The sequence below is a fragment of the Artibeus jamaicensis genome, unplaced genomic scaffold (genome assembly GCF_021234435.1).
Source record: "Artibeus jamaicensis isolate MK-2021 breed Jamaican fruit bat unplaced genomic scaffold, CSHL_Jam_final contig_61, whole genome shotgun sequence".
NCBI classification, from domain to species: Eukaryota; Metazoa; Chordata; class Mammalia; order Chiroptera; family Phyllostomidae; genus Artibeus; species Artibeus jamaicensis.
The window spans coordinates 46,832-190,612 of NW_026521906.1; the positions used below are offsets into that span (position 1 = coordinate 46,832).

Here is a 143,781-nt window from a genome sequence, read left to right on the forward strand (position 1 = left end):
CCTTCCTTCCAGCTGGTTGACTAAAGGTCACTCTGCCAACCATGTCTTGCATGCTGTTGTGCAGGTGCTGCCATAACATAACCATAAAGCCCAGGAAACAAACTCACACCTGCAAAAATATCTCCCACCAGCAATCCTCCTATCAACAGCAAATGAACTAATATTATAAAGGGTACAAAAAATTAAGACTCTTATAAGAATGGAGAGTGAATGTGAGATGACCTATTGAAGGAAATAATTTTGAGAAGGTAGCTGGAGGAGCACTAATAAGAGTTGGGATTCAGGAGAGAGGGTTCAATATGGCGACAGAGTAGGACGGAGCAGATTCCAGTTCCTTGTACACAAGGGAGAGAATCCTGTCCGATCAGCAGTGGAGAAGTCAGGCAGCCAGCAGTTGCTCAGCATATATGAAAATAAGGAACCAGAAATCTCGACAGTCATGGAGGAACCAGACGGTAGGGAGACAGCAGTGGTACAGTAGAGTCTTGGGGATGGAGCAGAGCAAAGACAGGAACAGTAGGGAACTCAGTAGTGCACAGTCTGGGGACCAGTGCTCGGCGAGCCAAGCACCATGATGGGTGCCCAGTGCCACTCAGCGGGAACCGGGGGGTACAGCGTTCTGAATCCGTCAGGAGGCCAGAGCCTGCCAAAAGGACCGAAACAAAGACAGGAGCTGAAGGGATTTCCGCAGGTTCATAGTTCGGAGGACCGGCGCCCAGCGTGTCTGGGCAAGTGCCTAGCATGCCTGGGTCAAAGTTCAGCATCCCGGACCAGTTCCTCATGCTGCTCCCTCCCTAGATTTTCTGGCTGGGGCCTGCCAAAGGGACCAAAACAAATACAGGAGCAGAAGGGTTTTCAGCTGGTGCACAGTTTGGGGGAGCAGTGCACACCACACAGCGCACCTTGACAGGCGCCCAGAATTTCTAGGTTGACACCCAGCCCTCAGATCAGCTCCTGGCTTCCAGTTCATCTCCCTCCAACTATTTGGGAGCCCTGGGTCTGCCAAGGGGTCCTTGGGAAAGAGCTGAGATCCTCAACTCCCTTCCTTTCTGGCCAAGCAAGGTTGGGTGCCAGGAGAGACTTGTTTGCTAGAGTTTACAGAAAGGGTGCTGAGGACAAAGAGCCCCAAATGAGGGCTCTGTAGCCACCAGCCCCAGAGATCTGATAGGCACAGTGTGGGGCTCTGACTTCGATGGACACAGCCACCTGGTCTGCTCCTCACCCAGCCTGGCAGCAAATCCAAGGTTGAAGAGAGGGCCTGGAGTTCCCCCACAGAACAGGGGCAGGTCTGTGCTTGATCCAGTGGGTAGGCGCTCACTCGCCTGAAACCCAACCCATGGTGGTAATCCCTGGGAAAAGAGCGCTGTGAGGAAGTCCTAGTTCCCTATTATAGGGAGCTGGGGAGAGGCGCTAATAGTCTGGCTACTGAGAGAGGGCTTGAAGAAAAATCACAGTAATCAACCCTCAGCCAACTGCAGCCAGAAAAACCAGTTTGGATAGTTTGAAACCAAAAGGTGACTTTTTTTTTTAATTTAATTTTATTTATTTTCTAATATAATCTTTTTTCCTTTTTATTCTTTTTTCTTTTCTTTCGTTTTCCTTTTTCTTTTTTGAAGTAATCTGTTATTTCTTTTAAATTTATTATTGTTTTATCTTTCAATACTTTCGTCCTCTTTTTTTTTATAATTTCTGTTTTATTCCTTCTTCCTTTCTTTCCAAACTTATCACCCTTTCCTCCATTCCCCTGCCTTTTTTTCTTTCTTTTATTTCTTTTCTTGTCTTTTCTTTCTTTAACCCACAAGAGACACAAAAAACTTCAAAATACGAAAAGACCGGAGCTGGACCCATAGAACAGGCTTCCCAACAGTAGAGTCAGAGAGACAAATTTCACTTTGATGTAGGAGAAAAGCCACAAGTTGATGCATATTTGAGTAGGTGGAAGCAGAGAACGACAGGATAAGCAAAACAGAATGCACCACTGAATTTTACAGGCATCCCACCACAGAAGTTCACACCATAAGCCCAGGGAGTCAGAACAGATCATCTAAGAAGCTGAGGCTAACAAGAAGAGTCTCACAAACAATGGGAAGACAAAGAAACATTCCTCAAATGAAAGAAAAGGAGGAACCCTCAAAAAAATGTTACATGAATAGAGGCAAGTCAACTATCAGATAATGAATTCAAAGCACTGGTTATCAGGAAGTTCAAAGAGCTCACAATGAGCTACCAGAAACTACAGGGGAGCTACAACGTTCTCATCTCAAACTATATCAACATGAAAAAAGAAATGGAAACTATTAGCAAGGGCCAAGAGAAAACAAAGAATGCAATTTCAGAATTAAAGAACACAATAGAAAGTATTAAAAGTAGAGTTGATGAGACAGAAGATCGGATTAATGAGTTGGAGGACAAAGTAAAGAGCATCTCACAAAAGAGCAGGAAAAGAAAAACAGGCTAAGAAAGAATAAAGAGAGATTAAAAAATGCAAGACAATATAAAAGGTAATAATATCCGAATAATAGGAATTCTAGAAGGAGAAGAAGAAGAACAAGGGATAGAAAACGTATTTGAAAGAGTAATGAGAGAAAATTTCCCTAATTTGATGAGAGAAAAAGTCACACAAATCCAGGAACCATGAAATCCCAATCAAGAGGAACCCAAAGAGGCCCACTTCAAGACATATCATCATCAAAATCGCAAAATTCCAAGACAAAGACAGAATCTTAAAGGCAGCAAGAAAGAAAAAGGAAGTAACTTACAAGGGAGCCCCAATAAGATTAGCTACTGACTTCTCAAGGGAAACACTCCAAGCAAGAAGAGAATGGCAAGAAATATTCCAAGTAATGAGAACCAGAGACCTACAACCAAGGCTACTTTACCCAGCAAGGCTCTCAATCAAGAGAGAAGGCCAAATAAAGAGCTTCCAAAAGAAGTCTAAAAAAATATGCTTCCACCAAATCAGCCCTACAAGAAATACTAAAAGGACTGCTTTAAGGAAAGGAAGAAAAAGTGAGAGACAGAGAGGAACACAAGTATAAAAATGGCAACGAATAAGTACCTATCAATAATAACCTTAAACGTAAATGGATTAAATGCTCCAGTCAAAAAAACACAGAAGAGCTGAATGGATAAGAAAGCACGACCCACACATATGCTGCCTACAAGAGACCCACCTCAGGACAAAAGACCATCACAGACTAAAAGTGAAAGGCTGGAAACAAATTTTCCAAGCAAACAAACAACAAAAAAAAGCTGGGGTAGCAATTCTCATATCAGACAAAATAGACTTCAAAAAAAGGGCCATAAAGAGAGACCCAGAAGGTCACTTCATAATACTCAAGGGAAGAATTCACCAAGAAGACATTAACATCATAAATATATATGCACCCAACATAGGAGCACTCAAATATATCAAGAAAATCTTAGAGTACTGCAAGAAAGATATTGACAGAAACACAATTATAGTAGGGGGTTTTAACACCTCACTATCAAAAATGAACAGATCTTCCAAACAAAATATCGACAAAGACATTGCGGCATTAAACAACACCCTTGATGAAATGGACCTCACTGATATATACAGAGCTCTTCACCCCAAAGAAGCTAAATACACATTCTTTTCAAATGCACATGGAACAGTCTCAAAGATAGACCACATGATAGGACACAAAATGAGCCTCAACAAATTCAAGAATATTGAAATCATACCAAGCATTTTCTCTGACCACAAGGGACTGAAACTGGAAACCAACCCCAAAGGAAAAACCCCAAAGCACCGAAAATCATGGAGACTGAATGGTATGCTATTAAACAATGAATGGGTCAAGAATGAAATTAGGGAAGAAATCAAAAAGTTTCTGGAAACAAATGAAAATGATCTCACAACAACCCAAAACTTATGGGACACAGCCAAGGCAGTCCTGAGAGGGAAGTTTATAGCAATACAGGCCTACCTAAAGAAAACAGAAACATTTCAAACAAACGACCTTACTCTACGCCTGCAAGAACTCGAGGAACAACAACAAAAACAGCCCAAAGCAAGTAGAAGGAAGGAAATAACTAAGATCAGAGCAGAACTAAATGACATAGAGACTAAAAGTACAATTCTAAGGATCAATGAATCCAGGAGTTGGTTCTTTGAAAAGATAAACAAAATAGACAAGCCTTTAAGTAGGCTCATCAAGAAAAGAAGAGAGTGGACACAAATAAATACAATCAGAAATGAAAGAGAAGAGATTACAACTGATACCACAGAAATAGAAAGGATTGTAAGAAATTACTATGAAGAACTGTATGCCAAGAAATTTGAGAACCTAGGGGCAATGGACACATTTCTAGAAAAATACAATCTTCCAAAACTCAAAGAAAAAAAAGCAGAAAATCTAAACACGCCAATAACAGCAAAAGAAATTGAAGCAGTAATCAAAAAACTCCTATCACACAAAAGCCCTTGATCAGATGGTTTCACAGGAAAATTCTACAAAGCATTTAAGGAAGGGATAACCCCTATTCTTCACAGACTATTTCAAAAAATCCAGAAGGATGGAAAACTCCCAAACTCCATTTATGAAGCCAGCATCATCCTAATTCCAAAACCAGATAGAGACACAACAAAGAAAGAGAACTTCAGGCCAATATCACTAATGAACATAGACGCTAAAATCCTCAACAAAATATTGGCATAAAGCATCCAACAATATATCCAAAAGATTATACACAATGACTAAGTGGGATTCATCCCAGGGATGCAAGGATGGTTCAATATTCGCAAATCAGTAAATGTAATACATCACATAAACAAAAGCGAATTAAAACCACATGATCATATCAGTAGACACAGAAAAAGCTTTTGATAAGGTACGACACCCATTTATGATAAAAACACTCAGCAAAGTGGGAATAGAGGGAGCATTCCTCAATATAATAAAGGCCATATATGAGAGACCTACAGCCAATAGCATACTCAATGGGCAAAAACTAAAAGCTTTTCCACTAAGATCAGGGACAAGACAAGGATGTCCACTTTCACCACTTCTATTCAATATAGTACTGGAAGTTTTAGCCACAGCAATCAGACAAGAAAAGGAAGTAAAAGGCATCTAAATTGGAAAGGAGAAAACAAAACTGTCATTGTTTGCAGATGACATGATAGTGTATATGGAAGATTCTATAGATTCTACTAAAAAACTGCTTGAACTAATAAATGAATTTGGGAAAACAATGGGTTACAAAGTCAATATCCAGAAATCAAAGGCATTTTTATATACTAACAATAAATCAGCAGAAGCAGAAATCAAGAAAATAATACCATTCAATATAGCAAAAAGAAAAATAAAATATCTGCGAATAAACCTAACCAAGGAGATAAAAGACCTGTATGCAGAAAAGTGCACAATACTGAAGAAAGAAATCAAGGAAGACACAAACAAATGGAAACATATACTGTGTTCATGGATTGGAAGAATTAACATCATCAAAATGTCCATACTACCCAAAGCAATTTACAGATTTAATGCAATACCTATTAAAGTACTAATGGCATATTTCACAGACAGAACAAACACTTCAAAAATGTATATGGAACCATAAACGAGCCTGAATAGCAGTTGCTATTTTGAGAAAGAAGAACAAAGTAGGAGGAATCACAATACCTGATATAAAATCAATGCCACTGTAATCAAAACAGCATGGTACTGGCATAAATACAGGCATATAGACCAATGGAACCGAATGGAGAGCCCAGAAATAAACTCAACTCTCTACAGTCAATTAATACTCGACAAAGGGGACAGTAACATAAAATGGACTAAAAATAGCCTCTTCAACAACTGGTGTTGGGAGAACTGGACAGCTACGTGCAAAAAAATGAAACTTGAGCACCGTCTTACACCATACACCAAAATAAATTCAAGGTGGATAAAAGACTTAACATTAAAATCCTAGAGGAGAACACTGGCAGAAAAATCTCAGATATTTCACGCAGCAACATTTTTACTGATATGTCCCCTAAAGCAAGGAACATAAAGGAAAGAATAAACAAATGGGATCTCATCAAGATTAAAAGCTTCCGCATGGCTAAAAAAAATAGTATTAAAATAAAAAGACAACCAACTGTATGGGAAAACATAATTGCCAATGATACCTCAGACGAGGGTTTAATCTCCAAAATATTCAAAGAACTTACACAACTCCATTCTAAGAAGATAAATAACCCAATTGAAAAATGGGAAAAGGACTTGAACAGACACTTCTCCAAGGAGCACACACAGAGGATCCAGAGACACATGAAAAGATGCTCAATATCGCTAGCTATCACAGAGATGCAAATTAAAACCACAATGAGATAGCACCTTATACCAGTCAGAATGGCTATCATAAGCAAAGCAGCAAACACAAATGTTGGAGAGGTTGTGGGGAAAAGGGGTCCATAGTTCACTGTTGGTGGGAATGCAAACTGGTACAACCATTATGGAAAACAGTATGGAATTTTCTCAGAAAACTAAAAATGGATCTGCTGTATGACCCAGCAATTCTATTGTTGGGACTATATCCTAAGAACCCTAAAATACCAATCCAAAAGAACCTATGCACCCCAGTGTTCATAGCAGCACAATTTACAATAGCCAAGAGCTGGAAGCAACCTGGGTGCCCATCAGTAAATGAATGGATCATAAAATGATGGTACATATATACACAATGGAATTCTATGCAGCAGAAAGAAAGAAGGAGCTCCTACCCTTTGCAACAGCATGGATGGAACTGGAAAGCATTATGCTGAATGAAACAAGCCAGGTGGTGAAAGACAAATACCATATGATCTCACCTTTAACAGGAACCTAAACAACAAAACAAAGAAGCGAGCAAAATAAAAACAATGACACTGAAGTAGGGAAGAGGGGGACAGTGACCAGAGGGGAGGGGATTTCAGGGGAAAAAGGGGAAGGATTTACAGGAACTAGTATAATGGACACACAGACAACAACTAAATGGGGTGGAAATGGGAGGGAGGTTGTGGCACAGGGGGTGGGCTGGGATGGGAGTAAAAGACAGAATACTGTAGTTGAAAAATAATTTAAAAAATAACCATTGGGATTCAGAATATTCAAAGAGAGAAAGTTAATTTTATGTCATAAATTAAAAAGGGAATACAGAAGGTGAAATAGAGTAAGAGTGGTGAAGCATATAGTATTATGTTTCTCCATAAATTAAAGTAAAATGAAGTAAAATAAAGTGAGAAAGAGAAAAAAAAGGAAAAAAGTAAATAAATAATAAAAGATAGAAGCCATATTAGAAAGATCCACTACATTAGTAGCAACAACAAATGAGCTAAAATTAATATAAGTGGGATGGGAATAAGAGGAAAAGAGAAAGAAGGAAAAGCTTAAGAGATGTCTAGAGGAATGGGAAGTGATTTTGAAATGTTAGGGTGAGAGAGAATTTTAAGAGTGAGGAATGAAAACCAGGGTAAGACAAAGAAAAATTAAAATATAAGATTAAAAGAAAAAGAGAAAAAGGAGTATAAAGGAAAATGAAAGGGCAGGATGAAAGAGAAATAGAAGAAAGAAAAAAGCAGGCTAAGACAGGGCAAAATTGAAAATCTGAGGTGAAAAAATGTAGGAGAGAGGACCAGTAAAATCTGAGATTTGAAATACAAAATTAGTGAAGATACAAAGATAAAATTGAAAATATGCAAGAACAACTACCCTATCCACAATCAGTGAGCAAAGATTGCTAAAGGTGGAGAGAGAACAAGGGTATTTTAAGAGCAGGGAAAAAGAATGTGAGATGACTATTGACGAGAAAATTGGTTTTGTGAGGCTGAACGGGGGAGAAATAGTAAGAGTGTGGAATGGAAACAAGTGGTAGCAAGACAGAAAACAGAATTTAAAATAAAAATAATGAGACAAAAGTAGAAGGTAAAATGAGGTAAAGGAAAGGAGGGGAAATATGTGAATTAAAAGAAATGATAGTATAAAATCTAGTGACTTAATATGCACAAATTTCATAGACAAGAAATGAATGTTAAAAAGCTATGCCAGAAAGAAAATAAATCATGGAGAAGACCGTGGTGGATTTCATCTTGGTAGCTTCTAGTATTTACTACTATTTTTTCTTTCTGGATCTGCCTCTGGTGATGTCAGATGTTGACCCTGTCTGACTTTAGGCAGCCTGTTCCAGACTTCCCAGTAATCTGCCATCTGTGGCTGTCTCCTTCAATTGTTAATCTAGTCACTCTGCACTCAGCAGTCAGGCTTAAGCCTCATAGGGTGGGACAGAATTCCTCCTGGGGTTTGGGCTATTGTTTCCCCTCAAGCTGTTGCCTTTTGGAGGTGAGTGATCTGCCTGAGCATGATGGCTACTGCTGTATGGAGTATAACTCAGCACCAGAACCCTTGTAGGTGCTCCCTCATTTCTCTCCCCAAAGCCATCACCTTCAGCCTCTCATCAAGCTTCTCTAGTCCACTCTGCCCCCCACCCTCCTTTGCCGGAGCCCAGGGTAAGTGGCTGCAAATAAAAACTTTTGCTTTAGCCCTTTAAATAGCTGTTTCTCTAGCCATCCATGTCTGGCAAAGAGAAACCCTGCTGCCACTGGATGTTATGTCTACTTTTTGGGCTCTGTTGCTCTAGGGTGGGGATTCCAGCTTAGAATCTAGAACCCACACTTCTCAGGGGAATCTTCCAGCCACTTAAGTATCCCTCTAGTGCTTCGGCTGTCACCTGTGTGCACTCAGCCAGCCCTCCACAAGCCAGTCAGATTGTGTTGAAGCTGATTCTTCTGTTTGTCTGAGGTTATAAGGCTTCTCTCTTGCTATGCAGGTATTTGTTCCAGGTGATTTCTCAACAGGTTAGTTGTAATTCCTGATTGGTCCTGGAAGGGGGTTAGTGTAACTTCCATGCACTCCTCTGCCATCTTGGATCTCTCCTTCCACTCTATTCTCAATTGTTACACTATGGGAGTGGCACCTGCTGGCCCTTGTCTTTACTTCTTTTACCAGCTTTATTGTGGCTCCTTTATATTATAAGTTACAGGACATCTGTTCAGCTGTGTTTAGACGGTTCTCAATGGTGCTTGTTTTATAATTTAGTTGTAACTTTGACATAGTCATGGGAGGAAGTAAGCATAGTGTTTATTTACTCTGCCATGTTGACCAGAAGATATAACTCTTTACTTTTGGTTTTTGTTTTATTTTGTGTTTGTTCACAAAAGAAACTTCTTTTGGCATCAGCATACCTAAACTTCTAAGGACAAAATAATAGAAATATTGTCTTAAACTCCATTTACTGGTTCTAGTCCTCCAAGTAACCTTAGAAATGTAATTTTAAAATTATTTAATGCACATTGTAGGTTAAAGTAAATAAGTAAATATACTGATTGAAGCCAAGCTGTTCAGTATAAGAGAAGAGACATATAAATATAAAATAAAGTAAGTTAAGGGAAAAAAAACTCCATAACATTCCATTTAAATTTGTAGTATCAGTTAGAATATATATTTTTAAAAATGTAAATTTGTTAGCACTTTCCATTAAAAGGGCCTGGGTCCAATCATACACAGGGAGCAATGAGCATACCTAGCAACCAAATTTTGTTTTGGAAAGAATGGGCTATCACTACTTTAGCCAAGTAACCAAACTTGAGTATCACTAATAATGGGATCAGCTGATGTTCTTGCTGTGATATAATGTGAAGTACACAGCATTTTAGGTCAAGGAAACCTGCCAAAGAGTAGTTGGACTTACCTTATAGTATATAGTAACTTAGGAGAACAAGTCAAAGCTAACACCAAGTAAACACAGTTTAGAATATGGGACATTTTATAAGACACCTGACCCGATTTCTTCAAGCAGGCAATATCACATCCCCCAAAAGGTGGGGGCCTGTTTAAAATGGAAAATGTCTCAGCAACAAATGCAATGTGTTAACCTTAATCAAATCCTGTTCCCCAGAAAACCTCACAATATAAATGTCTCTGAAATTACTGGTAAAATTAAATCTAATTTAATATGGATTGGGTATTAGATGATATTAAACATATTGTTAAATTTCTCAGGTAATTAAATGTATGAGAATTCCTTATTCTTAGGAGATGCCCATTGAAGTCTCTAGGAATGAGGTGTCATGGTATCTGCAACTAACTTTCAAATGATTCATATATATTATATAATATGTAAGCCATATATACATTATAATAATATATTATGCATATAGACATATATAATGTATATATTTTTATAATTATATATAATTGTTTAGCACACATATAATACATGGCAAAGTGTTCATAACTGTTCCATTGAGGTGATGTATATATAAGCATTTGTTGTCTTCTCTTTTCCACTTTTCTTTATGTTTAAAATTTTCCATTAGAAAAAGTTAGGGAAAAAACAATAAAATCAAAAAAACAACATAAATTTAATGTGAGAAATGATATTATTTTACTAAAAACAACTAATGCTTTTTAGGATGATCAGTTGGATGTATGCTCTTGCTGTTGTTTTAATTTTTAGATGCAGCATACCCATAGAACTAAGAGTCAAGCAAATACTCAATTTTCCAACTACTTCCTCTATCCAAACTATTGCCAAACCTTTCTATAGGGCATTATGAAATCGCTTGCCTTCTCTTGGCTTGATGCCAATATTGACATAAAATCTTCCTGTCCTTTTATAACTTCTGTGAGATACAGTAATACTTGGTGCAAGTATGATCATGAATGGAAACATAAATTCCAGCCTGATGTGACTGATAGCACTCAGTCATAGGTGTTCATGTAGGTAATCCAGGGTGACAACACTGATGCTTGCCTTCTCTCAGGTAATGACACTGTTGGTTCTAGCCTATCAGCACATTGAGTCTAGCACTGTGCCTGCTTTAATAGTCCCAAATTTCCTTGTTTCTAAGCATGGCATATAATTTAGTTCTGGCTAATTTGAGATGGAAGCAAAAGTCCTTCATCAGGTGGGGCTTCTGATAACCTTGGTACAAGAGATATACTTGGAGAGCATGTAGTCTTAGTCCTTTACCTTTTCCCTTCCTTTCTTCCTAACTAAAATGGAAATGCAACAGCTATCCTACAGCTGTGAAGATAAATATCCCACAAACTATTACTAAAGTAATGGAGTCAGAAGATGGAAGGAACCTATGTCTTTAATGGCATCCTCAAACAGCTTCATATGCCATAGACTGACTTTCTCAAGACTTCTTATTACATAAGGAAAAATAAACGGAGGTGTTTAAGCCAATGTTCATGGGTTTAACTTGTAAATAAATTAATTCAGAATATACTAATGTGAGATGTTTAGATTATCATATGTGGCATGAGTGTAGATGCAAAAATTAACAAATATTAGCAAATATAATTCAGCAATATATGATATATATTTATATATATAAAATAACCAAATTAGATTTATTCTAGGGGGGCAAGGCTGGTTAAATATTCAAAAATCAATTAATGTAATCCATTTATTAACGGTCTGCAAAGAAGAAAAATTACATGATCACATCAGCTGATGCAGTAAAAGCATTGGAAAGAATTCAACACCCCTTCATGACAAATTTACTCAGAAAATAAAGAATAGGCTCTTGGTTGGAAGATGGTGACAGAATAGGATGGAGCAGGTTCTACTTCCCCCTACACACACATAGGAGAAAAACCTGGCTGATCTATGGAGGAACAGAGCAAACAGCCAATAGTACCTCAGCATATATGAAAATAAGAGACCAAAAATTGTAGCAGACACTGAAAAACCAGAAGGTAAGGAGACTACTGCAGGACAATAAGGTCCCAAGAACCAGCAAAGAGATGCAGTTGTAGCCCTAGGCCCGGTGCCCAGTGCCATGGACTCCTTGGGAGCTGAGGGCCTGCCACAGAGTCCATGGGAGAGAGCCGGATCAACTGCTTCCTCCCTCCCTGGCCAATCAGTGTTTGAGCAGCACCAGGAGAGACCCAGCTGCTTGAAGTTGTAGAGAGGGGAATAAGGACAAAGAGGCAAACACACAAGGGCTGTGATCACCCCTGGAGTCTGTGGTTGCCAGCTTGGGAGAGTTGAGAATCCCGCAGTGAGGTGCACTGACCTTGATAGTCACCGGCCTGGCTGAAGAATTGGAATGTACTGAGTGGCAGGTTTGAGTATGAAGAATTTCTCAAAAAGTAAAACTGTTTGGGGGATTCTCCTGCAACAGCCCATCAGCTTACTTCTCACCCAGTCGGGCAGCAATTCCGAGGATGTGTGGAAGTCCCTGCATTTCCCCATAGCACTGAGAAGGGTTCACACCCAAGCCCAAGGGACCCAGGCAGTCTGGCCAGCACATGCCCACCCCTTGGTGATGACCCCCAGGGAAAGAGCACTGTAAAGAAGACCTGGATCCCCCACCTAGGGCGCTGGGGAGAGGTGCCAAACTAACTCTTGGGAGAGTGCTTACAAACTGGCTGAGTAAACAAGAAAGGCCACACAAATTGCCCCTCATTCTGCTGCAGACAGCAAGACCAGAAAAACTGGTTTAGCCAGTTTGAAACCAACAAGAGGTGGGTTGTTTTTTTTGAGTAATCTTTAATTTTTTAAAATTTTTATTATTATCTTTCGATACCTTTTTCTTCTTTCTTGTTTCATTCCTCCTTCCTTTCTTTCCAATTTTATCTCTTCTTCCTCCCTTCTCTTGACTTTTTTTTTTAATACCCACAAGTGAGACAAAAAATTAAGAACTGTGAAAGGACCAGAGTTGGACCCAAAGAGGGGGCATCCCAACAGTTGAGACAGTGAGACAAATTTCACTTTGCTATTGCAGAGAAACTACAAACTACTGCATAATTGTATTATTATTATTTTCATTATTCTTACATCTTTTATTTTAATACTATTTTTGTATTCCTCTTCTTTCTGTATAGTCTTCTTTGCTTGGCTGGTTATATTGTATCATTTGACAGATTTCTGCTGTTCTCTCTTCCACAGTGTATTGCTAATTTACATCCTTCACGTCACTTGTGTTCCTTTAGTGCACTACTCAAAGTTCTCTACCCTCTATGTTATCCAGATCACATAGATTTTGTCATATGATTATTGCTCTAATATTATTGTAAATAATAGCTGTTCCATACAATTGTAAATACTTCACATTTTTCCTCCCAGATCTTAGCCCACTTCACAGTTTCCTGAACTCTATTACTATAGTGGTTAACTCTATTCTCTCACGTACTACACCTATTTACTATCCTTGACTCTCATTTTGTAGTGGCCTGCCCAGGAGGGGAGCTAGCCAGTGAGTCAACAGGATTAGGGAGAGCAAGTAATTAAGTAACTGAGGGGTAACAACAAAGAAATTTGTATTAACTCCTATCAGCAGTTCTGCTTTCTTGCTTCTGTAAGCTGCTTCCTGCTTTCGAGCCAGAAGTAAGGGTCCAAGTGACAGACTGCCCCCCTCACCCTATATAAGCCATTACTCCCCACGGATTGGGCCCAGAATTTGGAGGCGGACTCCTCTGGGTCCGCGCATGTGAAAATAAACTTCCACTCTGTACACCCAAAAGCAGCTGAGTTGTTTTCTGTAACATTTTGGTTCCCTGACTGGGAAACAAACACACACGCGAGCAGGCCTTTTTTTTTTGCCTCCGGTGAAGGCGCGGGGGAGTGACTGAGAGAGAGCCTGGCAGCCCAAGGGAAGTGCGTGCCCTGGTGATGTCGGGTCCTGGACACCCGGGGCTCTGTAGAAGTCATCCTCTGGACTGCTCTTCAACCTGGGCAGGCGGGGTGCGGACTGGAACTATCTGAACCTGAGAAGGCACGGATCGGTAAGCGCCCCAGGGACCAGAGCCTGAGATCAGATCCACCCCTTGGGGTGGAAAGAGAGACTGATCACCTCTCAGGCCAGCAATTATCCTTAAGTCCTCTGGAGACCAACTGGCCACTTGGAAGGAGAAATGTATCCCCACCTGAGCAGTCCTACTCGGACGGGACTGTATAAACTCTTGGATGTTTGTCTGTGTGTTTGTAGGAGTGACTGTTTGTGGCTCCATGGGTGAAAAACCTACAGAGCAAGAGTGAGCCCCAACCTGTGGTTCCTTAGTCTGTCATATGGCATAACGGCTGGGAGTTTAACCTGGATTCTACGTGGGCAGCCTTAGCAAAGACAGACCCAAGCTCCCCGAGAGTGGGGAGGCCAGGTGGGTGAAATGAAACCCCCTTCCCTTTGTTTGTCTGCGTCGTGCTGGGAGGATCACCGCGGGCGGGGGACCTTCCACTGTGTTAGATTGCATGCTGCAAAACTCTGACTGATTCCAGTGCCAGGAACTGAGCATAGATGCCGGTCAGTTAGAGGTCTTTTGCACCTCTGAGTAGCCAACATTTGGAGTAGGCTGGCCCCCTGAAGGAACACTGAACTTAGGTATAATTAGGGCAATCCTCCTCATAGTAAGAGGCAAGCCAGGACACCCCAATCAATATGTTTATATAGACTGCTGGCAGGAATTAGTGCAGGACATGCTGTCAGGGTGCAGGTCAGAAGCCTAAGACAGTAGGAAAGACTGGCGGTAGGCGAAAAGTGGCGCAATCCAGTGTTTTAGTCGCCCGGTCAAGAGGAACATGCCTCCCCTCATTTTCAAAGGAGAGCCAAAGGAAGAGCCGCCTATCAGTCTGCCTCCCCTATATGCTCTGGAAACTCTCGGCAAGACCCAGGGAAGCAAAGACCCTCATCTGCGGGCTCCTGCTGGTCTCTGGTGGCAGAGTAGAGACCCCGTTCAAAGGGGTCGGCCTCTCTAAAATATGCCCTAGTATAACAGAGCAGTGAGGCAGCAGGCAGTGACCACCCCCCCGCTGGAGGGATGGGAGGTGGCTGAGGCCCACATGGCCCCCTGCACCTGGTCCTGCTAAACGGTTTTCCAAGGAGACAAGCAGGGCTGCCCCAGCCAAGCTCCCGTGAATGAGCCAGGAGAGAGCTGTGAAGACCTAGGCCTGTGCTGGCGGCCCTGGCAGTGGGTCCTTTGGGAAACCAGATACCTCCTGGGAGCAGGGAGCCACCAGATTGACTAAGAAAGGAAATAGACTGGCACACTGGAGCATAGAACGAGACCAGTGCACCTACTGCAGAGAGAAGAGGTACTAGAAAAGAGAGTGCCCCAAAAAGGAAAAGGAAAAAAGCCCACTGGAGGGCAACAAAGACCAGGGTTACAAGTGCCTACAGTCCTCAGGTTAGCTGGCTTAGACCCAGACCAGACTGCCACAGGGCTTCAAAAACTCTCCCACTCCCCTCAGAGAGGCCCTGGCCAGACATCTAAAATCATTTACCAAGAAGGAGACTGACCCAGTGTTATCAGTGTGTAGATAACCTCCTTTCAGCCGCACCAACCTGAGACCGGTGCTGGGAGGGCCCTTGCCAGCTGTTCGAGCTGCTGGCCAGGACAGGGTGCCAGGTGTCCATGAAGAAGGGGTGCAGGTCAGGGCAGGGTGGGCACACTGCGTGCTGACCCCAGAGCTTGAGAAAAGTAGAGCGCATGAACCAGACTCTCAAGGAAACTTTAACAAAGTTCCACCAGGAGACTGGACTGCCTTAGACTGACTTGCTGCTGCTGGCACTACTTAGAGTTAGGAATGCCCCTAACCCTTCAAGCTACACCCCGTATAAGTTAGTCTTTGGGAGACCTCCTCCCATCCTCCGAATAGACCATGGGGGACCCCAGAGAGCGGGAACTCCAGTGATGACACTGCCTTCTGGGGAGGTGAGACCCACTTCGCCTTCTCCTGCCCTACAAGTAGAAGTCTCCACCATGGATTCGCAGCCTCTGCAAGTGGGCTCTGCTCACAATTCCAAACCAGGGGTTGGCAGAGGCTTCCTTGACTCCCCAAAACAGAGCCGCAGGGCCCCCACCTTCAGAGGTGGGTGGGATCTCTGTCCTGCCTCCACTGGCGACTGCAGCCTCAGTAAACCACCCCAATGGGTGGAGGGTGGCTTTGTGGTGCCTCCACACCCACAGATGGAAGGGGCCTTGGGGGCTTCTGGGGTTCCTGAAACCGGAGTCCTGGGACATTTGCAGGTGGGCAGAACCAGAGTCGGGGTACTGCCATTGTGGGTAAAATGGATGAGCCAAATGAGTGCCCCACCTGGAGGACAGAGCATGCACAGGCGTCGCCATCTTGGAACTGGATAAGGCTTCTCTTCAGATTATAGGCTGCATGCTACTGCTGTGTGGGCACTGCAGCAGTCAGCTTCTCTGTGTAACTGTTTCTAATAGTAATGGCTCTGGTTTTGAAGGTCATGAACTGAGGTCCAAGAGTGACCACCTGATTTATAGGGTATTTGCAAGGTCTAAGCTTCAGAAAGGTGCAAAATGTCCCTGCAAATCTAGGGACTTTTAGTTGAAGGTACCTATAGTGCTAGGGACTTTTAGCTGCCACATACTTAGTTTAAGTACTGAGTTTAAATATAGTCCTTCCCAGTGTGGGAAAGGGACCAAGATTAAAAGAGAATAATGGTTAAATCTAGATGAGTAGAAATATGTATAAAGGATACGAAAGTTTTAAACCTATAGTAAAGGAAACCTCAACTACTTGTTTTCTGGTTTTGTGGGAAAAGACAGAATTTCTCTGCCATTGGTTGTTTCTGATCAAAACCCTGTGTACCTGAAGATCTGGAAAAGGTCGCTGAAGCTGGTTGGAGAGGATGCCTTTGGCACCCAGGACCCAGGAAGGGTCATTTGGGGCTGATAAATATTTCAGCCTGAGGCAAAGCAGCATGTCTCTGCCATGAGACAGGGCCTGAAGGAGCATGTCTCTGGCAGGCACCAGTGGATGCATTGGTGCAAGAGAATGCCTCTACCTGCGTATTGTTTCTGAACTCTGTGTTTCGGGTTTTGCTCTGTATCTACTCTGAGAAAGGAAATTGAGGATTCCAGAAAAGTTTGAAACTTCATACTCTGTAAGAAAATGAACAATAGAAAGTATAAGATATATATATAAAGAAGTATATGAAAGGATGTAAAAGTTTTTTGGATGTTGCTGAAGGTCTGTGGGAAGCTGTGCAGATAGAAGTTTGTGAAAGTTTTAGAAAGGAATTATATAGGGTTAGTAATAGAAGGTATAAGGCACGGAGATGCAATCTTAGTAGGTATCAGAAGGAAAAGGATTTTCCATCACACTTTGTATTTTTCTCCCTATTTGATCCCTCCAGAATTTGGCACTCTGAAGAAATGCCAAAAGGAGGGATCCTCCATCCACTCTGAAGGAGGATGAGTGATGACATAAGGTTTCTTCGCATAAAACCAAAAAGGCCAGTCTTTAGCAGTGGTTTTATTAACCAGGATTTTGACTGGAATGTCATGCCTGAAGGAGGCATGTACAGGTTCTGGTCATTACCAGAAAGCCCCGAGGAACCGGGACTGACCTGTGAAGCTAGCGAATGCCCACAAGATAAGCCTGGTACTTTGGTTAATTGTGCAGTTTGTGCCAGCTTTTCCAGGGAAGGAACGAAGGTTGCTTTCCCGAAAGATGACTGAAAAGGAACTGTAAGCACAATGGAGGCTCAATGATTGAGTAAAATGACTGGTACAGGTGAAGCCTGATGGCAGATGTGTGGTTCTGCTTCTATACCCTGAGGGGCGGACTGAGAAGTCAATCTGAGGGTTCCCTGTGTAAGTTCCAGCAAAGCAGACTTAAGAATCATAAGTGATCCAGGCTGCTCTTAGTGTGTTTATGCAAATGAACAGTCAAAATCAAAAGCAGGACCCAAAGTAGTCCCTATAATAACAGTGAGGGTAATCTTAAGGAGAAAAACTATAATTCAAGGAAAATCACAATGCTCAGTATTGGACATCAGAATGGCGCAGCTGTCTTGAAAGTTTGTTTTTGTTAAAGAGTTGAAACCAGGTTTGTGATGTCACTGAAGGTGTACAATTTACAGGTACAAAGGACCTGTCAAATTGCCACTGTTAAATGTCATTGCAGGAAGGACCTTGCAATGAAATGTCTTCCAAAAGATAGTCTCACAGGTGCAGAGACTGGTTTAGAGATTGTTGTGTGAATTAACCTGTGTGTTCTGTTTTCATAGGGCGTATGCCTATGACCTGCCTATGTCTATGAGTGATTAGTTACAATATAGGCCTCACTTAAGGAGCCCATCTTTGTTATCGCCTCCTGAGACTCAACGTTTGATTGAACTAAGTAGTTAAGTTGATAAAGGATTGGGGCAGTCTGTGGGCTTCACTTTAGAACTAATTTTCCCTTTTCTGTCTTGATAGTTTGGACAGAAAGGGCTCAGAAATCTAAAAGGAGGGGAATCCTAATGTATTCCCTTCAGCCCGAGTAAAGTATAGTAGGCCACAAGCGTCTGGGATAGGTGTAGCATGCCTTGTACACCTTCCTCCAGATAAGCCATTCTTTACTGAAGTCCCTGTCTTTGTCATTTAATAGTTATAATTTAATTGTACTTCCAATTTCTTGCCTAATCTGTCACCTCCAGAATACAACCTGACCAGGATGCCAATGGTCCAGTAATGCCAGCCTTTGGATGCCAAGCCTGCGACTTCCTGGTGACAGCCAACTGACCAGGACTCTGTAAGGTCCTTCCCCTTGCAGGAAGGACGCCCTCTGTGCTGCACCCCCCCCCCTTTCAGGGTAGGTAGGACGACATCCATGTCCAGCTGGAAGCAGTTACAAGAAGATGAGACCTTCATCCATTGTCCTGCATATAATTCCAGAAGGGATAGAAACCTCATTAATACTTTGAATCCAGGGAAAGGGGGGACCTGTACGTTTCTAGGAGAGGAATATTGCTACTGTGTATATCAGTCAGGGATCATAGCTAAGAAAGTTAAAGAAATCAGAGAGAATATAAACTGCCACACCAAAGAAACAGAAAGTTAGAATTAGAGAAATTGAGGAATAAATCCTCAAGCCTGGCTCCAGCAGCTATTTCCCTTTCTAGGACCCCTAATTATTATCTTCTTAGGTTTAAGCTTTGGCGCCTATATCCTGCAGAACTTAGAAGCAACAGTTACCCACAGGGCAACTGCCAGGATCCTGTCCCTCCAGTGATACCATTATCAGATATTACAACAGCCCCCTGACGTACAAGAATAACAGCACTGTCAAGCATCAAAAGGGGGGAATGTAGTGGCCTGCCCAGGAGAGAAGCTAGCCGGTGAGTCAACAGGATTAGGGAGAGCAAGTAACTAAGTAACTGAGGAGTAACAACAAAGAAATTTGTATTAACTCCCATAAGCAGTTCCGCTTTCTTGCTTCTGTAAGCTGCTTCCTGCTTTTGCACCAGAAGTAAGGGTCCGAGTGACAGACTTCCCCCCTCAACTCATATAAGCCATTACTCCCCACGGATTGGGCCCAGAATTTGGAGACTGACTCCTCTGGGTCTGCGTGTGTGAAAATAAAACTTCCACTCTGTACACCCAAAAGTGGCTGAGTTGTTTTCTGTAACTACCTTACCTCAGAATATGACCTCCCACAACCTCGCTGCTTTCCAGATCCAACTCACAATCCTTCCCTCCCCAACAAGAGTCTTATCTCCTTTCCACCCTTTCTTAAAAGTGGCTAGTTGGGTTGAAGATCATGGTTAACACTGTACATAGCCAAAGGATCTCCTATCTCTTCTCTACCGGCTGCTACTGTAAATATCATAGAATAGTCTCCTGCTGTCATAAACTATTTTGCCTTCCCCTCCAACTGGTCACAAATAAAGAGTAAGTGAAAGTGGTGAACACCAACCAGGATACCCAATGGAAGAAGAAACCCAAGAACAAAGGAACCACCAACAGATAATAAAAGAAGTTGAAGCAGGGAGTGGAAACCACACAAACATCAATCTAGGGCCTATCTAGAAATACAATTAAATAGCAGAGAAACTACCCAGTACAAACAACCAAACAAGAGCAAAAGAGAATCCTCAAAACCTTGTATACATGGAAGAACTAGCTTCAACACAACCTTCCCTCACCAGCACAACAAATTAAAACAGGTGGTGGACAGACTGACCACCAGTTAACAAACTGGTGGGAAGGACCCACAACACATAGACCCCAAAATGATCAAAACCCAAAGAGCCTAATACACATACCCAAATTAAAGGACAGTCCAAGACCAGTGAGCTTGGGAGATCAAGGAGACCACACCATTAAATCTTACAGGTATTCTACCACAGAAGTTCACACCATAAACCCAGGAAGCCAGAACAAATCAATTTAAGAAGCTGAAGGTAACAAGAAGGTCTCACAAACAATGGGAACACACACACACAAAAAAAAACAATCCCCCAATGAAAGAAAAGGAGGAAGCCTCAGAAAGAATGCTAGATGAAATAGAGGCAAGTCAGCTATCAGATATTGAGTTCAAAGTAGTGGTTATTAAGAAGTTGAAAGAGCTCACAATGAGCTACTGGAAACTACAGGCGAACTACAATGAACTCACTGCAAACTATATTAACATGGAAAAGGAAATAGAAACTATCAACAAGGGCCAAGAGGAAATGAAGAATACAATTTCAGAACTGAAGAACAAAGTGGAAGGAATCAAAAACAGGATCAATGAAGCAGAAGATCAGATCAGCAAGTTGGAGGAGAAAGTAGGAAAAAACACCCAGAAAGAGCAAGGAAAAAAAGGCTAAGAAAGAATAAAGAGGGATTAAGAGAAATGCAAGATAATATGAAACATAATAATATATGAATAATAGGGATATGATAAGGAGAAGAAGAAGATAAAGGAATAGAAAACCTATTTGAAAGAGTAATAAGAGAAAATTTCCGTAATTTGATGAGAGAAAAAGTCACACATATCCAGAAAATACACAGAGTCCCAATCATGAGGAACCCAAAGAAGTCCACTTCAAGACACATAAAAAATAAAATGGTAAATTCCAAAACAGAGAGAGAATCTTAAAGGCAGTAAGGGAGAAACAGGAAGTAACATACAAGGGAGCCCCAGTAAGGTTAACTACTGACTTCTCAATAAAAACACTCCAAACTAGAAGAAAATGGCAAGAAATATTCCAAGTAATGAGAACCAGAGACTTGTAACCAAGGGTAATTTATTCAGAAAGGCTCTCAATCAAGATAGAAGATCAAATAAAGAGCTTCCAAGATAAAAGAAATCTACAAGAATACGCCTCCACCAAACCAGCTCTGTAAGAGATGCCAAAGGGACTGCTTTAAGAAAAGGAAGAAAAAGAGAGAAACAGAGGAAAACAGGTACAAAAATGGCAGGTACAAAAATAAGTACCTATCAATAATAACCTTAAACGTAAATGAATTAAATTCTCCAATCAAAAGACGTAGAATAGCTGAATGGATAAGAGAGCAGGACCCGTACATATGCTGCATACAAGAGACTCACCTCAGGACAAAAGACCTACACAGACTAAAAGTGAAGAACTGGAAACAAAATTTCAAGCAAATGGCCAAGGGAAAAAAAAAAAGCTGGGGTAGCAATTCTCATATCAGAAAAAAAAAAAACCTTCCAAAAAAATAAGGCGCATAAAAAGAGACCCAGAAGATCACTTCATAATATTCAAGGGAAGAATTCACCAAGAAGATATAAACATTGTAAATACATATGGACCCAACATAGCAGCACCCAAATACATAAAGGAAATCTTAGAGGACTTCAAGAAAAATATTGACAGCAATACAATTATAGTAGGGTATTTTAACACCCCACTGTCAAAAATGGACAGATCTTCCAAACAAAGATATTGAGGCATTGAACAATGCCTTAGATAAAATGGACTTAACTGATATATATAGAGCCCTTCATCACAAAGAAGCTAAATACACATTTCTTTCAAATGAACATGGAACATTTTCAAAGATAGATCACATGATGGGACATAAAACAAGCCTCAACAAATTCATGAAAATTGAAATCATCCCAAGCACTTTCTCCAAATGCAAGGGACTTAAACTAGAAACCAGCCCCAAGGAAAAAGACCCAAAACACTCAAAATCATGGAGATTAAATAGCATGCTATTAAACAACTAATGGATCAAGAATGAAATTAGGGAAAAAATAAAAAAGTTTCTGAAAAGAAATGAAAATTAACTCACAACAACCCCAAACTTATGGGACACAGCGAAAGCAGTCCTGAGAGGGAAGTACATAGCAATAAAAGGCTACCTAAAAAAAATAGAAGCATTTCAAATAAGCAACCTAACCCTATGCGTGTAAGAACTCCAGGAACAACAACAAAGACAGCCTAGAGCAAGTAGAAGGAAGGAAATAACCAAGATCAGAGCAGAACTAAATGACATAGAGACTAAAAGCACAATTTTAAGGATCAATGAATATAGGAGCTGCTTTTTTTAAATGATAAACAAAATAGACAAGCCTTTAAGCAGGCTCATCAGCAAAAAAAAAAAAAAAAAAAAAAAAAAAAAAAAAAAGACAGAGTGCCCCAAAAACACAATCAGAAGTGAAAGAGGAGAGATTGCAACTGATACCACAGAAATACAAAGGATTGTAAGAAATTACTATGAAGAACTGTATGTCAAGAAATTTAGGACTTCCGCCAAGATGGAGACGTAGATGGAGGATCCACCTCGCCTCTGTGCACAACCAAATCTAAGAACAACTATTTTTAACAGCAGTCACAACCAAGCCACACGGAAAATCGACAATACGGAGTCCAAAGGACAACTAGATACTCGGCTGGACCGGTACGAGGAGCGAGGCCAGCAGCGGAGCAGGTTAGCAAGAAAAAAGTCCCGGGGCGGTGCGCGGCGGTGCCAGCTGGCTGCCGGAGCGTGCAGGGAAGAGGCGCGGCGATCGGGGTCGCATACATTTACGTGGGGAGAAGCCAGTGAGAAGGGAAGCCGGCACGGGCAGCAGGCTCGCGCAATTCCGATCGGATAAACCCCAGGCGTGCGGAGTGACTGGAAACGCTGGGCTAGCGGAGAGGAACGCCATTGCTCCCTCTCTGACCCCGCCCCCACACACAGCGTCACAAACCAGCGACCTGGGTCGCCCCGTCCTGGTAAACAACTAAGGCTTCGCTCCGCTCACTTAACAGCGCGAACAGACCAAAAATGGCTCTAGGACAACTCAGAGCCCCAGAACCGATAGACCTAAGTGATGAAGAAATAGCCAGTCTTTCAGATGCACAGTTCAAAACACTGGTTATAAGGATCCTTACAGAACTGGTTGACTTTAGCCACAAATTAGAGAAACATATGGAAGCTAAATTAATTGAAATGAATGGGGATACAAAAGATTCCAATAGTAATGGAAAGAAAATTGGGACTCAAATCAAGGGAGAGAACCAGAAGAAAGAAAAAAATGATCAAACAGAAAGGAATGAAGAAATAAGAATTCAGAAAAATGAGGAGAAGATTAGGAACCTCCAGGACATCTTTAAACATTCCAACATCCGAATTATAGGGGTACCAGAAGGGGGAAAAGGCACAACCACCAGTTGAAAAATTATTTGAACAAATAATAAAGGAGAATTTCCCCAAGATGGCAAAGGAAATAGACTTCCGAGAAATCCAGGAAGCTCAGAGAGTCCCAAAGAAGTTGGACTCAAGAAGGAACACACCAAGGCACATCATAATTACATTACCCAAGATTAAAATGAAGGAGAGAATCTTAGAAGCAGCAAGAGCTAAGGGGACAGTCACCTACAAAGGAGTTCCCATCAGACTGTCAGCTGATTTCTCAAAAGAGACCTTACAGGCAAGAAGGGGCTGGAAAGAAGTATTCCAAGTCATGAAAACCAAAGATCTACAACCAAGATTGCTCTATCCAGCAAAACTTTCATTTAGAATGGAAGGACAGATAAAGTGCTTCTCAGATAAGACCAAATTCAAGGAGTTCATCATCACCAAGCCCTTATTATATGAAATGTTAAAGGGACTTACCTAAGAAAAAGAAGATAAAAAAGATGAACAGTGAAAGGACAGCAAACTCACAGTTATTAACAACCACACCTAAAACAAAAGCAAACTAAGAGGATAGCTAGATCAGGAGCAGAACCATAGAAATGAAGATCTCAGGGAGGGTTAGCAGTAGGGGAGTGGGAGGAGGGGAAGGGGGGAGAAGGTACAGAAAATAAGTAGCATAGACAGTAGATAGAAAATAGATAGGGGGGGAGGGTAAGAATAGTAGGGGAAAAAAAGAATCTAAAGAAATTGAGACACATGTTCATGAACTAAAGGGGGAAATGGTGGGGGAGGGGTATGCAGGGTGGAGGGGAAGGGAGGGGGAATAGAGCAAATGTAATGGCATAATCAATAAAAAAAAAGAAATTTAAATACCTAGGTGAAATGGACAAATTTCTACAAAAACATAATCTTCCAAAACTGAATGAATAAGAAGCAGAAACCTCAAACAGACCAATAACAGATGAAATCGACGCAATAATAAAAAATAACTCCTGACACACAAAAGCCCTGGACTGAATGGTTTAAAAGGAGAATTCTCCACAGCATTCAAGGAAGAGCTAACCCCTATCCTTCACAGATTATTTCAAAAAATTCAAAATGATGGAAGACTCCCAAACTATTTTTATGAAGGCAGCATCATCATAATCCCAAAACCACTTAAAATCACAACAAAGAAAGGATATTTCAGGCCAGGATTGCTGATGAACATAGACACTAAAATTCTCAACAAAATATTGGCAAATAGCATCCAACAATACATTAAAAAGATCATACAGGAACTTTCACCAAGATGGAGGCGTAGGTGGAAACACTTTGCTTCCTCGCACAACCAAATCTAAAAACAACCAAATCTAACAACAATAAACGCTACCAAACCACAGAAAATTGAACAATGCAGAGTCTGAAAACAATGAACTGCTCAGCTAAACCAGTGAGAGGGGCAAAGCCAGCAGCAAAGCGGGTCAGGCAAAAAAGATCCCCCAACCCTGGGTGGCGCTGAGGCAGCTGAGGGTGCAGATCCCAGGTGCGGGGTAGCTAAGGGTGGACCCAGGGAAGGTGAGGCGTGGCTGGCTGTCAGAAGTCACACATTTGTGCACAGATAAACCAGTGAAGAGACAAGCATTGAGACAGACTGCACAGGCCCCTGTGCAGGGCAGCGGGCTCACACATTTGTGCTCAGATAAACAGGCAGGGCAAGTGGTGAGGCAGACTAGGTGAGCAGAGAGGACCACCATTGCTCCCTCTCTGACCCCGCCCCCACATACAGCACAACCCAGCAACCTGGGTGGCCCCACCCTGGTGAACACCTAAGGCGCCTCTCCTCATACATAACAGGTGCGAACAGATCAAAACATGGCTCAAAAACAACTCAGAGCCCCAGAGCCAATAAATCTAAGCAATGAAGAAATAGCCAAACTTTCAGATGTACAGTTCAAAACACTGGTAATCAGGATGCTCACAGAATTGGTTGATTTTAGTCACAAATTAGAGGAACATATGTAGGCTAAACTAATTAAAATGAATGGAAATGCACAGGGAACCAATAGTAATGGAAAGGAAACTGGGACTCAACTCAAGGGAGCAGACCACAAGGAAGGAAAAAATGACCAAACAGAAAAATATGAAGAAACAAGAATTCAAAAAAATGAGGAGAGGCTTAGGAACCTTCAGGACATTTTTAAATGTTCCAACATCAGCATTATAGGAGTACCAGAAGGGAAAGAGGAACAGTCATGAGTGGAAAACTTATTTGAACAAATAATAAAAGAGAACTTCCCCATTTTGGTAAAAGAAATAGACTTTCAGAAAATCCAGAAAGCTCAGAGAGTCCCAAAGAAGTTGGACCCAAGAAGAAACACACCAAGGCACATCATAATTACATTACCCAAGATTAAAATGAAGGAGAGAAACCTAGAAGCAGCAAGAGATAAGGGGACAGTCACCTACAAAGGAGTTCCCATCAGACTGTCAGCAGATTTCTCAGAAGAGACCTTACAGGCAAGAAGGAGCTGGAAAGAAGTATTCCAAGTCATGAAAACCAAAGACCTACAACCAAGATTGCTCTATCCAGCAAAGCTTTCATTTAGAATGGAAGGACAGATAAAGTGCTTCTCAGATAAGACCAAATTCAAGGAGTTCATCATCACCAAGCCCTTATTATATGAAATGTTAAAGGGACTTACCTAAGAAAAAGAAGATAAAAAAGATGAACAGTGAAAGGACAGCAAACTCACAGTTATTAACAACCACACCTAAAAAAAAAAGCAAATTAAGAGGACAGCTAGATCAGGAGTGAACCATAGAAATGAAGATCACATGGAGGGTTAGCAACAGGGGAGTGGGAGAAGGAGAAGGGGGGAGAAGATACAGAAAATAAGTAGCCTAGACAGTAGATAGAAAATAGATAGCATGAGGGTAAGAATAGTAGAGGAAATATAGAATCTAAAGAACTTGAGACACATGTTCATGAACTAAAGGGGGTGGGGTGTGCAGGGTGGAGGGGAATGAAGGGGGGAAATAGAACAAATGTAATGGCATAATCAATAAAATAAAAAATATATTAAAAAAAAGATCACACACCATACCAAACAGGATTCATCCCAGGGATGCAAGGATGGTTCAATATTCACAAATCAGTAAATGTAATACATCACATAAACAAAAGTGAAGACAAAAATCACATGATCATGCCAATATATGAGGAAAAAGATTTTGATAAGGTACAGCACCCATTTATGATAAAAACACTCAGCAAAGTGGGAATAGAGGGAGCATTCCTGAACATAATAAAGGCCGTATATGAGAGACCCACAGCCAACATCATACACAATGGGCAAAAACAAAAGCTTTTTCACAAAGATCAGGAACAAGACAAGGTTGTCCACTGTCATCACTTCTATTTAATATAGTATTGGAAGTTTTAGCTATAGCAATCAGAAAAGAATAGGGGAAAAAAGGCATCCAAATCTGAAAGGAGGAAACAAAACTGTCACTGTTTGCAGATGACATGATAGTGTACATGGAAAATCCTATAGACTCCACCCCAAAACTGCCCAACCTAATGAATTAATTTGACAAAACGGCAGGATAGAAACTCAATATCCACAAATCAAAGGTGTTTTGTATACCAATAATGAAACAGCAGAAGCAGAAATCAAGACAAAAATCCCATTTGATATAGCAACAAGAAAAATAAAATATCTAGGAATAAACTTAACCAAGAAGGTAAAAAAACCTGTATGCAGAAAATTACACAACACTGAAGAAAGAAATCAAGGAAAACACAAACAAATGGAAACATATACCATGTTCCTGGATTGGAAGAATTAACATCATCTAAATGTTTATATTATAAAAAGCGATTTAGAGTTTCATTGCAACCCCTTTAAAGTGCCAATGGTATAGTTCACAGATATAGAACAAAGACTTCAAAAATTTATATGGCACCATAAACAAGCCCGAATAGCAGCTACAATTTTGAGAAAGAAGAGCAAAGTAGGAGGGACTACAATATGTGATACCAAAGTGTATTACAAGGCCACTGTAATCAAAACAGCCTGGTACTGGCATCAAAACAGGCACATAGACCAATGGAACAGAACAGAGAGCCCAGAAATCAACCCAACTCTCTACAGTCAATTAATATTTGACAAAGAGGGTAGTAACATAAAATGCAGTAAAGATAGCCTCTTCAACAAATGGTGTTGGGAGAACTGCACAGCTATGTTAAAAAAAAAGAAACTTGAGCACCGACTTACACCATACACCAAACTAAATTCAAGGTGGATAAAAGACTTAAATATAAGCTGTGACACCATTGAAGTTCTAGAAGGGAACAAAGGCAGGAAAATCTCAGATATTTCACACAGCAACATTTTTACTGATATGTCCCCTAGAGGAAGGGACATAAAGGAAAGAATAAACAAATGACATCACATCAAAATTAAAAGCTTCTGCATGGCTAAAGAAAAGAGTATTAAAATAAAAAGACAACCAAATTTATGGAAAAACATATTTCCCAATGATTCCTTAGACAAGGGTTTAATCTCCAAAATATACAGAGAACTTACATGACTCCACTCTATGAAGACAAGCAACCCCATTAAAAAGTGGGCAAAGGACTTAACAGACATTTCTTCAAGGAGGACATACAAAGATCCTGAGTCACATGAAAAGATGCTCAGTATCACTAGCTATCGGAAAGATGCAAATTAAAACCACAATGAGATACCACTTTACACCGGTCAGAATAACCATCATAAACAATTCAATAAACACCAGGTGTTAGGCTGTGGAGAAAAGGGGATCCTAGTTCACTGTTAGTGGGACTGCAGACTGGTATAACCACTATGGAAAACAGTATGGAATTTCTCAGAAAGCTAAAAATGGATCTGCCTTTTGACCCAGCAACTCTACTAGGATTATATCCCAGGAACCCTGAAACACCTATGCACCCCAATGTTCATAGCAGCACAATTTACAATAGCCAAGAGCTGGAAGCAACCTAGATGCCTGTCAGTAAATTAATGGATCCAAAAACTATGATACATTTACACAATGGAATTCTATGCAGCAGAAAGAAAGAAGGAGCTTCACCCTTTGCAACAGCATGGATGGACTAGAAAGCACTGTGCTGAGTGAAATAAGCCAGGTGTCGAAAGACAAATACCATATGATCTCACCTTTAACAGGAACCTAAACAACAAAATAAACAAGCAAGTAAAATATAACCAAAGACACTGAAATAGAGAACAGGCTGATGGGGACCAGAGGTGAGAGGGGGTTAGGATTTCAGGGGAAAGGTGGAAGAAATGTTTACAGGAACAAGTATAAAGGACACATGGATAAAAACTAAGGGGGGGGTGGAAATGGGAGGGAAGTGGGGAGCACTGGAGGGATGAGCTGCAATGGAAGTAAAAGACAATAAACTGTACTTTAACAGCAATAACATAAATAAATAAAAAAAGAAAAAGAAATGCATAATTTTATATGATGAGACAAAAAAAACGAAAGAAACAAAAAGAAAATAAAGAATTGAGGAAACTTTATCAATTTGATAAACCTAACATCATACTTAACAGTGAAAGATTGAATCCTTCCCTCAAGACACTGGGAACAAGGCAAGGGTGTCCAATGTTGTTCAACATAGTACTTGAAAATCTAGCCAGGGCAACAAGTCATGAAAAGGACACTAAAGCCCTATAGATGAGATATGTAGAAATTAAACTGTCCATATTTGCAAGTGACATGTTTGTCCATGTAGAAAACCCTGATGAAAGAAGGCAAACAAGACTAACAAAATGGAAACATATATATAGTGTTGAAGGGTCGTAAGACTCAACATTGAAAATATGTCAATTCTCTATGAATAGACATATAATGCATTTCCCATCAAAATTCTAGCACAACATTTTATAGATATAAACAAGATTATCCTGATTATTCAGATTATCCTGAAATTTATATAGAAGTCAAAGGAACTAATATAGCTATTCCATTTAAATCCCAAGTATTCTGGCACCAGTGAATGTACTGCAGTAGAATTCTGAGACTAACCCCCTGGAGTTGGCACAGACCTCACTAATTAAAGGACATGGTCCCCAATAAAACTGCTCCTACTTCAGTTACCAGCTACAAGTCAGGTCCTAGGACAACTGCATTTCTGACCAACTGGCTACAAATCTGGGGGTTCCCATGACCTCTTCTTGTTTGATAATTCACTAGCATTACTCAAAGAACTAAGGAAAATTCTACACTTATGATTACAGTATTATTATAAAGGATACAAATAGCCAAATGAATAGACATACAGTACAGGTCTGGAAGGAAATGGGGAACTTCTGTGCCCTCTTCCTGTATAAGAAGAGCACATCAGTCTCCTGGCACATCAGTGTGTTCACCAACCAGGATCTTCCCTGAGTTCCAGTCTCCAGAGTTTTTACTGGAGTTTCATTATGTATTGAATCATTGGCTATGTCCTTTCAACTCAATCTGTAGATCCTTCTGGACTTCCTCAGATGTTGAGCTGATATTTGTGTGGCTCAAAGTCCTAACCTTCTAATTACATGGTTGGCTCTCTGGTAATGAGCCCCTATCCTGAGTCATTTCATCTCTTAGCATAAACTGATGTGAAATCTTAAAGCTCATGAATAACAGATACTTTTATTATTTGAGGAATTTCAAGGATTTCATCTATCTTCCAGGAACCAGGGACAAATGCCAGTCAAATTCTTTGTTATATAATAATAGATAAAATAATTTTGAAAAAGTGAAGAGAGGAAGGAACCATTCTGTTTTCAAGACTTATTATACAGCTACTGTTATTAAGATTATGTGGTACTGGTAAAGGAATAGACATGTAGATCACTAGAACAAAATAGAGAACCCAGAAATAGACCCACACAAATATGACCAACTGATTTTGACAAATAAACATTTTTGAAAAAGCATATAGATAAATAGAAAAAATTCTTCAGTGCTCAGATCTGATGAAGACCTCTTAAACATGACACCAAAAGTGAATTCACTAAGGGAAAAAATGAATAAATTGAACTTCAAAATGAAAAGCCTTGGCTGCAAAAGATGCTGTTAAATGGATGAAAAGATAAGCTACAGACCGGGAGAACACACTTGGAACCCACACCACATTTCCAACAAATAAGTATTATCTAGAATATAGAAAGAGCTCTCAAGACTCAACAGTGAAAAAAGTAAGAACATAGGTGGAACACATAAAGGGAACTCACTGAAGAGCATATACAGATGGTAAATTAGTACAGAGAAGATTCTCACCACCAGTAGCCATTAGGGAAATGCAAATGAAGGTCACAATGAGATACAATTATACACCTGTCAGAAAGACTAAAATGAAAAATAATGACAAGGATATAGAAAGCCTGAGTGTTTTATATTTTGCTGGTGGAAAGGTAAAATTGTACACACATTCTGGAAAAGTTTGGCAGTTTCTTAAAAAATGAAACACATACTTATTATATCATATGGCATTTATACTCCTGGGTATTTATTCCAGAGAAATGAAAACTTACATTCACACAAAAAACATGTACACAATTGCTCACAGTAGCTTTATTTGTAATCGTCAAATATGAGAGTCAACAAAAATACCACTGAAGGTAATGGTTAAGCAGTGTGGGACATCCAACCACACCATGGAATATTGCTTAGTGATACCAAGGAATGAGTCATGTATCCATGAAACAGATGGGAGGGATCTCAAGGACATTATGCTGAGAACAAAGCCAATCTCGAAACATCACATACTCTATGATTCTATGTATATAACATTCTTGGAATGACAAAATTATGTAAATGAAGAACAGATTAGTGGTTGCCAGAGTTGAAGGATGGTGGGAGGGGAAGCTGTTAAGGGGTAGTACTAAGGATGTCTTTGTGAGGCTGAGGCTGGAATAGTTCTGTGGTAGTTAATATGAATCTACACATGCAGTCCTGACTGGGTTTGAGCATCGTCCCAAGATACCAAGATTGCAGGCTTGCTCTCCAGTCAGTGTACACAAAAGTCAACCAATGAATGCATAAATAAGTGGAACAACAAATCAATGTTTCTCTCTTTCCATTCCCCTCTCTCTCTAAAATCAATAAATAAAAATATTTTAAAATCTATATGTAATAAAAAGGACAAAAAGCTATACACATACATTGTACCAATATAAAATTACTGATTTTATATTGCTTTATAGTTATGCAAGATGTTACCATGAGGAAAGCTTGGGTGGAAGGTATCTGGGATTTCTCTATACTGCCTTGCATCTTACTGTGAGTTTGCCATTATTTCAAAAGTGGAAGTAAAGGAAAAATGGTGGCAAAATAAAGACTTCTTCAGAAGAAAAAACTAGAATAGAGTGGACCTCCTTGCACACCTCCATATACCTCAAAGACCTTTGAGGCCCACAACCCCAATTTGAGAATCACAGAGGTGGGTGGTGGTGGGGGGGAGTGGAAGGGAGGGGCTGGGATTAAGTCCTATTAGGGGCAGATGCTGTCTGATTGAAGTTCTGATGAAGTCAGCAGGGTTTGTGGCTGAGGAAGGCTCCTAGTCATAAAAAGGACAAATAATATAATGTTTCTTGTTTTCTTCCTTCTACTCTTGCCCAAGCACTTGAGTACATTATGCATCAGCTGCTGTTGAGCACTGAGGATGTGGTAATGAATAAGGTGGTATCTGCTCCTTAGAAGAACAGATAATAAGGCAGAATAAGTGCTGTGGGTTTTCAGAGCAAAGTCACTGGCCCAGGTGGCAGCGATGGGGAGGCTTCTTGGAAGGCAGGACTCTTGAACTGGTCTAGAAAGATGAGCTAGAACCAGTTAGGCAATGAAGGTGATACTGGTCAGAGAGAGGGAACAGCTTGTACCAAGACCTGGAGTGAAGGGTCAGCAGGGAGTGCTGGGTTGGTTGAGCCTGGAAGTGCAGGGAGAGAAAGGGGCAGGGGTGGGAGGGGCCGGCAGAAGGCTGCATATTAATCTAATATACTTGGGATTTATTCTGACATTTGGGAAGCAGTGAAGGCAGGAGAGTGGCATGGTCAAAATAACAGTGAAGAGGTCTGGTTGGGGGGATGGACCAGGATTTAACCAGCAGGGCAATGCAGATGAAGTGGGAGGCCTGAAGGAGGCACAGGGAAAAGGGTTCAGAGGGAGGCAGTCTTGTGGGGCAGAGTTAACCAGGGCTGTGTGGACACAACACAGCTATAATGGTTCTAGAAACAGGCCAGGCCCCTCCAGGAAATACTGGACCACACTTTCTTCTGGCAGCCAAACTGTCCCTGCCTGGACCTTGGGGCAGGGAGGTCACAGCCCTGGGTTACATCATAGTATCCTTTCAGCTGCTGGGTCAAGAGCTCACTCACTGCTTGGGAATGTCTTATTTCTGCAGATGACTTGAATGAGGGTCAGGCTGTTTGAATGGGTATGTCAGGATGTTCCTGCAGGGACCTCCCCATTCACCAGGGAGCTGCAGCCGCAGACAGTAAAAACCTCAGGTATAGGTCCCACAACTAGAGTTACAGGTCAGCTGATTTCCTCCAAAGGGGTATATGGGGCTGGCCAAAAAGTTCCTTTGTTTTTTTTCCATAAGGTAGTCCTAGTAGTGCTTAGTTGTCTTTAACTTTTTGAAATAATTTTGTTAGATTGTATTGTGAAAGCTGTCATATTAACATGCATTAAAAAACATCAAAATTGGTGAATTTTGTAAGTTTGATGAGTAGCCATTTTATGATTGAAAATGAAAGAAACTACATGACATTTTTGTCATGTTGTTATTTCAAGAAAGGTAAAAATGGAACTGAGACACACACACACAAAAGAGTTGTGTAGTGTATAGAGAAGGTACCATGTCTGACCAAGCATGTCGAAAGTGGTTTGTGAAGCTTTGTGCTAGAGATTTCTCATTGGATGGTGCTCCATGGTCAGTACACCACTTGTTGATAGTGATCAAATTGAGACGTTAATTGAGAACAGTCAATATTATACCATGTGGAAGATAGCTGACATACTCAAAATATCCAAATCAATGTTATTGGTGAAAATGAATTTTATTTAATGGAAAAAATAAACAGACTTGTTGGCTAATCCAGTATATTTGTATGCCTGTAATTCAAAGCCAATTCAAAATATTGATCCTTGTTCAGGTTTTTCTCCCATTTGTAGAAGTTTGAACAAGATGTAGCACCTCCTTGTGTTATAGATAATCACTTACTATGAGTTTTTATAGAGTACTGTCTGTCTCCTTCCAGACTGAAGACTCCTGCCCTCAAGGACTTGTTGCATTCTCCCCTGGAGGTCTCCAGTGTCCAGGACCACCAGCTCAGTGCCCAGTGCATGCTGATGGGGGCAGATTCACTCTCAACAGCCTTTGTTTCTGCTCTGACTGGCTGGCAGTGCCTGGGCCTTGGACTATACAAAACACCTCCTTGTTTATGTTTGCAGTAGGGTTTATATAAGCTGGATATATATATACTAAATATTGTGATATATACAGGATGGTATTTAGAATCCTAACAATGGCTTCTCTCCTTAGCATTTTCCGTTACCCTCTACCCGGCCTATTTCAAACAGATGAACTAATGCTTTTATTGCCCCAAGAAATGATCATTTGAAAAGCCTTGACCTGTTTATTCAGCTACTAAGCTAGGGACAGTGCCTGATGAGTTATTCTAGAGCAAATCTTCCTCCTATCAAATCAGAAAGCTATCTTTACCCTGGCTGTTTTGGCTCAGTGGGTTGGGTGTCAGCCTGTGAACCCAAAGGTTGCTGGTTGGATTCCCAGTTAGGGCACATACCTGGGTTGAGGACTGAGTCCCTAGTTGGGGGCATGGGAGAGGCAACTGATTGATGTTTCACACATTGTGTGAGATTGACTTCACACATTGATGTTTCTCTCCATCTCTTTTTCCCTCCCTACCCCTCTCTAAGAAATAAATAAAAATTGTTTTTAAAAAAGCTATTTTTATGGTGGAATTATGGGGAATCAGAGAAGTAGAGAATGTTGATGCTTCCAGGTTCTTGAGAGATGCCCTGGCCCTGCTGTTGGGACCAATACCCAGGAACAGGGAGAGTAAAAAAAATCCCAGCAGGTTTAAGAAAATCTGAGGACAGAATATAGCAGTCATGCAGAAGATAAGAGAAACTCTGCCATCCCATGTGGGTGATGGGCCTAAGGAAGCCTCAGAAAGTTATACCTATGGCCCTACCATGGAGGGAGAAGAAAAATGGTTCCTTATGTCTGCCCAACAGCCTGAGAGGCCACCAAAGTTGAGTGTTCCAAAACTGAGTCATGAAGGATGTTTCTCCCTGGCTCTGGAACAGACATATAATGCAAATGTGTGGGATACCCATGGACCCCAGACTGGGGAGAGACAGGAAGAGCACACTAGGTGGATAGAAGTGTCCAGAAGATAGATGTGAGGATCTGGGCCTTTACGTCTGGAGACATGGGAGCTGAGGACAGTAGTGACCTGACTGTGAAATAAGAATTTGAGAGAGGAGTAAAGAAAGTCAATTATTTCTTTATAGCCAGAATTATGGATTGAGATCTACCCCATTACTACGAGTCCACATTTTGCTTTTTTTGTTAATTTAAGGAAGCATTGTTTTGGGGGCAGAACCCACTGAATTGGGCATTGTCAGTTGTTTACTTAGAATGAACAAAAACTATCATTATGTTGTGTCCTGCTCTGTAAAATATAAAATTCAAGAAACATGATTTCATTGCAAGAGTAATGCTGGCCACCTGCACTCTGTGAATGTGTGTCTGTCTGCTCCGATGCACCTGACACCCAGAAGTCCACCAGCCAGAGTTCAGCCATGTCCTCAGTGTCGTCACCAGCTTCCAGGGGCCATGAACAAGGCTGGGGTGGTAGAAGCTGACTCTAGAATACAGGTCATCAGGAGATAAGTGAATTAAGCATGGCCTATGACTTATAAAACCACTTATCATACTCTTGCTTACCAAAGCAAATGTGAAAAAGAGGAGTGACAAGAGTGGGATCTATGAGAAAAGACAAAAAGACAGGCGACTTTGAACAAAAGAAGCTTGCCCATTTATGAGACACCAGCTATAGGTAGGTTTCACTCTTGAGTCTTGAACACTTTTCCTGATCTTAGGTGGACTACTCTGAGAACCAGTCAGTGAAGATATCCAGCATACATTTGGTGAGTACCTGATCTGTGCCTGTACTCTTGGAGGAAATGGGGGTCAGAGACTATCAGACCCAGTCCTTGCCACCCAGAAGCCTCAGTTGGAAGCTGTGGTTCTCAAATGGGGGACCATGTAATAGAACCAGAGGCATGAAAACATGGAACAGACTGACAGCTGTAAGAGAGGAGGAGGAAAGTGGAGATTGGTTGAAAGAAGGGGAAAGGATAAATTGAAGAACATATATGAATGACCCATGGACATGGACACTGGTATGGGGATTGTGGGAGGGGGCTGGCTGGAATGTGGGAGGGGGCTGGCTGAAGGGGGGGAAGGAAAAACTTGGGACAACAGTAATAACATAAATAAAATATTTAAATTAAAAATAATTAAAAGTAAAAATAGAAATTAAAAAATCTATGAGCATCATGTACACTCAAAGGCAAGCACAATTCTGTGAAGGAGGTTGTCATTTCTCAAGTTGGAATCTAAATGATTCTTCCCTACTAAGAAGCATAACCTCCTTCCCCAACTCTGGTAATCTCTAGGCCAGGAGGAATACAATAGATGCACCCTCACTAACTGTCAGAATTAGGAATTGGATCCCAGAGTGCCTTCCCCCCAATATTACAAAATAACTTTTGGGCAAGCACAAGATTCTGGGGAGTACAGTGGAGGGCCACTTAGCCCTGCCTAAATGAGATGGGTTGAAGAAGGCTCTCTGGAGAATGGATCTGAAGGACAAGGAGGGGTTGTCAGGTAGCAGATAAACATTATGAGGGAAGGAGAGTTGGGCAGTGTGTTCATGTCTTTAGGAAGGACACATTAAAAGTTCCAGCATACATCAGGGGCCTGTCTGAGTTGGCCAGATTCTCTTAATGCAGGTTGTTATTTGCAGGCACAAGAATGCTCAGTGGTGAAACATGCAGCTGGGCTCACAGTTAGAGTTCAGGTACATATGATGAACTTGAGTAGAACATGCAGGAGGAAAAGACAAAAAAAAAGAAAAGAAAAAATCATCATGAAGAAAGAAGAAGAAATCTGTTATAAGGTGTAAGTGGCTCTGGGCAGAGCTCCAGTTACTCCATATCTTAAGAAACGTTTGATGTTGTCAGTCTTTTTAATTTTAGCCATTTTGGGAGAGTGTGTAGTGTTAGCTCATTGTTATTTTAATTTGTATTTTCCTAAAGACTACTGAAGTTTAGCATCTTCTCATGTGCTATTGCTATTCTTTTAGTAAAGATTAATCTCTTCAAATCATTTGCTTATTTATATTTTTTAGTGCATTGTTTGCCTTCTTGTTATTGAGTTACAACAATTGTTCATATATCTTGGATACGAGTCCTTTGACAGTTATAAGTATCAGAAGTAGTTTTTATATGAGTGAATTACTCTTCATTTTCATAGTGATATCTTTGGAAGAGCAGCTTTCAAAAAATTTAAGAAGTTTCACTTATCAACTTTTAATGGTAGCTCAATATTCAAATATAGATATACCAAAATTTAGAAATTTAACTCAGTTAACCGACTCATGCTTGGACATTTGGGCTGTGTCCACCTTTTCAGTATTTGGTTTGTTCAAAGGAATATCACTGTACTTAAAACTGTGTTCTAAGGAGAGTATCAGATGTATCTCAAGAGAGAGCATTTGTAAGGTTTTTGTTTTACACCCTGGAATGGCTTTCCTAAAGGGCAACTCCTACCTTGTCAATGAAGCCCAGTTTCAAATAACTGGCCAGTCCTCTTAGTATCCCATAGCTTGTTAATTTGTTTATAAATAAATAAAACTTCAGAAATGCTTAAAAATTGCATGTGCAATATTGTCCTACACTTTGTTTAATAAACCATTTTTTTCATAGATAAAGATAATTCCCCTGGCTGGTGTGGCTCAGTGGATTGAGTGTTGACTGCAAAGCAAAGGGTTGCCAATTCGATTCCCAGTTGGGATACATGCCTGGGTTGCAGACCAGGTCCCCAGTAGAGGATATGCAAGGGGCAACCACACATGATGTTTTCTCCTTCTCTTTCTCTCTCCCTTCCCCTTTCTCTAAAAATAAATAAGTAAATAAATAAATCTTCTAAAACAGAAGATAATTATAGTAAATTTTCAGTGAGCAATACCAGAAGCTGAAGGAACTTAGCAGTGATTTATTGAAAGAATGCTGAGCAAAGTGTGCTTTTCTGAAACTCTAATTACCCATTTGTGAAGCTGGCAAAGGTCATCCTACTGTGTCTTACCAGCAAAGAGGCCAAAAAATAGATTAACTAAGAGACACTGTTCCTGACCTTTAGAACAGGATGTCATAATAGTAACTACCATTTACCCAGGCCACTATATCCTGGCTACCTTTAATCTTCAACAGCTGCCTTGCCTGCTATTATTGTTCTATTTAGAAGGAACAGGTAGTGACTGGCCCAAGGTCACATGACTGATAACTACAGCCAGAAACTTGCGGTGTGTAGTTGTCATTTTCTTGGCCTACTACCTTCCAGCCATACCAGAGAATATACACAGGCCACTAAAAGTTTAAAGACATGTGGGAGGAACACAAAGAAGTCAGTTATATAAGAATTGTTTTTCTTTTAGAGAGAATTAATTTGCTGGTGGCAAAAGGGAGTAACTGGGTTTTGCTGGAAGCCTTGGAAACATCCTGGAGCCAGTTGGTGGCCCCAAGACTGGCCAGGCTACTACTGCAGGGCATGGTTAAACTGGATCAAGACTGGAGCTCACCATCTGGGTCTGTAGGTCTGGAAGCCAGGAGGTAAAATCTGGGGATATGTCTCCTTTCAGAAGGTCCTCTAGAATGTCACTTTTTCCCATCTCTGCAAGGATCCCATAAAGGATGGCTGGAAAGTTCCCAAGAATGGACAGATGCTGTGTCAGTACCAGCTTAAACACCAACTGTGAACTGCATGACTGTAGCCTCATTTCTCACCTTTACTCTTTTTAAAAAAAGATTTTATTTATTTTTTGAGGGAACGTGAGGGAGTTAAAAAGAGAGGTTGAGGAGGGAAACATCAATTAACTGCTTCCCGTATGCCCTGACCGGGGACCAAACCAATGACTCCTCTCTTGCAGAATGATGCCCAACCAACTGAGCCATACTGGTCAGGGCTTTCACCTTTACTCTTAACTCCTATCCCCCAAATTAGGTGCTTAGATATCCCAATTTGCCTAGGACAATCCTGATTTATGCCTACTGGCCAGGTGTAACTATTTTTATCCCCTTGCACTCAAAACTGTCTGAGTTTAGAAAGTCTATATTAATTCAGATGGACCAGGTGGAGACACTCATGAGAAACTTTAACTTAAAGCTCCATTAGAGTTGTCTTGAGAAGGACATTTTATCATAATATATTAGTCCTGGTCCTGTAGATTGCAAGTGACCTGAAATTGACTTTAGCAAGAAATATCATTATGTCTGTGTCTCTGCCTCTTTTTGTTTCTCTCTCCCCATCTCTCTAATTCTTAACTCTTGATTTTATCTTGTAGGCAGGATCTTTAACATGGTGGGCAAGCTGGCCTCTGGAGACTCTAGACCCACATCCTCCCATTTTAACAACCTAGCAGAAAGAGGAACTTCTGTGTCCTAAAAGCATGCATCCCTACAAATCCAGGGAAGGCTCTCAGTGGCTCTGCTTGGGTAATGCATTTATCTTCAGGCCAACTGTTATGGTTGCAGTGAATGGCTCACCTATGGTATGTGCATGTCATGGTACAAAGGACAAGGCTGCCTCAAATCACATCAAACAAGGAAGGAGTTCTTAAGGAAAGGAGGACAATTAGCTGGGTAGACCAAATGGGTAGCATTTGCCATCCACTATACAGCCACCATTTACAGTTACTTCTAATATTTCAGGAGCTTTACATACCTGTACATTGTTCTTTATTTGCACAGCAATATTAAGAGTGTTATTTACTCTTCCCCCCATACTGCAGATGAGGCTGGAACAATTTAAATAATGCCGCCAAATATAGAAAAGTGGTAAATGGAGGAGCCGACTTGACTCCACATTGGTGTGCCCCTCCCATAATATCATGGTGGCATTTTACGTGTGAGAGGGAGTGAGGATAATTCGGGCCCGGGGGATGGTGCCCTTCATAGACACCATATCACACATATGTTGCCCTGAAATCATGCCTTTGGAAAGAGAAGTCTCCTCCTTTTGCCTGTAAAAGTCTTCTGAATCTTTTCTGTCTCTCTGAGATATGAAATCCAAGGACCCAGACCATGGTGTGAAGCAGGTCTGTTCTAAACTGGAGTTGGCTAGGTGCTAAGTGATGTCAGAACAGGAGCCACCAGCTGTTTGCTGTTGGGTGTACCTGTGTGCTCCAAGTCTTCAGCTAATAAAGAATGGCAAAAGTCCCACTGCTGTTGAACACAGGATTATCCTGACAGTTAAGAGTATAAACAAAAAAATTGCACTCTGTCAAACAGAATGATAATGATGATAGCCATAGTGCTGGTTCAGTGCCTCTTACTCAATTCTTGAAGAATAGAAGAAAAACATGGGATGGTGCTCTTTTCTCTCCATGGGAAGGAAGGGAGGACTGCCCTTTGTTTGACTGACTTCTTCATGGTTTCAAAAATCACTTCCCCAGACTTCACAGTTCAGATGTGCAGGCACAGCACACACACTCTACCCCGTGCTTTCTCTTTCTACTCCAGTATATTGTGGTTGCCCAGCTAGAGTCTTGGGTGACAGTTGCCTCATTTCAATAAAAATATTTGTATTTTTAGCCCTGGCTGGTGTGGCTCAGTGGATTGAGTGCCTGCCTGTGAACCAAAGGGTTGCAGGTTCAGTTCCCAGTCTAGGGCACAACCCTGGGTTGCAGGCCAGGTCCCCAGTTGGGAGCACTTGAGAAGCAACCACACATTGATGTTTCTCTCCCTTTCTTTCTCCCTCCCTTTCCCTCTCTAAAAAATAAATAAATAAAATCTTTTTTAAAAGGAAAAATAATTTGTATTTTAATAGCATTTCTTTCTGATTACCCAAATGTGTAAAATTTGAAAAATAAAAAAAAAAAGAAAATAATCCCTCACTCCAAATTGCTCCACCCAGAAATCCCAATACTAAACACATTTGGATAGGAGTTAACACTGTATTGTTACACAACTTAATATCCTGTAATATTTTAACAATACATTATGGTACCTCACCATCATAAGAAACTCCATGAGCATTTGTGTTTTGATAAACATTTCATGTATGCTTATACTGTAGTTTAATTAATTATAGGTGGAAATAGGCCTTTTGTTAGATGTCTGGGGGTGGGCTGGATAGATGGGCCTAGGGGTGGGTATCTGTTGTGGGGAGCTGGAGGCATGCAGGGCTCAGAGGCTGGACTGCTGAAGAGGTAGAAGAAAAGGGAAGCCAGTAATGAACTCTATATTTGCTTGTCTGTCATTTCTTCTGGTCTCAACATTTAAGGGATCTGTTAGCCACCAGACTCCCTCCCTGTTCTCTCAATGCTGACTTTATGTCTTCAACTTTACCCCTTTAAAGAGCCTCTAGTCCCTCCCTACATGAGGATGTATCTCTAGAAGGGGCTACATTGAACCCATTGCTGTTTCTGCAGTGAACCTAGGGATGGTACTGGTGGTCAGAAATGTTTGCAGACTGAGGCAGTGAGCAAGTATGAATGACGATAGCTCACACTTGTATGCTTTCAATGTTTGACAATTATAATAAATCTGATGAACATCTGTGTTACTAAAGCTTTGCTAAAATTTAGAATTTTGTCATAGACTTAAGATTCTAGGGCTGAAGAACATAGATATTTTGATGATTCTTAACACATATTGCAAAATTGTTTTTCAGAAATTCTGTATCAGTTACATTCTCAGAAGCAGTATGTGAGAGTGTCTGTCTCTGTTTTTAAGTAATGTAATTTAAAAATGATTTTGCTAATTTGATGAAAGTGGGGTCAGGAGTGGTATCTCACTGATTTAACTTTTTTCCTCTCCAGTAAAACTGAATTTTAAAAACCTATTTATTGACCATTTGCACCTCCAATTTTGAGAATTGTCCATTTGTACCATCCACCCATCCATTTATATAAGTGGAATGTTAATGTTTTCTTTATGAATTGTAAGAGTTCTGTTTTATTTAAAAAATATTTTCCTAGTTTCTTACACTTCAATTTTTATGCCATATTTCTTTTCAAAATGGAAATAACTGTGTTTTATTTTTTACCCCAATAGTAAAGACAATGGGCTACTATAGTAAATAAATAAAGAAAGAAATAAACAGCCCTGGCTAGTGTAACTCAGTGGAATGAGCACAGGCCTGCAAACCAAAACATTGCCAGTTCGATTCCCAGTCAGGGCACATGCCTGGGTTGTGGGCCTGTTCCCCTAGTGGGGGCACGTGAGAGGCAACCACACATTGGTGTTCCTCTCCCTGTCTTTCTCCTTCCATTCCCCTCTCTCTAAAATTAAATAAATAAAATCTTTTTTTTAAATCCTCTAATTAAAAAAAGTAAACACTATAAAAAATCACACAGAAGAAAGTAAAAATCTCCTACATTCCTACCCTTGGACTTGTGTTGACAGTTTGACATTTTTGGAGCATTTCCTTCCAAACTTTTACCCAATGTACTGATGGTATTTTTTGAACTTTAAATATTTTAATTTTTATGTAACACCAAGCTAGCATTTTTTACTTCAATACATCTTCTAGTGCTTTTGTGCTTAGAAAAGTCTTTCCAATTTAGAGATCAAAAAAAGAATTACCTTCTTAATAATAGAGCTATATTTGCTTTTGCTTATGAAGGCATTAGAGAATATTACAGAATATTTAAGAATTAAGAGAAAAAATCAGCCATAATGGCTTGACCTTAGCACATCCATTTCCTTTGTACATAGTTCTTTTGAGTCTTTGATCATGAGCATTTATATTTATTTTTATGTGGTTGCAAGGCTAATGCATGCACAATTTATCTTCTTTCACTTGTAAGTATACCATAAGCATTATTTTTATGTTGCTATATAATCTCTGTAATCGTTGTTTAAAGTGATCCTCTAATGGCCCCTCTTGTCATTGTGCCATCTAGCTGACCCTATCCTGCTGAAAACCATGGAAGTTGGTTCCATTATTGTCAAGTGATATTTCAATACACCAAAGAGCAGCAGCACAGCAGACTCTCCCACTGTTCCTGGGGCTGACTGTAATAGGGTTTGACTTCTGATCATTCCCTCCTTTTCTCAGAGGAGTTGCTGGAAGAAATTGCTCTTAGAGAGTGGTTAGAAAAATGACAAATATAAAATGAGGAGGAGAGAGACTAGAGTTGAGAGCATGTCAAGCTCTTAGGAGAAAGCTGCCTTGAAACTGAGGCTGCACTATTTAGGTTTTGTTTTTGTGACTCACACAACAGGTATGAGCTTATAATAATAATTCTGACAAAACACTTTTCATTCAGGCCTGCTTGGTGCTTTTTCTGGGAAGCAGTTCAGTGTAGTGACTGAGGGCTTAGTGCAGGAGGGCCTGAGTCTGAATCTCTGATTACCTGATGTGACCTTCAGCAGCTGCAGAGCCTCAGTCTGTCTTTCTGTAAAATAGGAATAATTGGCCAGGAAGGGGGGCTGATCAAGATTCTCACTTACAGGTGCAGAGCAGTAATAGGAGGGACCAGGAGTATCCAGAGAGAGTACAGGGGGTCCACCAGGCAGAGGGAAGAGAGAATGGCTGTGGAGAGAACCCAGGCTGAACCTCTTATTCTTGAGGCTGTTTCTCTGCTTGTATAAGGGGGCTTGGCTTAAGGTCTACAAGAGTCCTTCCTGCTCCCAGGGACCCCTGCCCTGGCTCCTGTCCTCACACCGGACCTGTCTAGGTCTTGTCATTCTCAGCAGGACACCTCTCTCCATTCAACTCAGCCTGTAGTCCTTGAGAAAACGTCCATGGTGGTAAAGAGCTGTGGCATCCTTCACAGCCCTGACATAATTTGGGGGAAGGGTAGGGGTGGGATACATACAGGGTGGGGAAAAAGTAGGTTTGCAGTTGTGACTATGTGAAATGCAGTTTATGCTTGTATTATTATTATTACTATTATTTATTTATCATTGCATTATTTTCCATATGAACAACTGTAAACCTACTTTTGCCCCACCCTGTATTTATTCATGTTGAATAATTGTCATTGGTCTCTTGGCAAAGCTGGTTAGCAGTAATCTTATCTTCTCTTTGAGTACTGATCGTTAATCATGTTTCTTCCAGCAAGCAAGAGGAGACACCTAGGGTATAGTGGTTGAAAACCTGAGAGTTAAGACCTGGTTCCTGAACTCTCTGGGCTTCATTTGTAAGATAAGAATAACACTTTTATTACATTAAAATGCATTTTAATAATAGCACCTAACTCATAGGGCTCGTATGGAGACTGGGTGAGATAATATCTGTCCAGGAGGCACCTAGGAGAGTGCAAGCCTACAGTGAGCGCTCACTAACGTTAGGTTGTTATTATAATAAAATAACTCTTGGCAAACTGGAAGACTGAGCGCCTGGTTGGCGTGGGATTAGGCGCCTGGGACTGAGGCCTGAATCTGTCCGGGCCTCAGAGAACCCGGGTGGAGACAGGCTAGTCTGCAGGCTCTAAGGAGGCTGAGAGTGGAGCACAGGGCCGCAGAAGCCCAGGAAGGACACACGGGGCTCCTGGATTCCAGGGGCACGCATCAAATCGCCGCACGTTATCTCTGCTTTTTGAAAGCACCCTGCTTCGCCATCTGGCCTCCTTTCTTGGGCTGCAGGAGGTAACTAATGGAGAGGAGAACCGGGCCTGCAGTGGCGCGGGACTCAGGACTGCCATATTAGTCCTTGTGGGTGACCTGCTCCTGGAAGCCCAGTGCACATGCGCGCCGCTCCCTCCGGTCTGGCCGAGCGGTTCCCGCGCCTGAGGGGCCCTTTAAAAGGCAGTGTCTTGTAGCGCTGGGTTGGCCGGGAGTGCTGACCGCCCCCGCTGGCCCCGCCCCTCCCCTCCTCTCCTCTCCAGTCCCCACCTCCGTCCTTTCTTCCCATCCTAGATCCCGCCTCGCTCCCTGCTGGCTAGCTGGAGCACGCTCCGCCTCCGCTACTTGGCTAGGTTATCCAGTGCAAGGCTAGGATCCCGACCCGACCCCGGAGCCTGTGGCTGGGCCTGGGAGCCCGGCGCCCGACACCGGGCGAGGCCCTAGGCGCGATGGCAGAGATGGGCAGCAAGGGGGTGACGGCAGGGAAGATTGCCAGCAACGTGCAGAAGAAGCTCACCCGCGCGCAGGAGAAGGTGAGCTAGCCGAGAACCAGCCGCCGCGCAGTTCCGGCCACCTGCCTCCAGCCCGCCCGAGGGGCTGGTTCTCATCCGGGGTCCGGCGCTGTAACCTTCGGAGGACTGCTGCCGAAGGCCTTCGAGGGTACACAGGCTGCGCTTCCCGGAGCTCTGGTCGCCTTCTGCGATTCGCGATGTCTGTCTTCCCCTGGTGGGCTGGACAGAGCACAGCTGTCTTCCCTTCTACCTTCCCTCCCGAACCACTTTGTATTTTCGCCGCACGTCTTCGGAGAAGCAGCGGCCCACGCTGATCTCCGGTGCTTGAGGTTCATATTAACTCCGCCCTGCAGGCCGTGGGCTGGGAGATTTGCGAGGAGGTGGCGCCCCGGGCGGTTCAGGTCCCCACCGGTCCTGAGGGCCGACAGCGCGGGGGGGGGGGTTCCCTCTGCCCTGGTCTTCTGATCAGTGCTAAGGGAATCCCGAGGGTGTCCCTCGGCCTAGGGGCCGGAGTTTGCTGCGGGTCTCTAGTGGCCCTCCTCCTACCCCCCTCTCCCCTTGTGTCCCTGCTGGCTGCTGGAGGATTGCTTTTCTTTTCCCGAGGATGCCTGCGGCCTGGAAGCTCCGGGTAATGGAAGGCTGCGCACCCTTGGGGGCTTCGAGTTTCCTGAGTGTGGGAAGGGGATTCTGGGGGTCACTGCCGGGGTCGGGAGCCGACCGACCCGGAGGAGGGCAGCGGAACTCAGGGTCGAGGAGGGCACCGCGGGATACTTGAGCCCTAGAGCCGGGAGCAACTGGCCAAGGGCTGGGCCTGGAGCCCCGCCACTCACGACACCCGGACTGTTTAGGAAATGTAGGACTGGGGGTGGAGGTCCTGCAAGCTCAGCCTTCTGCCTCAAGCCACCTCTGGTTTATTGCATTGTATTGTGCCAGCTGCTGATGCCACTTCTGCCCATTCGGACTCTGAAATCTGAGATCGTAGAATATGTGCTCCTGTCGGGGTGGCCCTTGTCCTCCCCACCTTGGGTTCTGCCCCACGCCCTCAAGATGCGCGGACCAGTGGGAACCCGGGGATCAACGATCTTCCCTTGCAAGGCTTGTGGTTGTTTATAAACAATGATTTTTGCACAGCTGGGACCTGGGGGCTCCCTCAGATTCAGCCACATGATGGAGGAGGTGCACAGGCTAGAGCTTCCTCTTGCCTCCCTCACAGTCCAGCTGCTCAGCCTGGTAGTCCTGGGCTGAGGCGAATGGCAGTGGGTGGAGGTGAAGGCTCTCAGCCAAGCTGCTGATCTGGTCTGTCCCAGCTGCTCTCCCTACCCGCCTTTCCGCCCCAGGCTTGGAGGACGGATTAGAGCCCTATAGATTGTCATTGGGTGGTGAGAAGGCTTCAACCTCCCAGGTTAGGGAGGGCAGATGCTGCTGCCATTCCTGCCCCCATTCCCTTTTTATGACTGGATAATCCATCTCGGTGCCTGGAGGGGCTGCTCTGGGCCTAAACCTGCTTCCTACTCTAAGGGGTCAGGAAGGTGAACTGGCAGTAGAGCGCTGAAGCCAGGTTCCCTGCCCCTACTCCACTGAGGTCCTATTCCTTCTTAGCTCCCCTTTGCTCTTGCTGTGTCCCCTTTGCCCTGGTTGCATTGTCACTGTAGCAGCATCTTTCAGTAATTCAGGGGCTGTAGGCTTATATGAAGTGTTCCCTTCATATAAGTGGTAATATTACTAGCCTCTTCAAGCTGCCACTCCTCTCTCTTAAGCCCATTTTGTGGCCACAGGCAGTCGGCCGACAGCTGGTCAGCTTCCAGGCAGTCTAATATGTCAACCCACCAGGACTTCTCCCCTCTTCCTCCTGCAGCTCAGAGTCTGTCACAGTCTGAATACCATGACCTGGCTGCCTCCTAGCACCTTCTGGTAGTGACAAAATCACATCGAACCCACATTGTCAGTGGTCTCACAGGCACCCCTGTCCTTGTCCCACCTGTCAAATATGTGAGCAATGTGGTGATTCCAGTTGTCCAGTTACCACAGGAGGACACTATCTGAGCAGGGCCAAACAGTACCTCAGTCCATTGGGACTTGTAGGGCGACAGTGTGGTCAATGAAACCTTGCTCCGTGGTGCCTGTGGAGCCAGCTCTCCTGTCCTCAGCTGAGAGTGTCTCTCCATAGGTCCTGGCTTGACAACCCATCAACCAGCCTGCATCCACCACCGCTCTGGGTGCTTCCTGAGGGACAGGGCATTCATTTGGTTGCTGCAGGTACTGAGTGACTGTTGATGAACAAACAAAGGTGTTTGGAGGCTTGGCTTGGGAGCCCTTACACTGACCTGTGGGTAGGCTGGTTTGTGCTTTCTGCTCCTTTGCCTTCCCTTGTTTAGCAAATCCTGACTGGACATGTGTCCTGTGCCTGATCCTGGGCTGAACACAGAAGCAGTGGGGAGCAAGGTGTGTGTGGCTCTGGTTAGTGTGGAGCTATGGTTGTAAGGTCCTGTGGCCTCTGGCCCTGGTGTGGGGAGAACATGAGAATATATGGGAAGGGTCACCAGGGTCTGCCAGCTTGGCACCATAGCTGCTCACCTTCTAGCTCCCAGCTGCCCCCAGAATGCCTGGGGTGCAGAATGCATGCCTGGAGCTCAGGTCCCAGGTGCCATGAGGTCATCTTCCCATTGTGTTTGGCTTCTTGGACCCTCTATAAATGACACTGTCCATTTTTGGGCCTAGTAGGATGGTTGGGCAGAGCTAATTTAGGGTGGAGCTGGGTCAGATGACAGGATTAGAGATTGTCTGGCTTGGCCCCTTGGGGGAGGGGAGATGGTTGGGGAGAAGGGACAGCTGGAGTGGGGGTGGAATCTGGCCTGCTCCCCGCTAAGGTTCACTGCCCAGAAGTCCTCATAAATGGTGCATGAGGGAGGCTGGCCTTGAGCTGGGAGTCTGGGCCGATGGTGAGGGAGAAGGCCCTGTGGGGGTGAGTGGGTGAGCGTGTGTACTCTTCGTCTGGTGGGGAGGCACCCCTGAGAGGGACAGGGCCTGGCGCTGTCAGTGGACAGAAAACCCTGGAATGTGGGAGCAGATGCTTCCTGGAGGGAAGGTGCAATGGCAATTATTTATAGAAGCATGACACATGACCAGGGTGGCACCATGCTTATCTGGTGATCAAGGGCTTCTCCTGCAGCATCCATTTTGGTCCCTTAGTAGGAGTCAGGCCTTTACAACCAATGCTTATCCTCATAGAAGCCTCAAGAGCAGCCTCCTTACACCAAAGAGCAGGCCATGGGAGCAGCAAGCCCACCCAGGTCTCCTCCTCCCACCTCCCTAGTCCATGCCCTGGTTCAAAGGTACTTCTTCTTACCCATATTCTCCATTTCTGTTTCCCCTTAGCATCCATCTCTTTGCCCTTGAGCATCTGAGGAATCTTCCTGCTCTCCTGCTCTGCTTGTTCATCAGTGCCCCCGCCATCCTTTTCCTTGCTTTCTCTCTCTTTATGTCCCTGGTCTATCTCCTTTATTTGAGTGTGACAAGCTTTTCTGCACCTCTTCAACCTCAGATCAGCTTCTCCCTGAGCTTGAGCTATTGATGTACATGGTTCCATCTTGCCTGAGGAAAGAAGTCATCAGAGCTGGGCATCATCTCTAGATGGGGTGTTTATGGGGCTTGGTGGACACTTGGGTAAGGAATGTGGATGTGGGGAATGGGAAGCCTGGCCTCCAGCCTTCCCTGAGGTCCAGTGGGCCCTGTGTGGGTTGAGTGTTCACTTAGTAGAGTCTGCTGGTTTATGGCAGGACTTAAAGTGAGGCTAAGGCTGTTTTGCTCAGGGGCCTGGAAAATAAGTGAGCATACTGGGCTGCACGGGGTGTGGAGTAAGGCGTTTTAGGAGGGACAATACGGACCAAGGTGTAGGGTGGGTGTGAACATTGCAAAGCTACCCGTATAACTGACGGGAAAGGGTGTGGTGTGTTGGGAGTGGTTAAGTGGGGGGGGGTGTGCAGTAGATTTGTGCCATTTCAATCAAGTCTTGGATCCAAGGGTATTTGTGTACCCTGTGGGTTCTCAGAGAAGCTAAGGCTTGAACTCTTGTGCATTCTAATCCCACCAGAGCCCTTTCTTGCCTTTATCCTCTGGCATCTAGCCAGGCCACATCATGGACTCTGCCATCTCAGTCCACCTCATCCTGTACAAGCTGTGTGAGTTGGACAATGTGAGGAGAATGTGCTGCCCTTCCCTCCTCACATGATTCTTTTTTCATGAGGTTCTGGAATTCCTGGGTCCTACTCTTGGTGGCAGGCCTCTGTCTTACCAAAAGCGAAGAGGGAGTGCATGTGTAGGCGTGGCAGGTAGGCTGTCCTGGGCTCCCTGCTAGTCAGGACCTTGGACAAGTTGCAGGCCTTTCCTCAGGCCAGTTGCCTCATGTATAAGAGGGGAATAATAATGGTTCCTCTTCACATGTTGTAGAGTAAAGCCTTGGGCAATTAAATACCGGCTCTGGGGCAGAACATGTGATTGAATTCAAGGTGCAGTCTGTGACAGGCCTCAATAGACAGGCAGCTAATTTCTGCTGAGCCCTTGGCTGATCAGGGATTATGATGTAGCCTTAGTCCCAGGTGGGATGTGTGTGTGAGATGTAGAGGGGCGGCTTGCAGTGGGGAGTGAATCAGACAGCTCTGGGTGATCTTGACTTGCCTGCACATGACTGTAGGTCTGGGCCAGTTTTCCCTCTCTGGGTTCTACTTTGGCTCTCAGCAAAGGGATGAGGATGTTCATTCATTCATTTATTCATGAAACAAATGTTGAGCACCCCCTAGGTGGTAGACACTGTTTTAGGGACAGGAGCACAGGCCAAACAAAACCAAGACTCATATTTAGGAAGCTGAGATTCTAGATGAAGAGACAATAAAGAAACATGCTTCTATGGTGGCAGGTAATTATAATAAGGGCAATGAAGGGAGTGGTGCCCTTTAGCTATTCCTCAGCATAATGTGATGGATAGGCTCAGCTTTTCCTCAGCCTGCCCAGTGCAGGTGCTGAAGACTCAGTATGTATGTGGATGTGGGTCCTCACACAGGAGATTGGGTAGGAAGAGGCTGAGTGGAAGCTTCTGGTCTCCAGGCTATAGGGCACCTTTCACCTGGGGGTGAACGGTTTCTTATGGGATGTCACCCTGCTATATTGTGTTTCTCTAAGGCTGCCTTTTGGTAAGTCTCCTTTTGGGATTAAAAGTGCAAAGAAAAGGACACCAGTGTTAAAACCAGCCATCAGAGGGCAGGTGTGGGAAGACTCAGAGGGCAAGGACTCCCACCCAGGATGTAGGATGGGGAAGTGAGAGGGCTGTTAAAAGACGAGGAGAAAGGCAATGAAATGGCCTAGCCTGGGCAGGCCACTTGAAAGATTTTCACATCAAGCATCACTGCAGTATGGGAAAAACCACTTGGGCTCTAGAGCTATGGGTTTGGATCCCTCACCATCAATTACGAGGAAAGTCATGTTGACCTCTCTAAGCCTCAGTCTCCTTACCTGAATTAGGTGGTGTGTGCCACAGATTAAATGTTGTGCAGATTAAGCAAAGGGCAGGGCCCCTAAATCCCTAAAGGAGCTGTTCTCGTCTCTGGGAGGGGCATACCTCATGGGAACTGGCTGGAACCCAAGGTTCCTGGTGCTTCCCAAAGAGGCCACATGGTTCTCTAGACTGGGCAGGGAAGCTGGCTCCATGCCAAGGCTGGGGACTAGAGAAGAGAAGAGCAGGTTACTGCCCTGAGGGAACCCTTTGTTAAATATTAACTTAATAGTAATAGCCCTGGCTTATTACGTAGCTGAGTGCCAGGTGCTTGGTAAATATTCTCATCCTTACAGCAGCCTGGTGAGGTCATTAGGATTCCCATTCAGCAGATGAAGAAACTGAGGCTCAGAACAGTGGTGTGATATGGGCTGTCCTGGTCAGCTGTCTGGGTTGCCTGGGAGACTTGCAAATAAGATGAGAGAGGCCCTCCTGACTAGGAAGGCTATCTCCTAGTGCAGGGGGAGGGGGTTGGACAGATTTTCGTCCCTAAGACCTCTCCCTTCCCTGTTAAATGTGATTTGGGACCCAGTCTCTCCCTGGGTCCCCACCTACTTTATTAATTATAAAAGAACACACTTTATTATGACATATCTATTTTTGTTTAGGTGTTTCTTTGATGATGTGATGGTAATACTAGCTGTTTCTTAATGTGCTTGGGGAGGAAATAGTCCTGCTGTTGATCACACCACATAGACATACACACATACAGGGAGGACTTTACTTTTCCAGATGTGGAGTCTTAAAGTCCAGAACCTGCTGCTCTGGGAGCTTGCTGCCCACCCTCTGGACTGGCCATGTGGATGGGGAGGCAGCTCTCCTGGGTCCAGGCTGCAGGCAGGCCCATGATATTCTGGGGCAGGTTCCCTAGAATATCTGCTCCATGAAGTTGGGTCCTGCCTCCTGTTGTCACTCTAGTGTCCCCAGCTTGGCACACAGGTGTTCAGGGTATACCTGTTGCGCAGATGTATGGATTCTTCAGGCAGGGGAGAACATAGGCTGATGGCTGGCTGAGGCTCAGGAGGCTCACTGGGTTTCAGGGTGCAGGGGGAGGGAGCTGTAGCTGTAGGATTTCAGCCTTCAGAGATCAGGGGAAGCAGCAGTGGGAGCTCAGCTCTTGGAGTCAGAGGGAGGGGCACATCCCATCCTGCTACAGGCCATTCAGAGGGTCCCAGGCCTCACTGCACAGCATTTTCTCCCACAGAAGAATGGCTCAGAGCTCTGGTGGTGCTTGCCTGAGCCAGGGGCTGTGGTGTTTGGGCTAGAAATGGACCCAGGAATGGACTGGGGCCCTTCCAGGACTCCTGCCTGGCTTTAGGCCATATGCCTAGACCCTCTGCAGGGGTGCTCTTCCCACCTGAGAAAGTTTTTAGGTGACACAGGTGCTGGAGATCACTGACCTGGGGATCTGCTGGACCCAAGACCTGTTTGGGGGCCATTGAGCTGTTGCTGTCGCACCCATCTCCAGTCTTTGCCAGGCCTTTTTTCCCTGCTTCCAGGACTTCACCTGGGGTGGGATGGGGACCACAGCATGGGGCAAGGGTGGGAGTTGGCACCCGATGTTGGGCAGTGGTCTGCGGGCACTGAGAACTGTCTGTGATGCCCCTGGAGTTGGTGCCACCCATGCTGTACCCAAGCCTGGAGTGAAGGGCCGGGTCCCCACTGCTATTTCCGCTCCATGGAGGGCCAGCAAGCTGCAGATGTCTCCACCTCTGCAGTTCGAAATCATAGAGCAGTGAGCAGCAAGCAGTGTATCTGGAGCTGAGGGAGTGAGGGGGTGGCTGCAAGCTGTAGTTACCATAGGACTGGAGGAGGGACTCATCACTGGCCTGCTAGGCTGGGGTCCTAGGCCTTCTTGGTCCCTGCAGGCCACCATTCTGGAGCTCCCAGGGTGCCTTTGGGTGGACATTCTTGCTGGCTCCTTGTTTCAGCTGCCTCAACTTCTTGCACTGAATTATCTCCAGTGGCTATGCTGGTCTTATTCACTGCCAGCATCATTCTGTGTTTATGGCCCATACACTGTGGGCCAGGATGCTGAGGCACTGAGGGTACTGAGAAGAGAAGAACCTGCCCCTGCTCGTAAGGAGCTCCCAGTCTCTACAAAGTGCCCAGCACAGCACTGGGGGGACACTGGGGCAAGTACACTAGGGCCCTAAAGAGCTTCCCGTTCACCCTGGGCAGTCAAGGAAGGCTTCCCAAGGGATGTGGCTGCTGATCTGGGTTTGAAGGGCAAAGGTGGCAGGTTGTGGGGTGGGGAGTGATGTTTCTGGAAGCCTGTTCAGGGTGGCTGGAATGTGTGTGAGGGGGATGGGGTGGGATGAGCCTGAATCTAAAAAGACAGGTGAGGGAGATTGGGCCCTGGAGGACCAAAAGGGGCCAGGAGGCTCTGCCACCAGATCCTCATTTTCCCAGCCTGTTCATCTTTCTTCCTCAGGTGTGTCCTGAGCCATTTGTTCATCCCCCAATCTGCTCACTGAGGACCCAGTGTCTCATGATCCTGGGCCTCAGAAGCCTCTGGCTTTCTAAGGAAGAGGAGGAGGCAGAATGAGGGGTGGGTGCCTAGTACCCTGAGGGAATGACCTTAGCCTCAGGTTAGAATGCAGCCTTGTCCAGGAAGGCACAGGGGTCTGGGGAGGGCTGCTGTCCCAGAGTTTACCCCTTTAGGGCTGGGCTCACAGGGGCTGGTTGGTGCTTGTGCCCTAGCCTTACTGGAAAGGCTGGTGTGTACCCCATTACATGGATAACTGCTTCTCTGTCTTTTTGGGTTCCCCAAGGTGACACTGAGGAGCAGGGGACGCTGTGGGCTTCGAGAACTTAAGAGCTGGGAAGGGCCATCAGTAGATCACTTCACCCTTCTCCAAGGCACCCTGTGTATTCTGCCCTTTGAGGTCAGGCTTTTGACTGGATTGAGTCCCCTACCTACTGGGTCAAAGCTGGGGAGACTCCTCAGAGGAGGAGTGTTCTTAGAGGAGGAGGGGGCATGCTAGCTGGTAGGGATCTGTGGCTATAAGCACAGTTCTCTGGGTGGGGAGTGGATGGCAGTATGGAAATGTGTGGATGGAGGGTTAGGGGAAGCAGTAGCCTGTTGAGAGGTCAGGGTTTCTACACATGCTTGTGGCCTAAGGTGCCTTAAGAGGCCATGGGGCCAGAAGAGGAATAGTGTGACAGGAGAGCCCTTGCTAGAGGCCAGTTTTTCCAACAGTTGCTGCTACTTTCTTTGCTCAGCTCAGCCTGTCCCCAGGACTATGGCCAACATGTGTGAACCCTGGAAGAGCCTGAATCTGACATGGGCACTAGGGACAGACCTGGTTCAGGGAGACCTAGGCTGGGAAACCGCCCCCCCCACCCGGGGACCTTTACTTCCCCCATCCCATCTGTTGTGGCTTCCTGCTTTCTCTGCTCCAAGATAGCATCAAGTTTCTCCTCACATGTCCTCCAGCTCTCTGATAGCTACTTCAGTGATGGGCACGTGAGGTACGAACCCTTGGCCTGGGAGCACTGCATCTGGGTAAGGGAAGAGGAGAGATTGAAGGGAGAAAAGGGAGGAGACAGGATGTTTGTGTGGGAGGAAGACGGACCCAAACACAGAGGAAAAGGAACATGGTCCTAGTGACCACTTGCCCTCTTTGGGGCCCTGTGAAAGCCATCCCCTTCCTGGGCCCTCATGTTATGCTCTGTTAATGGGAATGGGAGTTCCTACCCTAGGATTTATAGAGAGAGGGTCCAGAAGGAGGTGGATGTGTGGTCAGTGCCTAGTCCCTGGTGGGGGCCATCTTGGGGAAGTCCCCCAGAGCCCACATATATGTACCATTCTGGCCTTTGTGTTTTGAGCAGTTCGTTTTTGTGTATGACAGATCCTTGAAATACAATTGCAGTGCATTTCCTCCCTTTTTCCTGTATGGGCTGAGAAAGCTAAATTGGAAGGTAGTGGTATCACCTCCCTGAGGTGGGAAGTCAGAGTGCCCCCCTCAAACAAGAGCCTGACTGAATGGGGGAGGACAAATAGTTCCAGGTGGGTTTGTGGTTGGAGAGTTCAGATGAGGGCAGGGAGCTTGGGGCAGAAGTGAGGTGTCTCCCATCATTCATTCATTCATGGAGCCTGTTGTGTAGCAGAAGGGCACACAGGCTTGACAGACTTGAGTTGAGCCTTGACTGGGCTTCGGAGTGTATGTCCATCTAGGAACTGGGAAGTTGAGATCTTCATCCAGTCTGTGAGATGCGGTGGCCTCCAGGACTCCTCTAGGTGATAATGGCAGAGCTGAATTCCCGCTGGGTCCAGCCAGGTCTAGATGGTTCAGGAAGGGAGGATAATCTTAACATTTCCATGACATTCTGTAATTTTTTTCTAAGAACCCTCACACCCACCATTTTTCATTTGTCTCATGGTGTGAAGTAGCAGGACTGGAATGTGGTTCCCTTTGACAGATGAGAGCCCTGAGGCTCAGGGAATCCCTGGGATTTCCTCCCTGGAATTTCAGTCTTTAGACTGGGCCCCAAGTTGGCCTTTCGCAGGTGCTACCTCTGGCCATCCCTGAATTCAGAGAATCAGAGGGTGATAGTGACAATTAAAATGCAAATATGAGCGCTTAGGAGTTTTCAGTGAAAATGTGGGGGCTGCTTTTGCAGGACCCACACATGTTGTCTGTGCTGTACGGTGTGTGTAGCTTGGAATCCTTGGTTACACCAGGAGGCTGGCGCACTAGAGACAGTGAACCTGCAGAGCTGTCCCTTCAATGTGCTGGGGATCCCCCAAATGCTCCATGAGGAGACGGTTGGGAGATCATATTTGGATGGAGGTGGCCCAACTTTGCACTCCCTGGGGAGCCTCAAGATAGAGGAAAAACTGGGCACAGATACTAGAGCTTCCACCTCCCACAAAGAAAGAGTTGAGGAGGATCCTGGGGCCAGGGAGACTATTTAAGACATGTTAACGGTCAGGAATACAAATTGAGTCTTGTGATCTAAACCAAGAAAAAGAATCTACAATTAATTGGATGCATTTGCTGAACCTGGGACAAGACCCAAATATCATTTTTCTGAAACTTAAACCAAGCCAGGAGTTTATATATTTGTGTCCTTCCTGCCCTCCTCCTTGAGGACTCAGTGGAGAAGTCTATTTTGGAAGCCCGACTGGCTGAGCTAGAATGCCACCATCTTCCCCAGGCCTGGCCACAGCCACGGGAGGCCCTAGGTCCTTTTTTAGTGTCAACATAAGAAACATCCAAACAGTTTAAGAACAGTTACAAATTTTTTTAAGCCAAACTGATAACAATTGCTGGGAAGCAAAACCTCAGTGGATTGAGAAAATGCTCCAGAAAATGGCAGTTTTGCATCTTATTTTATGCATTGCAATCAAAAGAGAAGACATAAATGGGTTGCATGAAATCCATTGGTGATAGATTAGGGAAGTGGGAGAAAGCAAAATGGAGAAGCTTCTGGGTTTTGATAAAAAGTAAAATAATAGACACAGACTTCTTTTACATAGGTGTTAGGTAATAGTCATCAATTAATTCAATAACAATGAAGGGATTGATGGTCTTTCTCTTTGGTGTGATGCCTGTATTCTGAGTGGTCTGGAAAAAGGAAATTTGGCATTCTGAAGGCATGTTATAGTAGATGCAAAAAGAGAATAGACAGACTCACTAAAGGTAAAGATTGACTTTTGCCAGGGAAGACTCTAGGCTAGAACATGACTACCCCCATAACTTACCTCCAGTAAGAAAGTTTTAATTTCAGACCATCCTATGTTTTTTACTTTAGGTGTCTGAGATTGCAAGGCTGTCACACAGGCCTCCCCTCAGGTTTAGTATCGGGTCCCGTTTTGTCCACATGAAGATTTTGAGCACCCTTCTGGGCCTTGATCCTGGCCCTGCTGGCCTGGGCTCTGTGAATGCTGCCACGAGGGCAGGTGCGTACAGGGCCTTGGGGAGAGAAGCTGAGTCATCACTGTGGGGAAGCCGTAGTCAGCAGTAGGACAGAACCTGATGCCTGTTTCCCAACTTTGTACCACTACACTTGTGAGTCACTTTGCCCGTTATGTGCTCCAGGAGACCAGGGAAAGCCACCTCCATGTGCTGTAGCCAGCACTGCCACTCCTGAGCAGCATGGTGGAGGGAGAGGCCTGAGTAATTAGGTGCGCTCAGCATACCTGGAGCCCTACATGTTCCAGAGCTTGTTCCTTGTTCTTTCCACCTGGGACTGGGACCAGCTACTTAACCCCTCTCGCTTTGGTTTGTTCCTTTGTTAAGTGGGGTAACTATCTCTCTCCTGGACATCGAGCCTTGGAGGGTGGAGGCTATGAACTGGGCACTGCACACAGTAGGCGTTCGATGCCAAGTGAATTGGAGTGTGAGCCTCTCGTGCACGAGGGATGAGAAAGGTTATGCAAAGCATATTATATAGTGCTCAAATCTCAGCTCTGTTCTTCTCAAGCCCTTGATCTTGGGGAAGTTACTTATTTTCTCTGAGTTTCAGTTTTCCTATGTGTGAGGATTAAATGGGAGAACAGTGCCTCCATTTCACACTCGAGGACATGAATTTGAGGTAGCAGCTTGTGGTCTCAGTTCTTTGGGGTGAGGGTGGCTGAGATGCCTTAGACGAGTGTGGGATGTTCAGCTGCACTCATGCCCTCTGTGTGTGTCCTGTTGGGCCATCCTGCTCAAGTCCAGGCTGGTTTTGGCCCACCATTAGCCAAAGAGTCAAGGCCCAGCTTGGAATCCATATGGTGGGGCCTGAGGCTTTAGGGGAGGGGATTGCCTAGAGATATCCTATGGGGGCCAGGTGACAACATGGATCCCCCTCCACTTTCCACCATTTTAGACCTTCTACCCTGACTGCCTCTCCCTGTAGACAGCAGGAATCTCTTCCAGCTTTTGGGCGATCTGGACATTTCCAGAGCTGCAGTGTGGGCGGCCAAGAGCCAACCTCCAGGACATTCAGCTGGGCATTCAGACTGAGACCTAGTCCCATTCTGCTCTTTTCTATGTTTTTTGCATGCCTTCTTTGGCACACTCCCTTGATTTTGCCTTTTTTTTTTTTTTTTTTTTTAACTAAAGGGATTGGTTACTGTGTGGCTACTCAGATTTCCCTGTGTTTCTCCTGGGGAACAGTAGGCATGAACTCCTCCCCAGCAGGCAAAAAGTGTGTACCGGTATTAGCTGTGATTTCTGGAGGGGACTTCTTCCACCCTTCCCTGTCCTCACTGCCTCAGCTTTTTTTAGCCTTTGGAGGGAGCCTGGAAGTATTAAAAGGAAGAATGTGGGCCAGGCTCCAGAGACCTCCTTAAATGGTGAGACAGGGGCTCTGGAGTGGACACTACCTGAGTCCTGGGAAGCCAGAGCTAGGTCTTTCTTGCTCACCTGGTCCTTATCTTCCTCCTCCCATTGTAAAGGTGGGACACTGAGATCTGGAGAGTGATGACCCACCTGCCCAGGGCTCTGGTATAGAGTCCTGAGGCAGTGAAGTGGGGCCCACTGTGAAGCCCAGAAAAGCTCCTCCTGCCCCTTGGACATTCATTTCGTCTGTCGAGGCTGGGGCAACCACATGACTCCCCTAGTCCGTTCTTGGTCTGCTCTTGTTCTTATGTCCCCCCCAACCTTGACCCTTAACCTGTGAGTTGATTAAACACCCCCTCCTCTTCCAGTCCCTTCCCACCCTCCTCTGTCTTTGGCTCTAGTGAAATGCAGTGGAGCTAGCCCTGGTCTGGGAGCACAGCCACCCCAGAACCAGCAAATCCCTACCCTTGATTCTCAATCCAAAAAGTGAGACATCTTTTCTGTGGTGGCCTCATAGATACTGGGAACTTGTGCACAGTACAGGGCCGAGGCACAGCTCCCAGGCAGAGGAGGGTCTGGGAGTGATTTCAGGGACTGGTATGAGGACCAGCCCTCCTCACTTCTGTGTCATGTGTGTTGTGCACTGGGTGGGTAGGACTGGATGGGAGCTGCTTAAAGCTGACTCTGGGCATTGATTGACTCACTTGAATTACAAAAATATCAACAACCAAAATAGTAGTAATAATGTGTTTGAAAAAAAATCACATATCTTATCTCCTTTCAGCACTATTTAACAGTTCCAATTACACAGACCTGGAAATGGAGGATTCTAATTGGTAAAATGAATGAATAATCTGGTTGTACATTTAGGTTGGGCTTCTCAGACAGGAGCAGACATACGCAAAGGGTTGAGGGCATCTGGAGGGACAAATGAGTGTCTCTGTGTTTGGGGTGGAGTCAGGGAAGGCTGCTTAGAGGAGGTGACCTGCAGGGCCAGCATGGTTGGGCATCAGGAGGGCAGCAGGCTACCTAATGAAGGCTAGGGGGGTTTTGTGGCCCTCCACTGGTCAGACCTTTGCTGGGCCCCTAGGAAAGGCAGATGGGTGCAGGCAGGGCCTTCACCCTCTCCTTGCCTCATCCCTGTTCTCTTCTGTGGGCTGTGCCCATGCCTGCTGCTCCTCTGAACAGGCTGTTCTCCCACTGAGCCCAGGAGGCAGGTGCTGAGAGGAAGTGGGTGCCTGGGGACAGATTCTGCCCCTGTGTTGATGGCCGGCATCCAGGAGCCTGGGCTGAGAATAGCACCCACACTTGCATGGAGCAGACAGGTGGGTGGGTGGTGACTCTTGGGGTGGCTGTGTTGATATCTCTGAACAGGTGGCATGGAGCCCTGGGCCAAGGGTGGGGTCTGAACATCCCACCCAGCACAACACAAGGGCCAGTTGGTGGCCCTGGCTTGTGGCCCTCCATAAACCTCTCCATACAGTGGGCTGTATCCAGGCTTGGCTCTGGGATGTTGAATATCAAGGGCCATCTGGCTGCCCATGTGGCTGCTAGTGGTTGGAAGAGGCCAGTGCTTTTTGCTGCTGTTTGGTTCCCATGGGGCCCTTATCATTTTACCCTTTTACTAAAGGTACCAAGATGTGTGGGGGCTTGCAGGGTCCCTGCAGAGCTGAGGGGTGAGGAGGATGCTGAAGGGATGTTGGGCCAGGAGAGGGAAGTGGAGCGGGCTGGTGTTTGCTCTCTGAGGAATGTTCCGTGAGAGCCCAAATGAGTCATGGGGAGCAGGTGTCCTTGGCTACAGGCACCAGGCACCAGGAAAGGCTTGTGTGGGCTGGGTGGTGGGGAGGGAACAGGGTGGGAACTGGATGGGAGAGGCTGCCAGAGCTTTCTGGCTTGGGTGGAAGGTATCTTGGGTCAAGATACAGTAATGAGGCAGGAAGGAAACCAGTCCTGTTACCTCCACAGTCACACATTATCCATCCTTAAATTCCCTGTAGGCAGAGAGGCCTTGGCTGTTTCACTGATGAGGCTCAGGACTCAGGAAGGTGGAGGTCCCTGCCAGGGTCGCACAGCTGGGCCTGCTCCCTGTACCTCCTGCCTAGGGCCTCTCCCACACATAGGGGTCCAGAGCAAGAGGTGGTCTCTCCTGCCCCTGACTCTCCTTCCCCTTTCCTTAGCAGCTGTCCAGACAGACCAACACTCTGAGCTGGTCACCACCCTGACTGAGCTGGTTGCTGGAGTGGGTGTGACTGAAGCAGGTGGGCAGGGAAAGGGGGGAGGCAGGAGTCTGATGGTAGGTCTGTACTGCCACTCCAGGATCCCTAGGCTGGTGTGTCCCTGTGTCCCTCCCTGATATCTTTGTATACCTCAAGTTCACCATAATTCCTAGGTGTCCCCATCTCAGATGATGGCACCTACTTCCTTGACATGGCTCAAACCCTGGAGTCCCCTTCACTTCTTTTTGTCACCTCTTATTTTTTCTATTTTTCACTATGTCCTGTCCTTGACCAAGCCACTATTGCCTCTTACCTGGGTCATTGCAATCACCTCTAAACCAGCTCTGTGACATCTTGCTCAGCCATGTGTCCCCCGACACAGCAGCTTGTGAGCTTTCAAAACTGCAAGTCAGGTCAAAGCTCTTCAGTGTATGTGTAAGAAATGTGCAAACCTTTAGGGAAATTTTTTGAATTTATCTGAGCCAAACTGATGGCATATGCCAGGGAGTAGGATCTCAAGGGCTCTGGAGAATAATGGGCTTATAATTTCTTCTGTGCATTTGAAATTACAGAGGGGATGAAAGGAGGATGACATGAAGGTGGGAAAAGGCAAGGTAGGGATTGGATATAATGTGCTCTCTTTAGGGTTAATACCCCCTTGAAGAGGTCTAACTTCTGGTATATGAAAGGTGTGTTAACCTAGATGCATGGAAACAAGGGGTAGGGCTTGCTTAAGGCAAAGAAAAATTTTTCACTAAAAAAGCTATATGCCTGAGGTATGAATACGTACTATGAACTGCCCAGTTAGGATTATGAGCAGATCACCCTGTGAGGTTACTTTCCCCCCTTTTTTGTCCACAACCTTCTCTTCAGACACATTGGCTTTGCTCTTCCCACCTCAGGGCCTTTGCACCTGCTGTGCCCCTTTTCTGGCATTCCTCCATTATCGAGTCTCATATGTCACTTCCCTGAGCTCCTCTCAGGAGTAGTACCTCCCTTGCCTCACCCACTTTGTGCCCTGTTGCCTTTTTGTTAGAGTACCACATGCTTGTCCTTTGGAGACCTGGCCCCTCCCGAGCAGGGACCTCACTTTGCTCCCTGCAGAACAGAGCTATGCAGTCTTGGGGAGGGCATCCAAGATGAGCCCAGCCCTCATAACCCAGGGGAAAGGTCCGATGTCAATGGTGGGGGCTCCTCCCTGGAGGGACCATTGGGTCAGTGCTGTGAGGGGTGAAGTCAAGTGGGAGCCACTGAAGAGGGAGCAGATGTTTGTGAATAGTCCTTTCTTTCACTGGAGTATGGGCTGGGTTGGGTGGAGGGCTAGTAGGGAGGTGTACATAGTTGGGTGGCACTTGGTTATAAAAGTAGGGGCCCACCTTGGTCTGGCTGGTTTTGGCCCTTCCAGAAGTCCTCCTACCCTCTGTGGACTCCTGGTTCTATGAGGCTAGAAATGGGCTTAGCCTGGTGAGGAGGGGCTCCCTGAGGGGAAGAGAGCCTGTCACCAACCAGCCATGGCCTTCCAGTACTCCCTTGGGGTCTCAGTGTTCATTTAGTCTGTTCTCTCAGCAGGCCCCATACCCCTCTATGCACAGTGGCACCTTGGGGTTGGGAGCTGATGGCTGTGATCACATCCTACCTCCTCACTCACTTAGCCCTGAGAACAGGGACTTTGAACCTTAGTTTCTTCTTCTAGGGAACACCTCCATCTTCTCATAGGATTTGGAGGACACTTGTAGGTCTTTTGGATGCCTTTGGGTGAGTGGCTAGTGCTGTTTTGTGGCCTCCGACTCACCCCCCACCAACCCAGCCTGGCCCCTCCCAGGACCCTGAACCCCTTTCCCATTTTGGCTTTGGTCCCATCTGCCTCTGCTCTGCTCTGTTGTAGTCTGGTCTAGTCACCTAGCCCACCCTAGCTCTTGTAGGGTCTGGGTGGCCCTACCCTTGCCCTGGACCCAGCTTATCTGCTGAATGGGATGGAATTTCAGGTACACTGGCATGGGGTGGAGAAAGGAGAGGAGGGAGGAGTCTCCCAGCCTGGAGTCAACTGGAAAATCACCACCTGAGGTGGAGCCTTCCCTTCTACCTGGAGAGATGGATGTAGAGGGGGAGGAGGAGACCCCCATCCCTTCAACTTTCTCAGGGGTGGAGTTAAGCTGCCAGCCCTGGGAGTGGTCACAGTGGAAAGGGCCTGGACTTGGAGGGCATCTCTGCACTTTGGCTTTTGAACAATCAGTCACATTTTAAGGCATTATTTTTGAGCTAGCCATGCTTTTGTGTATCCAGTTAAGGATGTAAAAGAGGAAACCAAACATCACTTTTTACTCTTGACAGTATTTCATAATGGAAAGAGAAAGTAACTAAAAGAGGAAGGAGATAATTTTAGAGGTGTAGTCTCCCAAGAAAGACCAGTTGGCTTGCTCAGTCAGTCAGCTGTTCTGACCAGGGGCCCACAGAGAAGGATGGTGAGTCTTTTTGGACTGGTGACAGGGACAGCGATTTTCAGAACACAAGCACTTAAAAAACAAATCGCCAAGTGGGGCTGAGGCCTTGGAGCTTGGCATGGGGATGGGCAGCCCAGCTGCAGTTCTCCAGTAGGAACCTGAAAATTTGTTCCTAGTTTTACATGTTGTTGCTGAGCTCTTTGCAGACTTTGTGTTCTGCTAGACAATCTGTATATCTGTGTTAGTTATGTCACAAAAAAAGTTTTTTCTACCAGTTTAATTTTTGGAATGAAGAAGAATGGAGTGGGAATCCTTTGCAGTAAACCCTAGACATGCTGCCTGTTACTCCCAGGTGCCTGTGAATCCTGTTTGAGAATCATAAGTTGAATCTGGAGTTGGGTTTGGAGTCCTGGTTCTGCCACTCATTAGCTGAGTGACTTCTTTGAGCCTCAGTTTCTTCATCTATAAGTTGGAGTCAACAGTCACTACTTCAGGTTGCCCTGGTGACATGAGACCACCTATAAGGGTGTCAGGGGTGGTGGGCCTCCCTCAGGGTGGGTCCTTGGACCAGGCTGTCAGGGTCATGCTTTGTTATGTGATTTCAGTGAGGCTTACTGGAGCTCAGAAGTGGGGACAGATACAGTGCCTGCCACTGGTGTCCATGGAGAGGACATCCTGCTGGGCTGGCCGGGCAGGTGTGTAACTGAGAGATGGAATCTGATGGTTAGGGGTCCCTTCTGGAGTGTGACCTTTGTTAGCAGTATTTGCCCTGGGAAGAAGGGAGGAAGGCAGACAGCTCATTCCAAGAACCAGCCTGGGGGAACAAAGGTCCTGAGTAAGGATGATGGGCAGAGAGACTATGGGAGGGGACTTAGGCCCCTAGGCCCAGCCTGACCCTCAGGGTCAGCCCTGAGTGTATGTGAGAATATGCCTCAGAACTGGACCCTTCCACCTTGAGCCACTACTGGTTTCCCTTTCTCTGATTTTTCTCTCCAACTTTCCTTCATTCTGGTTCTTCTTGCAGTTTCTCTTGGCCTTTGCTCTGGCTCCATGGTCTTCTCAGGCTGAGGCAAGAGCCCTGTGTGTGAGTGTGTGCACAAACACGTGGCAGGCACCCGCATGTGATATGTGAGTGTGGGGGTACTGCCATGTGGGCACGGGAACCTGTGTGTGTGCAGAGGGGTGCTGCATTGGGGGCCTTAGTGCTGGGGAGCATTTTTGCCTCTTATGGATGGGATACAGCTCCTGGATCTTGCCTGAGGCCAGTGTTTTACAATTTATCTTTCTTAAGTCATCAAGCCTTTGGGAAGTTGTAGGGCAAAACGTCTTGGTGCTGCATGAGGCTAAGGGGTTTTGTTGGCCGAAGCCTCTCAGCCATGCGTCCTGAGCTTTCTGGGACCCAGGCTCTGCTCCCAAGCAGGAGCCTGAGCTACTTGTCCCTCAGACTAGGCTGGAGCTGGGCCCGGGGGGTCCACAGGCTTAACACTCTCTAAGGGAGGCCAGGCCTCTCTTTCCAGCCCCTCTCAAGCCAAGGGCACTGCAGCAGCTCTGGAGCCTCTGACCAAGCCAAACTTGTCACTAGGAGATCACAGGCCTTGGTGAGCAGTGCTATTCTGAAGGCAGAGTTGCCTGATTCCTCTTTATGAATGAGTTCACTGGGCTCACTGGAGGGAGAGAGGCAGAATTTCCTGGGCTGAATGAGAAGGCAAAGCTACCTCCTTGTACAGTTACCACCAGCCTGGCATCAAGAGCCATGCCCCAGGAGAGATACCTGGTGAAAGAACCCAGGAGTCAGAGTACCCAGGTCTGGTTCTGGCTAGCCCCCAGGTCTTCCTGTGTCTCATCCTCTCACTCACTATGCAGGAGTACCACAAGCTCACTTAGAAGAAGAGGCCGAGGAAGGCAGGCCCTCTGGAGGGTATCCTTATTTAGAGGATACAAGTATATCAAAAGTGCTGTAGCACAGAGCTGTAGGGGTCCCTGGGCCCCAGCTGCCTGTTGGAGGAGCCTTTTGTCTCTTTGCAACCCACCATGCCCACAGTCACCAGAGCAGCCTTGACTGTGTGCTTGACTGGAATGCAGGAATGGCCCCAGAGGGCAGTTGCTGGGGCTGTTAGCCTAGCTGGTTTGCCAGAGCAGATGAGATTTGAGCCATACTTGTTCACAGCCACCAGAAAGCCACAGAGTACTAACCCTGCTCCTTCTTAGCCATGGGTCCAAATTAATGTCTCAGCATTCCTTTTCTTATCTTTGAAGTGGAGGTAAGCATAGACAGCCCAGGGCATGGCCTAAAGTGAGATGCCTAGGAGTAACGACACTTGCACCAATGAGCACACCTCTTCCTGAAAGGAAAGGATCAGGACTCTTTAGAGAAATGACTCATTCTGCGCTGGGGCAGGGAAAGTAACTGAGCAGGGAAAGCTGAGCCTGTAGCATGTCATAGTGTCAGAAAGCAAGGAAGTACTTCAAGACAAATGGAGATATGGCCACAGGCTCCCATTGGCCAAATTTAGGAGAGTTTAAGCATCAAAAAGAATAATGATGGTAACAGATTCAAACACAATGGTGCTATCCCCAACTTCTCTACACAGAGGCACAAGCAGGGGCAGTTGTTCTGTATGGAATGCCAGGTCACATGGGATGTGGTAGCTGCCTTGGGTGACCTGGTTTGGTCAAAGCTAACAGGTGCAGTGCTGCTCAGACATCAGTGTGCATACTGAGTATCAGGGGACTTATTACAGTGCAGAGTCTAACTCAGCAGGTCTAGAGCAGGGAAGACGGCGCTGAAATTCTGTATTTGTGTCATCCGGGCTTCCAGATGATTGTGATGCTCCTGGTCTGTGGATCCCACTTGAGTAGCAAAGTATTAATGGATGATGAATGCACTGTGTGAAGATTTGTTGGCCTCAGACATTCACATGGTGGCAGCGTGGCAGCCCTCAGATGATTGATGACCAAGAGGAAAGTTACCTTTACAGCAGAGACTGGCAAACATTGTCCCACCAGGGGGGTCAAGTTCAGCATACTAAGCAGGGCATATCCCCATGTAATGTGGCTGGAAGAATACAACATTATCTCTGTAGTCCTCTTGCCAAATAAGTGTTCAACCTGAACTTAATCACAAGGAAATAATCAGATGAACCTAGAGTGTGGAACATTTTCGTGACTGGTTTGTACTTGTAAAAATGTGTCACGAAAGAGAAAAAAAATGTATACAATAAATAATCAGTAGGTATAGCAGGTAATATTCTGTATTAAAGGAGAGAAGAGACATGACATTCAAAAGCAATAGGTGATCCATGTTGGATTCCATATCTAAAGACAACAGAGACATAAGGAAGCCCTGGCTGGTATAGCTCAGTGGATTGAGTGCAGGTCTGTGAACCAGAGGATCGAGGTTCAATTCCCAGTCAGGGCACATGCCTGGGTTGGAAGCCAGTTCCCCGCAGGCCAGTTCCCAGCAGGGGACACACTAGAGGCAACCATACATTGATGTTTCTCTTCCCCTCTCCTTCCCCTCTAGAGATAAATAAATAAATACATTGAAAAAATAAATAAATAAAATAAAAACAACAGAGACATAAGGAATATTTTGGGAAAGAACTAGGGATATTTGAATATGGACTTCTTATCATATAATAGTATTAAACAAATACTTAACATATTAGGTATGCTAATGTTTCTAAGGGTATTTAGGAGAACATTCTTATTTTTAGGAAGTATGCCGAAGTATTTAAGGGTGAAGTATTTGGAGGTAAAAGATCATGATTCTGAAGCTTACTTTGCAGAGGTTCAGCAAATATGTAAGCCAACTACCCATACTGTTTTACTGACAAAAAGAGAGAAAACAAGTGTGGCCCAGGGGTAATAGTGCATGTGGGGAAGGGTATCTGGCACTCTGTTGTACTCTTCTTTCAATTTCCTTTGAGGTTTATAGTTCAAACTGAGGTTGGGAGGGGCGTGTGGAATGTGGCAGTGAGTGGTGGGCTGGAGCTGACCTCTTCTCCTTCCTCCTTGCTGTCTTTGCAAGCACTCCTGAGACCCTGCCAAAATGACTCCTGGTTCCTGGGAGAAGTGTGGGAACAGGGTAAGCCACTCTAGTGTCAGATCTCTCTCAGGGGGCTAAGGAGCCTGAGGCTGGCTCTGCACTGTCAACAGCCTTTGCATTATGGGTGGACACTCATAGCATGAAGACCCCAGGTATGGACAGAGAGCCAGAAACCCAGAATATCCTGTCTTGTAATGTCTGCCTGGAGGAGGGCAGCTCTGGCCACTCGGTGGCCTTTGACTCTCAATTCTAGTGGCCTGGCCTCACTTTTCCCTCTTGGGGTGTAACGCCCAGAATAGGGCCCAGCTGTGTGTGTTGAGAGATCTCTGGGAAAACCTGGCCTTCCACTTGCCTGATCATCTGTATATTGGCCCCTGCTTGTCTGAGAGCCTCTGTGTGAGGGTGTGAGGATGTGCATCCTGTCGCTGTGGTCCCCTGACCACAGCTTTACTGGGAGGGAGCAGTGAGGTGGTGCTGCTCACCACGCAGATACAACTGGCTCAAAGACTGAGGCTGATTGAGGTGGCAGAAGAGCAGAGCTGGAGGAGATGATGGGGAAGGTGAAGACCTTCAGGGATTCCAGCAGCTGGGTGGTGGGTCCCTTAGAGGGAGCTGGATAAAGCCCCCCTTGGATGTGTGAGTATGAGTGTGTGTGCAGATGTGGTCTGGGGTTCGGGGGACACTCTGCATGAAGGATGATGAGTGGCCATGTAGGATACCTTTTGCAGCAGCTGTTCCAGGCTGCTGGAGGGGCCCCCAGCTTTGCTACATGGCACAGCACCTGGACACAGGGCTGACTGGGAATGTGGGCCATCTCTCCCTCTGGTTTCCCTCCCCACCAATCTCAGGTTCTAGAACATACTTATTCCTGCCTTGTGTCATGCCATTCAGATGTGATACCACCAGCATGGTGGTCTGGGCACTCTGGGAGTCCAGGAGGCCCCAGGAGAGGATGGCCTGTGGCTCAGGGCTCAGCGGTCCTAGTAGGGCCACCTAGCATCAGTGCAGCAGGTGAGCCTGCAGGTATAGTCTTTACCTTGTGGGACAGCTCGGGTGGCATGGGCAGGGTGCGGTCTCCCAGGTGCCTGCCCTCCAGTTTTGGAGCTTGGGAGCAGCAGTGTTATTCAGCTCTCAGTCCTCACTATGAAGGCCTTAGGCTCAAAGTCCTGATTTATCTCTGCTCACCTGGCATCTGTTCATGGAGATGAAAACATTTACCTGTGAGGAGGGAGCACTTAATGTCTGTAAAATTCCAGGTTCAGTAGGTGGTAAGTGATAAACTCTTAGTTCAGGTAAGACTGGCCCGGGGGGGGGGGCTTCTGTCCCTGTGGGTTTGGTGGCCATGCAGCACAGTTGTGCAGAGACACATGTTCATTATGGGTTTGTCCATTCCATGGGCTGTTTGCTGCCTGGGAGAACAGGAGAGGGCTTGGCAGGCCTCTCTCCATGCTCTGGGTTGTGAGAAAGGCCACAGCCACGAGGCTGGGGCAAGAGCACTTCTCTCCTTCATAGCACTGTGGCCACAGGGAGCACCTGCCGAGCCCAGGCTCCAGTGGGCATTCTTTTGTGTCTGGTGAGTCTCCCTCACTTACCCAAGGTGGGATTGCTGACTCCGTCCACAGCCAGGTTCAGAGAGGCTGAACCGTGGTTGTTGTCAGAGGAGGCTCCTGTTTCTGCCCTGCCCTGAGTGGGACTGTCACTTCAGAGGCACATCAGCTCCACTCCTATCTGGCTTAGCTGAGGATGTGGTGAGAGGAACCAGAGTGACACTGATAAGTCTTCCTGCACTGTTGGCAATTGTGCTGCTGAACTTGTCCCTGCTTCTCCTTCTCAGTTAACACCAAGTGTGGTGGGGCCTGTGTGCCTGTCCTCTGTTCCACCATCAGAATTCTCCCTTTGCTTATCACAAGGGAGACCTATGGCACAGGAGTTGTCTGGGGCTCCCACAATACATAATCCTAGACAGAGTGGAAATTCTGACTATCTGTCTTTAGGCCCTCTTCTTCACCTAACTTCTGCTTATCCTTCAAAACCCAGCTTGGTCATCCTGCATTCTCTGAGCCCCTGTAGGGCTGGCCCCTGCTGGACACCCAGAGTCCTCCTGCTGCTCTTAGTGGTCTGTCTGTGAGCTCGACACAGGGGGCCCCCACTAACCAGGCATCAAATGGGTAGAGCATCTGTGTCCCCAAGGCCTAAGGTCACAGCTTCCCTCTCAGCAGGTGGAGGGTCTCTGCAGTCCGAGCACCTAGCAGCTGCTGTGTGTGACAGCAGTCCCAGTTATGTAGGGTGGGAAATAGGAAGCAGGTAGCAATTGAGGGTGTGGGATTTTAATTGGACTGAATTCTGTGCTGGTCTCTGCCCTCAGGCAGGTGCTGCTCAAATTGTTTTCTCTTCCAGTAGCTACACTGGGAGCTCCTTGTGGACCCAGTGTATAGACTGGGATCCAGGCCATGTGCCCTTCTTCCCTCATCTATAAAATGGGGGTGTATTTAAGTGAGGATTAAATGAGGCCAAGACCAACATACATTTACTGAGTGATTTCCTGAGCCTCAACCATGTTGTGGTTACAAGTATCACTCTCATCTCAGAGGTGGGGCACTGAGGTATGGAGAACTTAAGCAGTTAGCCCAAGGTCACTCAGAGCCTACCAAGCTGGTCACCCCTTCCACACTGCTTCTTCAGGGCTGGGACCCACTGGAGTCAGCTTGGGTTATCCAAGACTTTGGATCAACATAGATGCTAATTCTAGTCCTAGTTCTGATGGCTACTTCTCACAACAGCTGTTGTATATGACCATGAGAGGAGACTGAATTTGAGAGATGGGATGTTTTGTTCAGTGTCATGACTGCCCTCAAAGCCCATGGCTCAGATTAGACAGTGGTCACCAAGAACATACTGCATGTCTGCCCTGTGCATAGCCTTTTGTAGGAGCTGGGGGCAGAGAGTTGGACCTCAGGCTCTTCTCATGGCTGGGGCAGGACCAGTGGTAGATAATTAGGCACCATTGCACAGCAATGAGGAGTACAGTTCCCAGGCCTTAAGTGGTACAGAATGATGTGGGAGAGGGAGAGGGCAGAGGCAGCTTCACAGAGGAGGTGTTACCAGAGCAAGGTTTTGAAGGATAAATAGGAGTTGCTATGCGTACATGCATGCCCATGCACACATGAACAGTGTGTGCATGTGACTTCTGTTTAGCTTACTGAGATGCCATTCGTCTGGATCTAGTATGAAGGTTAGTTGTTGTCAGGCCTGGCCCCTGGTTGTGCTCAGGCTGCTATGAAGGCCTTTGAGGGGCTTGCTGTTACTTGAGTATGTGCAATGGGCCAGGGACAGAGACATATTTCATAGGCGTGAGCCTTAGGGTGGGTGCTAACATTTTTCTGTTTTTCAGATAAGGCACTTGAGGCTAAGAAAGACAGAGTCCCTTTTCTCAAAGATCTTCCAACTGCTTGGCATAGTCTCGCTGTAGCTGGCCTTTCTTAAGTCCTGAAGTTGTCCCTGTTGACTTTGGCCATCTGGGTGTAGCACACAGCTATGTCTGGAAATGGGGCCACTGGGTGTATCTGTGTGTGCATTGGGAGTCCCAATGGCAGGTGTAGATTTTTGCTCATTGAGTGCATCTTCTCAAGGAGGAGAGGCAGAGGTGGGCAGGGCCACCTCCCTGGTCCTCCAGGATTGAGGGTTAGCCAGGCTGTGATCCTGATCCCTGGGAGCCTCTGGCTTATTTGGTGACCCCTCTGATTTCTGGACATTCTTTCCTACCCACAGGTCCATTTCTTTCTTTGGAACAGAGCTATCTAAGCTCAGGCACTTCCACAGCTCCACTGTATTCCTACAAGACCAAATAGAGGTGGCTGCCATGAGAAATGGGGGCCTGTGGGTATGGTGGTAGCTTGTTTTGCTTTCCTCCTCTTACCTTAGTGTCTACTTGGTATCCAGCAGCATTTGTTCAATAGATTGTGTGCTGACCACGCAGCACAGAATTGTTTGTGGGCCACTCCCCAGTGCATACCCTTGCCTCTCCTGCGACTCATATTGTCTCTCACTATCCTCTGTGACCTCAGGTTGCCTTGAAAAATTATAAATTTCTTGGTAATGTACCTCATCTTTCTAATCTCTTTGCCTTTGCTATAAGCTCACCCTCCATATGAGCTGCTGCTTCCCCCTGGAAGTCCTCCTTGATTGCCCAGGCTAGATATATCTCTACCCTGGACTCCTACAGGCCCATGGGCCTCCTTCTCTCTTGGGGCTGGACCCATATCTGGTTGATCTCTGTTGCCCCAGCAGAGATGCTTGACACTGGGCACGGAGCAGGTGCTTGGTGACAGATGGCCAAATGTACTACTGGGTGCTGATTGGCCTGCTGTGGCTCCTGGGACAGCCAGCCAGGAGCAGCAGGGAAGCACAGGCCTTCCTGGGCCAGTCAAGGGGGAAGGGTCCATGGTCTGCTCAGGAACTGGTCATTCCTCAGTCCAGAACCCAAGTCTGGGTCCTGGGTGGGCAAAGCTAGTGCTCCAGGCAGTGTAGCTCACTTTAGGGTCTTTGAGGGGAGAATATAGCTGAGGGGAAAATGGTGAGAACCTGCTGGCCTCAGATAGCTGCTGGGCTGGCTCTGCTGGTCCCATCCGCTGATACTCATCTTTGCTCTGTCCCAGCTTTTTTTCCTCTGCCTGCCATGCTCACCACCACCTGTTTTCTTCTCATTCTTGTTGGGTTTTGGCCACTGCCTCTACTGAACATTACAATGTTTTCTTCTGCTGCTTAATGGAGGTGCTGCCCTGCACTGTAGATGGCAGTTTGTCTTGGTCTCTGCTTCCTTCTCTCTGCAAACCCCATCCCCTCTCTGCCTCAGCATCCCCATTCTGAACCACTATCTCATCTCTCTGCTCTCTTCCCATGGTTTTCACCCCTCTGTCTCTTTATTTTGTGCCTCTCTTTCCCTTCCCCTCTTCCCTCCCTTGTCCTCCCCTCCCCACTCCTTCTCCCTGCCTCTTTCTCTTCCTCCTCCCTGGGACTGTGGGAAACAGGACCCTGGAGTGGGGAATCTGGGAGAACCTGATGGGCCAGCCCTCTGTTCAGTGCTTCCTCTTAGGCTCCTCTCCTGGTCTAGCATCTCTCTCTCTCTTTCTCTCTCTCTCTCTGCCTTTACCTACCTGTGCCTTCCACCTCTGCACTCCCCTCCTCTCCAGCATGTGGTTATGGTGGCTAGACTATGGGGGCTGTGTGTGCGTGCCCAGGGAGGCCTGCTGCTCTGTGGAAGAGGGAGCAGGGTGGCTAGAGTGGGTCATATATGAAAATCAAGTCAGACTGGGAGGTGACTCCTAGTGCCACAGAGCCTAGTCCCTGGCCACCCTGGGCTGCCCTTCTCACTCTGGGCGAGAAGGGAGAGAAGTGCATTGCCCTGCTTCTCCTTCTGGGATTCAGGAACCTTGGGCCCAGGATATGGACCTATTTTGGGAGCTGGGTCCACTCTTGGTATTCATCTCACTTTTCAGCTGCCAGGGCTGGGGTGGAGCACCCCAGCATACAGTATGAGATTATCAAGGAGGGGTGCTTGATTCTTCCTGCTATCTTTGAAGCTCCTTCCTCTTGGCTTCAGTCACTACAGCAGACCTGTCCTAAGTGCCTCCTCTGGGCTGATGGGCAAGCCCTAGAGAAAGGATGGGAAGGTCTCAAGACTTGTGGATACGGTCCTGTTCTTGGTGATCAAAGCAGCCACGAGACCTTCCGATGGTCCCAGTGCCCTGGGCTGGTGATACTGGCTGGGGGCCTCTCAGACCCTAGCTGGGGTGGGGAAAGGCCTTCAGTATTGATGACTGGGCCCTCTTGGTCTGTCCAGTTTCTTTCTCAAGGTAACACTCTTCTTGTCACTCTGCCTCTGTAGGTCCTCCAGAAGCTGGGGAAGGCAGATGAGACAAAGGATGAGCAGTTTGAACAATGTGTCCAGAATTTCAACAAGCAGCTGGTGAGTGTGGGTAGCCCTTGGCCTTAAGCCCTTTTCACAGTCCCTTGTGAAAAAGGGACTGTGACTGGCAAGTGGAAACTGTCAGAAGCTGAATTTGTGGAGTAGGGGAGGTTGGAGAGGAGGATCGATGTGGGCTGGCAAAGTCACAGAAGACTTCCTGGAGAAGGGAGCACTGGCAGTGGGCATGGACCATGGTGGGTAAGAAGAAGGACAGGGGTATACATGAGGTCCTTGGTGAGATATAGAAAGGGTGGTGGGGGATAATGGGGATTGGGTGAAAGTAGACAATAGATTATGGGCAGACTCTAGACAACCTTGAATGTCACATCACATGGGAGCTATAGAAACGTATAAGGAAAGGGTCATCTGCAGGGTTTACCATGAGAGCAGAACAGACTGGATTTGATTTCGATCCCTGCTGAGCATCAGCTGTGCCTGGCTTTAAGCCAGGCCACTTGTAGATGGCTTGTGGATGCTTCCCAACAACTGTATAAGGCGACCAGTATCATTGTTCCCTCTCTGTAGATGAAAGACTCAAGGCTCAGAGAAATTAGATAATTTTCCCAAGGCTGTCCAAGTGTTGGGGTGGATTCAGACCCATACTTGTCTGCTTTCAAAGACTGCAAAGGACTTGAAGGACTTCCTTACCAGGTTCCTTTGTAGGCCAGTGGCCAGTTACAAAAGGGCTCAGTCATGTGGCAGCCTGGGGGCAGTGTTTAGATACGAGGGAGGACTTTGTACCTGAAAGGCTCTGGATGCTGTGACTGGGTTGTCCCTGAAACCACTCCCTCATAGAGTCTCAAATAAGCCACAGCTGTGTCTGAGACAGTAGAAGGGCACTGAGAGGACCCTGTGACTATCCCATCCCTGGGAAGGGCCAAGGCACTAGGAAAGGAAAGAGAGCTGGGCGGTGACTGGCTTCTGCAGCTGTGCCCCAGTAAGTAACAGATGGAGATGGAGGCTAAAAGAGGCAGTATGGATGGGAGTGGGCATGGGAAGTGAGAGCAGGGTCTAAGCTCTGCCAGGAAATGGGCCAGCTGGGCACCTACCACCATCTCTACAGCTGGAATGGAACCCAGGGAAAGGGGCCTTTTTTGTAGAATTCCGACAGTCCACTGCCCAGGGGCTGGTGAACATGCTAGCGGAGGGCCCAAGGCCAAGTCCACCTTCAAGAGCTTGACTAAGAGACTCCCAGGGCAGGGGTGGGTGCCCCCATGGCTGCTTGTCCCACAGACCAGTCATAGGGTGTGTTTCACAGCCCCGGTAGGGACCATGGCAGAGACTGCCTCTGTGGTGCCTACTGGGTGAGCCTGGGTGAGCACCTGCTCCTTTGGTCTCTGTGAAATAGATGTTGAACTGTGAAATAGATGGTTGAACAAGAAACCTGAAGTTTTTGCTTCTGATTCTGTCTCCTGTAAGCCCATGGGACAAGTTCCCTATTCATCTGTCCTCCTCAGCTATGGCATATTTCTATGAAAGTCATTTAGGGATTGTTGTTACTAGAGTATCTACCGTGGACCTGGTCCTGTGGTGTGTTTTACAGACATGAGCCTTGCATTCCTGAGCTGGATGCTAATATTCTCTTTATTTTACAGACTAGGCACTTGAGGCTCAGAGAGATTAAGCAGCTCTTTCAAGGCCACACAGCTGATGTAGGGTCTCAGGAGTTTAAATCTATATCTGTTTATTCTCAGGCTCCTATTCTGGAGCTGAAGCCAGTCCTAAGGGCAGCTGCCTGGAGAGAAATGTTAGGGCAGCCTGAGCTGCAGCCTGGGCTGGGATATGGGGCTATCTCAAGCAGGCTGGGCTGTTTGGTAGAAGGTAAAGAAAATGCAGTATGGAAGCTGGAGTTTTCTGTAGCCTGGTCCCAGCACTGTGACCAGAGAGTTGCTCTCCACATTTGTTCCTCAGAGTCATTGCCTCTGCACCCCTGGCTCTGGGCAGGTAGTCACTCACTGATCCTTGGGCAGAGGGGTGGGCAGTTAGGCCAGGGCCAAAGGTGACCAGTGTGGGTGGGTCTCTGGCTATGGGCATGGGGTGGTCACTTTAACTGGCACTCTTTCTATCTTCAGGTTGGGGTGGACAGCTTTTCAGGGGCTAAGGGTGGTAGCAGGAGGGGGCAAATATGAGTTCTCATTTGAGACTTGGGGTAACCCTCCCTTGGGGGTTTAGGTAGCCAGTCAGTTCTGGATTTGAGTGGTGTGTGAGAGTGACTGGGCCCTGGGGGTGGGTGTCAGGATTTACAAATGTGTGAGGGTCACTATTCTGCAGGGGATGAATTTAGGGGGCTGAAGTGGGCTTAGCCTTTTCAGCCTGCAGGGATGGGGGGACCCTCTGAATGGCAGTGAGAAGACTGAGCATGGGGGGCCTCGGAGCTGAGCATCCTCCTGTTCTTCATCTCTGAACACCAAGCACAGTGAGCCCAGCACTAGTTAGGGAATGGCATAGCAGGGAATATGATCTTCAGGGAAGCACATTCCTAGCCCTTTCTGTTGAGGTAGGTCCTAGGAGAGGGTATAGGTCACCTTGCTGTGTCACTTGTTAACACAGCCCCTGTGGGGCTCACTCGTACTAGTCACAGCACCCCTGTCCTCTTTGCCTGCCCTGAAAAATCATGGAGGCCTCTTGTCATTCCTCTCCCCCTGAGTGCTGTAAACCCAGCTCAGGCAATCCTGGAAATCATCCAGGGTCCTTCAGGTGGACCAAAACCTTCTCCTAGGGGCCAACTATAGCCTGTACTCCAGGGACTCATCCTTGCTGTCTGTTTATTCTTGTCTCCAGGGCCCACCCAGGCTCTGCTCCAAGAAGGCATCCCAGTCTGGGAGGGAAGACCCACTGGCATTGATGCGTAGTGGCAAAAATCAGCTGGAATCAGAGGGGCTGCATGCAGGAGGGCATGCCCTTACCCCTCAGACCCACTGGGAAGATGGGGCTCAGTCTTCAGGCACCTGTGGGGGCTGATGTCAGGGATGGTGGGGAGCACCCTTTGGAGGGAGAGGTACCGTGGAGATGTGGGGTGCTGGCTGAGCTGCCACCATAGAGCTGTAGTAGGTGTTGGTCCTGGGATGTTGTGCCCTTCCAGATTCTAGAGCCCAGAGAGCCCACCAAGGGGACAGTGAGTCCAGAACTTGATCCTTTCCCTAGCTGCTGTGCAAGGAATATGTTAGAACTCTAGGCAGCTCCAGAGAATTGACAGAGTGGTTTTGGAAGTGAGCTCACAAATTCTGTGCTGGTGGGCCTAGGCACTGCCCTGCAGGAGCAGCTTGATGGTGAAGGGCTGTGTCTGACCCTGGAGACTGACCTTGAAGCTGGTTTAGGGCCCCAGCTGCAGTAGCATGTGGGTGGCATACCCTGGGCTGCCCCTTCACATCTGTGTCCCACGTGCCTGCTCACAGTGTAGCCTTGTTTGGGAGGCACAAGGGGCCCTGGTACAGCTTGATACCCAGGCAAGTGTAGCACCCCACCCCATGGATGACCCTTTCCTTAGGGTGTAGTATACACAGGTGCAAAGGGCTGTTGGGGAAGGGAATGCGATGATGGAGGCTGGCGGGAAGAGAATCTGGGTTTGGAAGTGTGACCCTCAGCAGATGAGGCCCACTGGCCCACTCTCCCTCTTATGTCCTACACTCTCCCTCTCAGCTGGGCCAGTGTCCTGAGAGTCCTGAACATGACCCCCACACTTCTCTGCACCCTGGTTAGGCCATCCCCTTCCAGCAAGCCATTCTCCCTGCCTGGCATGCTAAGTGGGAGCCCATTGGTATTGGGCACACCTAAGCTTTTGGAACAAGGTGCCTCTGTCCCTGACCCTTGCCCATGTTTCTGCGCTCATTGGTCACCAATTCTGTGGTTGTATGAGGGTGGGCTTCTTCATGCCAGTTCCATCATACATGTGTGCTCTGCTGTGTGTGTGTCATTTAACCATGTCCTCAGTGTCTTGTCCAGGATGGAGGGGTCTCTGTCTTCCTAACTTCCATAGAGGGCTGAAAATAGTGCCTGGAAGAGACAGACAGGTGCTGACAAACTTGGGATGAATGTCCCTTCAGGCACATGGTTCCTACAGCAGGGATGGTTCTGAGAACACGGTGGGTGCTCAGTCCGTGTTTGTGCCCAGAGGGTGACAGGTGGTCTGCTCTGAGTTGAGCTGGTGCCAGGCCCTCGCCCAGAGGAGTTTACACATCTCTCTTCTCTACTCCTCTTAATGTACTGATGAGGACAGCCTTTATTAATTAGTCTTTCTGGAAGTAGAGGAAGGAGAGGGTGGGATTCAAGGTGTACCCTCAGGTCCTCACCTTGTTCTCATCTTTTCTTTGCAGAATGAGGGCACCCGGCTGCAGAAGGATCTTCGGACCTACCTGGCCTCGGTCAAAGGTAAAAGGCAGATGTGGCCTGTGTGAGCCAGATTTCACAGGATGCAGGGAGGGGCCTTCTTCATATGGAACAGATGCATAAAGAGCTAGGGAGGGTGTCAGGGTCTGGTTGGGAAGGGGTGAGGACAGTTGTGGAGGCCGACATACATCCTTGGCCTCTGGGGGACTCCCTATCCTAGGTCCCCATGGTCTAGCTGCAGCATGGCCCTTCTGTCCCACAGCCATGCATGAGGCTTCCAGAAAGCTGAACGAGTGTCTACAGGAGGTGTATGAACCTGACTGGCCTGGCAGGGATGAAGCGAACAAGATCACTGAGGTGAGCAGGGGCAAGTGGCTCGACCCTCCCACAAGGCCTTGCTGGCCCCAGCTGCCAGTGCATTTTACAGATGAAGAAACTGAGGTTTTCAGAAGCCACCGACCCTTGAAGTGATGGGGCGAGAGCTGATCCCCAGGTCCCTGGGAGGCAAGAGCTGCGGGCTGGGGCAGGGCTAGCAGCCCTGAACAGCCCTGGGGCAGTGCATTCACGTGCTCTTGCCTCTTCAGAACAACGACCTGCTCTGGATGGATTATCACCAGAAGCTGGTGGACCAGGCACTCCTGACCATGGACACGTACCTGGGTCAGTTCCCTGACATCAAGGTGAGAGACTGTTGAGCTAGCCAGCTTGTACAGGGAATGTGGCAAGGGAGATGATCCAGGGATGGGGACAGTCCAGGGCTACCTCAGGCACTGCTATGACTCCACCCTGAAGGCAGACATCCCCTTCACTGAGTACCTTATCCTTCCAGGGCTAGCCTGCTAGCTCTAGACCCGGGCCTTTCTGAACTGGCACCTTTGAGCCCTTTACCACTGGTTTCTCGGCTAGAGGAATAGACCCCATGGTGCCTATACATGTGTGTGGCTGAGACACTGTGGGATTGTTAAGATGTTTTAAGGGAATGTCAGGCCTTGGCATTTGTGTCTCAAGGTGTCTTGTGTTAGGCTGTGTGTGCTTGGAGGGGAATGTATACATACTATTGCATCGACCCTTATCTTGATGTATTTGTGTGATTGTGTATGTTCAAAAGGACAGCTCCCTCTGCTGGGCCTGGGTGTGTGCTGTGAATTGTCATTGTGCCATCATCTCCATTGAGCACAGTGGGACCTGGGTGCTTTAGCCATGGAAGAAGGGGTGTCTGGAGCTCAGGTGGTGACTGTCATACTGAACCTGATCCACTGGTGGTCATGCTCCATGTTGGCCCTCTCAGACACTCAATGTGGATGCCTCAGGCTCCCAAGGTGTCTTGTGGTGAATGCAAAAGGGAGGTTGATGGTGGTAGCCCTAGAGAAGAGAAACCTGGAACCGGGGTCTACTGCATGGCTCCTCTGGCTTCAATCAGGTCCCCACTGTTCTGGGCCCAGTTGGGTCAGCATCACAGAAGACCCTTTTGCTGGGCCCTGTTCAGCCCTCTTCTCCATTTGTTTCCCAGTCACGCATTGCCAAGCGAGGACGGAAGCTTGTGGACTATGACAGTGCACGGCACCATTATGAGTCTCTCCAAATGGCCAAAAAGAAGGATGAAGTCAAAATTGCAAAGGTAGGGGCTGGAGAGGGGCCAGGGCAGTGTTCTGGGAGATAAAACAGGGGTGGGGGGGGTGGGGATGTGTTCAGGCCCCAGGGAGCCACCCTCTTGGGCTGCACTTACCTGCCCCTTTGCACCCTGGCTCTCACACTCCCCTGGGGGTGGGAATGCTCAAGCCCCTTTATGGAAAGGTTTCCAACTGTGACTTGTACCAAGTCCCAGAGCTGGGGTGGGTGACTGAAAGATCCCCACAGTCCCCTGGGAGAGGGCCTGCCTCTGGCTCATTCTCTGGTGCCTGCCCTGGCCCCTGACCCCTCCACTCAGTCTGAGGCCACTTTCCAGAAGAAGAACAGGCTTGGGGTTCACTAGGAAGGCTCTGCCTGGCCTGGTATGCTCTAAGTAGACTTCCGTCATGTGATATATGATGTGACCCTGTCTTCGCTGAAACAAGCAAGACGGTTGGGTAGGGAGTGGGGATTGGAGGTGTAGGAGTGTGAGCCAGTGGGGGAGCACAGGACTTTGGCTGGCCACATTCTCCCCAGAGCCCTGAGGATGAGTTTCCCAACCCCACCCACCACAGCCCAGAGCAAGATCTTGCTTGCTGAGTCCTCTGCATTTACTAACAATTCTCACATTTTGCTTTGCAGCTGGATTTCACTACCTTCTGTGCCCTGTTGAGGGCTTCCCTTAATTCTCTTAGCCTTTTGAGGGTGGTGGGATCCCTGGAGGGGCAGCCAGCTTGTCTGTTACCACGTTTGGGATATTTGGACTTAGTGTTTAATATCTGTGTCTCTGTTTCTCTCCCCATTTCCCTCCTGTTTTTCCACTCTCCTTTGCCTTGACCTCCCTACCCCTACCAGCCTGTCTCGCTGCTTGAGAAAGCTGCCCCCCAGTGGTGCCAAGGCAAACTGCAGGCTCATCTTGTAGCTCAAACTAACCTGCTCCGAAATCAGGTGACTCTGGCTTCTAACTTTGCATGTGCTGGCATCTTATGATTTGTTGTCCTGTCCTTGTGCTATACTGCCTGGCTGGGGAGGGCTCAGCCCTCTTTCTGGGTCAGAAGGCAGGGGTGGTTTCAAATACCTGTGCTGGGAGAGTTCCTGTTACAGATTAAGACCTGAGGTCAAACACAGGAGGGGATAGGGACTGGAGATGCTACTTGGCTGGGGTCGGTTTGAGTCTTTTGCTCAGCATTGGGGTCTCTGGTAGTCCTAAGACTGAAATTTTAGCGTCCAGAAGCCCAGGAAAGCCTTGGAACCCTTTGTCCTCTGTGTGGGCCACTATCCTGACATGTGTTGTCCTTCGAGCCTCAAAAGAGCTGTGAGGGTGATTCTGAATTTACTGAGGAAGTAAACCTGCAGAGGGGCAAAGTCTCTTGCCCAGTGTCCCTGAACTACTTAGTGCCTGAGTTGGGGCTCATGTGACTCAAGGCCTAGCCGCTGGGCCATTTTCCTAGCTCACTGCCCCTGGGCTCAATGTGGGTGGTCCTGCCACAGATGGCCAGACTCAGGGAACCTCGGGAACTGTGAGTCCCAATGATGCCCCTGGAGGGGACACTGGGAGGGCTCCTCAGTTGGGCTGGTACCCTGAGACCTGGGGTTGCTCTTTGGGAGTTTCATGGAGGGTAGTCTGCATCACAGTGGTCCTGGAGGAGGTTCTTCATACAAAACTCCTAAGTGACCCTGCTTCTCTGGCAACACTTCAGTCTTGTCAGGCCCTGCTCTTGGAATGGGCTGGGTGTGGCCAGGGGCTGTTGGACACAGTACCCTGAGAGAAGTGGTCTGATGGCTTTCTCTTCAGAGAAACTGACCTTACTCCAGTACCCCTTCATTTTCATGGTTTTGGGGTGGGGGCAGGCAATAGGCCCAACCTAGGAGGTTGGGTTTCTCTCTGGACAGCGGCCCCATTTTTTGGGGGGGCACCTTCTGATTTCATCGTCTTCAACCTACATGTATTGAATGCCGATGATACGGAGCGGAGAGCTTTGGGCTCAGCATGGGCTTGTGGTCCAATTTTTACCTGACCTACTGCCTGATTCTTTTAAGCCAAAGCTGTGGGCTGATTTTTGAGGGTAAGGTGGCCCAGGATTCCAGGGTCTGAGGAAGATGGCATAGGGAGTTTTTGATTGGCCTCTGTGTCCTCTGCTACAGGAGGTTCAGGAGGAGTGAGAGGCTAGAGTAGGCCTTCTGTAGAGTTAGAACTCTGGCTGGAGGGGGAATAGGGCCACTGATGCGGAGACAGGATTTCTATATAATTTTCCTGAAAAAAGTTTGGCAGGAGGCCAGGTAAACATTTTTGCTGGGTAGGAGTACCTCCAAGAGCCTGTGGAACCCATGGTGGGGCCTATGGCTGCTTTTGGGTTCCTGGGATATATGCAGTTGAGGATCCTGCTTGGAGGGCCCCATACTCCGACCCTTGGGGGTGGCTGAGGAAGCTAAAGCACATGATGTCATCTTTGGATATTGGACTGCAGATGTTTTGTCTTTCAGCCAAATTCGTTTTCCCATTTGGATTCATTTTTTATTTGAGCATATCCTCCTCCTGCTTCCAGCCTGCCTCATGCCTGGCTGGGTTTCCATGGGCATTTGGCTGGATGTGAACTGGGTACTTGGGACCTGGGTCTGCCTTGACAGCTGCCTTGACTTTGGGGAGACAGCATAACCTTGTGAGACTGTGATCCCTCCACCTGACCAGCTCTAGGTATCACCTAGGCTAGTTTTGAGCTGTTCTTCACACTTGCCATAATGTCCCAAAACTTGCCTGCAGGACCTGGGTGGTCTGGCATGCAGTCAGCAGGCCAATTTTGTGTCTGCTGGTCTGATGTTCATGTCTGTTCATTAGCATGTAGCAGAGCTTCCAGGGCTACAAGGACTCCCCCACAATGACAGCTCTCCTTGTACTCCCTGCCACCCAGTTCTTCTCAGAGATCCGGGACATGAGAACATGACTCAGAAGGAATAAAAGACTTAGGCCCTGGCCTCCAGGAACTCTAAAATGGAGCCACCCTGCTCTTGCACTATTGCTGAAATATTGGGACAGTCCCTAGCACATGGTGAGGAGATGCTGTGCCACTGTCATTGTCATGATCATGATAGTTTATTGTGAAGTTAGGACCAGCTTTGTGGGGTGGAGGCTGAATCCTTAGTGAGGGGTGGTCTCTGAAGGCACAGGAGCTGGGTTAGTCAAAGTGGGCTCCTGGGGCATGTGGGTCTGGAGTCAGACTCCTGGTTGTGGTGGGAGGCATGCATGACAGTGCGAGGAGTTCAGAGCCAGATATGTGGGAGTCACTCACTTAGTGGGTTTTATAAACCATCATCAGTAGCCCCAGTTAGGCACAGGTACCCAGGTCAGATCTAATCCATCCAGGAGCAGCTGAGGCGTGCATGTCTAGAGAGATATATATTTTTTCTCGTTCTATCTTTAATTTTTAAATTACATTTTAAAAATTCAGGCAAGGAGCTCATGCTCACTCTAGCAAGTCCCAACAACCTGAAGGTAGCTGAGTAGGGAGAGATGGTGGCCCCTCTCTCCTCCACTCCCTCCCCCAAGTCATCAGGCTCAGCTCTGGGTATAATGGAGACAAGGCTGACTTGGCCTGGTCCCAGTGCCTGACACTGGGTGGGCCAGCCTGGTGGACTTGGGAAAAGCTTGTGCTTTGTAACACTTTGGCATTCAGACTAGTTGGCTGCCTTGGTCAGTGGCTTCTGGACGGAAGTTTTCTCCTGGGTGGGTCCTGCCACGTTCCTGGGCCATGACTCAGATCCCTGAATCTGAGTTATCTCCACCCCAAGTCTCTATTTCCATTGGTGCCCTCCAGAATGAGCTGGCAGAGCCCCTTCTGGGGCAGAGGACTCACCTCCACCCTTGCCTGCCCCTCCACCTTTAGAGCGGGGCCCGGCTGCTTCATTTCTCTCCATTCTTGGCTCTGTGATGGGGCCCAGCACCACTGCTTGGTGGATTTAAGCAGCTGGAGGGTGCAGGGCTTGCCCAGGGAAGAGGAAGGCCTTGGAAGTTGACTTAAGCACCCTGCCCAGCTGCTCAATTCCATACTTCCCTGGCCTTGCCCTCCATCTAGAGTGGACAGGTGATAGAGAAAAGAATGATAGGGGAGTGGAAGGAATGTAGGAAAGACTGTCCCAGGGAGGTGAGATGAAGGCCGGTGGCTGAGATTGAGTGGAGGCAGCATTGAGACAGGAGGAGATGAATACTGTGAGGGGAGAGCAAGGCCCAGAGAGCTAGGCAGCAAGCTGAAACCTAGCCTCAGAGAGGTTCATGTGTAAGTGGACTGGGTCTTCACCCAGAGGATCTGGGTCTGCCTCTTCACCCTTGTCGTGCTCCAGCCCCTTATGCCCCATGTCAGCACCTTCTTATTGTATCCTATTCATTGCTCACCTCCTTCCTGGTTTACCAGGGCCAGACTGAGAGGCCCTCCCTTTTGCTCTGCTCTTCCCTTCTGGATGCAGCCCCCCTGAGGCCCTGGCTGCAAGGTCCACAGGGGCCACGAAGGGTGGTCTGTCCAGGTATCCAATTTCAGGTCCACCTCCACCTAACCCAGAGCTCTGGTCTGAGCCTGTTAGGTGGGGTAGGGGGGCAAATCTTGGGGGGTTAGCCTGGCCTGGTCTTGGCTGGCTGGGATGGGGGCCTAGCAGAAGGAATGACTGGTCCTGCCCCTCAGGCTGAGGAGGAGCTTATCAAAGCCCAGAAGGTGTTTGAAGAGATGAATGTGGACCTGCAGGAGGAGCTACCATCTTTGTGGAACAGGTGAGGGCCAGCAGGTGGTACCTGAGCCTCCTTTCCAAAGCTGCACAACTCTGTTTTGCATGTCTGTCTGTGGTGCCCCATGTCATCTCAGGCCTGTGTTTCTGATAAGGGTTGCCCACCCTTACCTTCATGTTCATTTTGTCTGCCTCCTTCTCCCCTGCAGCCGTGTAGGTTTCTATGTGAACACATTTCAGAGCATTGCAGGCCTGGAGGAAAACTTCCACAAGGAGATGAGTAAGGTAGGCCTTGGTGACTCCTATGAGCCTCAGGGACTCTGGGCCTTGCTCCATACACCTTGCTTGGGGCGACGGCCAGAGGTACAGAAGGGGATGGTGAGCTCTCTGTTCCCTTTTGAGGTTCTGCACACAGTATTGACCACAGCACTCCCTCTGACCCCTGCACCCAGAGTGTTCTGCCCAGTGGGAGCTGCTGGGTGTGTGGAGGGAGGCAGTAAGGCTGTCAGCAGAGCTGGAAGGTCTAACTCCAGCCTTTGTCCTGCTCCCAGTACTACTCTTCCTGCCTCAACAGAGCCAGCCCCACTCACACTATAAGTGTGTTCTCAGGCAACTTTAGTCCAGGGAACTCAGTGTCAGAAAATGGTGGTGGTTTCCCAATTTATAAGCAAATAAGAATTAAATTGCTAGGAATTTTCAATTTTTAATGTTCTTTCATGTGTCCGAAGACATCGAAACCTATCTTTATCTGCCAAATCTGATAAGAAAGGGTCTGGTTAGCTTAAATTTTTATGTTGTATTATTTTCATTTTAATTTAATGGGCAGTTAAACTCAAAGCTGACTTGAAGAAACTAAGTCTTGGCAGCTTTTTCCCACTGTGCAAGTGGATGCATCTGACTCTTGTCTTGTGGGCCCAGAGGAATAAAGTGATGGTGGTAGGTTCCAGGCCCAGGGCAGGAGGTGGAAAAGCAAGCTTGGGTCCTTTCCTGAGTTGCCACCATGAAGATGATTTCCTCCCTTTTAGGCTGTCCCTTTCCTTCCTTTTTTACTTTTTCCCTTTAGAGACTTGAGACAGCCTAGGAAAGTTTAAAGAACAGGCAGAGAAAGGTGATGGGAAAGAAAATATTTATATGAAATAGGAGGGAACTTAATCTCCGAGCTTCCTAGTAGCCAGAAAAAAGGGAAATATTTTCAGTAAAGAGACTCACTATGTGCATAGGATAAACCTCTTTCTTCTCATGCTTGTGCATTTGGTGGAACTTGGCAGTTGTGTTGTGACCCGGAAGCATCTTGGCAAAGTGACCTTAACAAGTAGGATCGACAATTAGTTTGCAAAAATCATTTAAAAATTTAAAAAATAGTATAACCTCTATGTGGAATTTTAGGAAATTCTTACGAGTAGAAAGAAAAGGAAAGATGGTCTCTAGGAGCTATAACTATTAGCAGAGCATCCCACCTCCTTCATTGCTGTCCCTGGCTTCCTGAGTGTGGTGTGTTGGTTCCCAGCTCCCACTGATGAAGAAGGAGGAGCTTATTTCAGGTGGGGATAGGGGGACGGAGAAGTGATTAATAGGGGAGAAGTGGAATGGTACTTGGGAGAGTGGGGCTTTTTGGTGATTCCAGAGGCCCCCCTACCTGGTTGCTATCCCTCCTGCAGCTCAACCAGAACCTCCACGATGTGCTGGTGAGCCTGGAAAAGCAGCACGGGAGCAACACCTTCATGGTCAAGGCCCAGCCCAGGTGTGTGATATCCACTGACCTCCAGGCTGCTGGTGGGTGTGGGAGGTATGGCTTGGGGCGGGCTTCTGTTGTTTGCTGCTTTTGCAAGGCTGGCACAAGACTTCTTCTTGTGGTCCCACCGGTTTGGCCTCCCTGTGCTCAGAGGAGCAGGCGAGGCCACTGCCATTCCCTGTGTCTCCCATCAGGGGAGGAGCACTCCTCAACAGTCTGCATGGCATCTGAACCTCACTTCCTGTGGAGCAGGAACAGCCAGAGTGCCTGTGTAGGTTTGGGAGAGGGTAAGGGGTAACTGAGTGATTCACAGGTATGGAGCCTTCTGGAAAGTGAGTAGTCCTCTTAGATCAGGGGCGGCACAATCTTTTCTCTCTTGTGCTCCCACGAAGCCCAAGTCCCAGGATGATGGCATTCTGCACACCTGCAAGGGTATCCTTGTTCCTGCCATTAGCCCAGCCCTGGCCACCTCCTGCCTTGCTGCCTCTGAGAAGACACCTGTTTCCTGAGGGGCAAGCAAGAGGCAGGAGACGAAAGATCTTGCCCTTTGTCTTTGCCCTCCCTGATGGGAAATTATAACGAATCTGGGATTTCCTTTCCTTTCTGGCCATTGTAGTACAGTGTGGAGAACACAAGGAACCTCACTTTCCTTGTCTATAAAATGGGGTGATTGTATCTGCTTCTTGGGGTGATTGGGGTGTTACCTAGGACTAAGGAGGCATTCAGTGAGTATCATTACCCCTCTACTCTCTTGAAAATAAAATATATTGAGACAGAGCGGCCCAGAGAGTACCCAGGACTGAGGATTGCTGAGGGTGGAGTGGAGTGGATTAAAGGCCAAAGGTGATTTCCCAGGTCACTGGAGGGAGGACCTGCCACCTGTTGTGCTGCACTGCCTGGCCTGACCGAGGTCACGGTGGGAGTATCCAGGTTGGGTGTGAGGGCAGGGGTAAGTGGTTGTCATCCTGGGCAGTCCTGCCCTCAGCTAGCCATTCTGTGGCAAAGGGGCTAGTCATTCTGAGGAAAGAGTAAGGGATGTGGGGTCTTGTAAGCCTTCCTTATACTGAAGGAGGCCTCCTTGCCTCCTCTTCCAGGGTCCCATGTGGCTAGCTGACCCCGTTTCTTCCTGGTCCCATTTCTCTGAGCCTTGAGCTCCCATGGGCTGGACCTTGGCCATATGCCTAGGTCACCTTTGGTGGGGGTGGTGCTCAGGATTAGATGATGGTGGCCCAAGGGCAGTGTTCGGTCCTCTTCACAACCCCTGGGTGTTAGGGGAGACATTGGTTCTTTGCTGAACCCCTTTATTAGGGGTTGCTGATGGCTGATGAGGACAGGCCAGCCCCATACTCCACATTTCCCCCAAGTGAAGACTTCCACGTCCTGTCCCTCCCACAGAAAGAAAACTAAACTGTTTTCCCGGCTGCGCAGAAAGAAGAACAGGTACTAGCAGTGAGTGCTGCATTTTGGAGTCACCCCAGGCCAGCATCCTGGCTGGTGGCCCCTGTGCATGCGCCTCATGCCTTTCTCTGAGGGTGCCACTAACCCCTAACCTGCCTTCCTGTGTGTGGCGCTGCCCACAGGGTTGGGGCTGTGTAGTGTTGTGTGTGGCTGTGGGCTAGTCAGAGGGGTCATGGGGGGAATGGCAGGCAGACAGCCTGGGTTCAGTTTAGCACCTGCCTTTGCAGACCCACATGTGCCAGCTGTGGCTGGACTCAGAGCATTAGCAGGTGGACTGTGTCACCAGGAAGGAGGCCTGGGCTGTGCAGTGCAGTGGTGGTTCTCAAGGGGTGTGTGCCTGTGTGCTGTCCTTATATATTTCCTTTCTTTCTTTTTTAAAGAGAACGACATTTATTCAACATGTCCCTGTGTTATCTTCTTACAAGCACCACGGGAGCTAGGTTTTTTTTAAAATACATTTTATTGATTATGCCATTACAGTTGTCCTATTCCCCCCCTTCATTCCCCTCCACCCTGCACACTCCCTCCCTCACCATTCCCCCCTTTAGTTTATGTCCATGTGTCTTAAGTTCTTTAGATTCTGTATTTCCCCTACTATTCTTGCCCTCCCCCTATCTATTTTCTACCTACGGTCTATGCTACTTATTCTCTGTACCTTCTCCCGCTTCTCCTCCTCCCACTCCCCTGTTGCTAACCCTCCTTGTGATCTTCATTTCTATGCTTCTGCTCCTGATCTAGCTGTCCTCTTAGTTTGCTTTTGTTTTAGGCGTGGTACTTAATAACTATGAGTTTCCTGTCCTTTCACTGTTCATCTTTTTTATCTTCTTTTTCTTAGATAAGTCCCTTTAACGTTTCATATAATAAGGGCTTGGTGATGATGAACTCCTTGAATTTGATCTTATCTGAGAAGCACTTTATCTGTCCTTCCATTCTAAATGAAAGCTTTGCTGGATAGAGCAATCTTAGATGTAGGTCCTTGCCTTTCATGACTTGGAATACCTCTTTCCAGTCCCTTCTTGCCTGTAAGGTCTCTTTTGAGAAATCAGCTGACAGTCTGATGGGAACTCCTTTGCAGGTGACTGTCCCCTTATGTCTTGCTGCTTCTAGGATTCTCTCCTTCATTTTAATCTTGGGTAATGTAATTATGCTGTGCCTTGGTGTGTTCCTTCTTGGGTCCAACTTCTTTGGGACTCTCTGAGCTTCCTGGATTTCCTAGAAGTCTGTTTCCTTTGTCAGATGGGGAAGTTCTCCTTTATTATTTGCACAAGTTTTCCACTGGTGGCTGTTCCTTTCCCCCTTCTGGTACCCCTATAATTCGGATGTTGGAGCGTTTAAAGATGTCCTGGAGGTTCCTAAGACTCTCCTCATTTTTTTGAATTCTTGCTTCTTCACTCTTTTCTGTTTGGCCATTATTTGCTTTCTTCTGGTCCACTCCATTGATTTGAGTCCCAGTTTCCTTTTCATCGCTATTGCTTTCCTGTGCATTTCCCTTCATTTCAATTAGTTTAGCCTTTATTTGTTTCTCTAATTTGTGACTAAAATCAACCAGTTCTGTGAGCATCCTGATCACCAGTGTTTTGAACTGTGCATCTGATAGGCTGGCTATTTCTTGTCACTTAGAGTTATCAGCTCTGGGGCTTTGAGCTCTTCTTGAGCCATAATGTTTTGGTGTGTTCACGCCTGTTACGTATGAGGGGCAAAGCCCTAGGTGTTCACCAAAGCAGGGCAACCCAGGTCACTGGGTTGTGACGCTGTATGTGGGGGCGGGGTCAAAAAGGGGCAATGGCGGTCCCCTGTGCTGCTTCCTCCCACTGGGGCCTTTGTGGTCTGTCTCTGCTCATTCCTTTGCTGGTTTATCTGCACGCAAATGTGTGACCATGGTTAGCCTGCTGCCTTGCACTCTCACTGGGTCCACCCAATTGCTACCCCACACCTGGGATCTGCCAATGGCTGCCTGTGTGCCTGGGTCGGTCCAGGGGATCTTTCTTTGCCCAACCCCACTCTGCTGCTGGCTCTGCCCCTCTTACTGGTCTGGCTGAATGGTTTGCTGTTGTCGGACTTCCACATTCAATTTTCTGTGTTTTGGCTGTGTTTTTGTTACTAAAACTTTGTTGTTTTTAAACTTGCTTGTGTGAGGAGGCATAGTGTTTCCACCTATGCCTCCATCTTGGCTAGAAGTCATCCTTTCCTTTCTCCCTTCCTTCCTTCTTTCCTTCCTTCCTTCCTTCCTTCCTTCCTTCCTTCCTTCCTTCCTTCCTTCTTTTTTTAATGATTTTATGTACTTATTTATTTTTTGATTTACTGTTTTTGCATTTTTTCTATTACTATTTAGTCCCCTTTTACCCACCCCTCTCACCCATGTATATTCTTCAAGGAGGCAAGTACATCCTATGAAATGCAAGTTTAATAAAGATGGGGCAATACCAACAATGTCTCTCACACATCTGTTCTGCTGTCTAGGTCTCCCTCCCCCAGGTGATCAGTTACTCTCCTGTCTAGCACAGTGGCCACTCACCTCATGTGACTGGCCAGCATTTGGAATGTGGCCACTGTAACTGAGGAGCTGAATTTTTAATTTAATTTAATTTAAATGTAAACTTAAACACCGCCTATGGCTTGTGGCTAGTGTCAGTCAGTACTATCCTGGAATTTATGTGAGTACTAACATAGGTGGTGGCTTTTTTCTACCTTATTTACATCCAAGTGGAGGTTTATGCACATTTGCCTGGTTTTCAGTACTGAACAATCTGGCTACAGGCCTCACCCTGTCATCCCAGCCCTTCTGCAGTAGGCATTTCCTCTTGTTCACCCACCTGCCACAGCTTCTGGTAGTCTTCCATGTTTTCCTGGAAGGGCCCATTGCCTGTGGGAGCAGAGGTGCGGAGACAGTGATGGCATGGTGTGGCTGGGAGTGTGGCATGGTTGGGAGCTAGTGTGGATGGGAGCCAGGCCGTGCTTGGCATTCTGGTGGGAATGGGTAGACAGGCAAGGAGGCCACAAAAGGCCTTTGGGGTCAGACTGAGTAGGGTGGTGGGGAGGCTTAGCCTGCACAGCTGCTGTGTGGAGTGTGGGCTGAGGCTTACTTTGCCTCTAGGATGTTTGGCTTCCTCCTGCTGTGGGGAGCTCAGGCACTCCTAATGCGGCCTATTGTGGGGCTGCTGGGCTGCCTCTGGCTTAGGCTCCTGGGGACGTGCCCCCATCCCTTGGGGACCATGGTCCTCCAGTCAGAGCTCCCCATGTGTTGCACAGTCTCATTTTCACCAGTCCTCAGGCACACGAGCAAGCAGTTTCTCATGTGGGGACAAAGCATTTTCCCAGTCTGTGTAGACACACGTTATACTCAGTTTCACAGATATCTCCACATGCTCATACATACATACACACCTGTTTTCATGCACATGGACCCCAAGACATCTGCATGTGTACATGCCCCCTCACATGCACACCTGTGGATTTGCACATTTTCTTTCAGGTGCTAGGACCTCCCTCCACTGGGCTCCCTCTTGTTTTGCCTCCACAGTGACAACGCCCCTGCAAAAGGAAACAAGAGCCCTTCACCTCCGCCAGACAGTTCTCCTGCTGCCACCCCTGAGATCCGAGTCAACCATGATCCTGAACCAGCCAGTGCAGCCACCCCTGGGGCTGCCCTCCCCAAGTCCCCATCTCAGGTATCTCAGTGACCTGTTTCCTTCCCTCCCTGCTCTTTTTCATGCTTTGCTGTTATGCCCTCTCTTTTCTAGTTCTCTTGTTTCCTTCCTGGGCCTTGGAAGGTTTGGAGCTGGAGGCTTTGCCCAGAGAGGGCTAAGCCTGGTCTTGTTCTCCCTTGGGCCCTGCCTGTTCCAGGCTTACCTTAATGGCTCTGGCCCTTTCAGGGGCATCTGTGAATGTTTCTTTCCTCCTCAAGTATCTTCCTGCCCCCCGGCAGTGTCCCTCTCTTTCTCTTCCCTCCCTGTATTTTAGGTGGCTTGATTTCCTCCATTTTCTTTTCCAACTGAGACATACGTCCTTGGAGGTGGCTGCCTCCCCTGTCCTCATTTTCTTTTTCCTGTGTGGGGTCATGCAGGCCCTTTAGAGGGACAGCAAGAGAAAGGACTCAGGAAGGGTTATGTGAGGTGGGTAAGGGGATAGGCTTGTACTTCTGATCTGGCCCCTGCTGGAGAAACCTGGCCTCTGCCCCCAACAAGTTTTTCCAGGTTTCTGCAGCATCCCCAGGAGCTGGAAGGGGAAAGAAGAGGTGCAACGTTCATGGGCAGACCTCACTGAGCCATGTTAGACTATACCCCAGCTCTGTTGGGTTTATGCCCTCACCCCTTTAAACAACTGACCAGAGGGGAGAGAGGAGGGAATTTCAGGGGAAAGGGGGAAGGATTTACAGGAACTAGTATAAAGGACACGTGGACAAAAACTAAGGGGGATGGAAATGGGAGGGAGGTGGGGAGCACTTGGGGGGGTGGGCTGGGATGGGAGTAAAAGACAGAAAACTGTACTTAAACAACAATTAAAGTTAAAAAAATAAACAACTGATTAGGACAAAGATATTATTAGTGGTGAGAACCCACATTTGAATAGCACTTACTTTGCGTTGGACACTGTGCCAGCGCTTTCCATATTTTTGTTAATTGAATCCTGACAATCACCCTTTGAAGCAGATGCTGTTATCAGCCCAGCTTGACAAATGAAGACCGGGCTCTGGGATGTTGTGTGACTTGCCTGAGGCCCCCCAAGTGGGCCCGTGTGTGACAGTCTTTCGTAGACCTCCTCTGGGCTCTGGCTCTGAGCTGGCCCCTCAGGTGATGGCAGAGGTTGAGCTGGAGCTCCTCTCACAAAACGTGGAGAGAGCCCAGGTATGCAGGAGAGTGGAGGCCTGATATAAGGCTTGGTGCTTGGGCTGTGTCTCTGCCACTGTTTGTTTCTCAGCCTTTTTATCAAGTGGTGAGCCCTCCTATGGCTACTTCTTTTTTCTTCCCTCTGATTTCACCTCCTCCCCTCCTCCCTTCTTTCCCTTCCCTTTTCTACTTTTTTTCTGCACAGTGTTTCTGGACCTCCTGCTGTGGGAGGGTTGCCATAGTCCTGGTGTTTATCTTGGGGAGCAGTGCCTATTCTTGCTTCATTTTTCTCAGTTGCCTGGGTGAGGCCATGGCCTGGGATGTGACTAACCATGGCTTTGTCTCTATCTCCCCCGCTTTCTTACCTGACCTCCATGCTCTGCTGTGCTTCCCTGTGCGGTCCCTCACCCACTGTTGAACCGCAGCTCCGGAAAGGCCCACCAGTCCCTCCGCCTCCCAAACACACCCCATCAAAGGAGATCAAGCAGGAGCAGATCCTCAGTCTATTTGATGACACCTTTGTCCCTGAGATCAGCGTGACCACCCCCTCCCAGGTCAGCCGCGGCTGCTGCGGCTCAGCTCCCTTCTCCTCTTGCTCTCCTGGGGTGTGCATGGCCTTCCCTCCACTCCACACCCTGTGCTTCTGCCTCAAGAGCCAGGAATCTGGCCAGAGAGCCTGGTGCTGAGCCACCCACTCATTCATTCCTTCATCCTTTCATCCATCATCCCTCATTCACCTCTGAGTATGTATGTGGTCAGATTCAGGGACATAGGTGAATGATCATAGCAGAGATGGTCAGCTCAGCAGTGGCCTTGTGGTTCCATCAGTGCTATGGCTAAAAGGGGTAGGGGGCATGGAGGACCTGGGCTGGTCAGGGAAGTCTTCTTGGAGTAGGTGGCTGCAAGCTGAAACAGTGGCATGTGCTTAGGGCAGGAGGGGTGAGAGATGGGCTCAGGAACTTCTGGAGTTTAGTGTGCTTATAAATGCCATAAGGAGGCACATAATGCCCATTCACACATGGACAAAAGGAGGGCCAATGAGGGAAGGTCACTGTGGTAGCACTGGAGTGGAATGCACGCAGTGTGCTAACTGCTCCAAGCCTGATACCCAGGCCTTCTCGTCAGGCCCTTTCCATATGAGGCTTGGTTTTATGTAGGCTACTAATACCAGGCTGTGGTGAGCCTGTGTTGGGCTGCTGCTATGCGGTTGCCCTGCCTGGGGAGCTCTGGGCTCTGTCTCCGTAGTACAAGCTCAGAGGCCTTGAGGGAAGGAGCAGAGTTGGAAGGCATGAATGTGGAGGGAGAGGCAGGTACAACCAACAGAGGTCTCTGCTAAGAGAGGTCTTGGGGCAAGTAGGCTTCCACCCAGCCCCCAGGGAGGACCTGGGGTCAGCAGTAGGAACTTCCGGTAGGAGGTGCCAGGTGGGTGCAGTATTCTGCCCTGGCTCAGGAGCCCAGGAGGTGTGGGAGCCCCTGTCTGTAGAAGGTGGTGAGTCTGGCCCAGGGGCACTCCTGGAGCATTGCAAAAAACAGGTGGTCAGACCTCCAGGGCAGCATGCTGCTGGGATGCTTGCACCTGGAGCGTGCCTCTGCCCTGGTGACCTGAGCACTAGTGAACCCTGACTGGGGAGAGGTGCTGGTACTTACCTACGTGACCTTGTTCAGTTTTCAACCACCCTCAGTGGGGAGGTTGTCTCCATGTAACAGGTGAGCCTGTGGGCCTGACCGATTGCCAGACCAGACTGCCTGTCCTGAGCATGTCCATCTCTACATTCACCGCACGCTGGCTTCACTGCCCCTCCGCTCACTGCTCAGAACCGGGTGTCTGTCCAGTGGGGATGGGGGAGTGTACATTGTGGGTGCTGTTGCCTGGGGCTGGGGTGGGCTTGTCCTTATCCACGAAGCTGTGCTGACAGGGCTGCTCTCCTGGGTTGTGGTAAGTAGCCTGTGTCCCTGTGACCAGGACAGTCCTGATCTTGCATGGTGGGGATGATGGCCATCTGTCCTTTGACCTGGTGACCGTGTCCCCTTGGAGCATGAGGGGGCAGCTGTCCTGGCCTGAATGACTTCTGAGAAAGGTGGGTGGTGGGGCTACTTGGGTGAGAGATGCTAGGAGGACACCTAGCAGCTATGCACCTAGGGTGTCCTGAGCATATATTTCCATAGAGACAAAGGGTTATGGGGACAGAGCAGTGGTGTCTCTCCCCCAGGATCATCAAACAGGGTTTGACCTAAAGAAAACGTCAGTGGTTGAGATGAGCTTGGGGCAGAGCCTCTGGAACCGGGGCTTCCTGTCCAGGAAGAGTCCACGTGGTCTGGGCTCAGTAGGCTCTGTAGCTTGGCACTAAATGTTCATTCTCAGGCCTGAGGGTTTTGGTCCTGTCCCAGCAGGCCATACCTCAGCTGTGCAAGCCCCTCCCCACACTTCTGGGTTTTTATGGAGGGTCTCAGAGGGACAAGGGCTAGAGGGTGCTCCCTGTCAGTGCTGAGTGCCCATCAAGAGCAAGTACAGCTGGGCTGTGGCCCTCCCAGAAGTATATGAGGGTGGAAGAGGAGGACCTGGGATGAGCCAGTTTCCTTCCAGACCCAGAAAGGAAGACCCTTCATACCAGATGGAGGCCATTCCTCCCAGGAGGGCAGCATGTTGACTGTGCTGTGGTGTTGAGTTGTCTGTCTTCTGCAGGTGGCCCTAGGAAAGACCCTTTCCTTCCACAATTGTGAGGCCCAGCTTACAGTGGGGGCTGGTTCTCCCAGCGTGATTGCAGCCACTGTGTCCCAGCCACTGTGAACATTCATGAGCTGTACCCAGATCCACTGGATGGTATTCTCAGGATGTTTGGGGCATGATCTTTAATTTAATTAGACACAAATATTACAGGCATTGGGGACCCCACCTTAATGATTGGGCTCCTAGGCAGAGTGACTGGCTTGGTTCAGCCCTGCCCTTGCTTCCTGGAGCTGGCTAGTGGTTGGCTGTCTTCACAGGGTGGCCTGTCCGTATGGGGCAGTGAGGGGAGGCTAAAGCCTGTCCTAGGGGCCCTATGGGTCATGGGTACCAAGTGTGGTCTGGTCCAGCCTGATCTATAGTTTGTGTTGCTTCTGGGGCTGTGTGAAGTCTTGGGAGTTTGTGGTGCAGGGAGATGAGAGGCACGGGTGCTTCTGTCAACCTGCAGGGTGGATACCAATGAGAGAGGGGGTGGGGCTTGGAATTGGTCTCACAATGCCAAGTTGGCCTGTTGCCAGTGACTGAGGTGGGTGCCAGGCTTGTGTGGATAGGAATGTGTGCTGGGGTCTGGCATGGAGAATGCTGCTTTGTGTGTGAGGTGGACATCATGTCCCTGATTGTGGGCACCTGCTGTGTGTGTCTGTGTTGAGTGCGTTCTACTTGTCACTAACTGCCTTCCTCCTCTACTGCTGCTGCCAAGTTTGAGGCCCTGGGGCCTTTCTCGGAGCAGGCCAGTCTGCTGGACCTGGACTTTGACCCCCTCCTGCCTGTGGCGAGCCCTGTGAAGGCAGCCACGCCCTCTGGTCAGGTTGGTTTGAGTCCACCACCACCCATGGGCCCACTGACCTCTGTTTTACTGGGCCCTGGGCTCATGCCTGCCCACTAAGCCCTGTGGGCCCATGTAGGCCTGGGCCTTTAAGGACCTTCTCCCACTCACATTCTGGTCCCTGGCCCTTGTTACCTCTCTGGTCCTGATTATGGGGGAAGGGAAGATAGCAGACAGGCTGGTGAGAGGACCCTTGGGAGGAAAGTCACCAGAACACTCACCTGGCAGTATACCATCCATCCCAGCACCCTGTCCTTCCCCTGGGAGCAGCCCTGTGTTGGCATTCCCTGGCTTAGTGTTGTAGCCCCTGAGACATGTTCGGGACTCAGCTGTCTGGGGCCTGCAGAGCCTGGCTTAGGGCTGGCCTATGCCTGTTGGCTTGCCCTGGGTGGGTGCAGGGGTGGGGGAAGGCGGTCACTGGGGACTCCTTGCCTTAGCCTGTCTCTAACTTCTGTGCTAACTCTGTCCTTGTCCCTCTGTGTTCAGCCGATCCCCTGGGACCTCTGGGAGGTAAGCCATGTTTGCTCTGTGCCTGTCCCCGGGGGGTAGGGCGGGTGGGGGAGCTGCTCCTCGACATGTGGTGGATCCACTTACCTATTTCTGCATCTAGCCTGTTCACAGGTACATGGTGGGGTGGGGCGGGGGAGGTGCGGGCTGTTCTGCTGCTTCCTTCTGGGAAAGTACCATGCCTCCACCTGGGCCTTATGGGAACAGGGCTTCTTGGCGTAGCCTAAGAATGGGGTCCTTGTTGGTGTGGCCCAGTTGTCAGGATCTGTGAGTGGCCCTAGACAGTGACTAGCTGGTCACCCAAAATGGACATGGTGTGCTCACGCTGGGCTGAGGCCTAGAGCTGCAGGGCCTTGGTATGGAGGGCACTTGCTCTTGGGGACCTTTCTATTCACAGGGGCCACACAGGGCAGTGGCATCAGGGGGCTGTTGGAACAGAGAAGGAGAGGATGGAAGACAAACTGAGATTAGGTGCCCTTATGTGAGCAGGGCCTGCTGGGCATGTGGCATCAGAACCTAGTGGCTCTGACATAGAGGGTCAGGGAGGGCATGGGATCTGCCCTGCAGGAGCAGGAGCTGGGGTGACAGTGCTGATAGCCAGGCTCTTGGCCACTTGGGAAGCTCCATAACAGGGTTACACTTTGGAGGAGGCCTGGTGGGAGCCAGCAGAGCCATTTGGATGAGCAGATTTCAGTGGGTGCTAAAAGTGTGTAAGTGTGTTGGTACATTCACACACCTGTCTGCCCCTTGGCAGTGGTAGGATCAAGGCATTGGAAATAGATGTCCTTTCAGAGGGTCTGCATCTATTCCCCACTGGCCTCTGGCCAGGTGGCCTGCCACAGGCACTACTCTCTCTTCTGACTGCACTGGTGGCTCATGCCTGTCTTCTGTCTTGTGCCCTGCCCAACACCTTCTCCTCCCTGCCTCCTACCTGCCCACCTTGTTCTCCCTGGTGGCCATCACCAGCCCACAGAGAGTCCAGCTGGCAGCTTACCTTCCAGGGAGCCTAGTGCTGCCAAGGGCACCTTTGCTGTGGCCTGGCCCAACCAGACGGCAGAGCCAGGCTCTGCCCAAGTAAGTGCCCAACTACCAGCCCCCTATCTGTTCCCAGTATCAGGGAGTGTAGCATGGAAGATGAGCCCAGAGAAGGGGCACAAGATGGGCAAGGCCATGATGAGAGAGAGGCTGAGGCAAGGGCCATGAGCCAGGTGCTTCAGAATGGGACTTGCCATTTGTGTTAGGGGTGGCTAGAGTCAGATTAGCCCCTCTTCCCTCACCACCCTCACCCCAGCCTCCTGGCCGACGCCTTTTACAGTGGGAGAGAGGAACATTCTGAGCACTCACTGATTTGTGGTGGGAACTTTTCAGAATTTTCTCATTTAACCTTCTTCCTAAACTAGACGTCGCCTCCTTTTACAGAGCTAGGGAGGTTGAGAGATTTCTCCCACAGCTCGAAGTGACCAAGTTTGAGTGTTGGCCTTGGGCAGCCTGATTGCATTCGGGTAGCATCCACTTGGTCTTGTCCAGATTTCCAGCATGTGCTTCATCCTCTCCCAGGAGCAGCCTATGTGGGCAGGCGGGCCAGGCAGGTTCAAGGAAGCTGAGGCTGTCAGACCTTGTACCTAGGAGCAGTGCTTGTGAGGGAGGGTCAGGGGTGACCCCCTGAAACCTGTGCTATCTTGTGCCTGTCAGCACCTTTTCCAGCTGCTCCCCAAGCCCAGGGCCTCATCTTCCCTCCAGGGCCTTTCTGTACAGTGCAGAGACAGTGGCCAACTCTGGACACCCCTTGGGTGCTACCCTCAGTGGCCCTGTTCTTTGCCCTGATGGCAGTGCCCTGACTCTGTATTTGAACCCATGCCGGAATTTATGTTGCAGCCAGCAGAAGCCTCAGAGGTAGCAGGTGGGACCCAACCTGCAGCTGGAGCCCAGGAGCCTGGGGAGTCGGCAGCAAGTGAAGCAGCCTCTGTAAGACTCAGGGACCAGGGCTCTGTCTTTCTTCCCTGCTGTCTGTTTGTCAGCCTGCCTGCCTGTGCCTCCTAGCTCTGCTTCTTGCCTGTTCTCTTTGCTTGGTCCAGGTCGTAGTTACTGTGGAGACTGGAGGCAGGCTGGGCTGGCATCAGGCTCAGATACCCACTTCCCCTGCCAAACAACCCTGGCTCCCTGGGACTCCCTCCTGCTCAGTCTGACCTGTGCTCTTCCCCCAAACCCTGCCCAGAACTCTCTGCCTGCTGTTGTGGTGGAGACCTTCTCTGCAGCTGTGAATGGCACTGTGGAAGGAGGCAATGGGACTGTGCATTTGGACCTGCCCCCAGGGTTCATGTTCAAGGTGAGCCCAGGCTATAGACCCCACAGCCTGATTGTTACTGTCTGACAGTGTCCTGGGGGTGGGATCACCCCCTTTATAGATGAGAACACAGAGCCCTAAAGGCTGTGTAGTTGGCCCAAAGTTGTCCTGCTCGTACAACCCTGCTACCCAATCAGAGGGGTGGTATCTGGTTTTGTGATGTTCATGCACTCCTGGTCATGGTTGCATACCACACCAGAGCCACCACAAGGCCCAGTGTACTATACAGGGTTGCAGGTGGGACTAAGAGTCTGAGAGGGGAGGATGTCCAGCTCTCCCCAACCTCTGCAGGTGCAGGCCCAGCATGACTACACAGCCACTGACACAGATGAGCTGCAGCTCAAGGCTGGGGACGTGGTGCTGGTGATCCCTTTCCAGAACCCTGAAGAGCAGGTGAGACTGGTATGGGGCTAGGCTGGCTGCAGGGTGGCTGGGTAGCAAGAGCCTTCTCTCCTCTCCTCCTCTCCTGTCTTTTTCTCTCATCATTCATTGTTCCCCACCCTTTCTACTTTAATTCTGTCCTTTCCCTCTGCGTTTTCGCTGGCTGACCTTCCAAGTTGTCACATTCTCCCCTCTGTTGCCGTCTCCCTGACTGTCTCTTCTCTCTTTTCCCACTTCTTCCTCGAACTTTGTGTGCTTCCTTCTTCCTATTTCTTTAATCAGGCTCTGTACACTTTCTCCCAGCTTTGTACATATTTCTCCACTTTTCCCTTCCCTGCCCTGAGTTCTACTTCCTCCCAGGACAGGGTCCCTGGCTGCCCCTCCGTGAATACTCCTTCCCTGCTTACTGCCACTTAAGGTGCTTGCTCCATGTACTCATGTTGGTCTTCTGTAATCCTGCATGCTGGATTACAATCCAGGCTGGCCCTGTGCCTGTCCACATAGGACCCACAGGGACAGTGTGTGGTCTCTAGCAGTGTATGATCCCTGAGTACCCCAGCTGTTTGTCACCCCAACTGTCTTCCAGAACATCTTCCTCCTGCTATGGCTTCTGCTTGTTAGTTTTTTTAGTCAGAGTGGGCTCCCTCATGGCCGGGGTGAAGCAGAACTATCTCCTAGGTCAGGATGGGCTGCTTTGTGCATCTAGATGTGGCTCCTTAGCAGTAATCTTACTGTGTGGTGTCGATGAGCCTTTGCAGGGTACCAGTGGTGGTGTGGGGTGCCCACCTTGATATCTAGGTGACATTAACAGTACGTAAAAGGCCTGGTTAGACTGACTTATTCAGTTATCAATATGTCCATGTGGTTTAGTTGTCAGGGTGGCTGAAGGTAGGAAGAAGGCTGGGTATGGGATGAGGCCAACTTGGGTGGGAATCCTGGGCTGGGATTTAGGGTACCAGGTACTTACTGAAGCCACACTGGGCTGGGAGGTTTGTGCAACAAAGATTTCCTGGGCCTGCTGAATCAGCCAATTCTCTTAAACCTTGGGTCTCCACTGATCTTTAGTGTGGGCTAGGCCTGGGCTGGGTAGGGTTTTCAGAAGCAGAATCCTGGTCCCTGGCCCATAGCTGGAGTCAGCTGGGGCAGATGAAACAGCAAAAACATAGGTGGATAGCAGTTACAGCCCAGCTGAAGGGACAGTGATAGCCTCAGCCACAGGCCAGGTCAGTGGTTCCTGCAGGTCCAGGGTCAGGAGCCAGAAGTTGTTCTAATCTCTGGGAGAGGCAGAATTAGGGCAAAGGCCCCTTTGGAGGGCTTGGTGGGGTGTCTTCAGGGCACTCTAGAAGCTTTTAATGCTCAAGGGAACATTCTGGAGTTGTCTGTATAAGTCTGGAAGGACAGCTGGTGTCCTCAGTGAAGTGTCCTCTGAGGGCATCTGACAGTGAGGAGCTCCTTGGCTGGGATTGAGGGGTTGTCCAGACACATTCAGAGCAGTGCAGCCATCAGCCTGCCTTTCCAGAGTGAAGAGGACTTGCCAAATGATGAATTCAGTGCACCTGCTGAAGGGCAGCTAGCTTCTGGGGCATTTAGGTTTGGGTCTGGGAAGATTACTATGGAATGCTGCCTGAAGGAGGTGTTCTTTAAGGGGCAGTATGACAGGCTAGAGGAGGGAACATCCTCCCAGCAGATCCCTAGTGCAACACATACTCTGTAGAGTCGAAGTACTCTCCTTCCCCATCTCTGGGTGCTCTGCTTCCCCTTCAGGATGAAGGCTGGCTCATGGGCGTGAAGGAGAGTGACTGGAACCAGCACAAGGACTTGGAAAAATGCCGGGGTGTCTTCCCTGAGAACTTCACGGAGCGGGTTCAGTGAGGGCAGCAGCTGGTAGAGCTGTCTGGGTGTGTGAAGAACATCTCCCCCCCCCCCAAAATGTGTGTGTTTATTTTTTTTGTTTAATTTTGGAAAGCCAAGGGAAATCAAGGGGAGAGACTAAGCCAAGAGGTATTCTCCCAAAGATGAGGTTATTTTCCAAAGAGTCTGGTTTCAGCAAGTTTGGTTGAATCACCAGTGTTCCTGAAGCTGCTGTGTCCCCTACTTGATTTCCTGGCTGCCCCTGCCAGTGCTCTTTGGGTGGCTGCAACTGCTAATGCCCAGCTGAAGGGCGGGGCCTAGGAGCCTCAGAGCCACTGTGCTTGCCTGAAGCTTTTGGCTGAGCCATTTGGGCAAGGGTCCTCCTTTCCTGGCAGCTGCTGCGGGTGGATCCAGGCTCACCAGACACCTTGGGACCCAGACAGCCACCTGGCCTTGCCCTGCCCTGCAGACTGTCTGTGTGCCGTTTGGAAATAAACCATAGTGTTCAAACAAAATGAAACAAAAACACTGACAAGAGCATTCAGAAAATGTGTGTTTATTTTTCTCCATCTATTCCTGTTTCCTGTGCATTGTAGCTGATTACCTGTGGCTTTCCTGTGATGCAGCCCTCCCCTCAGGCCCTCGTGGTTTTAGTGGTGGTTGGATGGGAGGTGACAGGAACAGGTGTCAGCAAGGGAAGACCAGGAGCTTAAAGAACCAGCTGTGTGCCAAGAAGTTTGCAGGTGCCTCCTTGAGTGATGTGATTTAATATATGTGAGAACTTGGGGTCAGGTGCTAGGAATCTTTGTCACAGCTTAGGAAACAGGTCCGAGGAGGTTTGATGGCTTTCAGGAGAGTGGTAGGATGGGTCTGAATCTGAGCAACTGGTCCAGGCATGTGGGAAAGGCCTTTGCCTAGTGTGCCAGGACCAGCAAGCTTGACCTCTCAACTGCTCCATCCAGGCTATCTGGGGCTTAGCATCAAGGTCAGCGTGTGACCAGGAACATAACCCATGTGCATCTGTTCCTCCATGTAACCGGAAGAATGGTCATCTGACTTCCCTGCCCCCACTGCCTCCATGTCCCAGAAACTGTTCCACCACTGGTTATATTATGAACAGTATGTGTCCTTCTTTAGCAATTTGGAGACTTGTGGCAGTGGGTGCACCTGAGTATAAGTTCAGCCTCCTGAATGAACTTATGAGTTCAGTCTCCACTCACTCACTTACTCATCATTTCCGATATAGGCGTTGAAGTTACAGGAAATAAAATGTGTACCTCTGATGTGCTCACACTTGGGGAAAGCAGAGCAATTGAGACCACAGCAGGGGCTGTTATGGTAGTGTGCTCAAGGTTCTGGAGATAAAAAGCCACTGCTCTGGCTTCACATGGGAGGAGGTATCTGCCGGGCCTTTGGAGTTAGTGGGGGTCCCCAGGTACTGACTGATGCAGGGAAGGCTCATTTTAGGAAGAGAGAAGAAAGTAGAAGAGTAGGCAACTGGGACCAAGAGGTTAAAGTTAAGTTGGAGAGGCCTGTGGGGGTTCAAGTTTCTGTTGAGGATCCTGGAGCTCAGAAAGAGGTAGAGACTAAGGTCAGGAAAAAGATGAAGGCACCTGGTGTAAGAGGGAGGAAGGAGAGATTTTTGTGGCAGACTGCTGAGGAGCTGTGAAAGGCCTTATGAGAACTCCCTCCTTCTGAAGTAATGGTCCGTGAAGCTGGACAGAATGGAATGGACAGTTGACCCGGTCTTGGCTGGTTTGCTCTGAGGTCCGCAGGGCTGCCTGAGGGGATAGGGTGGCTCTCCTTAGGCAGAAGAGTAAATCACTAAGGAAAGGCTCTTTTCAGTGTAATTAAAAAGGATAATTAACAGTGAGCATGGGATCTGCCTTCCTTGGCAGCCTCTGATTATAGATGAGGATCTGGACTGCTGGTGGAAGAAAGGGAGCTGAGATTTCCCCCTCCTAGTCAGCCCAGATTAATGCCCAGGGGCAAAGATGAATGTTGAGACTTGCTAAGGGAGAGGCTTGGAATCCCACTGTGGACAGAGGCTGTGTCCCCCACTCTGTCAACCTCAAGTGTTTAGCTCATGTCCCCAAAGTGCCCTGCCCTGTGGGAATTACCTGGGGTGATCAGGAAGGAGGCACAGCTCTTCCCCCAAGAGATGACAAGCTCATGATGGGCCAAGATTTATACACAGAGATTGTCCAAGAGGTAAGGCAATGAGATTTTTTGTTTTGGAAGCCTGTTCTTATTTCAATAGGTCCAGAACAGGGGCGTCAAACTCATTTTAACCAGGGGCCATATTAGCCTTGCGGTTGCCTTCAAAGGGCTGAATGTAATTTCAACTCCTTAACAGTTAAGGAGTAATTACATTTATATAGTCCTAAAATTATTTTGGCCCTTTGAAAGCAACCATGAGGCTGATATGGCTCTTGGTGAAAATGGACATACCCTGGTCTATAGAACATGTAGTTTCTCTAGACCAGAGTCATGGAATGGGATGGAGAAGTACTAGAAATTTATCCTTTCACTATGAGCTGGTAACCTCAAATCTATGGCTTGAGGTAGTTGTGCTCACCTAAGCTTTAGGTGGGTGTTCTAACTGCCCAACTTCCCCAAATGCCCATGGCACCACAGACTTTATGTTCCTCTAGTCTGGGCTCATCAAATGTAGGTCAAACCCTAGATGCTGCTGGGTGCCCACCTAATACTCATCTGTTCCCTCTCCCTAACTGAACTCCGATTTTGTTCAGGTACCAGTGAATTCCACTAAAGTCACTCTGCCTTCCCTGCAGCTCTGGGTGGCTTTATGATACAATCCTAGCCAGTGAGATGAGGGAGGGCATCATTTCCTAAATAAAAAGTCAAAGCCTGTTAAGAGAAAGGCCCTTACTTCCTTCCCTGCCTGGAATGAGAGCTGTAGGTGCAACAGGCATCTGCAAACCTGAAGCTATAGGTATGAGGACAAAGCCACTTACTAAGGATGGTAGAGTGGCAGGACATCATCACAGAGTCATGTTCATTCCAACCCGATTACTGTCTCCTGACATTTCTTATGTGTGTGCAAAGTGTAAACCCATCACATCTGTGGGGAGCCTCTGCTACTTTAAATGTTCCTAATGTGTGCCCCAGTGTCTGTCATCAAGTCCCCTGACTGGCCTCATTTCCTCTTAGTTCAGGCCTTGTCACCTGCTGCACAAATGTGATAGTATCCTGGTAGGTCTCACTACCTTCAGTCCATCCCTGGAATATACCATGGCTGCCAGGGTGGTTTTTCTGAAACTCATTTCTTACCCCCATTACTCCAGTGTTTATATTCCCCAGTAGTTTCCATTTCCTGCACAAATCTAAATCCCTTACCCAGACTTTGCAGGTTGTGACACCTGACCATCTCTGTACTTCATTTTCTTCCACTCCCGGTTTTGAAATTTGTGTCCCAGTAATATTGCTGAGCTACATGTCCTCTTCCCTCTGTCCATCTTTGCTATACTGTGGCCAACTGTTCCCTCACTTGCTCATGTCCACTCCCTAGTAGGACTTGAGTGACCAGTCCCAGGGGTTGGCTGCCTCTGAGCTCCCTTTCATCTATCCATCTGTCACAGAGCAGTATTTAGGGTATTGAGCTGTCTACCCTTCCCTCCCCTGCCTGTAGGACCCAGGTCAGGATCCAGGTTCAGGGTGCTTGGAGAGTTTTCCACTGTGCTCTATCACACTCTGCTCCATCCCTTCCATGTGGCCACCACTGCTTATTGCAGAGGCCACAGGGCATTGTTTACTAGAAAATGAAATAAATGAGTCATAATCCCATCACCCCACCCCAGTAACCTGTTTCATTTTTGCCTGTTTTTGGCTCTAGTTTTTAAAAACCCAAGGGCAGAATGGTATTTCTCTTGGCTGCATTTTATCCTGTTAGATTTAACCCAGTAGTGGAGATTGTCAGCTCTCCATAGGCTCTGAGTCAACTGTGTCAGACTTGTGTCTCAGCCTGTGTCCCAACAGGGCAAAGCCTGGTGCCCAGGTGACAGGCAGACAGGGGGACAGGAGAACAAATCCTGACTCTGCTCAGTATCTTCCCTCTGTGGAACCTCCAACAGTCCATTTAGAGGCCTTGATCCCAGCTTCCACATAGGTTTAAAAAAGAGGTGGTAACAGAATTGCTGAGTTCCACAAAGTCAACTCATGCCTGTCTAAGACTCACATAGTCTTTTTTAAAATACTGGTTTCCCAGAGTTTGACCTCCCTTCGTTGTTTTGCCATCTACTAAACTTTCTCTATTGTATTGGCAAGACCATGAGATCCCAAGGTAGGGATTACATTTTAAGATATGTGCCCATAATTTTTTGAGCCAACAGCTCATTCAGGTGAACACTTCACACCTGTCAGATTGGCTATCATCAATAAATCAACAAACATGGTGAGGGTATGGAGAAAAGAGAGCCCTTTTGCACTGTTGGTGGGAATGCAGACTGGTGCAACTACTGTGGAAAGCAGTGTGAAATTACCTCAAAAAATTCAAAATGGACCTGTCTTATGACTCCTGGGACTATATTTGAAGAAACCCAAAACACTAATTAAAAAGAACAAGCACCCCTATGTTCATTGTAGAGTTATTTACAATCGCTAAGATATGGAAGGAGCCCAAGTGTTCATCAGTACATAAGTGGATAAAACAACTATGGGACATTTACACAATGGAATACTACTCAACCATAAAAAAGAAAATTTTACTCTTTTCAATAGTATGCATGGACCTGGAGAGTATTATGCTAAGTGAAATAAGCCAGTCAAAGAAAAACAAATACCATATGATTTCACTTTTAAGTGGAATCTAATGAACATACTGAACTAATAAGCAAAATAGAAACAGACTCATAGATATCAGGATGTCACCTATTGGTGGGGGGAGGTTAGGGGGTGAAGGGATTGAGCAAAAAGGAAAAAGGACTCATGGACATGGACAACAGTGTGGTGATTGCAGGGAGGAGAGGGGTATAAGGAAGTTAAATGGTAGTGGAAAAAATAATAATTAAAAAATATATATGTAAAAAAACCCCAGAGTGACAGTGACCAGAGGGGAGAAGGGAGGGAATTTCAGGGGAAGGGGGAAAGGGTTTGAAGGAAGTAGTATAAAGGACACATGGATGATGACAAGGGGGTGGGATGGAGGTGGGAGGGAGGTGGGGAGGGCCAGGGGAGACTGGGATGGGGGTAAAGGGAAAAAAAACTGTACTTGAACAACAATTAAAATGTTATAAAGTATGTAAAAAAATAGTGTGGGGTGTGTTGTATCCTTATTCCCACAAAGACTGAAGCTGCTCAGCATATTCTAGAATCTCTCTGGGAAGTGTCTTCAGGCCAGCAGCAAATGCACGCACTGTGTGCTGACAGCTTATCACCTTCTGTTGGGGAAATTTGATCTTTATGTAATAGGAAGAAAAATTATATTTGAAAAGTTGCCTATGATTTGAAGTAGGGGAAACAAAAAAATTCTCTAACATAGTTGAAAGGTCAATTGTTGGAAAAAAAGTACCTGACTGATTATATTTGATTTTGAAAGGTGATCCCTCAGCTCCCATCATAGTGTGAATGGGAGAAGTCAAAGAGATGAATTGTTCTGTATGATAAAGCCATTTTGCTTCTGCCTGTGGGAAGGTGAGAGGTGGATGTGAGGACCCCTGAAAAAGGAAGGGTAGAAAGAGAATGAGAAGAGTCTGGAGGGAGAGGAGAGCCTGCAGAGATGGCATTAAGCCAAGCCTGAAGAATGATCAATGGGAGAAATATCCCTACAGCAAATACCTACTGAGCTTGTAGGGCCCTGAAGACTAACATTCAAGTTTCTAATTTTGTATTGGGCTGAAAATCTCACCTCTAATGTTAAATGTTTATTAGCGTTCCTTTGAGGAATTCAAGGAGAAGGGGCTGAATTTCATGTGGAAGCTGACACAGAGTGAAAGGAGAGAGGGTTTGCTAGGAGTAAAAGGACAGAATAGTGCATCAGAAAAATGCTATCTCCCTTAGAATCCTCTGCCCAGCAAAGGTCATAAGGATTGTAGGGCAGGAACCCAAAACTTCAAAATAAGTAGGAAGGAACAGAGTCATTTTACCCTGGAGCAAAGGAAAGGGTGAATCCTGAAGGTACAGGACACAGGGCAATGATGAGGCAGAAGTCTGGGTTATGTTCAGGCACCTGGAGGCAGGTGCTGGGTTGGTTAGATCTGAACTCTGGCAACAGCGTTGCTTTGGACCCCTGTTACCCATCAAATAGTTGTGACAGCATAATCAATTCACATTGTTGTTGCATGAGTTAAGACATTTTGCAAAATATTTTTTTAAAGATTAAAAAAAATTATTTGTCTTTAGTAGGGAAGGGAAGGTGAGAGGGAGAGAAATATCAATGTATGGTTGCCTCTTCAATTCTCGTGTGTCCCCTGCTGGGAACTGGCCTGCAACCCAGGCATTTGCCCTGACTGGGAATTGAACCTGGATCCTCTGGTTTGCAGGCTCATGCTCAATCCACTGAGCTTCACCAGCCAGGGCTGCAAAATATTTTTTAAAAGGTAAAATCATACATACATATGTGCATATAAACCATACAACTAGAAAAGCAATACATATTATTTAATTAATGAGAAATAGGTAGTTATATGAGAATTGGATTGACAGAGCTGTATAGTTTCTCCTGGACAGGATTCATGATCATCGCCTTGAGCAGGAATCATATGCCTCTCCATCAGCCCACATTAGCTAATTCAGTTTCTACAGAACTGCAGAACATCCCAAACCCAGTCAAAGACATGCACCCACAGAAGTGGACAATCTCTGAGGTCACAGTAATAGGAAGGCCCAGAATCTCATCCTTGGTTTAGGTTCTGTCATTTCCCCCTAGTGTGATTTTCTGTTCCAGGATCCCACTACGTTTACTCATCATATTTCTTGGTTTTGATGGCCCTAACACTAGTACTGAAGGGTCAGGTATTTTGTACAATGTGCTTCGCTTGGAGTTTGATCGTTTTCTCATATGCTGGGTGCATGTGTTTTGACAGAAGACCATAGAGCTAAAGTGCTGTTTTATTCCAATGGATCAAGAGCACACACTCAATATGACTTTTGGCTCTTGATATTGTCAGGTTTCTCCACTGTAAAGTAACTCTTCTTTTCAGGGTCTTTGGAAGCAAGTCATGATGTATAACCTACACTTAAGCAATGGGCAGCTATGCCCCACCTGTGTTCATTTTTATCAGAATGAACTCATGGCATTTGAAGCTCTGGGTTGGATCACCCAATACTACTTTATTTTGTTAAATTGTTCCAGCTTTTGTCAGTGGGAGCTATTTCAGTTGACTCCTGTGTCCCTTTGACATAACCCCATCATTGTGTGGTTATTTTCCTGACACTTTTTTGGTTTTTGGCACTACAAGATGCTATAGGTCCATTTGAATATTTCCTGCTCCATTCTTAGAACCACCAATTTCTCCAAAAGCCATCATTGTGTGGTTATTTTCCTGGCACTTTTTTGGTTTTTGGCACTACAAGATGCTGTAGGTCCATTTAAATATTTCCTGCTCCATTCTTAGAACCACCAATTTCTCCAAAAGCCCAGGGCACACATTGTTAAAATTCTCTAGTACATATTGCTAAACTATTTGCTAGAGAATCCACACTGTTTATGATTCAGACAGCACTGCATGTATCTATTTCTCATACCATATTGGTTTAAAACCTATCTAAAAATAATATTTCATTACTCGTGATTTGATTTAATTATTATTTTTATCTAATTATTGTAAGGTGGGATACCTTACAAAAAAGGTGGGACAACTGTAACTGAGCAACAATAAATTAAAAAAAAACCCAGCAAAATGAAACATTTCATTGTGCTGAAAATTGTGTGAGGTACCCCTTTTAATGTGGCCACAATTGTCAATCCCCATTTGGACTTGATGCCTGATGGGGTTTCTGGTGTAGGGCCCCATAATGAGGCACTCTAAAGTATGATTGTTTGGAATGAGGATAATTTTGAGCTCAAGGCAACTGAGAGCCTGGAAGCCCATGAGAAATTTTTACCTCTTCCTTAAAAGAATTGAAATTAGGAACTGGGCCCATGACAAGAGTTATCATCAGAAATAACATTTTATGACCTATGTATAGTGCAGGGCAAGCTTGTGATTACTAAACCTCTGCTCTTCTTATTTTGCTGAGAATGACCTTCCTCCCCTCTGAAGCCACAAGGTGCCTTGCCTCATTCTTGGCTCAGAGTGTCACATACAGGGTCTGGCACAAATAACACCCTCTTTTTATTACAAAATCATAAGCATGTAATTCTGTAACATAACAACATCACACTCAAGCACACCATATGACATGTTAGGTGAAATGTTCAAATTAAAACTAAGTTATTATACCCATATTATTATTATCTTATCCACACACTCAAGCAGGTGTAATTTCTGCTGAACCCTGTATATGTGATACTTCTTTTCAGTCTCTGAACCTCACATACATCTGGTTATTTTTTCATGGTAATCTCTCTCATGTCTATTTGATCATTAGATCAAATAGAGGGTAGATAACATTATATTCCTCTTTCTCATTTGGTGCTGTGAGCAGGATACCTTCCCAGCTGGGTGCTATTCACCCAGATGTTGCTGTAGTAGGGCCTCTAACATTAGCTGGCAAGATAAGAATTCTTGCTTAAGCAGACTCCTGGGTCTCTACCTGCAGAGTTCATTGGAAGCAAATTGACAAGAGTCTTCTTTTCTGAATTTGATTAGCAGGAGAAAATATTCGTGTAACTTGTTTTTGGGGCTTAATGACTCTTTTTAACCTCACCCCGGGACATTTTTTCCCATTGCTTTTAGAAAGGAAGGGAAAGAGAAACATCAATGTGAGAGAAAAACATTGATTGGTTGCCTCTCATAGGCACTGGGACATATGTGCTCAAACCAGGTATCATATCAGCCCAGGCTGGGGAATGGACCTGCACACAACTATGTATCCCGACTGGGAATCAAACCTGAAAACTTTTGTTACAGAAAGAGCTCTGACCCACTCGACCACACTGCCCAGTGCTGGGCTTAATTACTCTTGGTTATTCAGTCTCAGTACTTGTGGATTTTTCCATTTGTCTCTGTCTGGTGTCTCTCCTTTCTTTTCTTTTTACATTTTTTTAAATTTAATTTTTCCATTAAAAATATATTTTATTGATTATAGTATTACAATTGTCCCATTTCCCCCCTTTATTCTCTTCCACACTGTACACCCCCTCCCACCTGCATTCCCCCTCTTTAGTTCATGTACATGCATCATATATATAAGTTCTTTCGTTTCTACATTTCCTATACTATTCTAAACCTTGCCCCTGTCTATCTTCTACCTACCACTCATGCTGCTTGTTCTTTGTACCTTTTCCCCACCTCTCCTTCTCCCACTCTCCCACTGGTAACCCTCCCTGTGATCTCCATTTCTGTGTTTCTCTTCCTGATCTAGTTGTTTGCTTAGCTTGTTTTTGTTTTTTAGGTTTGGTTGTTAACAGCTGTGATTTTTTTGTCATTTTACTGTTCATATTTTTATCTTCCTTTTCTTAGTTAAGTCCCTTTAACATGTCAGATAATAAGGGCTGGGTGATGATGATGAACTCCTTTAACTTGATCTTATCTGGGAAGCACTTTATCTGCTCACCCATTTTAAATGATAGTTTTGCTGGATAGAGTAATCTTGGATGTATGTCCTTGCCTTTCATGACTTGGAATACTTCTTTCCAGCCCCTTCTTGCCTGCAAGGTTTCTTTTGAGAAATCAGCTGATAGTCTAATGGGAGCTTCTTTGTAGGTAACTCTCTCCTTTTCTCTTGCTGCTTTTAAGATTCTCTCCTATCTTTAATCATGGCTAATATAATTATGATGTGCCTTGGTGTGTTCCTCCTTGGGTCCAACTTCTTTGGGACTTTCTGAGCTTCCTGGACTTTCTGGAAGTCTATTTCCTTTGCCAGATTGGGGAAGTTCTCCTTCATATTTTCAAATAAGTTTTCAACTTCTTGGTCTTCCTCTTCTCCTCCTGGCACCCCTGTGATTTGAATGTTGGAACATTTAAACTTGTCCTGGAGGTTCCTAAGCCACTCCTTAGTTTTTTGAGTCCTTGTTTTTTCATTCTGCTCTGGTTGAATGTTTCTTTCTTCCTTCTGCTCCAAACCATTGATTTGGGTTCTGGTTTCCTTCCTGTCACTGTTGTTTCCTTGTAGATTTTTCTTTATTTCACCTAATGCAACCTTCATTGCTGCCTGGGTCTTTTATACTATTGAAGTACCCGGTGAGTTCCTGGAGCATCCTGATTACCAGTGCTTTGAACTGTGCATCTGATAGGTTGGCTCTCTCTTCATCGCTTAGTTGTATTTTTTCTGGAGCTTTGAACTGTTCTTTCATTTGGGCCATTTTTTTTTTGTCTCAGCACTTCTGTTACCTAGTAAGCGGTGGAGCCTTAGGTATTCACCAGGGTGAGGCAATCCATGTGGCTGTATTGTGACACTGTATGTGGGGGAGGGGTCAGAGAGGGAACAGTGCCACTTGCTCCACTCTCTGTTTTCAGTCACTTCCCTGGCTACCCACAATCAAATTGGGCCCTTCTGGTGCTGATTTCTGGGTGGGTGGGTTTGTGTACATTCTAGGACCCTGTGGGTCTCTCCAACAAACTCTCCTATGAGGCTGGAAGTTTCTCCCACTGCTACCTGAACCCCCACGGGAGTTTTCAGTCAGAGGTTTTGAGGCTTTCCCCCGTGCCCCCCCCCCCGCTGGAACCCTGCATTGTGTGGTCTGTTTTGCTCCCCAGTTGTTCCTCCCGGTCTATTGCATGTGAATGTCAGACCACCTGGTCCACCAGCCACTGCCTTGGCCTGAGTCCTCTCTGCCTGGGTGCCCATCTCCACCCCTCCTACCGGTTTGGATGAATGTTTCTTCTTTAATTCCTTGATTGTCAGACTTCCTTACAGTTAGATTTTGTCAGTTCTGGTTGTTTTTGTATTTTTTGTTGACTTTCTTTTGGTTGTAGGATGAGGCCCAGTGTATATACCTAGGCTTTTGTCTTGGCCAGAAATCCCTTCTTTCATCTTATTATATGTCCTGAGGTAAAAACAGAGAAATGGAGTATGTAATGTTTTGGATTCCCTCATTCTCATAAGAATGAGGGAATCTAAAACAAGAATGGATTCCCTCATTCCTGTTTTCTGCTATATATCTGCTGGACAGCCTAGTAGACTATGGGTCTGAGTTTAGGGAATCCAAACATATCATTTCAAAGGAGGAGGAGACATGCAATTTCCTACGTTTTGGAATGCCATTTCTAACTCTGAAAGTGATCTTTATCTTGTAAGGGTTGGATCTTTTTGCACTTTCTTTTGGGAATCCCTCTTGTGTTGCATAGCTTCTATCAATTTGTCTTGCTATTAAGATTTTACTCATCAAGGCCATATGGTGGATCCTTTGAATTGGAAAAAACTTCTAAATTGAAAAGGAAGAAATTTGTTTTATAGAGTTGTTTTATTGGTAGTTATTATGATTCCATTAAGAAGCTGGGAGGACAGATATCAGAAAAAAAATCAAAGTCCAATCAGCCACCTTGTTATTTTCCTTTAGACATTTGCAGATATTGTAAAAAATTGGGACATTGCAAGTAGGATTGTCTTGAACTTAAGAAGCAAAAGGGAAGAAAAGATGACCAAATAGCCCTGGGTGGTGTGGCTCAGTGGATTGATCACTGGCCTGCAAGCCAAATGGTCACTGGTTTGGTTTCCAGTTGGGGCACATGCTTGGGTAGCACTCCAGGTCCCTGGTGGGGGGGTTTGTGAGAGGAAACCACACACTGATGTTTCTCTCTCTCTTTCTCCTTCCCTTCTCTGTCTGGAAATAAATAAATAAAATCTTAAAAAAAAAAAAAGCATTATGCTGACTGAAATAGGCCAGGCATTGAAGGACAAATACCATATGATCTCACCTTTGACAGAAAGCTAAAGAATAAAACAAACAAGCAAACAGAATAAAAACAAAGACGCTGAAATAGAGAACAAGTGGGCAGCGACCAGAGGGGGAGAGGGAAGGGAACTTAAGGGGAAAAAGGGGGAGGGATTTTGAGGAACAAGTATGAAAGACACAGAGATGAGGACTGGGGGTGGGGGGGGAATGGGAGGGAGGGGGGAGACCGGGCGGGGGGGGAGGGAAAAAAATGTACTTGAAAAGTAACTAAATAAAATTAAAAAAAAAAAAAAAGAAAATGGCCGAATACTGCCAAAAGACAACCTAAAAATGTAGTGACCTAAGAACTTGGCAATTGTCAGGCAAAAGTTCCACAATATGGCCAAACAGAAATACAGGCTTAACACCATTTATGGCATGGTGAGGGTCCTACCAAACTGCTGCCAGTACTCAAGGAATTTTAACCTAACTTACAATGGCAGTTATGAAGAATGTCCCAATTAGGTTAGATCCTTTAATGTGCTCTTAAAAGCAAGGGCTTTCAAATCAAATAAACAGAAAGAGATACTCCTTTAAAAATATCGATAAGGGTGAAAGAAAGAGAAAGTCACAAGACTTGTCCCAGCAGGATGGAAATTATTAGATGGCAATATAAGAATATTGGTATAAATAAAATAGACATTGATGCACTCAAAACAAAGGTTTTAATACAACACTACCAAAGGCTGAAAGGTCCAAAAGTGACCCACCATTTGTCCCCTAACGTTAAAGGACCCCACACAAGTCTGCTGTATTCACCCCAGTTTGGAAAAAATTTAAAAGGCTGGAAGGCAGAGATTATAATGAGAAGCCTGATCAGCAGTCACTTGGGGTAGTAGTCAGGCCAGTGAAATGAAGTTTAAGGTTGATAACAGGACCAGGGTTCCATGACTTGACCCTTTGCTGGGGACCCAAATCTTTTTTTACATATGAGTGAGTAAAATAGGGGATAGAAAGAAAGTTCCAGGACTCCTTGATATGAGAATTCTGTGAACTATGGTATGAAAGTCAATTGGTGAAGTCCTGACTCAGGCTACGATTAGAGTAAAAGGATATAGACATGTAAGATTGATACGATTATAAAAATTATAATGTTTAAACAGGTTTTATGTAAAGAAGTTATGTCAGCTTTACCTGAACATTTATGGAAATGTATATTAGGTATGGCCAGTAACACTTCTTCTACTCAGTACTATAAAATACAAACCTGTGGGTAAACTCCTAAAGGAGCCTGTAGTTGAGAATATAAGAATTGATGGAATTAAGGTAAAAGCTTGTAAGCAAATTGGCATATTTTGAGCAGGCTTAATGTGAAGTGATTACCTTTTATTTATCTGATTGTATTGTGGAAATAAATATTGTGTCTTACTGGGGAACATTCCCCTAATACTGTAAGTCAGAAGGTATATAAATCCACTTTTCAAGTAATATTAACTAGACATTCTATTAAAAAATTAATAGCTTCATTGAAAATTTTGTTGTGATAGGCTAATAAAAAAATTGAGGAGAAATGGCAGCGAGGTAGGTGGGAGTGGAACTCACTTCCCCCTGTGAACAGGTGGAACACCTAGCCGATCTTCTGAGGAACAGAGTGAACAGCCAAAAGTATCCAAGCATATATGAAGGTTAGAGGCCAAAATTGTAGAGGACATTAAAAAACAGATGGTAAGGAGATTGCTTTGGGATGGTGAGGTCCCTGGGATCAATGCAGCTACAGCCCCCAGCCCAGTGCCTCCCAGTGCCAGCTGCAGGGGCTTTGGAAGAGATACAAATCAACAGCTCCCTCCCTTGCCAAACAGGGAGGATACAGCTGCATGAGGATTGACCTGGATGCTTGAAGTCTCTGGGGGGAATAAAGATGAAGTGGGAGATGCACAGGGGCAGCGTTCACATGCTGGGACTGTGGACGCTGGCCAGGTCATTACCAGAGAAATTGGGGAGCCGGGTGACATCTAGAGAAGGGAGAAGAGTTGGGCTATGATGGATCCTGACATAGATAATCTCCTGTCTGGTTGGAAAATTGGACTGTGTGAGAGGATGGGTGCTTATTAGGAGTTTCAGGCTTGAATAGGAGGACCTTGTTCAAAAAAGGACTCTCTGTGACTGCTTAGGGAGCTCTCCTGCAGAGGTCAACCTGCTGCTGCAGCCATACCTCTGCTGTCACCATAGCCACAACGTTGGCCATGCCTCTACCCCTGCTACCACAACTGCAGCCACACCCTGGCCCCCTCGACTCAGCTGCAGAGATTGCACCTCTGCTCCCAACATTGCAGCTGCCATGTGCACCTGCTCTGCACCACCCCAGTGTCTGTGGCCATGCCTCTGCCCCCATGTGGCCAAGCTGGCTTGTTAAGAGGAAGGAGGATGTGGCCCCTGCAGAGGAAAGCAGTAGGGTGTGGGGGAGCTTTGTATCTCTTCCAGAAGAGCCCCCCAGCCATTGAGGATGAGAATAAGTCTACCAAGACATGATCTGCTTGGGGAGGAAAGGTGGCCAATATCTCAAAAGAGAAGGGCCTTGAGCCTGTTCCTCAATGGGCTTTTATTTGGTTCAACTTGCATAGGAATACAGGTAAAGCTCATCAATCATCGTCATGCATTAATGATCATACAGTAGATAACATACAAAGAACTATGAGGGCTTATTCTGAGTCAGGGTCAGTTAGCTAAAGGGCCATAAAACTTTGGGAAACAAACTCATTTTATGTTTGAACCCTTATCAGAAATTTGACGGAATTCTTAGCAAAGCAGTTTTCATGGAATTTTATGCATTCTTTCTTAGGCCTGATCACCCTGGGGAATTGCCTGTTCCTGCCCAGGGCTGCACCGCCCTCCAGCATTATTTCAGGCTTAAGTCAGGCAGGGGAAGTTAGGCAGCCAAGAGATTAGGAGACTTCTTACAGACAGCATGAGGACTCAGGCTATCAAAGCTGAGGGGCAAGGGGCCATTTCTGTCTTTTTCTGTAGTCACCCAAGTCCTTCCCTGAGGGCCCCATTGTGATTGTGCCTGTCTTAGGGCATCCCTCCCTTAGGGAATCTTACCTGTCATTAGCTAACCAGTCATCTGCCTGGGGCCAAGCAGGGTGAAGTAAAGGGGGCAGAGGCAGTGCCCCAGCCAAGAAGATAAACTTTGTCTCCTTAGTGGCTTATGGTCCCAAGGTCTTTTACTCAGCATTATCTATGGGGATTTACCACTTCTAAAAGCAGGCAGGGCAGTTACCAACAGTAGAGCTCAGGGAATTAGCAATCCCCCAAAAGACTTAACTCAGTGGGGGAGCTGAACTACCCTGAAGAGACTTTGAGAGTGCCTAGCACCCAGGACAGCAAAGAGAGAGAAGGTGGTGTGTGAGTTGCCACTAATCAATACACCTCAAGGACAGCACACTGGTGAATTGAAGGTATAGGCCAGACACAGATAGGCAGAGGAATGGGCTGGAGGCTGGGCAACTGTGAAGATTGCATCCCAGACCTGGCTCCATCCTTGCAAAACCATAGAAAGGGAGAAAAGTGAAACTCAACCCCCCTCAGCCTATGGCAGTCAGGAAGACCAGCAGAACTCTCTTGGCTGGTTTAAAGTCAGCAAGATGCCTTTATTTTTTTCTTCCTTTCTTTTTTCCCTTGTTTCTTGTTATTCCAATTTGAAACAATAAGACCCAGAGCTGTGAAAGGACCAGAGTTGAACCCAAAGAGGGGGCATCCCAACAGCTGAGATAGTGAGACAAATTTCACTTTGTCTACCAAGGACCGAGAACTTGCAAGTTATTGTATATTTGTATTATTATTATTATTATTATTATTATTATTATTATTATTACTTATTTTTTACATCTTTTATTTTATTAGTATTTTTGTATTTCTCTTCTTTCTGTTTAGTCTTCTTCACTTGGCTGGGTAAATTGCATTGTTTGACTGGTTCCCTCGTTCTCTCTTTCAGAGTGTATTGTTAAGTAACTGTCTTTCACTTCACTTGTGTTCCATTAGCACATTACTCTAGGTCCTATACTTCCTATTCTGGTTATCCAGATTACATAGATGCCATTATATAATTGTTGCTCCAGTATTATTGTAAATAATAGCTGTTCCATACAATTATAAATACTACACAGCACCCCTTCCAGATTTTAGCCCACTTCACAGTTCCCTGAACTTTACTATTGTTATTGTTAATTCTATTCTCGCACACACTACACCTATTTTCTGTCCTCTACTCTCACTTTACCTCATAATCTGACATCCCACAAGCTCACTGCTTTCTAGATCCAACTCACAATCCTTTGCCCTCCAACAAGAGCCTTATCTTATTTCCACCATTTCTAAAAAGTGGCTAGTTGGGTGTAATATCATGGTTAACACTATACATAGCCAAAGAATCTCCTGTCTCTTCTCTATGGGTTGGTAGTTTAAATCCCATGCAATACACTCTTGCTGTCTTAATCCTTTTTGCCTTCCCCCTCTAACTGATCACATAAAAGAGTAGGTGGGATCTGTGGACTTCAATATACCTACTGGAAGAGAGAATGCAACAACCAAAGAACCACTAACAGATAGTAAAGGAAGACAGTGGAGGAGTGAGTAGAAGCCACACTAACCTCCACCCAGACCAATCTGGAAATACAATTAAATGGTGGAGAAATTATCCAGAACAAACAATTTATTGATAGTGAGAGAGAAGCCTCATAACCTTGGACAGACAGAAGAACCAGCTTTGACACAACCTGTCCACATCTGCAAACAGCATAAAAGACATGGTGGAAGTGGTGACCCTCAGTTAATCGGCCAGAGGGAAGGACATACCAAAGAAAGACTCAACAACAATAAAAAAACCAAAGATATACAGAGAGCCAACATAAACAACAGCCCAAGAACAGCAAATTCAGGAGATCAAGGAGACTGCGCCACTGAATCTCACAGGTCTCTTACCATAGAAGTTAACACCACAAAATCAGGGAGTCAGAACAGATAAATTTAAGACGTAGTGGCTAACAAGAAGAGTCTCATAAACAATGGGAAGACAAAAAAAAAAAACAACAAACAAACCCCAGATGAAAGGAAAAAAGCCTCAGAAAAAATGCTAAATGAAATAGAGGCAAGTCAACTATTAGATATTGAGTTCAAAGCAATTATTATCAGGAAGCTCAATGAGCTCACTGAGGATTACCAAAAACTACAGGGAAATTACAATGAACTCACTGCAAACTATATCAACATGAAAAAGGAAATAAACAGCACCAACAAGGACCAGGAGGAAATGAAGAATACAATTTTTGAATTGAACAACACAGTAGAAGAAATGAAAAACAGGCTAGACGAAACAGAGGATCAGATCAGCGAGCTGAGGACAAGGTAGAAACAAAATGCCCAGAAAGAGCAAGAAAAAGGAAAGAGACTCAGAGAGAGCAAAGAGGTGTTAAGGGAAGTGCAGGACAACACGAAACATAATAATATCTATGTAATAGGAACACCAGAAGGAGAAGGAGAAGAGCAAGGGATGGAAAACTTGTTCAAAGAGGTAATGATAGAAAACTTTCCTAATTTGATGACAGAAAAAGTCACAAATCCAGAAAACACAGAGAGTTCCAATCAAGAGGAACCCAAAGAGGCCCACATCAAGACACATCATAATTAAAATGTCAAAGTCCCGAGAGAGAGAGTATCTTAGAGGCAGCAAGGGAGAAACAGGAAGTGACATACAAGGGAGCCACAATAAGAGCAGCAGCTGACTTCTCATTGGAAGTGCTCCAAGCCAAAAGGCATTGGCAAGAAATATTACAAGTAATGAAAAACAAAGACCTGCAACAAAGAGGACTCTATCCAGCAAGGCTCTCAATTAAAATGGAAGGCAAGGTAAGGAATTTCCCAGACAAAAGAAGGCTCAAATTATACACTTCCTCCAAACCAGCAGTGCAAAAGATGCTAAAGGGACTGCTTTAAGAAAAGGAAAAAAAAAAAGAGTGAGAAAGAGGAACACAGATATGAAGGAGGTAAAATGGCAATGAATAAGTACATATGAATAATAACCTTAAATGTAAATGAATTAAATAATCCAATCAAAAGATATAGATTAGCTGAATTGAGAAGAAAACACTACCTGCACATATGCTGCTTACTAGAGACCCACATCAGACCAAAAGACCTATACAGACTGAAAGTGAAGGGCTGGAAACAAGTATTCTGAGCAAATGGATAGGGAAAAAAATCTAGGGCAGTAATACTCATATCAGACAAAATACACTTCAAAACAAGGGCCATAAAGAGAGATCCAGAAAGTCACTTCATAATATCCAAGGGAAGAACTCATTAAGAACAATAAAAACTCATCAACAACATATAGAGTTTATATATAGAGAATATATAAACACTGTAAATATACATGCACCCAATATAGGCGCACTCAAATATATAAGGAAAATCCTGGAAGACTTCAAGAAAGATATTGACAGGAACACAATAACTGAGAACTTTAACACCCCATTGTCAAAAACGGATAGATCTTCCAAACAAAATATTAACAAAAATATTGCAGCATGGAACAATATTTCAGATCAAATGGAATATATATACAGAGAGAGAGAGAGAGCCTTTCATCCCAAAGAAGCAAAATATACATTGTTTTCAAATGCACATGGAACATTTTCAAAGATAGACCATATGATAGGACACAAAACAAGCCTCAACAAATTCAGGAATATTGAAATCATATCAAGCATTTTCCCTGACCACAAGGGACTGAAACTAAAAACCAACCCCAAGGAAAAAAACCCCAAAGCACTCAAAATCATGGAGATTAAATAGCATGCTATTAAACAATGAATGAGTTATGAATGAAATTAAGGAAGAAATAAAAAAAGTTTCTGGAAACAAACAAAAATGAACTCACAACAATCAAAAACTTATGGGACACAGTGAAGGCAGTCCTGAGAGGGAAGTTCATAGCAATACAGGCCTACCTAAAAAAGAGAAACATTTCAAATGAACACTCTAACCCTACACCTACAAGAACTCGAGGAACAATGACAAAGACAGCCCAGATAAAGTAGAAGGAAAGAAATAACCAAGATCAGAGAAGAATTGAATGACATAGAGACTAAAAGCACAATTCTGAGGATCAATGAATCCAGGATCTGAGTCTTTGAGAAGATGAACAAAATTGAGAAGCCTTTAAGCATACTCATCAAGAAAAAAAGAGAGAGAGGGCCCAAATAAACACAATCAGAAATGAAAGAGGAGAGAATAAATTTGATATCACAGAAATACAAAGGATTGTAAGAAATTACTACGAAGAACTGTATGCCAAGGAATTTGAAAACCTAGATGAATTGGACACATTTCTAGAAAAACCTGATCTTCCAAAACTGAATCAAGAGGAAGCTGAAAGCCTGAGCAGACTGATAACAGCTGGTGAAATGGAAGCAATAACAACAACAAAAAAACCCATCACACAACGCCCTGTACTCGATGAGTTCACAGTAGAAATTTACAAAGCATTTAAGGAAGAGGTAACCTCTATCTTTCATATACTATTTCAAAAAATCCAAGAAGATGGAAGACTCTCAAACTCTTTTGACCAAGCAACATCATCCTAACCCCCAAACCAGATAAAGACATAACAAAGAAAAAAAACCTATAGGCCAACATCACTGATGAACAGAGATGCTAAAATCCTCATAAGAATATTGGCAAACCAGACGAGATCGGGCGTGTCCAGGGTGGTATGACCTTAGTTCACTGTTGGTGGGATTGCAGACTGGTACAACCATTATGGAAAACAGTATGGAATTTTCTCAGAAAAATAAAAATCGACCTGCCTTTTGACCCAGCAATTCCACTGCTAGGATTATATACCAAGAATCCTAGAACATCAATTTCAAAGAACCTATGCACCACAATGTTCATAGAAGCACAATTTACAATAGCCAAGAGTTGGAAGCAACCTAGGTGCCCATCAGTAAATGAATGGATCAAAAAATTGTGGTACATATACACAGTGGAATTCTATGCAGCAGAGAGAAAGAAGGAGCTACTACCCTTTGCAACAACATGGATCGAACTGGAAAGCATTATGCTGAGTGAAACAGGCCAGGCATTGAAAGACAAATACCATATGATCTCACCTTTAACAGGAAGCTAAACAACAAAACAAACAAGCAAACAGAATAAAAACAAAGACACTGAAATAGAGAACAAGTGGGCAGTGACCAGAGGGGAGAGGGAAGGGAATTTAAGGGGAAAAATAGGGAGGGATTTTGAGGAACAAGTATGAAAGACACAGGGATGAGGACTGGGGGGCAGGAAATGGGAGGGAGGTGGGGAGCACGGGGCAGGGGGGGCTGGGATGGGAGAAATAGACAAAAAAACTGTACTTAAAAATAACTAAATAAAAAAAAAAGAATATTGGCAAACCACATCCAACAATACATTAAAGCGATCATACACCATGATCAAGTGGGATTCATCTCACGAATGTAAGGATAGTACAAGATTCAGAAATCAATAAACATAATACATCACATAAACAAAAGGAAAGACAGAAATCACATGATCACAATGATAGATGCATTTTTCCAGATAAATGCAGCATTTGATAAGGTACAGCACCCATTTATGATAAAAGCACACAGCAAAGTGGGAGCAGAGGGAGCATACTTCAACACAATAAAGGCCACATATGAAAAACCTACAGCCAACATCATACACAATGAGCAAAAACTAAAAGCTTTCCCACTAAGATCAGGAAAAAGACAAGGATGTCCACTTTCCCCACTTCTATTCAGCATACTATTGGAAGTCCAGCTGCAGTGATCAGACAAGAAGAAGGAAAAAAAGATATCCAAATTGGAAAGGAGGAAGTAAAACTCTCATTGTTTGCAGATGACGTGACAGTGGACATAGAAAACCCTATAAACTCCACCAAAAAACTACGCAACCTAGTAAATGAATTGGGCAAAGCAGCAGGATACAAAGTCAATATTCAGAAATTGCATGCATTTTTGTACACCAACAATAAGATATCAGAAACAGAAATCAGGGAAAAAATCCCATTTGCTAGGGCAATAAGAAAACTACAGTATAGGTACTGTTGGAAAAAACCTAACCAAGAAGTTAAAAGATCTGTACTCAGAAAAGTACAGAATGCTGAGGAAACAATTTAAGGAAGGCACAAATGAATGGAGGCATATACTGTTTTCATCGATGGGAAGCATTAATATCGTCAAAATGTCCATGCTACCTACCCAAAGCAATTTAGACATTCAACACAATCCTGATTAAAATAACAATGGCATATTTCACAGGTATAGAACAAGTGTTTGTTCTATACGAATAGCTGCAGCAATTTTAAGAAAGAAGAAAAACGCAGGACGGATCACAATCCCTGATATCAAACTATATTACAAGACCAGTGTAATCAAAACAGTCTGGTACGGGCATAGGGACAGACATATAGATCAATGGACCAGAACAGACAGCCCAGAAATAACACCCCCCCAAGTCTCTATGGTCTATTGATATTCAACAAAGAGGGAAGAAGCACAAAATGGAGTAAAACTACCCTCTAAGGGTACTAAATGCATGAGATAATATATTTCCTAATGATGTCTTGGACAAGAGTTTGATGTTTTTCAGTTTCTGCACCAGTCTACACTCCCACCAGCAGTGTACTAGGGTTTCCTTCACTCCACAACCTCACTAGCACTTGTTTGTTGGTTTGTTTGCGATGGCCATTCTGACCTATGTGAAGTGGTATACCATTGTGGTTTTAATGTCCATCTCTCTGATGGCTGTTGATGCTGAGTCTCTTTTCATATATCTCTGTGCCCTTTGTATGTCTTCTTTGGAGGAGTGTGTTTTCAGATCCATTGACCATTTTATAATTGGGTTGTTTGTTTTCCTGGCGTAGAGTTGTGTTTTTCTTCATATATTCTGGAGATCAAACCCTTGCCTGAAATATCATTGGCAAAAAAGTTTCCCCATACAGTCGGTACCGTTTTCATTTTACTGCTGTTTTCTTTAGTTGTGCAGAAGCTTTTTTATTTTGATGAAGTCCCATTCGTTTATTCTTTCCTTTATATCCCTTGCTCTATGGAACATATTGGTGAAAATATTGTGGCATGGAATACCTGAAGATTTCCTGCCTATGTTTCCTCTAGGATATTTATGGAGTCACGACTTATATTTAAGTCTTTTGTCTATATTGAATTTATTTTTGTGTATGGGGTAAGTGTAGTGGTTGAGTTTCACTTTTTTGCACGTAGCTGTCCAGATCTCCCATCACCATTTATTAAAGAGGGTAGTTTTACTCCATTTTGTGCTTCTTCCCTCTTTGTTGAATATCAATAGACCATAGAGACTTGGGGGGGGGTGTTATTTCTGGGCTCTCTGTTCTGGTCCATTGATCTATATGTCTGTCCCTATGCCCGTACCAGACTGTTTTGATTACACTGGTCTTGTAATATAGTTTGATATCAGGGATTGTGATCCGTCCTGCGTTTTTCTTCTTTCTTAAAATTGCTGCAGCTATTCGTATAGAACAAACACTTGTTCTATACCTGTGAAATATGCCATTGTTATTTTAATCAGGATTGTGTTGAATGTCTAAATTGCTTTGGGTAGGTAGCATGGACATTTTGACGATATTAATGCTTCCCATCCATGAAAACAGTATATGCCTCCATTCATTTGTGCCTTCCTTAAATTGTTTCCTCAGCATTCTGTACTTTTCTGAGTACAGATCTTTTAACTTCTTGGTTAGGTTTTTTCCAACAGTACCTATACTGTAGTTTTCTTATTGCCCTAGCAAATGGGATTTTTTCCCTGATTTCTGTTTCTGATATCTTATTGTTGGTGTACAAAAACGCATGCAATTTCTGAATATTGACTTTGTATCCTGCTGCTTTGCCCAATTCATTTACTAGGTTGCGTAGTTTTTTGGTGGAGTTTATAGGGTTTTCTATGTCCACTGTCACGTCATCTGCAAACAATGAGAGTTTTACTTCCTCCTTTCCAATTTGGATATCTTTTTTCCTTCTTCTTGTCTGATCACTGCAGCTGGACTTCCAATAGTATGCTGAATAGAAGTGGGGAAAGTGGACATCCTTGTCTTTTTCCTGATCTTAGTGGGAAAGCTTTTAGTTTTTGCTCATTGTGTATGATGTTGGCTGTAGGTTTTTCATATGTGGCCTTTATTGTGTTGAAGTATGCTCCCTCTGCTCCCACTTTGCTGTGTGCTTTTATCATAAATGGGTGCTGTACCTTATCAAATGCTGCATTTATCTGGAAAAATGCATCTATCATTGTGATCATGTGATTTCTGTCTTTCCTTTTGTTTATGTGATGTATTATGTTTATTGATTTCTGAATCTTGTACTATCCTTACATTCGTGAGATGAATCCCACTTGATCATGGTGTATGATCGCTTTAATGTATTGTTGGATGTGGTTTGCCAATATTCTTTTTTTTTTATTTAGTTATTTTTAAGTACAGTTTTTTTGTCTATTTCTCCCATCCCAGCCCCCCTGCCCCGTGCTCCCCACCTCCCTCCCATTTCCTGCCCCCCAGTCCTCATCCCTGTGTCTTTCATACTTGTTCCTCAAAATCCCTCCCTATTTTTCCCCTTAAATTCCCTTCCCTCTCCCCTCTGGTCACTGCCCACTTGTTCTCTATTTCAGTGTCTTTGTTTTTATTCTGTTTGCTTGTTTGTTTTGTTGTTTAGCTTCCTGTTAAAGGTGAGATCATATGGTATTTGTCTTTCAATGCCTGGCCTGTTTCACTCAGCATAATGCTTTCCAGTTCGATCCATGTTGTTGCAAAGGGTAGTAGCTCCTTCTTTCTCTCTGCTGCATAGAATTCCACTGTGTATATGTACCACAATTTTTTGATCCATTCATTTACTGATGGGCACCTAGGTTGCTTCCAACTCTTGGCTATTGTAAATTGTGCTGCTATGAACATTGTGGTGCATAGGTTCTTTGAAATTGATGTTCTAGGATTCTTGGTATATAATCCTAGCAGTGGAATTGCTGGGTCAAAAGGCAGGTCGATTTTTATTTTTCTGAGAAAATTCCATACTGTTTTCCATAATGGTTGTACCAGTCTGCAATCCCACCAACAGTGAACTAAGGTCATACCACCCTGGACACGCCCGATCTCGTCTGGTTTGCCAATATTCTTATGAGGATTTTAGCATCTCTGTTCATCAGTGATGTTGGCCTATAGGTTTTTTTTCTTTGTTATGTCTTTATCTGGTTTGGGGGTTAGGATGATGTTGCTTGGTCAAAAGAGTTTGAGAGTCTTCCATCTTCTTGGATTTTTTGAAATAGTATATGAAAGATAGAGGTTACCTCTTCCTTAAATGCTTTGTAAATTTCTACTGTGAACTCATCGAGTACAGGGCGTTGTGTGATGGGTTTTTTTGTTGTTGTTATTGCTTCCATTTCACCAGCTGTTATCAGTCTGCTCAGGCTTTCAGCTTCCTCTTGATTCAGTTTTGGAAGATCAGGTTTTTCTAGAAATGTGTCCAATTCATCTAGGTTTTCAAATTCCTTGGCATACAGTTCTTCGTAGTAATTTCTTACAATCCTTTGTATTTCTGTGATATCAGATTTATTCTCTCCTCTTTCATTTCTGATTGTGTTTATTTGGGCCCTCTCTCTCTTTTTTCTTGATGAGTATGCTTAAAGGCTTCTCAATTTTGTTCATCTTCTCAAAGACTCAGATCCTGGATTCATTGATCCTCAGAATTGTGCTTTTAGTCTCTATGTCATTCAATTCTTCTCTGATCTTGGTTATTTCTTTCCTTCTACTTTATCTGGGCTGTCTTTGTCATTGTTCCTCGAGTTCTTGTAGGTGTAGGGTTAGAGTGTTCATTTGAAATGTTTCTCTTTTTTAGGTAGGCCTGTATTGCTATGAACTTCCCTCTCAGGACTGCCTTCACTGTGTCCCATAAGTTTTTGATTGTTGTGAGTTCATTTTTGTTTGTTTCCAGAAACTTTTTTTATTTCTTCCTTAATTTCATTCATAACTCATTCATTGTTTAATAGCATGCTATTTAATCTCCATGATTTTGAGTGCTTTGGGGTTTTTTTCCTTGGGGTTGGTTTTTAGTTTCAGTCCCTTGTGGTCAGGGAAAATGCTTGATATGATTTCAATATTCCTGAATTTGTTGAGGCTTGTTTTGTGTCCTATCATATGGTCTATCTTTGAAAATGTTCCATGTGCATTTGAAAACAATGTATATTTTGCTTCTTTGGGATGAAAGGCTCTCTCTCTCTCTCTGTATATATATTCCATTTGATCTGAAATATTGTTCCATGCTGCAATATTTTTGTTAATATTTTGTTTGGAAGATCTATCCGTTTTTGACAATGGGGTGTTAAAGTTCTCAGTTATTGTGTTCCTGTCAATATCTTTCTTGAAGTCTTCCAGGATTTTCCTTATATATTTGAGTGCGCCTATATTGGGTGCATGTATATTTACAGTGTTTATATATTCTCTATATATAAACTCTATATGTTGTTGATGAGTTTTTATTGTTCTTAATGAGTTCTTCCCTTGGATATTATGAAGTGACTTTCTGGATCTCTCTTTATGGCCCTTGTTTTGAAGTGTATTTTGTCTGATATGAGTATTACTGCCCTAGATTTTTTTCCCTATCCATTTGCTCAGAATACTTGTTTCCAGCCCTTCACTTTCAGTCTGTATAGGTCTTTTGGTCTGATGTGGGTCTCTAGTAAGCAGAATATGTGCAGGTAGTGTTTTCTTCTCAATTCAGCTAATCTATATCTTTTGATTGGATTATTTAATTCATTTACATTTAAGGTTATTATTCATATGTACTTATTCATTGCCATTTTACCTCCTTCATATCTGTGTTCCTCTTTCTCACTCTTTTTTTTTCCTTTTCTTAAAGCAGTCCCTTTAGCATCTTTTGCACTGCTGGTTTGGAGGAAGTGTATAATTTGAGCCTTCTTTTGTCTGGGAAATTCCTTACCTTGCCTTCCATTTTAATTGAGAGCCTTGCTGGATAGAGTCCTCTTTGTTGCAGGTCTTTGTTTTTCATTACTTGTAATATTTCTTGCCAATGCCTTTTGGCTTGGAGCACTTCCAATGAGAAGTCAGCTGCTGCTCTTATTGTGGCTCCCTTGTATGTCACTTCCTGTTTCTCCCTTGCTGCCTCTAAGATACTCTCTCTCTCGGGACTTTGACATTTTAATTATGATGTGTCTTGATGTGGGCCTCTTTGGGTTCCTCTTGATTGGAACTCTCTGTGTTTTCTGGATTTGTGACTTTTTCTGTCATCAAATTAGGAAAGTTTTCTATCATTACCTCTTTGAACAAGTTTTCCATCCCTTGCTCTTCTCCTTCTCCTTCTGGTGTTCCTATTACATAGATATTATTATGTTTCGTGTTGTCCTGCACTTCCCTTAACACCTCTTTGCTCTCTCTGAGTCTCTTTCCTTTTTCTTGCTCTTTCTGGGCATTTTGTTTCTACCTTGTCCTCAGCTCGCTGATCTGATCCTCTGTTTCGTCTAGCCTGTTTTTCATTTCTTCTACTGTGTTGTTCAATTCAAAAATTGTATTCTTCATTTCCTCCTGGTCCTTGTTGGTGCTGTTTATTTCCTTTTTCATGTTGATATAGTTTGCAGTGAGTTCATTGTAATTTCCCTGTAGTTTTTGGTAATCCTCAGTGAGCTCATTGAGCTTCCTGATAATAATTGCTTTGAACTCAATATCTAATAGTTGACTTGCCTCTATTTCATTTAGCATTTTTTCTGAGGCTTTTTTCCTTTCATCTGGGGTTTGTTTGTTGTTTTTTTTTTTTTGTCTTCCCATTGTTTATGAGACTCTTCTTGTTAGCCACTACGTCTTAAATTTATCTGTTCTGACTCCCTGATTTTGTGGTGTTAACTTCTATGGTAAGAGACCTGTGAGATTCAGTGGCGCAGTCTCCTTGATCTCCTGAATTTGCTGTTCTTGGGCTGTTGTTTATGTTGGCTCTCTGTATATCTTTGGTTTTTTTTATTGTTGTTGAGTCTTTCTTTGGTATGTCCTTCCCTCTGGCCGATTAACTGAGGGTCACCACTTCCACCATGTCTTTTATGCTGTTTGCAGATGTGGACAGGTTGTGTCAAAGCTGGTTCTTCTGTCTGTCCAAGGTTATGAGGCTTCTCTCTCACTATCAATAAATTGTTTGTTCTGGATAATTTCTCCACCATTTAATTGTATTTCCAGATTGGTCTGGGTGGAGGTTAGTGTGGCTTCTACTCACTCCTCCACTGTCTTCCTTTACTATCTGTTAGTGGTTCTTTGGTTGTTGCATTCTCTCTTCCAGTAGGTATATTGAAGTCCACAGATCCCACCTACTCTTTTATGTGATCAGTTAGAGGGGGAAGGCAAAAAGGATTAAGACAGCAAGAGTGTATTGCATGGGATTTAAACTACCAACCCATAGAGAAGAGACAGGAGATTCTTTGGCTATGTATAGTGTTAACCATGATATTACACCCAACTAGCCACTTTTTAGAAATGGTGGAAATAAGATAAGGCTCTTGTTGGAGGGCAAAGGATTGTGAGTTGGATCTAGAAAGCAGTGAGCTTGTGGGATGTCAGATTATGAGGTAAAGTGAGAGTAGAGGACAGAAAATAGGTGTAGTGTGTGCGAGAATAGAATTAACAACAACAATAGTAAAGTTCAGGGAACTGTGAAGTGGGCTAAAATCTGGAAGGGGTGCTGTGTAGTATTTATAATTGTATGGAACAGCTATTATTTACAATAATACTGGAGCAACAATTATATAATGGCATCTATGTAATCTGGATAACCAGAATAGGAAGTATAGGACCTAGAGTAATGTGCTAATGGAACACAAGTGAAGTGAAAGACAGTTACTTAACAATACACTCTGAAAGAGAGAACGAGGGAACCAGTCAAACAATGCAATTTACCCAGCCAAGTGAAGAAGACTAAACAGAAAGAAGAGAAATACAAAAATACTAATAAAATAAAAGATGTAAAAAATAAGTAATAATAATAATAATAATAATAATAATAATAATACAAATATACAATAACTTGCAAGTTCTCGGTCCTTGGTAGACAAAGTGAAATTTGTCTCACTATCTCAGCTGTTGGGATGCCCCCTCTTTGGGTTCAACTCTGGTCCTTTCACAGCTCTGGGTCTTATTGTTTCAAATTGGAATAACAAGAAACAAGGGAAAAAAGAAAGGAAGAAAAAAATAAAGGCATCTTGCTGACTTTAAACCAGCCAAGAGAGTTCTGCTGGTCTTCCTGACTGCCATAGGCTGAGGGGGGTTGAGTTTCACTTTTCTCCCTTTCTATGGTTTTGCAAGGATGGAGCCAGGTCTGGGATGCAATCTTCACAGTTGCCCAGCCTCCAGCCCATTCCTCTGCCTATCTGTGTCTGGCCTATACCTTCAATTCACCAGTGTGCTGTCCTTGAGGTGTATTGATTAGTGGCAACTCACACACCACCTTCTCTCTCTTTGCTGTCCTGGGTGCTAGGCACTCTCAAAGTCTCTTCAGGGTAGTTCAGCTCCCCCACTGAGTTAAGTCTTTTGGGGGATTGCTAATTCCCTGAGCTCTACTGTTGGTAACTGCCCTGCCTGCTTTTAGAAGTGGTAAATCCCCATAGATAATGCTGAGTAAAAGACCTTGGGACCATAAGCCACTAAGGAGACAAAGTTTATCTTCTTGGCTGGGGCACTGCCTCTGCCCCCTTTACTTCACCCTGCTTGGCCCCAGGCAGATGACTGGTTAGCTAATGACAGGTAAGATTCCCTAAGGGAGGGATGCCCTAAGACAGGCACAATCACAATGGGGCCCTCAGGGAAGGACTTGGGTGACTACAGAAAAAGACAGAAATGGCCCCTTGCCCCTCAGCTTTGATAGCCTGAGTCCTCATGCTGTCTGTAAGAAGTCTCCTAATCTCTTGGCTGCCTAACTTCCCCTGCCTGACTTAAGCCTGAAATAATGCTGGAGGGCGGTGCAGCCCTGGGCAGGAACAGGCAATTCCCCAGGGTGATCAGGCCTAAGAAAGAATGCATAAAATTCCATGAAAACTGCTTTGCTAAGAATTCCGTCAAATTTCTGATAAGGGTTCAAACATAAAATGAGTTTGTTTCCCAAAGTTTTATGGCCCTTTAGCTAACTGACCCTGACTCAGAATAAGCCCTCATAGTTCTTTGTATGTTATCTACTGTATGATCATTAATGCATGACGATGATTGATGAGCTTTACCTGTATTCCTATGCAAGTTGAACCAAATAAAAGCCCATTGAGGAACAGGCTCAAGGCCCTTCTCTTTTGAGATATTGGCCACCTTTCCTCCCCAAGCAGATCATGTCTTGGTAGACTTATTCTCATCCTCAATGGCTGGGGGGCTCTTCTGGAAGAGATACAAAGCTCCCCCCACACCCTACTGCTTTCCTCTGCAGGGGCCACATCCTCCTTCCTCTTAACAAGCCAGCTTGGCCACATGGGGGGCAGAGGCATGGCCACAGACACTGGGGTGGTGCAGAGCAGGTGCACATGGCAGCTGCAATGTTGGGAGCAGAGGTGCAATCTCTGCAGCTGAGTCGAGGGGGCCAGGGTGTGGCTGCAGTTGTGGTAGCAGGGGTAGAGGCATGGCCAACGTTGTGGCTATGGTGACAGCAGAGGTATGGCTGCAGCAGCAGGTTGACCTCTGCAGGAGAGCTCCCTAAGCAGTCACAGAGAGTCCTTTTTTGAACAAGGTCCTCCTATTCAAGCCTGAAACTCCTAATAAGCACCCATCCTCTCACACAGTCCAATTTTCCAACCAGACAGGAGATTATCTATGTCAGGATCCATCATAGCCCAACTCTTCTCCCTTCTCTAGATGTCACCCGGCTCCCCAATTTCTCTGGTAATGACCTGGCCAGCGTCCACAGTCCCAGCATGCGAACGCTGCCCCTGTGCATCTCCCACTTCATCTTTATTCCCCCCAGAGACTTCAAGCATCCAGGTCAATCCTCATGCAGCTGTATCCTCCCTGTTTGGCAAGGGAGGGAGCTGTTGATTTGTATCTCTTCCAAAGCCCCTGCAGCTGGCACTGGGAGGCACTGGGCTGGGGGCTGTAGCTGCATTGATCCCAGGGACCTCACCATCCCAAAGCAATCTCCTTACCATCTGTTTTTTAATGTCCTCTACAATTTTGGCCTCTAACCTTCATATATGCTTGGATACTTTTGGCTGTTCACTCTGTTCCTCAGAAGATCGGCTAGGTGTTCCACCTGTTCACAGGGGGGAAGTGAGTTCCACTCCCACCTACCTCGCTGCCATTTCTCCTCAATTTTTTTTATTAGCCTATCACAACAAAATTTTCAATGAAGCTATTAATTTTTTAATAGAATGTCTAGTTAATATTACTTGAAAAGTGGATTTATATACCTTCTGACTTACAGTATTAGGGGAATGTTCCCCAGTAAGACACAATATTTATTTCCACAATACAATCAGATAAATAAAAGGTAATCACTTCACATTAAGCCTGCTCAAAATATGCCAATTTGCTTACAAGCTTTTACCTTAATTCCATCAATTCTTATATTCTCAACTACAGGCTCCTTTAGGAGTTTACCCACAGGTTTGTATTTTATAGTACTGAGTAGAAGAAGTGTTACTGGCCATACCTAATATACATTTCCATAAATGTTCAGGTAAAGCTGACATAACTTCTTTACATAAAACCTGTTTAAACATTATAATTTTTATAATCGTATCAATCTTACATGTCTATATCCTTTTACTCTAATCGTAGCCTGAGTCAGGACTTCACCAATTGACTTTCATACCATAGTTCACAGAATTCTCATATCAAGGAGTCCTGGAACTTTCTTTCTATCCCCTATTTTACTCACTCATATGTAAAAAAGATTTGGGTCCCCAGCAAAGGGTCAAGTCATGGAACCCTGGTCCTGTTATCAACCTTAAACTTCATTTCACTGGCCTGACTACTACCCCAAGTGACTGCTGATCAGGCTTCTCATTATAATCTCTGCCTTCCAGCCTTTTAAATTTTTTCCAAACTGGGGTGAATACAGCAGACTTGTGTGGGGTCCTTTAACGTTAGGGGACAAATGGTGGGTCACTTTTGGACCTTTCAGCCTTTGGTAGTGTTGTATTAAAACCTTTGTTTTGAGTGCATCAATGTCTATTTTATTTATACCAATATTCTTATATTGCCATCTAATAATTTCCATCCTGCTGGGACAAGTCTTGTGACTTTCTCTTTCTTTCACCCTTATCGATATTTTTAAAGGAGTATCTCTTTCTGTTTATTTGATTTGAAAGCCCTTGCTTTTAAGAGCACATTAAAGGATCTAACCTAATTGGGACATTCTTCATAACTGCCATTGTAAGTTAGGTTAAAATTCCTTGAGTACTGGCAGCAGTTTGGTAGGACCCTCACCATGCCATAAATGGTGTTAAGCCTGTATTTCTGTTTGGCCATATTGTGGAACTTTTGCCTGACAATTGCCAAGTTCTTAGGTCACTACATTTTTAGGTTGTCTTTTGGCAGTATTCGGCCATTTTCTTTTTTTTTTTTTTAATTTTATTTAGTTACTTTTCAAGTACATTTTTTTCCCTCCCCCCCCCCCGCCCGGTCTCCCCCCTCCCTCCCATTCCTCCCCCCACCCCCAGTCCTCATCTCTGTGTCTTTCATACTTGTTCCTCAAAATCCCTCCCCCTTTTTCCCCTTAAGTTCCCTTCCCTCTCCCCTCTGGTCGCTGCCCACTTGTTCTCTATTTCAGCGTCTTTGTTTTTATTCTGTTTGCTTGTTTGTTTTATTCTTTAGCTTTCTGTCAAAGGTGAGATCATATGGTATTTGTCCTTCAATGCCTGGCCTATTTCAGTCAGCATAATGCTTTTTTTTTTTTTTAAGATTTTATTTATTTATTTCCAGACAGAGAAGGGAAGGAGAAAGAGAGAGAGAAACATCAGTGTGTGGTTTCCTCTCACAAACCCCCCACCAGGGACCTGGAGTGCTACCCAAGCATGTGCCCCAACTGGAAACCAAACCAGTGACCATTTGGCTTGCAGGCCAGTGATCAATCCACTGAGCCACACCACCCAGGGCTATTTGGTCATCTTTTCTTCCCTTTTGCTTCTTAAGTTCAAGACAATCCTACTTGCAATGTCCCAATTTTTTACAATATCTGCAAATGTCTAAAGGAAAATAACAAGGTGGCTGATTGGACTTTGATTTTTTTTCTGATATCTGTCCTCCCAGCTTCTTAATGGAATCATAATAACTACCAATAAAACAACTCTATAAAACAAATTTCTTCCTTTTCAATTTAGAAGTTTTTTCCAATTCAAAGGATCCACCATATGGCCTTGATGAGTAAAATCTTAATAGCAAGACAAATTGATAGAAGCTATGCAACACAAGAGGGATTCCCAAAAGAAAGTGCAAAAAGATCCAACCCTTACAAGATAAAGATCACTTTCAGAGTTAGAAATGGCATTCCAAAACGTAGGAAATTGCATGTCTCCTCCTCCTTTGAAATGATATGTTTGGATTCCCTAAACTCAGACCCATAGTCTACTAGGCTGTCCAGCAGATATATAGCAGAAAACAGGAATGAGGGAATCCATTCTTGTTTTAGATTCCCTCATTCTTATGAGAATGAGGGAATCCAAAACATTACATACTCCATTTCTCTGTTTTTACCTCAGGACATATAATAAGATGAAAGAAGGGATTTCTGGCCAAGACAAAAGCCTAGGTATATACACTGGGCCTCATCCTACAACCAAAAGAAAGTCAACAAAAAATACAAAAACAACCAGAACTGACAAAATCTAACTGTAAGGAAGTCTGACAATCAAGGAATTAAAGAAGAAACATTCATCCAAACCGGTAGGAGGGGTGGAGATGGGCACCCAGGCAGAGAGGACTCAGGCCAAGGCAGTGGCTGGTGGACCAGGTGGTCTGACATTCACATGCAATAGACCGGGAGGAACAACTGGGGAGCAAAACAGACCACACAATGCAGGGTTCCAGCGGGCGGGGGGGGGCACGGGGGAAAGCCTCAAAACCTCTGACTGAAAACTCCCGTGGGGGTTCAGGTAGCAGTGGGAGAAACTTCCAGCCTCATAGGAGAGTTTGTTGGAGAGACCCACAGGGTCCTAGAATGTACACAAACCCACCCACCCAGAAATCAGCACCAGAAGGGCCCAATTTGATTGTGGGTAGCCAGGGAAGTGACTGAAAACAGAGAGTGGAGCAAGTGGCACTGTTCCCTCTCTGACCCCTCCCCCACATACAGTGTCACAATACAGCCACATGGATTGCCTCACCCTGGTGAATACCTAAGGCTCCACCCCTTACTAGGTAACAGAAGTGCTGAGACAAAAAAAAAAAATGGCCCAAATGAAAGAACAGTTCAAAGCTCCAGAAAAAATACAACTAAGCGATGAAGAGAGAGCCAACCTATCAGATGCACAGTTCAAAGCACTGGTAATCAGGATGCTCCAGGAACTCACCGGGTACTTCAATAGTATAAAAGACCCAGGCAGCAATGAAGGTTGCATTAGGTAAAATAAAGAAAAATCTACAAGGAAACAACAGTGACAGGAAGGAAACCAGAACCCAAATCAATGGTTTGGAGCAGAAGGAAGAAAGAAACATTCAACCAGAGCAGAATGAAAAAACAAGGACTCAAAAAACTAAGGAGTGGCTTAGGAACCTCCAGGACAAGTTTAAATGTTCCAACATTCAAATCACAGGGGTGCCAGGAGGAGAAGAGGAAGACCAAGAAGTTGAAAACTTATTTGAAAATATGAAGGAGAACTTCCCCAATCTGGCAAAGGAAATAGACTTCCAGAAAGTCCAGGAAGCTCAGAAAGTCCCAAAGAAGTTGGACCCAAGGAGGAACACACCAAGGCACATCATAATTATATTAGCCATGATTAAAGATAGGAGAGAATCTTAAAAGCAGCAAGAGAAAAGGAGAGAGTTACCTACAAAGAAGCTCCCATTAGACTATCAGCTGATTTCTCAAAAGAAACCTTGCAGGCAAGAAGGGGCTGGAAAGAAGTATTCCAAGTCATGAAAGGCAAGGACATACATCCAAGATTACTCTATCCAGCAAAACTATCATTTAAAATGGGTGAGCAGATAAAGTGCTTCCCAGATAAGATCAAGTTAAAGGAGTTCATCATCATCACCCAGCCCTTATTATCTGACATGTTAAAGGGACTTAACTAAGAAAAGGAAGATAAAAATATGAACAGTAAAATGACAAAAAACTCACAGCTGTTAACAACCAAACCTAAAAAACAAAAACAAGCTAAGCAAACAACTAGATCAGGAAGAGAAACACAGAAATGGAGATCACAGGGAGGGTTACCAGTGGGAGAGTGGGAGAAGGAGAGGTGGGGAAAAGGTACAAAGAACAAGCAGCATGAGTGGTAGGTAGAAGATAGACAGGGGGAATGTTTAGAATAGTATAGGAAATGTAGAAGCGAAAGAACTTATATGTATGACCCATGGACATGAACTAAAGGGGGGGAATGCAGGTAGGGGGGTTTGCAGAGTGTAGTGGAATAAGGGGGGATGGGACAACTGTAATAGCATAATCAATAAAATGTATTTTTTATAAAGTTCTCTCTTTTTCTTTAAAATGTGTCATTTTAATTATTATTTGCCTTGGTGCAGACCTTCTTGGCTTCCTCTTTATTGGGACCCTCTGTTGTCCCTGAACTTGTATCTCTTTTTCTTTCTCCAGGTTAGGGAGTTTTCTGTCATTTTTTAAAACAGGTTTTCTATTTCCTGCTCCTTTTCTTCTTTTTGTGGTATTTGTATGATTTGAATGCTTTTGTGTTTCCTGTTTTCATGAAGTTCTCTTATGCTATTCTCATACTTTTTGAGTCTTTACTCATGCTGCTGTTCTACCTGTGTATTTCTTTCCTTGTCTTGCAGCTCACTTATCCAGTCCTGTGCTTCTTCTAGCTTGCTTGTGATTCCTTGTATTTTTTAATTTCAGAAATTTTGTTTTTCATTTCTCCTCGATTATTGGAGAAATAATCTATTTCTATTTTCTAGATCATAGTTTCTATTTTCTTTTTATGCTGTTTTAGTTCCCACTGTTTCTTGTAGTTTTGCGTAGTTCCTTGATCATCTTTATAACCATTCTTTTGAATTCTATGTCTGATAGTTTGCTTGCATCCATTTAATTTAGCTCTTTTACTGGGTATTTTTTCATTGCTTTGGATTACAAGTTTTTTCTTTGTCTCCACATTTTAGGTGACTTTTTTTGTTTGTTTCTATGTTTCTGGATGCTGTTCTTTGCCAGCTCTGTTTGTAGAGGAACTCTGTGTTAGGGTTCTGTGGGACTCAGTTGTGTGGTCTCATTTATCTCCTTGTCTGTGTGCTTTAGAGTTGCACTTTCTTTTCATTTGTGTGGATTCTCTTTTTTTACTTGGGCTTTACTCCCTGGTTGCTTCTTTGTTCCAAGGGTTTTCCCTTGCATTGGGCTTACTGGTAGTCACAACTCCTACCTTGTCTATGGTACTGATTGTTAAGCCTCCCCAGCTGGTTTTGCAGATATTCTTAGTTCTTGTAGGAACAGGGGTTCTGGCCTCCACTTTTCATTTCTTGGGTTCAGCAAGGATGGTGGCTCCTTCTGGGGTACAGTAATGACAAGTATACAGTTTCCAACGCATACCTTCAGAACACTCTGCAAGCCTTCACTCTCCAGTGTGCTCAGTTTTGCCTATTACTGATAAGCCGCCTTGCTTTCCTCCCCTTTCATCAGTCCCTGAGGTACGCTGGGTAGGAGCAAATCTTTCCCACACTCCTCCCTCTTTGCTGGTCTGACCAGTGAGTGTGGAGGTCCCAGCACTGTTTGCCTCAGTTCACCTTTTAAAAAAAGTTTCTTTGGGCACTGCTGCTGCTCAGAGCCCTTACTGCCCACCTTAGTCAATCCATGAGATGCCCTCAGTGGGAGGAAATTGTATCCACACTCCTCCCTCTTTTTGGGCCAGTCTGTTATGCTTGTGAGGTCCCAGCGCGGTGTGCTTTGGTTCCCCTTTTGAGAAAAGTCTTCTTAGGTGCCACTGCTATTTTGAGCTCCTGCCCAGCTTTCCAAATACCCCAACACTCTGGGGAGTTCAGAGAGTGTATCTGGGTCATGGCGAGTCACAGCCCACCTATTCTCCTAGCTCTAGGTGTCACCAAGGTCCCCCAAATTTTCTGACACTGTCCCAACCAGAAACTGTCACACTAGCTTGGGTGCCCTGCTGGCTGTGTGCACTTGCTGCCTTTTCCCCGACCCCAGCAACTTTATGTGTTCAGGTTTCTCCTGGTGCAGGTCTTGGATTTCCCTGCCCTGGGAGTGGAGGGGGTCCAGGCTACTATTATTGACCTGGCTTTGCCCCGAATTCCCCACAGCAGCTATAGTTTCTTGTGCCAGGCTTGGATACCTACCCCATCAGCTTATAACACCTTATTGGCTGTTTTGAAGCATCCTCTGCACATTTTGGCCTGCAACCTTCATATCAGCTAATAGTCTGTTGTCTATTTACTTTGTTTTTTGGAAGATCACCTAAGTGTCCCAGTTGGGTGCATGAGTGAATGGGCTGAACTTCCACCTACTTGGCCGCCACCTTCCAAACTCCTTTACAATGTTTTGAACTCTGCATCTGATAGATTGCTTACCTCCATTTTGTTTAGCTCTTTTTCTGGAGTTTTGATCCTTTTTTTTTTTTTTTTTAAATTCAGGCCATGTTTCTTTATCTCCTCGATTTGGCAATATCCCTGTGTTTGTTTCTGTGTATTAGGTAGAGCAATTTTGACTCCATTTCTTTGTAGTGTGGTCTAATGTAGTAGGTGTCCTGTAGAATTGTGTGGCATAGTGTCCCCATCACCCAAGCTGGGTACCTGAAGTGCATCCTTCATGTGGGCTGAGTATATCCTCCTATTGCAGTTGAGTCTTGGTTGCTGTTGGCAGATCAATGGGAGAGATTTACCCAGGGCCGTCTTCTGCAGGGACAGGCTGTGACCATTGACAACCAACCTTCACTATCTGTGGAGAATTAGCTGTGCAGGGATAGGGTGTTGATTCTCCAATGTGGTCTGCAGCTATACACTGGGTGCACTGGCCCTGGGTTTTTTCTGGTGGTGTAAACCAAGGTCAGCCCCCACTTGTGTTTTGTCCAGGGTACCCTGTCTGGGCTATAAAGCAATCTGAGATGGCTGCTACTTGTGCTTTGTTGCAGATTCCCAAGTGAAGCCAAGCTGTGAATCTAATCTGGCTGCTACTTGGGTTCACTGAAGCCAGCAGATGTTTTTTTGATAGGATTTAGGAGCCAAGACCAGCCATTCTTTTGGAAAAGCAGCTTGGGTGGTCCATAAATTGGGTGGGGCTCTCAGGTTCTACAAGGTGGGTCAAGTAATGTTAGTCAAGTTGAGGGAGTCTCAGATATGGCACCAGCTTCCCAGCTCTGTTGGGAGAGGGGTGAGGGTAGCAAAAGGACAATCGCCTCTGCTTGCCTTGATGGCAGACATTTCAGTTTCTCCTTGTATATCACTGGTGCCTTTCAAATTGCTACCCCAAGTGCTGGAGCTCAGAGGGAGTGAGTATGAGTAGCTGAGCCTGTGTGTGGGGTCTTAAAGAGGAACTTCTTGGGGCTCCAGCAGTTTCTTCAAGCAACTCAATCTGTGCTGGTTTTTGCAGCCAGAAGTTTTGGGGACTTATTTTCCTGACACTGGATCCTGGGCTAGGGGGACTGGATGGGTCTGGGACTCATCACTCTTGACTTTTTATCCACATGGGTATAGTACCAGCCTGTTCCAAGTCTGCACCCCTCCTACCAGTGTAGATGGATGTGATTTCTTTAATTCTGTAGTTGTCAGACTTCCATTCAAGTTGAGTTCATAGTTGTCAGACTTCCATTCAGCTCAATTTCCGATGTTTCTGAATGATTTCCTATATTTTAGTTGTAATTTTGATGTGGCTATGTGAAGAGGCAAGCCATGTCTGCCTACACCACCATTTTGCCTGGAAGTGTAGTATATTTCTTTATCTGTTATTATAGACTTTGTTGTAAAGTCTATATGTCAGATATAAGCATTTTTGTCTCAGCTTTTTTCCTTTTTATTAGCATAAAATATTGTTCTCCATTTCTTTTAGTCTCTATGTATTTTTGTTCTGTGCTGTGTCTTTTGTAGACAGCATATATTTGGGTATTATATTTTTATCCATTGAGCTACCATATAACTTTTGATTGGAGCATTTAATCCACATATATTTAAAGTGATTATAGATGGGTACATATTTATTGTCATTCTATCTCTTAATTATGTTCTTTTTTTTCTTCTAAAAGCAAGTCTTTTAACATTTCTTTTAATATTGGTTTTGTTTTAACAAACTGTATTAGCATTTTGTGTGTGTGTGTGTGTGTGTGTGTGTGTGTGTGAGAGAGAGAGAGAGAGAGAGAGAGAAGCCCTTTATTTCTCCTTAAATTTTATTTTGTTTTATCTTTTTTTAAGAGTTTTGTTTTTTTTCACATTTTTATTGTTGTTCAAGTACAATTGTCTCCATTTCCCCCACCACCACTCTACCTCACCCCAGCCATCCCCACTTCCCACCCTTAATCCTACCCCTCTTTATACATGATCCTGAAAACCCCTCCAATTATCCTCTCGGACCTCCCCTCTGGTTATTGTCAGTTTGTTTTTAATTTTAATGTCTCTAGTTATATTTTGTTTGCTTCTTTGTTTTGCTAATTAGTTTCCACTTATAGGTGAAGTCATATGGTATTTGTCCTTCACCACCTGGCTTATTTCACTTAGCATAATGCTTTCTGGTTCCATCCAGGGTGTCTCCAAGGGTTGGAGCACCTTCTTTCTTTCTGCTGTGTAGTATTCCATTGTGTAAGTATACCGTTTTTTTTTTTTTTTAATCCACTCATTTACCAATGGGCACTTAGTTTGCTTTCAACACTTGGCTATTGTAAATTGTGCTGCTATGAACATTGGGATGCATAGGTTCTTTTGAATTGGTTTTTCAGGGTTCTTAGGATATCATCCCAGTGGTGGAATTGCTGGGTCAAAGGCAGTTTCACTTTTAGTTTTCTGAGGAATTCCATGTTGTTTTCCACAGTGGCTGCACCACTGTCTACATTTGCAGCAACAGTGCACTAGGTTTCCCTTTTCTCTCCTTCAATTTTAAATGATAGCCTAGGTGGGAAAAGACATCTTTATTGTTGGTTCTTGCATTTTATCATTTCTTAGAACTTTTTTTTTACTGCTTAATAACATTTATTCCACAGGGATCAGAGGTTTATAGTATTTCTTAATTCAAATTTAATAGGTCAAATATTTCCTAGGTCTTAACAAAGTAATCTTGCTGGTTAAAGTATCAAGTCAATATGATTAAAGCATTAAACCTCTTCTACTTCTCAAACATTAATCAATCCCAAAACCACATGCCAAATGCTCTTCTGTCACTACCGGATCTTTCTGTGTATCTTCTTTAACTAGGACAATGGTCTAAAAGTAAAGTTGAAAACTGAGAGTTGGAAAGGGGAAAATTCTCTGGACTGTTAACTTGTTTTTACTTAATCGCTGGTCAAATGAAGAAAAGCTTTAACCCCCACAGACCAGATATTGTGGTATCCAGGATCAGAGTGATCTCTGCAGCTTCACCTTGCTCACCGTCTGACTTTCCACCTTCCTCCAGTCTGTGACACAGGGAGCACCTTTCTGCTTCCATCTCTGGAGTTGGGTTATCCAGGACATGTCTGCGCCACTGCAAAGGGCTCAAGAAGTTCTATAATGAGGAGAATGTCTTTGAAGAGCCAATGTACAATCAGGTGTAGTTGTCCCTCCAGGTGGCCAGACTCTCCAGATCTAGCAGCTCCACCTCATCCAGCAGCATGGGGGCTGGCAAGGGCACCTCAGGTTTCTCCCTAGAGGCATTCCAGTGCTCCCCAGGTCTGGCCCACTGCTGCCCGTGCCACAGAAGCCAGAGGCCGGCTTGAAGTAGATAAAAGGCACCTCAGGAGGCTGTGCCAGGATACAGAGAAGGGAGGGTGTCAGGCTGGGCAGACAGTAGGTCCCCAGGAATGTGGAACTGGCGCCAGCACTGCTGCTACCACTGCCTCTGGTGCCCAGCACCAGCTTTTATGATAGCTCCCTTCTATGTAACTAACTGATTTTCTTTTGTTAACTTTAAGATTCTAAGTCTTTAACCTTTGGTATTTTAATTATAATGTGTCTTGGTGTAGGCTTCTTTGGTTTATCTTGTTTGGACACTCTGCGCTTCCTGGACGTGTATGTCTATTTTCTTTTCCAGCTTAGGGGAATTTTCAGTCATTATTTCTTCAAATAGTTGTTCAATTCCTTGTTCTCTTTTCTCCTTCTGATACCTCTATGAGGTAAATGTTGGTATGTTTCATGTTATTTTTAATGTTCTTAAACTATCTTTAAAAATGTTGTTGTTCCAAGACGGTGTTTTCTGCTACCTTGTCTTACAAATTTCTGCTTCAATTCTTTGTTTAATCACCTGCTGTTGATTTTACCAAACAAATTATTCACTTCAGTTATTGTATTCTTGAGCGTTTTTTAATTTTTTTAAATTAATTTTATTTAGTTATTTTTCAAGTACAGTTTTTTGTGTATTTCTCCCATCCCAGCCTCCCCCGCCCCTTGCTCCCCACCTTCCTCCCATTTCCACCCCCCTTAGTTCTCCTTTCTGTGTCCTTCCTATTTGTTCCTCCAAATCCCTCCCCCTTTTTCCCCTTAACTTCCCTTCCTTCTCCCCTCTGGTCACTGTCCCCTTGTTCTCTATTTCAGTGTCTTTGTTTCTTTGTGTTTTTTTTCTGCTTGCTTGTTTGTTTTGTTGTTTAGCTTCCTGTTAAAGGTGAGCTCATATGGTATTTGTCTTTCAGCATCTGGCCTATTTCACTCAGCATAATGCTTTCCAGTTCCATCCATGTTGTTGCAAAAGGTAGTAGCTCTTTCTTTCTCTCTGCAGCATAGAATTCCATTGTGTATATGTACCACAAAATTTTGATCCATTCACTTACTGATGGGAACCTAGGTTGCTTCCAACTCTTGGCTATTGTAAATTGTGCTGCTATGAACATTGTGGTGCATAGGTTCTTTGATATTGATGTTTTAGGATTCTTAGGATATAATCCCAGCAGTGGAATTGCTGGGTCAAAAGGCAGGTCGATTTTTATTTTTCTGAGAAAATTCCATACTGTTTTCCATAATGGTTGTACCAGTCTGCAATCCCACCAACAGTGGACTAAGGACCCCTTTTCCCCACACTCTCTCCAACATTTGTTGTTTGTTGCTTTGTTTATGATAGCCATCCTGACTAGTGTAAAGTGGTATCTCATTGTGGTTTTAATTTGCATCTCTCTGATAGCTAACGATATTGAGCATCTCTTCATGTGTCTCTGAATGTTCTGTATGTCCTCCTTGGAGAGGTGTTTGTTCAAGTCCTTTTCCCATTTTTTAATTGGGTTGGGTGTCTTCTTAGAGTGGAGTCGTGTAAGTTCTTTGTATATTTTGGAGATTAAACCTTTGTCTGAGGTATCACTGGCAAATATGTTTTCCCATACAGTTGGTTGTCTCGCTAATTTAATACTGTTTTCTTTAGCCCTGCAGAAGCTTTTTATTTTGATGAGATCCCATTTGTTTATTCTTTCCTTTACATTCCTTGCTCTAGGGGACATATCAATAAAAATGTTGCTGTGTGAAATATCTGAGATTTTCTTGCCAATGTTCTCCTCTAGGACTTTAATGGTGTCACGACTTACATTTAAGTCTTTTATCCACCTCGAATTTATTTTGGTGTATGGTGTAAGTTGGTGCTCAAGTTTCATTTTTTTTGCATGTAGCTGTCCAGTTCTCACAGCACCATTTGTTGAAGAGGCTATCTTTACTCCATTTTATGTTACTGCCCCCTTTGTCAAATATTAATTGACTGTAGAGAGTTGGGTTGATTTCTGAGCTCTCTGTTCTGTTCCATTGATCTATGTGCCTGTTTTTTATGCCAGTACCAGCCTGTTTTGATTACAGTGGCCTTGTAATACAGTTTGATATCAGGTATTGTGATCCTTCCTACTTTGTTCCTCTTTCTCAGAATAGCAGCTGCTATTCAGGGTTGTTTATGGTTCCATATAAATTTTTGAAGTGTTTGTTCTATGTTTGTGAAATATGCCATTGGTACTTTAATAGGAATTGCATTGAATCTGTAAATTGCTTTGGGTATTATGGACATTTTGATGATGTTAATTCTTCCAATCCATGAAAAAGGTATATGTTTCCATTTGTTTGTGTCTTCCTTGATTTCTTTATTCAGGGTTGTGTAGGTTTCTGCATACAGGTCTTTTACTTCCTTAGTTAGGTTTATTCCCAGATTTTTTTTTTCTATATCGAATGGGATTTTTTCCTTGATTCCTGCTTCTGCTGATTCATTGTTGGTATACAAAAATGCCTTTGATTTCTGGATATTGACTTTGTAACCAGCTGTTTTGCCAAATTCATTAATTAGTTCGAGCAGTTTTTGGGTAGAGTCTATAGGATTTTCTATGTACACTATCATGTCATCTGCAAACAGTGACAGTTTTGTTTCCTCCTTTCCTATTTGGATGCCTTTTATTTCCTTTTCCTGCCTGATTGCTGTGGCTAAAACTTCCAATACTATATTGAATAGAAGTGGTGAGAGTGGACAACCTTGTCTTGTTCCTGATCATAGTGGAAAAGCTTTTAGTTTTTGCCCATTGAGTATGATGTTGGCTGTAGTTCTCTCATATATGGCCTTTATTATATTGAGGAATGCTCCCTCTATTACCACTTTGCTGAGTGTTTTTTATCATAAATGGGTGTTGTACCTTATAAAAAGCTTTTTCAGCATCTATTGATGTGATCATGTGGTTTTTGTTTTTGCTTTTGTTTATGTGATGTATTACATTTACTGATTTGCGAATATTGAACCATTTTTGCATCCCTGGGATCAATCCCACTTGGTCATGGTGTATGATCTTTTTGATATATTGTTGGATGCGATTTGCCAATATTTTTTTCAGGATTTTAGTGTCTATGTTCATCAGCAATATTGGCCTGAAGTTCTCTTTCTTTGTTGTGTTTCTATCTGGTTTTGGAATTAGGATGATGCTGGCTTCATAAAAAGAATTTGGGAGTTTTCCATCCTTCTGGATTTTTTGGAATAGTCTGTGGAGAATAGGGGTTAGCTCTTCCTTAAATGCTTTGTAGAATTCTCTTGTGAAATCATCTGGTCCAGGGCTTCTGTGTGATTTTTGATTACTGCTTCAGTTTCTTTTGCTGTTATTGGTGTATTTAGATTTTCTGTTTCTTTTTCTTTGAGTTTTGGAAGATTGTATTTTTCTAGAAATGTGTCCATTGCCCCTAGGTTCTCAAATTTCTTGGCATACAGTTCTTCATAGTAATTTCTTACAATCCCTTCTATTTCTGTGGTATCAGTTGTAATCTCTCCTCTTTCATTTCTGATTGTGTTTATTTGTGTCCTCTCTCTTCTTTTCTTGATGAGCCTACTTAAAGGCTTGTCTATTTTGTTTATCTTTTCAAAGAACCAACTTCTGGATTCATTGATCCTTAGGATTGTGCTTTTAGTCTCCATGTCATATAGTTGTGCTCTAATCTTGGTTATTTTCTTCCTTCTGCTTGCTCTGGGCTGTCTTTGTTGTTGTTCCTCGAGTTCTTGCAGGCTTAGGGTTAGGTTGTTTGTTTGAAATGTTTCTATCTTCTTTAGGTAGGCCTGTATTGCTATAAACTTCCCTCTCAGGACTGCCTTGGCTGTGTCCCATAAGTTTTGGGTTGTTGTGAGATTATTTTCATTTGTTTCCAGAAACGTTTTGATTTCTTCTCTAATTTCATTCTTGACCCATTTGTTGTTTAACTCCATGATTTTGGGTGCTTTGGGTTTTTTCCTTTGGGGTTCATTTCCAATTTCAGTCCTTTGTGTTTAGAGAAGATGCTTGGTATGATTTCAATTGTCTTGAATTTGTTGAGGCTCATTTTGTGTCCTATCATGTGGTCTATCTTTGAAAATGTTCCATGTGCATTTGAAAAGAATGTGTATTTAGCTTCTTTGTGATGAAGGGCTCTATATATATTCGTTAGGTCAATTTCATCCAGGGTGTTGTTTAATGCCGCAATATCTTTTTTGATATTTTGTTTGGAAGATCTGTC

General features: G+C 45.4%; 1 protein-coding gene across 17 annotated transcripts; it reads left to right on the forward strand.

The window, feature by feature from the left end:
• The first annotated feature begins 44,505 nt into the window (after positions 1-44,505).
• Positions 44,506-100,093, forward strand: BIN1 (bridging integrator 1). Of its 17 annotated transcripts, none has more exons than XM_053670708.1 (19): positions 44,506-44,794; positions 72,182-72,262; positions 76,576-76,630; positions 76,851-76,945; positions 77,173-77,268; positions 78,099-78,206; positions 79,052-79,144; positions 82,867-82,952; positions 83,116-83,191; positions 84,565-84,647; positions 86,034-86,078; positions 89,617-89,764; positions 91,348-91,476; positions 94,348-94,455; positions 94,960-94,983; positions 96,856-96,945; positions 97,196-97,306; positions 97,616-97,717; positions 99,470-100,093. In XM_053670708.1, exons 1-19 carry the CDS (start codon positions 44,711-44,713, stop codon positions 99,575-99,577), a joined length of 1,722 nt encoding a protein of 573 aa, XP_053526683.1. In that variant the 5' UTR covers positions 44,506-44,710; the 3' UTR covers positions 99,578-100,093. The 17 variants fall into 17 exon arrangements, with proteins under 17 accessions (XP_053526683.1, XP_036989324.1, XP_036989311.1 ...); XM_037133429.2 differs by lacking the exon at positions 86,034-86,078 and adding an exon at positions 95,947-96,054 and having other exon boundaries at positions 44,507-44,794; XM_053670710.1 differs by lacking the exon at positions 44,506-44,794 and adding an exon at positions 45,215-45,401.
• The last annotated feature ends 43,688 nt before the right edge of the window (positions 100,094-143,781 follow it).

Bases quoted from the DNA above. Each gene is read 5' to 3' on its own strand.
- BIN1 (XM_037133429.2), top strand. From the start codon at position 44,711: ATGGCAGAGATGGGCAGCAAGGGGGTGACGGCAGGGAAGATTGCCAGC. The intron at 76,631-76,850 runs GTAAAAGGCAGA...TCTGTCCCACAG, and splicing joins CTACCTGGCCTCGGTCAAAG to CCATGCATGAGGCTTCCAGA. The intron at 78,207-79,051 runs GTAGGGGCTGGA...TACCCCTACCAG, and splicing joins ATGAAGTCAAAATTGCAAAG to CCTGTCTCGCTGCTTGAGAA.